The 144179-nt window shown below is 35.6% G+C and overlaps 2 protein-coding genes and 1 long non-coding RNA gene across 5 annotated transcripts; 1 reads left to right on the top strand and 2 right to left on the bottom strand.

Moving 5' to 3' along the window:
- Window positions 1–31469: 31469 nt before the first annotated feature.
- On the bottom strand, window positions 31470–44126 carry LOC119626593 (uncharacterized). Its single transcript, XR_005242753.2, has 2 exons — window positions 43855–44126; window positions 31470–31791 (listed from the first exon to the last, which is right to left on the bottom strand). It is a non-coding gene; the product is annotated as an uncharacterized lncRNA (long non-coding RNA).
- A 66-nt stretch (window positions 44127–44192) lies between these two features.
- Window positions 44193–76932, top strand: CHORDC1 (cysteine and histidine rich domain containing 1). Of its 2 annotated transcripts, none has more exons than XM_073020263.1 (11): window positions 44193–44383; window positions 49017–49066; window positions 52037–52093; window positions 53087–53244; window positions 55906–56009; window positions 56885–56940; window positions 61117–61187; window positions 62194–62299; window positions 64330–64449; window positions 64877–64939; window positions 65199–76932. In XM_073020263.1, the coding sequence occupies exons 1-11, from the start codon at window positions 44320–44322 to the stop codon at window positions 65343–65345; spliced, it is 996 nt and encodes a 331-aa protein (XP_072876364.1). In that variant the 5' UTR covers window positions 44193–44319; the 3' UTR covers window positions 65346–76932. The 2 variants fall into 2 exon arrangements, with proteins under 2 accessions (XP_072876364.1, XP_008018681.1); XM_008020490.3 differs by having other exon boundaries at window positions 44194–44383; window positions 56882–56940.
- On the bottom strand, window positions 74518–130923 carry NAALAD2 (N-acetylated alpha-linked acidic dipeptidase 2). Of its 2 annotated transcripts, XM_038005357.2 has the most exons (20): window positions 130564–130923; window positions 129732–129843; window positions 117156–117342; window positions 116711–116812; window positions 115195–115320; window positions 113285–113471; window positions 108699–108792; window positions 107610–107708; window positions 103485–103570; window positions 103084–103203; window positions 102896–102978; window positions 98796–98859; window positions 97660–97727; window positions 93624–93715; window positions 91475–91565; window positions 89442–89706; window positions 85824–85905; window positions 84529–84621; window positions 76542–76592; window positions 75757–75863 (listed from the first exon to the last, which is right to left on the bottom strand). In XM_038005357.2, the coding sequence occupies exons 1-19, from the start codon at window positions 130919–130921 to the stop codon at window positions 76577–76579; spliced, it is 2325 nt and encodes a 774-aa protein (XP_037861285.2). In that variant the 5' UTR covers window positions 130922–130923; the 3' UTR covers window positions 75757–75863; window positions 76542–76576. The 2 variants fall into 2 exon arrangements, with proteins under 2 accessions (XP_008018680.3, XP_037861285.2); XM_008020489.3 differs by lacking the exon at window positions 76542–76592 and having other exon boundaries at window positions 74518–75863; window positions 130564–130922.
- Between the last annotated feature and the right edge of the window lie 13256 nt (window positions 130924–144179).

Genomic DNA, 144179 nt, shown 5'->3' with positions numbered 1-144179 from the left:
ACATTGTTAATTTTATTTGTTTTGTGTTTTGGTTATATAAATATATATGAGCTATAAACAAAAGAAATTTATACCTATTTCTATGTTTTAACATATTTAAGTAACACGGCAGTAAACGTAATTTAAATAACTATTATGGATATAAAAGAGGGCTTTCCCTTTGGTTCCATTCATTACTTAGGTGAGAAATAGTGACTAAGATGACGGCAATGCCTTTAGCATATTAAACATTGTAGTGCTAGAGGAATTTAGCACTACAATATAAATATTGTATATTTAGAAAACACAATATTCAATCATCTCAATAATGAGATTTTACATAAATTATGACTTGTTTCTTTATAAGAGTGGTTGGCATACTGCAGCCTAAATGAAATACAAACTATGATACGTTTTTGTAAATAAAATATAAATGGAATACAGCCACACTCTTCACAAACTGTCTATGACAGCTTTTTCATGATAACAGCAGAATTAAATAGTTGTGACAGTGACCACAAAGCCAAAAATATTTACTATCTGAACCTCTGTTTTGAGTATGTAGTCGGTCAGACATGAGCAGGGCATGAGAGGGTCCCTCACCCCACTACGAATGTCAGGTAACTATCAGGTGATGATCAGGTGCTTGTTAGCTGTCTCTCTAAAATAGTAATTGGTTGCAATCAGCACCAGGGAAAGGAAGTCTCCCAATACATAGGAAAAAAACCTGAAACTGGTGATCAGCAGCCTCCTGATAAGGAGGCTTACACTTGACTGGTAAGGGGAAAAGGCCTCAAGTGAGCATGCGTACAACTTCAGTAAACACACTGCACATATGGCCCCTCACAAGTGCTGGCAGGCCACTATGTGTGTGGACAGCCCACTAAAAGGGAAGTATTGGGGGAGAAGACCTGCAACCCTCTGGAAGCCTGCCAATGTATAAAATCCCAAGGTAAAGGTCAAACACACTTGAATCTCTCAAGTGACCTACTTAGCCCTCTTCCAAGTGTACTTTATTTCCTTTCATTTCTCCTCTAAAACCTTTTAATAAACTTTCACCCCTGCTTTAAAACTTGCCTTGGTCTCTCACTCTGCATTATGCCTTGGTTGAATTCATTCTTCTGAGGAGGCGAGAACTGTGGTTGCTGCAGACCCATATAGATTTGCCACTGTTGACATACTTTAGTGCCGTGTAACTCAGATATGTTCCCTAGTGGCAAGACACCTCTATGCCTCGCCTGCTTCCGCTGGAGGCATTCAACCCCCAAATGCAGTTTCCTTCTCCCATTTCACTGTCCTTCTTACTAACCAATCCCAAAAAAGATTCTTCTCAGCCAAAGGGGCTCTGTTCTCCCTGGCTGATCTCTCAGCTCACCCTGATGGATGGCTCATGGGGCAGGGAAGGACCTTGGAGTCCACACCAAGTAGACCTGAGACATTAATTGAGGAGGCTTACAAGAGTGGTAAGGCTAATGCCTAATACCTTGTCTGAGGTTTCCTCTGCTTTTTCAACTAAAGTCAGCTCTTTCCCAAAACCCGCACTTATTTAGTGACAACTTTCATAGAACTAGGAGACTTGGAAGACGTTTTGAAAACATTGTTACAAAAACACTACTAAATGATTCAGAGGATGAGTAACCAGTTGGGAGAAAGGATCCTAAGGACGTGACATTGTTTTGTTGTTGTTGTTGTTGTTGTTGTTGTTGTTTGTTTTTCGAGACAGAGCCTCACTCTGTCACCCAGGGTAGCATGCGGTAGCATGATCTCAGCTCACCACAACCTCTGCCTCCCAGATTCAAGTGATTCTCCTGCCTCAGCCTCCCAAGTAGCTGGGACTGCAAGTGCACGCCACCACACCTGGCTAATTTTTGTATTTTTAGTAGAGACAGGGTTTCACTTTCACCATACTGGCCAGGCTGGACTCAATCTCCCAACCTCAAATTATCTGCCTGCTTCGGCCTCTCAAAGTGCTGGGATTACAGGCATGAGCCACCATGCCTGGCCATGATGCTGGTTTTCAACAATATGCTGAGAGAACTCCTGAAGTGGAGATCAAGTGTCAACTCAATGAATACAATGTTTTCATTGAATTTATTTTTTGAAATTTATGGGGTGATAGTGTGGCTTTCTGAAATGGGCAAATATTCAAAAGATCTTTTGCATTTTCAGCTACCAGGTATTGGGGAGAGGGAACAGGGGAACAACCTATGGAAGGACATGTGTGCTGTGCTAGGCATCACTGTCAAGTTTCCGGGAAGGGATGGGAAAGGATAAATGGGTTTGGCTTGGCACTGTCCTGTGCTGCTTGAGAGGACCTGGGAGATTGAGGGAAATGTCAGTGACGGGGTGCCCAGGTCATGGCCCCTCATTTCTATGCTGGGTTCCCACAGCCTGTCATGTTTCCCTTGGCAATATAAATCAAGATGGAGGGGCTAATTCATTATTTCCTGCTACTGATAATAAATGTCTTGTGAAAGAAAATAAAAAGGAATTCTGTGTGTGAATGTATTAGCTAAAATTAAAGGGATATTACTCAGTTTATTTATAAATTGATGAACATTATAATAAAAGCATAACAGAATTTTATTAAAGCACTAATCTGCTCTTTAACTAAAAATTAATTGTCAAAAAAAATTACAAAAGGTTTATGAGAACCTTTTGGTCAAACTAAGATTGGATAGATTTGTCTATAAGATTTTAATAAGAATTGGGTTTACCATCAATAGTACACTAATTCAAAGGTAAAATCTGGCTTCCTTTGGACTGTATTTGTATAAATACATTGTTGGTATGTGTTCCAAAACTGTGCAAAACTCCTGCAATTCTGATATTACTTAGTATACATTATCAATCATAATTATAATTTTTATGTAAAATTATTGTGTGCCACAAAGGTAACCAAATTTCCTTATCTATTGTGTTTTTTCTACTGTGGCTACCCTAAGACTTTTTGTCATCTATTGTCTTGTTTTCATCCTCTTTAAAAGGTGGTTTTATAATCAGCTATAGTACTCTAACAGGTGCTTTTGAATGCAGGTTTCAGATAACTTTGGAGACTGTGACATTAAAATGGAGAGAAAATTCCAAGACTCTCTTGGAAAACTAATGTGTTCATAAATATCAAGCAAAACAGGAATTAAGTGCATAGACTAACCTAATCGGAGGCCAAAGCAATCTTTTTTGACTTTTTGCTTAAAATTTTGCTGATCCTTTGTTTATCAGAGTCAACAAAGCTTTTATTTTGAGATATGTACAGCTTTTAAAAACTGTAAGGCACATTCCTTTAGGCAAAATTTGGAGCATATTTCTCTCTACCAGATTTCTGCAAAGTTTGGAAACTTTTTGTGAGTATTCTTAACTCATGGCAATATAGTTATTGGCGTATGTGCAATAAGAATCTGTTTTCTTTTACAACAGGACACAATTGCAGAAACTGCTTATTTTACCAAGGCTCTAACTGGGATGGCATGCTTTCTTTTAAGGTAGAGGTGGCCAATCCCTGGTCCATGGACCAGTACCAGTTCATGGCCTGTTAGGAACTGGGCTGCACAGCAGAATGTGAGTGGTGGGCAAGCGAGCAAAACATCTGTATTTACAGCCACCCCCCCATCAGTCATATTCTCATCTGAGCTCTGCCTCCTGTCAGATCAGTGGCAGCATTAGATTCTCACAGGAGTGCAAACCGTATTGTGAGCTCTGCATGCAAGGGATCTAGGTTGCGCACCCTTTATGAGAATCTAATGCCTCATAATCTCTCACTGTCTCCCACAACCCCTAGATGGGGGAGTTGTGGAAAAACAAGCTCAAGTATCCCACTGATTCTACATTATGGTGAGCTATATAGTTATTTCATTATATATTATAATCTAATAATAATGCAAACAAAGTATACAATACATGTAATGCACTTGAATTATCCCAAAACCATCCCCCTCAACCTGGTCCGTGGAAAAATTGTCTTCCATGAAACTGGTCCTTTGTGCCAAAAAGGTTGAGAACTGCTGCATTAAGGAATCAAAATTGACCTATAGAGCCATAAAATCCCCTCTAGAAAACTGGCTTCATTCCTTTCTACACAGTCCCTGTGCAGGGTTCCTGACTTGTAGTAACTAAAAAAGCCACTTTCTGACAGGCTCAGGAGTCCCAAATTATCTTGGGAACTCAAAAGGAGAGGAATTTGCTTAACTCCCACAGGGATTCAATAGTACACACCTATGGGTGGGCTTAAGGCTATAAAAAGTCTTATCTGAGATGTCTTATGGAACAAAGTTTCATCAAAGCCAATTTTCAAAGGAGTCTATGTAGCAAATAATTATTCTTGTTGTGCTTTATGCAAATAAGGCCAAGTATAATAAGACTAAAGCTTCTTTTGCAAATAAAAATGAGGACTAGAGAGTAAATAATTATGTTTCAAGAAGTATGGTGCACCTGTTATTAAATTCTAGTCTCATCAGTTGTTTTTAAATTTTTGTCTGCAATTTATACCAACCCTGCTTATTTTTCTTATATAGGTGATCTCAGGCTATAGCTCAAAAATAAACAAGAGGATTGGGCCACTAAGCTCCAGATGATTCTCAGTGAGGGATATCATCCTCTCAATATTGAAGAGTTAACCCTCTATAGAAGGCCACTAGACTTCCTATCAGAGAGACAAAATACACACACAAAACAACCATCACTCCAGCTCTGTCAGCAGGAAGTTACAGAAGAATAACTCTCACTCATTTTCCCCACAGAATTGAGATCTTGGACTCTTGAGGGGTAAATGTTAGAGAGGTAGTTAGTCACACATGAGCAGGGCAAGAAAGGGTCCTCCACCCCACCAGGAATGTCAGGCAATCATCAGGTGATAGGCGGTAGTTAAACTATCTCTCTAAAATAATAATTGGTTGCAGTTAGCCAGGGAAAGACATTCTCCTGATAGATTAAAAAAAAAAAAAAAAACCTGAAACTGGTGATCAGCAGCTTCCTGATAAGATCTCAGGATTTGTGCAAGTGAGCTCAAGTATATGCACCAAGAAGAAAAATGGCAGTTTAACTGGTTCATGACTTTCCTCTAGGGACACTGGTAAGAGGAAAAAGCCTCAAGTGAGTATGCATGCAATTTCAGTAAACACACTGCACATGTGGCCCCTCCCAAGTGCTGGCAGGCCACTATGTGTGTGGATAGCCCACTAAAAGGGAAGTATTGGGGGAGAAGACCTGCAACCCTCTGGAAGCCTGCCAATGTATAAAACCCCAAGTCAAATCAGTCACTTAAATATCTCAAGTCATCCCCTTGACCCTCTTCCAAGTATACTTTACTTCCTTTCATTTCTGCTCTAAAACTTTTTAATATACTTTCACTCCTATTAAGAACACTGGCAAGGATGCAGAGACACTGAATCCTTTATACATTGCTATAGAAATGCAAAACAGAATAGTCATTATAGATTTGTTTGGCAGTATTTTTTTTCCTCTTCCCTCCCCCCGCTTAGAGACAGGATCTCACTGTTTCCCAGGTTGAAGTGCAGTGATTCCATCATAGTTCACTGCAGTTTCAGCCTCCTGGGCTCAAGCAATTGTCCTGAGTAGCTCGGACTACAGATACACGCCACCATGACCAGCTAACTTTTTTATTTTTATTTTTGTAGTGACAGGTCCTCGATATATTGCCCAGGCTGGTTTCAGACTCCTGTACTCATGTAATCCTCCTGCCTCAGCCTCTCAAAGTGCTGGGATTACAGGCATGAGGCACCATGCCCAGCTTCAGTTTGGCAATTTCTTATAAAACAAAATATACAATTACCATATGGCCTAGCAATTGCAATCTTGGACATTTATCCCAAAGAAATAATACTTATGTTCATGCAAAATCTACAGACAAATGTTCATATCAGCTTTATTTGTAATGGCTAAAAACTCAGATGTCCTTCAGTGAGTGAAAGGCTAAACACACTGTGGCACATTCATACCATGGAATACTACTCAGCAATAAAAAGGGATGAAGTATTAATATATGAAACAAATTGGATATGCTTCCAGGGAATTATACTCAGTTGTTATTAAAGCTCACCCTGAAGGGTGTTATACTATATGATTCTATACATATAACATTCCAAATGATAAAATTATAAAGATGGAGAACTGATTAGTGTTGTTAGAGGTTAAAGAAGTAGGGGTGCAGTGGAGAAAGATGGGTCTGGTTCTAAAATTGCAATAGGAATCCTTGTAGTGATAAAACTAATTTACCTTGACTGTGAAGGTAGTTACATGAACCTACACATGTAGTGAATAAAACTAAATACACATATGCAAATTGACACATCTAAAACTGGGCAATCTGAATATGATGAGTGGATTGCATCAGTGTCAATTTATTTTTTTTCTATACTTTATAAGATAGTATCACATTGGGAGAAACCAGGTAAAGAGTACATGTTACTGTGATTATCATCATTGTTATTATAGCTATTATTTTCCCAGCTGTATGTCAATCTTCAAATATCTGAAAATCAAAAGTTTAATCAATTTTTTAAAACTATCCTCCACAAAATAAAATTTGCTCTCAAATATTGCTCCCCCTTTTCTTTGAGCAAATTTTACTGATAAATTTCAATGCATAATTTATTCAACATCTATGTATTAGGTATTCATAGTATTAGATAACAACATTGTATAATTAATAATTTATTCAACATACATGTATTAGGTATTCACAATATTAAATAATGACATTGTACTAGGCACTTAGGAATGAAAGAAAGACTAAACTATGGCTACAATAGAACACTTACTTAGAAGGTAATATTAACGAATTCCCCCGAAAGTGCCCTCAAATTAATTATACAAATTACCACAAAATGTATTACTGTTCTGTTGTGTTAATTCTATATATCCCAGGCACAATAGAATTGCCATATTTAAAACACTTTGGCCATTCATAATTAAGAAAATGAGCTCTGGATTCAGAATGCCTAGGTTTCAATTAAGTCTTTGTAACTTACTATAAGTTTGGCAAGTTAATTGACTGTCTTATGTCTCATCTTATGCTATAGTTTGGATATCTGTCCCTTCAGATTTCATGTTGATATATTATTCTATTAATAGTGGAGTTGGAAACCTAATGGGAGTTGTTTGAGACATGGAGGAGGATCCTTCATGAGTACATCAATGCCCTCTCGTGTGATAGGTGGGGGGATTTGACGGAGTTCTCACTCTATTAGTTCTCTTCAGAGCTGGTTGTTTAAAAGAGCCTGGCACCTCCCTTCTCACTCTTTCTTATTTCCTCCCTTGCCATGTGATCTCTGCCCACACTGGTTCCCCTTCATCTTCTTCCATGAGTGGAAGCAACAGGAGGCCAGAAGCAGATGCTGGCACCATGTTTTTTTGTACAGCCTGCATAACACTGAGCCAAATCAACCTTTTTCTCTTTATAAATTACTCAGTCTCAGGTATTCCTCTAAAGCAACACAAATAAACTAAGACACTTTCCTAACTTGAATAAAATTGAGATAATAAAGTACCCATCTCAGTTTTTGTGAGAATTAAACAAAAAGAGCTTGGAACAGAATAATAACTAAATTACCTTTGTTGTCTTTCATAGTAATGAGTGTAAAAGACCAAAATGATTTCATGTTCTCAGCTATTTTTAGCAATTTAAAAAATCACATTTAGATGACTCAAAAGAATCATAAAAATGTACAAATATAGAAATTTTGTTGGGTTCTGTTTTTAAAGTATCTTGTACTTCTATTTTTTAAGAAATATAACAAATATCATAGAAATATGTGTTGATTAAACTACTATTAACTTTTGAAGTTGTGGTTTACATCATTACTTTTCAGATATGTTTACTTATTTTCAATGATAAAAGACTGAAATATTATGAAGCAGATATCAAAAGTTCAACCAGTGAAGTATTTATTACATGAGATATTCAAAATTACAATGCTACCAGTATTCATTTAAAAGGCTAGTAATTTTTTACTTCCTTAACACATTTGAAACAGAAACATGTTTTTTTTTTTCTTTTAATGCTAGTAAATATTGAACTGGTACTGTTAAAATCTGATGCCATTTAAAGTGCTTAGCAGATGTTTTCTGCTTTCCCTTATTTCTTTTTAATTTTCATTATATTAGCCCTCTTTCTTTCCCACTTTTTATTTTACAAAATTATTTTCCCAGAGAAGTAATATGTGTGAATAAAAATACGAAACAGAGACTGACAACAGTTTACAACACTTATTTTCAAAATTCTTTGAAAGTCCTCATTACCCTTACTACTTAATGGACTAGTAAAATGTGACTGTATTTTATTAAAAGAATCATGTTACCTGCACTAGTCACATTGTTTTTAAATTTTACTTTCCAATGGCAAATACTATATAAAAGTTGCCTTTTTATTTAAGTCACACAAAGTAGATATGGCAAAGGCCTATCAGGCTCCTACTCAACTCAACCACTGTATAAAATGACTCCCAGGGGTGTATTTTTAATGCTGTTTCCAGGCTGGTTTTGAATTTTGAATAAGTGAAGTTTTCACACTTCCCATGGGAGGGTATTTCATAGCATGATTTTAGTATTAGAATATTTTCCCTGAAACTCTATTTATTTAAAATTTCCTTTTTTATATTATAATATCTATTCAGTTCTCTGAACACACTCCACATTTATTTGTATGAATTCCTCATTTGGTTATCTCATGACCAACTGAGTACTTTATCATTAATATTTCATATAATTTATATTAACAGCTATTCAAAGAAATGGAGAGAGTCTAAGCATATATTATTCGGAATCACAGATGACTTACCAAATATGTGATTTCTAAATGTCTATTAAAATTATATTTATTAAGCTGACAAATTTTGCAGGGTTTCAAAAAAGAAAAGGCACATTATAAATACATAATGAAATAAAACTGAATTGGAAAGATTGCCAGGATACAGAGGGATTAAAAGAATAAGGAACAGGCCAGGCGTGCGTGGCTCACTCCTGTAATCCCAGCACTTTGGGAGGCCGAAGCAGGTGGATCACCTAAGGCCAGGAGTTAGAAACCAGTCTGGTAAACATGGCGAAACCCCTCTACTAAAAATACAAAAATTAGCTGGGCGTGGTGGCGGGCACCAGCAATCCCACCTACTCAGGAGGCTGAGGCAGGAGAATCGCTTGAACCCAGGAGGCGGAGATCGCACCACTGCATCCAGCCTGGGTGACAGAACGAGATTCCGTCTCAAAAAAAAAAAAGAAAAAGAAAAGAAAAAAGAAAAAGGAATAATTGGCTTATCTATACAAGAAACCAGCCTGGATATAAGCTCAATCTTAAACTAACTGAAGGCAATTGCCCCGTATATTTTTTCTAAGAGTAGCTGAGAGAGAAATATAAACATTCATTCTTTAGGCCGGGCGCCGTGGCTCAAGCCTGTAATCCCAGCACTTTGAGAGGCCGAGGTGGGCGGATCACGAGGTCAGGAGATCGAGACCATTCTGGCTAACACAGTGAAACCCCGTCTGTACTAAAAATACAAAAACAATTAGCCGGGCGAGGTGGTGGGCGCTTGTAGTCCCAGCTACTCAGGAGGCTGAGGCAGGAGAATGGCGTGAACCCGGGAGGCGGAGCTTGCAGTGAGCCGAGATCTCGCCACTACACTCCAGCCTGGGCGAGAGAGCAAGAATCCGTCTTAAAAATATATATAAATAAAAAAATAAACATTCTTTAAATTTTTGATGAATGTAACTAGTACAAATAAGCAAGAAAAAATAAAACTGTAAATAGATAAAATTTCGTGTGTAACATAACATATAAAATCTGGTGCAAGTATATTGGATTTTGGAAATAATAATCACCAAAGTAAATATCTAATAGCAGCAGTTATAACTAATAACATTTTATAGAGACAAAAAACATCAATGTATCAAATCTCAGTTAAAAACTTAAGAAAAAAATATATTTTGATAAAAATTTCAGTAAATTTAAAGTGAAATAGCAAAGTTGTGAATAGATAACTGTACAGAAATTGATCAATAAACTGACACGTTTAGTACCCAAAATATTTTTTCTTCCAAATTTTTTCTCAAAAATAAACAATTTTGTCATAATTTCTGATTAAAATGTTTTAGATCTGAATAAAAAACAAAATTACCTTAGGGTCAAAATCTAAAGTTAAGTACCCATTACCTAAAACCAGTCAAGTCAAAATATTCTGTGCCTGTATTTAAAATATGCAATAAAGACATTCAGATGTTTAAAAACAAGATAAATATTTTTATAGGATCCACTATTCGCTAATTATTCACATAACTTTTACTGAAGGACTTTTAATTGTCAAATTGTGGTTAGTAATAAGAACCAAATTGCTGTCAATATAAAGATAAAAATCTGTGAAATATATAGAGAATCAGATACTGTAATTTTAACAAAGCTTCAAAACTATAATACGCTTTAATATGAATGTTTCTTTAAAACATTTACTAATATTTTTACAACGATTTGTAGTTCACAACACATTTTCACAACAAAAACTTCTTAATTGATACTCCTTAAAACCTTTTTATAGGTTAGAAGCATGTGGGCCTGAAAAATACATACCCAAGATTATACACTTGTACTCAATACCAGGTCTTCTTACTCCAGGTCCTGGCTGTTCTCATTACATGTTTTGTTTTGTTTTTTTTTTTCCTTATAATTTTAGTGTACAGCTACTTTCATTGTTTTCCCCAATTTGACTCTTTTATATTGCTAAAAAGTCACATATTATAACAAAAATTTAATAAGATTTCAGCAGTACCATTGGGAAACTTAAGCAGAAACAAAAATTAAATAAACATTTCCTTAATGGTAAATAAATATACATTTTGCTTTTAGTAAGAGTAAAGACATCAGCAGGATGGAGGAAAAGATCTTAGACTTCATATACTCATAAGAGCAACAATTAGACAGCTATCCACAAATGGAAATACCTCTGGAAGAGCTCAGGAGTTCAGTTAAGAAGGTGCAGCAATGTGGCAGGGAAGAAAAATGAGGATAATCTCACAGAAAGGGTAGAAAGAACAATTTTATTTTTGCCTGCATCATCCCATCCCCCAGGTCCACACAGCTCAGTACTGAAAGAGAGCCCTGAGCTCATAAGTTTCCTTCATGAGGGAAAAGGAGAGCAGGGTGAGCCTTTCAGAGCACTGCCTGAAAGTTTGGTTTTATCCCACCCAGATTAGTAAGGAGATAGGAATAGTCAAGACATCTGGAGACAGCTAGGAACAAAGAAGGTTGTGCACTATAAGTATCAGCCATACTGCAGGTGCCACTGTGGTCCCCAGTGGTGTGCTCTACAGATGATCCCGGGAAATTTCACAGTTGGGGACATCAACAACCATCACAGCCACTGAGACTCACTATGTTCACCACCAAAGACCTCACAGTGTGGGCTGTCAAGGACCCCAGAAGTGTGCTCCACACAGAAACCAATAGCTCTCACCACTGAGAAATCCAACAGCCAGCACAGCTGCCACAGACCCCTACATCTTTTGCCACAAAGGACCCTGCAGTTTTTCACCTCTGCAGAGCCCAGCTACCTGAGCTGCTGTCCCTACCCCTCTACCAGGGCCACCCCAGTCAGCACACTATGAGTGCCCTGACCTTGGACAGAGTACAGCCAGCCCATATGCTCCACAACCAACCCCAGTCCCATCAGTAGTCTCATCTATACCTCCACGAACATATCTACTGCCAACCCCAACCACCAGTCCTCATTACCTCGCACACACACACACACACTGAGTCCAGAACCCACAGCCAAGCATACATATGACCAGCTCTGACCAATATTGCCAACCCTCACTTCTATGTGCACATACACCACAGCGCCAGCCCTCGCAACAGCGCATGCACATGCAGACAGCCCTGATCCCAGCTGCTGGTCCCACCATAGCATATATGCCTGCAGCAGACCCCTGCAACCACAATCACAGGGCACCAGCTCCAACCTCTGTAGCCTCGTGCACTCACCACTGATTTTGCCACTGTAACCATGCCAACAATCAGCCCTAACCCCTTAGACTGGTCCCAGTCCTTGACACTGGATGCATACCTACAGCTAGTTGCCATCACTGTGCACACACTTTACACATACCAATGCCACATACTTGCCCACTGCTGCCCGTGGTTTTCACCAACATGCATGTTCATCACTGACCCTCACTTGCTATGACCAGCCTCAGCACATGCCTACTTAGGTATACCCACAACTAGAATTGGAGGCACTGCTGAGGACTCCAACAGCTCTCAAAGCCACTACAGACCTAGTACAGTGGGTCTCTTACCACTGAGGACCACGAAGTTGCTAATACCACTGACACTAACTGCCTGAGCCCCCTAGCCACCACGCCTTCCTAAACCTAGAATCACTGCACATTCCCACACTTGGCACTCCATGCCATCAGACTTGCTACCATAGTGTGCTCCATCATACACCCCATAGTCACCACCCCACATCTCCTTCCTACCCCCACCTTCCTATAAGTGAAGGTCTTTCCTTACCAAAGCCAGTCCATAAAATCTGGAAGAAGTAATTACTTATTCAAATGTACAGACACTTACGCAGAGCTACAAGAATCATGAAGAATCAGGGAAACATGATAACATGAAAGGAACACAATGAATTTCCAATAACCACACGAAAAATAACATAAAATGAATCAAACCAAACCACCACAAACATCAAATACCAAAAGAAAACAACAAAATAGGGGGAAAAAAAAAAACAAAACTACAAGACAAAAAGGAAACAATGAACAAGATGGCAACAGCAAGTTCTTACATATCAATGATCACTTTAAATGTAAATTAATAAACTCCCAATCAAAATGAAAAATACAATATCCAGCAATATACAATCTACACGAAACTAACGTTAGATACAAGGACATACATAGACTAAAAGTAAATGGCTGGGAAAAGGTAGTTAATGCAAATGGTAAGAAAAAGAGATCTGGGTGGCTATACTTATATCAGACAAAATAGACTAAGTCAAAAAATGTCACAAGACAAAGAAGGTTATTATGTAATGATAAAAAGTTTAATTCATCAGGAAGACAACAATTATAAATATATAGGCATTCGGCATTAGAGCACATAAATTTATTAAACAAACATGGACAGAGCTGAAGGGAGAAACCGACAATACAGTAATAATAGGAAACTTCAATACTTTCACTTTCAATAATGGATAAAACATCTAGGCAGAATTCCAATAAGAAAACAGCTAGTTTAAACAAAACTATGCACCAAAGGGACCTAACAGACATACACAGACCTTCTTCCCCAACAACAGCAGAATACAAATTATTCTCAAGCACACATAGGACATTATCCTAAATAGGTCATATGTTAGGTAACAAGTCAACAAGTTTTAAAAGATTTAAACCATATCAAGTGTCTTCTCAGATCACAGTGGAATGAAATTAGAAATAACAAAAACACAACTGGAAAATTCTCAAACACATGGAAATTAAACCACAGCTTTTGAACAACCAGTAGGTAAAATAGAAAACCAAATGGGGAATTTTTTAAATATCTTGAGACAAACAAAAATGAAACTACAATTTACTTAAACTTATGAAATTCAGCAAAAGCCATATACTAAGAGGGAAATTTATTGTGTTAAATGCCTACATTAAAAATGAAATATCTTAACTAAATGACCTAACTTTATAACTCAAGGAACAAACTAAACCCAAAGGCAACAGAGGAAAGAAAATAATAATGATCAGAGCAGAAATAAATAAAATATCAGAGAAACAATAGAAAAATAATAGAGTTGGCTTTTTAAACATAAACAAAATTAACAAACTTTTAGCTAAACTAAGAAAAAAAGATTCAAATTATAAAAACAAGAAATGAAAACGGAGGTTTTACAATTGATGTCACAGAAATAAAAATGATATTAAACAATTATGATGAATAATTATACACCAACAAATTTGATAATCTAAAAGAAGTAAATTCCTAGAAATATACAACCTACTAATGCTGAACTAATAACAAACCAGGAAATTGAATCAGTAATAAAAAACTTTCCAACAAGGAAAAACGGAGGACGAGAGGCTTCATGAGTGGATTCCACCAAATATTCAAAGAACTAATACGAACCCTCTTAAATTCTTGCAAAAAAAAAAAAAAAAAAAAAAAAAGAGGTAATACTCTCAAACTCATTTTATGAGGCTAACACCACAATTCTAAAGCCAGAAAAAAACCAACATAAAAAAAGAAAACTGCAGGTCAACATTCTCAATGGCCATAAATGTGAAAATCTTCAATAAAATATTAGCAAAAGAATTAAAATAATCATATATCAAGACTAAGCAGATTTTATCCCTGACATGCAAGCACAGTTCAACATATAAGAACCAATCAATGTGATATACTAAATTAACAGAAAAATAAACTACATAATCTCAACAGATGCAAGAAAAAATATTGGAACAAATTCAACATTAAGTTAAAAACTATCAACAAAACAGATATAAAAGAAACTTTCCTCAGCACAATAAATGACATATATGAAAGAGGCACAGCTAACATCATAATCAATGGGGAAAATCTGAAAGCTTTTTCTCTAAGATCTGTAAGAAGGCAAGAATGCCAACTCTTACCACAGCTATTCAGCACAGTACTGGAAGTCCTAGCCAGAGCAATCAGGCAAAAAGGAGAAAAAAAAATAAGTATCCGAATTGAAAGGGAAAAAGAAAAATCATCTCTTTCTGCAGATGATATGATCATATACCTGGACATCCCTAACGACTCTACACAAAACACTATTATAACTAACTTAAAGAGTCAATAAAATTACAGGATACAAAGTTAGCATACTTAAATCAGTAGTGTTTCTATACACTAACAAACTTTCCAAAAGGAAAACCAGGAAACAAGCTCATTTAAATTAGCAGCAATAACAACAAGGAAATACTTAAAAATTAAGAAATAAAAGACCTGTACCCTGAAAATCGTAAAACATTACCAAAAGAAATTTTTCAAAAGACACCAATAGAAAGACATTCCATGCTCATGGATTGGAAAAATTAAAATAGTTAAAATGTTCACACTACCCAAAGCAATCTACAGATTCAATGTCATCCTTATCAAAATCCCAATTGCAATTTTTACAGAAATAGAAAAAACAATTCTAAAATTCACATGGAAGGATAAAAGACCCTGAATAGCCAAAGCAATTTTAAGAAGAATAAAGCTGGAAGCATCACACTGCTTGACTTCAAATCATATTACAAAGCTGTAGTAATCAAAACAGTATGGTATTATCATTAAAAACAAACATCTAAATCAGTGTAAAAGACTAGAGAGCCCAGAAATAAACCCATACATTTATGGTCAATTTATCTTCTACTAGGATGCCAAGAACACATAATGGGTATAGTTTCTTAAGAAACAAAATTGGTGTTTGGAAAACTGGTCATCCACATGCAAAAAAAATTAAATTGAACCCCTATCACACACGTACAAAAACCAATCTATAATGAATGAGAGACTTAAACACAACATAAAACTGTAAAACTCCTAGAAGAAAACATAGGGAAAAAACTTTTTGACAGTGGTCTTGGCAATATGTTTTTGAATATGGCAACAAAAGCAAAAATAGATATCCAGTATTACATGAAACTACAAAGTTCTGCACAGCAAAGGAAGCAGTCACCTAAATCAAAAGGCAACTGATGGAAATGGAAAGGCATATGCAAACCATTCATCTAATAAGAAATTAATACCCAAAATATATAAAGAACTTACACAACTCAGTTCCAAAAATACAAATAACTTATTTAAAAATTGGGCAAAGTACTTAAACATGTATCAAAAGTAGAAATTCAGATGGTGAACAGGCATATGAAAAAGTACTCAACATCTCTAATCATCAGGGAAATGCAAATCAAACCACAATAAAATATCACCTTACACCTTTAGGATGACTATTATTAAAAAAAAAACAAAAGATAACAAATGTTGATGAGGCTGTGGAAAAAAAGAGAATGTTTTTCCCCTGTCTTTTCAAAGGGACCTTCTCATAGAAACAGTTCATGATTACTAACACACCTTCTTTACTTCTCAACACAGCAATCAGGTTCCCACCTTGCCATGCCACTGAAGCTGTTCTGGCAGAGGTCACATCCAGTCTAATTGCTAAATCGAGTCAACAGTTCTTAGTTCTTGTTTCGGTTCTTAATTCTGCAGCATTTGACAATAAATTATCCATTCCTAAAAGTCTTTCAATTCTTGTCTTACATGACCTTATTCTCCAGATTCTTATTTAGCTTCCTGGCCATACCTTTTCAGTCTCAGTTGCTGTGTCCTCCACCTCCCCCTTCCTGAGTTACTGTTAAGTGAATTGCAGTTCAAAAACAGGATGCATATTATGGCACTATTTATGATTATGTATACGTAAATATGTTACTGGATAGAGTTGTCCAGGTTCTTGCCCTGTTGAACAAAGAATTGAACAAAATGCAGAAACAAAGTGACAAAAGGAGAAAGCAAGGAAAGACAAAGCAACAGGAGAATGGAGCAAGGAAAGCACACATTTGTTGAAGACAATTCACAGAGTGGGAGCCGGCTGTAGCAAGTGGATCAAGAACCTCTCCAATTAGGGTGTTTTTAAAGTCAAAATAACTTGGCAACACCCCTACGTGCCGTTTAGAGGCCTCCAATTGCTTACACCCTATGAAGGATGGGCCTGAAACCCAACAGAGGCTGAAGTGGAAAATTCTGTCTTGTTATCACAGGAGTGAAGATGTGGCCTGTATGCTGCCTAATCTTGCCTAGAACTGACTGCACCTGCTATTCCTTTGCCTAGAACTGGCTGCACCTGCTATTCCTTTGCCTACAACTGGCTGCACCTGCTATTCCTTTGCCTACAACTGGCTGCACCTGCTATTCCTTTGCCTACAACTGGCTGCACCTGCTATTCCTTTGCCTACAAGTGGCTGCACCTGCTATTCCTTTGCCTACAACTGGCTGCACCTGCTATTCCTTTGCCTACAACTGGCTGCACCTGCTATTCCTTTGCCTACAACTGGTTGCACCTGCTATTCATTTGCTTACTTATGACTCAAGTCTTGGCTATCCTAGTTCCCTATTTTTCTGCCTCAGATATATTATACATAGATATTTAGAGTGTACACATATAAGTTGTGTTTATGTGTAAGATAAGTGTGAAATACAAATATGTATATTATTTATGTGTATATGATACATATGTGTAAAAATGTTAGCAGGCAATGGAAGTAATCTGTGTGAATTTCACTTTAATCATTTCTGTAGCTCTTGAATGTTTGTAATTATTATTTATAACTCTAAGAATCAATGTTATTACTCCGTTTTCAGACTGCTATAAAGAAATACCCGAGACTGGGTAATTTATGAAGAAAAGAGGTTTAATTAACTCACAGTTCTGCAGGCTTAAGCACGACTGGGTGGCCTCAGGAAAAATACTCGTGGTGGAAGGCGAAGAGGAAATAAGCACTCCTTCACCATGGCAGGGTAGGAAAAAGACTGGGAGATGGAGGAAGTGCTACACGCTTTCAAACAACCAGATCTCGTGAGAACTCACTCACTCTCACACGAACAGCAAGGGGAAAGTCCGCCCTATGATTCAATCACCTCCCATTAGGCCCCTCCCCCAACACGTGGTAATTATAATTCCCGATGAGATTTGGGTGGGGACACAGAGCCAAACCATATAAGTCAATAATAAATTATCCACTAATGCTTATAGCTCTTTAATTGTACTTATATGTTGATGATTTCTAAACTGCCCTCTAAAGCCCAGATCTTTTCCCTGAATTCCAGACCTGAATGATCCATAGTCAAATTTACCCTTAAGCCTTATTGTTTTGTGCCTTCACAGTCCACAAACAATTCTCTAGGTAATTGCTTTCTTGCAGCTATATCTTTACAAGTTTATAATATTCAAAATGGAAAGCTTCGTGAATTATTCGTGTTTCTATTCCTAGTGCCCATGATAGATACATAGTGCCTTGTTACTGATATTGGTTGAGTGAATAAGAGGATTCCTTTTTTTTTTTTTTTTGAAACGGAGTCTTGCTCTGTAGCCCAGGCTGGAGTGCAGTGCCGCGATCTCTCAGCCCACTGCAAGCTCCGCCTCCCGGGTTCACGCCATTCTCCTGCCTCATCCTCCTGAGTAGCTGGGACTACAGGTGCCCGATACCACGTCCGGCTAATTTTGTTTTTGTATTTTTGGTAGAGACGGGGTTTCACCGTGTTAGCCAGAAGGGTCTCGATCTCCTGACCTCGTGATCCACCCGCCTCGACCTCCCAAAGTGCTGAGAATATAGGTGTGAGCCATTGCTCCCGGCCGGATTATTCTTTATGCCTTGTGGTTTAAGGAATTATCAAAGTATTTTTTAGTTAGGGAGTAACATGTTCAGATTTCGAATTTAAGATTAATCTGGATGTATATTTTAAAATGAAATAAGGCCAGGCACGGTGGTCTGTAATCCCAGCACTTTGAGAGGCCGAGGGCAGTGGATCACTCGAGGTCAGGAGCTCGAGACCAGCTTGGCCAACATGGTGAAATCCCGTCTCTACTAAAAATAAAAAAATTAGCCAGGAGTAATGTCGCAGGCCCCAACTACTCGAGAGACTGAGGCAGGAGAATCGCTCGAACCCGGGAGGCAGAGATTGCAGTGAGCCGGGATCGCGCAACTGCACTCCAGCCTGGGCAACAGAGAGAGACCACTGTGTCACAGGGAAAAAAATAATAATAAAAGAATGGAGAGTTTAGAAGAAGCCAAGTAAAAAAAGTCGCAGAAACTCTAGGCACCAATGATAGAACCTTTCTGATAAAGTTTTACTTCTAAGGAAAAACAACAAAAGAGTCTGCATTTCTTACACATTAGCTTTTTAAGATACATACTATTTGGTTTAATGACAGGGTGTTTACTGATTCTAAAATAAATCTTTGCTGCCATCTAGTGGACAGAAACAATATTTATTTATCTTTTTATACGAATGTTTAAACTTTGTAGTATAATAATTATCTATAATCGTTACTCATTATTTTAAAAGAAAATTCAACTTAACTCTTAAAAATCAAAAAAGCATTTTTTCTACTACTTTCATGCAAACTTACTTTCAACTCTACATGGACTTTTTATTTGTATATATTGACAGTCATACTGTCTTGTTAATTTTAAGTTATTTCTAAACTAATTTCTTTACTGAAATTTGTTTTTATTCAATTTTGTTCCAAATTCTATAGGCTACAGAAAAACCTCAGTGATTATTTCATTGTGAATATACTTATTGAGCTTCTTTCCTATTATTGAGCTCTTATATATTAATTTATTCTATTTAACAAATATCTACTGAGTACCTACCTTATGTAAGTCATTGCTGTAAACACTGAGGATGTAATAGTTTTAAAAAGAGACAAAAATTCCTTCCTTCCAGGAGTTAATATTTTAGTTAGATATATGGAGTAGAATTATATGTCCTGATGTTCCTTAAAAACTTATTTCCCACTATAACAAACTATATAACTTTCTGATTTGGAAGAAAGAAAGATATAGGCGAAATTATCTCTAAAATAGACTTTTTTGAGAAATATGGTCTGGAATACTCCAAAGTTAGGGTCAGGCATATAAAATTTTGTAGAAACTGCTAGTCTTAGTAACTTTCTGTATTGATAGGATTATAGAAAAGCATACTACAAATATACAAAAATTCAGTCAAAAAATTCAAAACTGTAGGTAGTTTATTCAAATCTGAACAAAGCAATTCATTTAGCACTTGTATGCTCCATTTAAAAAACTAAAGTTTAATCAAAATTGTAATGGTTTGGAAAATCTGGGATTTTAGATAATGATGGAAATGTAATTTTTTTGGAAATGCCAGCCATCATTGCACAAAAAAATTCTTCTTCCTAATCAACAACAGTTCCAAACACTCTGCCTGTAAACTTGTTTTTGTTATTAGTAGAGCAGTTAGTCCATAAAACTCTGAAATATGATTAATTTCGTTTTCTGAATCTTTAATTTAAAAACAAAGATGCTCAGTAAGAATGCTTGTACTTCAAAATATTTCAGTTTGTGTCATGCCTAGGTGATCTCCAAAAGCAGAGCTGAACATAAAGGCTTGTAAGCAGATAGTTTTGTTTGTTTGTTATTAAATTATCTCAACGAAGAGAAGTGGGAAACCGGGAAGAGAAAGAAAGAAAGGAAGAAAATTAAACCTTAGAGTATATGGTTGCACTAATTATTGCAGTAATACTTGGGGCTCAATCTTTCTAAGAAGTCTTGTAGAAATCATCTCAGGTGTATTTTCCACTTGAGACAGAATCAGGGAGAATTTACACACCAGTTCCCATTCCTAAGTTGGACAAGGGTTGCACTATTTTGCATTTACTCCTCTCACTTCCAGGTTTTATAAGCATTTTTCTACCAGGCATTCTACATATTGGCAACAGAGAAGCCGGAAAACAGAAAGATAAAGGTACATGACGCAGATGAAGTGTTTTCAGATTACTTTGCACAATGACAGGAGGAAAACTGTTGCCAAGAGAATGTGAGGTGGGGCACAAAATGTCTATGCATCTCAGCTCTTTTATGAAACTATTAACACTAATTAAGGAAATTTTAAAAGTAATAATATATGTAAGATTTTATCGCAAGACAGCGTATTTCACAATTTGGATATAAACATTTAATAAATTACACCCATTAAGATTACTGTTTATAGAGAAAACTCAAACATGGGTAACATTAGAAAAGTTGTATTCCTCAAATAACTGTGTGTATGGTTGCATGAGTGCACACAGGCACGTGCTAAAGAGTAAAAATACATATGTATGTTTTTTAATATACAACTTTATCATCTCTAGTTCCTCCTACTCTTTGTTTCCATTTTAGGTTTTTCCTTGCTTTGTACGGATAAAGTTCAATGTATTCTTATTTGTAATCTTTATTTTTAAAAACCACAACTCTCTAAGAATTTCCAAAGCTGAATGTTTTCTGGCAATCTAAATTTATTAACTGTTTTGTTTAAAGATATTCAGCTCCTTTTGAAAAGAAAATGCAACCGAATTTTGGAAGAATCATTTATAAAATATGCAATACCATTTTGTTGATTTACAAAATAGTGAAATATAGTAGTAGTGTTTATGTTGATTTACAAAGTAGTGAAATAAATTTAGGACTTTTCTAAAAATTTTATTGATGCTAGGAAGAAAGAGAAGAAAACGTCCTGCCATACTGAGGTTTTGTTTGTTTTTCAGAAAGGGAAGGAATTCAACACAGGCTTCATCACAAAAAAAGTTCAGTTTAGTCATTCTATGGTATACAAAAATATTTGTAAATTCTGACAGAGTTATATTTTAAATAGTACACTATCATAGTTTAACTAAACAAAATTATAATGTACCAACACTAATCTCAAGTATATTTCTGCTTCATAAATTTCTTAATTTCATAATATTGTACCATCCTGCTGTGCTCCAACAAAATTGATATTCATATTATATTCCTATTCATAAAACACTTTTATTTTCAATGTAAAATTACTTAAGTGAATTTATAATAGTATTCATCATATCTCAGATGTACAACCTTTACAGAAAGCAATACAAAAAACAAAATAATAGTGAAGCAACATTTTAAAAAATGTCTAGAAGTATATAAAGGATTTTATATCAAGCTCTCCTTCAAGTTTCAGGCCTTTAGAAAAAGTTATTTTAAACATATAAGAACTCAAGGAATATTGTGTTCATAGGCTATTCCTAAGGATTCTGCTACAGTACAAGCTTTATATGACAAGAATGACTGAGGAAACTGCAGCCAAAAGATGGATGGCAACCAGTGAACATATGTATTTAATATATTTATTATAAATGAATAAATTTAGATCAATTTAATATATATACTTATAAATGTAGGTCAATATATAAATACATTAATAAATAATTTAGAAAATATATTTAAAACATAAATGCATAATAAAGCTGGGCTTAAGGGTGGAAGACTATTACATAAATGCTGCATTTACTGAGTAATACGGCTTCACTCTGTACCCACCCAAATCTCACCCTGAATTGTAATAATCCCCACATGTCAAAGGTGGGGCAAGTGAAGATAATTGAATCATGGGGGCAGTTTCCCCCATACTGTTCCTGTGGTAGTGAATAAGTCTCAAAAAAAGAATTTTTGTCTTTGTGGATTTATATACTTTTTTTATTCCTATACTACAATTTTGGTGGAATCTGAGGAGAAAATGGCAATAAATGTATGTGTTCAATATGACATGGCTTACCAAAATAAAGTCATTTTTTAAGCCCTGAGGTCCTGCTGCATGTAAGTCATTGGGTTAGGTCTATAACTAATCCTACGTGGTATTCCACATTCACAACTTATCATGAAGGAAGATGAAAGGTGACTTCTCATTGCTGGATATGCTATGTCTCTGGCTTGGGAGGCTGGATGGATGATGGTACGTAAATTGGTTGTTTACTGATTTCTATCCAGCTTCCCACGGTCCTTCACTGCAAATAAGGGTTGCAAGTTCTTTGTCTAGTCAACACAATCCACCACAATCATATCTAATTTGATTACTTAATCTAATTTTATGCATAAAATTTTTCTGCTATAATTTTTTTTTTTTTTTTTTTTGGAAATGGAGTCTCACACTGGTGCCCAGGCTAGAGTGCAATGGCGCTCCGCCTCCCGGGTTCAAGCCATTCTCCTACCTCAGCCTCCCGAGTAGCTGGGATTACAGGCACCCACCACTCACCCCTCCCCAGTTAATTTTTGTATTTTTTGTAGAGACGGGGTTTCACCATGTTGGTCAGGCTGGTCTTGAACTCCTGACCTCAGAGGATCCACCCGCTTCGGCATCCCAAAATGCTGGGATTACAAATGTGAGCCACCGTACCCAGCCATTCTGCTATAATATTTAAGAGCTGTGTCACCACTGGAAATTTCAAAATACTTAAATAGGCTAGGCCTCAGATTCCCGTGATATGGAAATAATATAGAAAAGTACATAAAATATAAACATACTGCTTTATGAATCATAAACATCCATGATCTAAAGAATATGCCAGTGCCTCAGAATCATTCCTCTTTCCTACCACAATCTCTCACCTCCCCATAAGTAACCATAGCCTGTTTTTTTGTAGTAATAATTTTTTAATTTTTCTATATGGGTTTACCGTGATACACATATTCTTAAATTTAATGGTTGCCTTTTTTCTGAACTTTATGTAAATATAATTACACTAAATGCATTTTTTCTCTAGCTTTTTTTTACTTAACATTATGCTTGTGAAATTCATCAATTTTTGTTGCGTGTACCTGTAATTCATTTGTTCTTAATTTTGTATAGTATGACGTTGTACGCTTATCCCACAATTTATGCATACGCTTTATAGTTAATTAATGCTTAGATTACTGCCAGTTTTTGATTGTATAAGTGATGCTGTTGTGAACATCTTTGTACGTATTTCCTGGGTATCTTTGTATGTGCATTAATATACATGTAAAGTTGCAGCATTGCTGGGTCTGGAATATGCTCATCTTCATCGTTATGAGAAAGTGCCAAAATTTGCCAAAGTATTTTTACCAATTAACCTGAACCAGTAGTTGTACTTTCTTGGAAACACTTAAAGTACAATATTTTCAACTTTAGCCAAACATCAATGTATGGTGGTATCTTAAAGCACATTTTTTTCCAACTGATTAATATTGAGACAAGCGTCTGATCATATGTTTGATGGTGATTAAAATTTTATTTCCCCTACTGATTTCTATTACTGTTACGTAAATGTTCTTTGTACGATGTTGGTACAAATGTCTATCAGTTACAAATAATTTAACTCACTTCGTAGTTTTTTCAGAGTCTCATCCATTGACAAAAAAGTTCTTAATTGCAACATCATACTTTATATATTACTTAGTGGTTTTTGTTTTCTTTATTCTGTTTCAAAAATCATTCTCCAGTTCTTGTATGTCATCTTTCAGAAGTTTGTTTTTCATTTTATTTTGTTTTGCTTTTACTTTCATATTTGTAATCCAATAAGAATCCCTTTTAGGTATATGGTAAGAGGTACAGGTAATAGTTTACTCTTTTTTATGTATGATTAATTAACCCAGCAAAACTTTTTGAACAGTTCATCTCTTTCACTACTGCTCTGCTGTGCCACCTTTACCATGAATAGTACTTCCATGTAACCAATGTGGTGGAAATGGAGATGTGTCATTAAGATTTTCCCTTCAAGAATTGTTGCTACAGAGCACTATACAACCTCTGTCAGTTGTATCAGGTTACAATTAGCTTCAGCTGCAGATAGCCACCTTACATAATAGGATACATTACCAGGTTGATTCACAGGCAATGAGTGATTGTCATGTCAATATAAAGACCTGACCATTTCACTTCACCACAGGACAATGTATTTTTCAGAGCTCCCCATGGGATTGGCAAGATAATGTTGGGCCGGCGTCATAGTTTGAAATCTCCATCTATCCAATCCTGTTTCCATCTCCTTCCTTCTACAGATATTGATTCCTGTAAATATCCTGTATGCCAAGCATGTCTCAATGTCTGTTTCCACAAAGCCCAACCTGAGACAACTGGTACCATTAGTGGTTTGAAAAAGCATTCAAAATCTCTTGTGACATTGATTCTAACCAAGACAAAAGAAGAGAAGCGAGATTTACTTTATTTCCCAAAACAAAAGCAAACAGATAAAATGAAACAACAGTTCACAAGACAATGGACACTGGGCAATAAATGACAGTGATCTCTGAGAGACAAGACAAAAATGAGATGAGTAATACAATAACCCTAGCTTACCGTCTAGAGGAAGTTTCAAGCTTACAACACAGAGGAACTTAGGCATGGTAGTGGAATGGTCTTCCTGAGTTTAAAGAGAGAGACCTGGAGTTCCAAGGAGGCCCAGGTGGATAGAATTTGCGAAGCAGAGTACTGAAAGGTAGAGAGCTGCACAGGAAGAGAATTCCAGGGATCTACAGAGTCCCATTTGAGGAGCTGCTGCGTACTGAGCAGCACATGAATTTGAGAAAACGAATCAAAGATGGGAAAAGCATCATCTGAAAAGATTAGAGAGAACAACCCAAGCAATCATACAATGTGACAATATTTTGGTTCCCATCAGGTCAGTTAACCTCACAATCCATGAGGCATGAGCTAGAGTACTCTGAAGGTTTTTGTCTCATTAGAAGGCAAAAATACCCACAGATTAACTGTTGCTCTTGTTCTCCTTTTCCCTAAAAAAGCTTAAAAGGTATATCCAAATAATAAAATTTTTAAGTAATTTAAGTGCAACGCAGAACAGATATTCAGCACCCACCAGGTAAACTTCATAATGATAGGAAGTAAAAATTTAATAGGTACGTAGAGAAGAAGGAAAATGTGTTCAATAACGAGAAGAAAAAATCAAACAAATTAAACCAGAGATGGCACAGATAATATAATTAATAGGCTAGGACATTAAAAGAGTTATTACAGCTCTTTTATAGCTCTATACCACATGTTCAAAAAACTATATCAAAGATAAATATGTTAATTAGACACATATTTTTTAAAAAACTTGTATAGTCGAAGACTATAATGTAAAATACTGCATGAGATTAATGATGAATTAGACATGGTGGAATAAAAGATTAGTAATTAGTATCAACAGAAATCATTGAAAATAAAACAGAGGGAAAATTAAAAAAAAGTAGTGGACAGAACATCAGTAGCAATGGGAGAACTTCAAAAGCCTGATATACACAATATTGGAGACCTCAAAGGAAATGGAAAACCAGAAAAGATGTTTGAAAAAACAATGGCCAACTTTTTTCCAACTGTGATTAAAATTATAAACATGAAGATTCAAGTATTTCAATCAACCCTGGGCACAAGAAATATGAAGAAAACTACAGTAAGTTTTGTACATCATAATCAAGTTTCCCAAAGCCAGTGATAAAAATAAAATCTTAAAAGCAGCAGCAAAAAAAAAAAAAAAAGACACAGTACAGAGAAACAGAGATAAGGAAGACTACCTATTTCTTGTCTAAATGCAAACCAGAAGAGAGTGAGGCAACATTTTAAAAATAATAAACGAAAAAGGTGATAGCCTAGAATTATATACCCTGTGGCAATTCAAAAAGACTGGAAAATAAAGAACTTTTAAGATATGAAAAAGCTGGGGCCGGGTATGGTGGCTCATGCCTGTAATTCCAGCAATTTGTGAGGCTGAGGTGGGAGAATTGCTCCACCCAGGTTGAGTCCAGCCTGGACAACATGGCAAAAACTCATCTCAAAAAGAAAAAAAAAAAAGCCGGGCATGGTGGTGCATGCCTGTAGTCTCAGTACTTGGGAGGCTGAGGTGGGTGGATCACTTGATCCTGGAGACAGAGGTGGCAGTGAGCCAGGATTGCATCACTGCACTGCAGCCTGGGAAACAGACAGAGTGAGACCCTGTCTCAAAAAAAAAAAAAAGATATAAAAAAGTTGAAAGATTCTTTCACCACAGAGGCTACTACGAGAAAGGTTGAAGTAGGTATGGAAAGCAGAAGGAAAATGATATCACATGAAACCCATACAGGAAAATAAATGAAACACAAAAAGACAAATACTGTATTAACTCACATGTGGAATCATAAATAGATGAATTCAGAAGCAATAAGTACAATGGACTGGGGTGAGAGAAATGGCAAATGTTGATCAAACGGTGTAAAGTTTCAGATATGTAAGATTAATAAATTCTTGAGATGTAATGTACAGGATGGTGGCTATAGTTAATAATATTGTATTGTGTACTTGAAATTTCCTAAGAAAAGTATAAATTGTTATCACAAAAAATGGTAACTATGTAAGGTTATAGATATATTAAGTCGATGGTGGTAAATATTTACATTTTAAATGTATATTAAAACATTATGTTGTACATTTTAAATATATACAATTTTTGTCAATTATACCTCAATAAAGGTGGGAAAAAAATGCCCTCAAAGAAAAGTTCAGGCCCAGAGGGCTTCACTGTGGAATGAAAACAAAGCTTTCCAGAAAAATACACATTTTTTTCACAACGTCTTTTAAAATTAAAGATGAGGAAATAGTTTCCAACTCATTCTATATGTCCCCTATTACTCTGTTTGGAAAATTAAAAAGAAAAAGGCATTAATAAGAAAAAAAAATTACAGATCGATATCTTTCATGACCATAAATTCTATAATTCTTCAGAACAAGTTACCAAATCTAATTCAACTATATGTGGAAAAGGCAATATATCATGATCATGTGGAGCTTATCCTAGCAATGTAAGGTAGGCACAACATTCAAACTTCAATCAATGTAATTCACCACACTAACAAATTAGAAAAGCAGATTCATATGATCATTTCAATATATGTAGAAAAAGCATTTAACATAATTCAATATTGTTTCATGATAAAGTCTCTCAGCAAACTAGAACTAGAGAAAAATTCTTCCACTTATTAAGAAGTAACTCCTGAAAACCTACAGTAAACATGATATTTAATGGTAAAAGACTGAGTGCTTTTCCTAAGATCAGTAACAAAGCAAGCATAGCAGCCCTCACCACTTCTATTCAACATACAGGTGGAGATTCTAGTCAGTGAGATATAGCAAGAAAAGAAATAAAAGACTACATTGGAAAGAAAGAAGTTAAACTGTCTCTGTTCTCAGATGACATGATTATCAATTCAAAAAATCCAATGGAGTCTATAAAAAGTAACTGCCCTAATGAGTGAGTTTAGGTGTCAGGATCAAAATACAAAAATCAATTGTGTTTCTATATACAAGCAACAAACAATTGGAAATAGAAATTTCCTGAAGTCCCAGCGGCTCAGGAGGCTATTTAAGTACAGTCTGGGCAACATAGCAAGACCTTGTCGCTAAATTATTTTTTAACTAAAAAAAACGTATCTTTATAATCACATTCAAAGTTTCGGAATATTCAAGAATAAAGGTTACAAAAGATATGCAAAACTTAGAAACTGAAAACTTTGAAATGCTAAGAGTAATTACGGACCACTTAAGTAAATGGAGAGATACACCATGTTATAGGCAGGAAGTCTCAGTGTTGTTATGTCAATTCCCCGCAAACGGATTCAAGATTCAACACAATGGCAATCAAATCTCAGCAGGCTTTTTGTGAACAATCAACATATAAGATTTCGGTGACCAAATATGGGGGTTTCTCCCAACCACCAAGCAAGCAATCAGTTCTACAAGCAGATTCTAAAATCCACATGAAAAGGCAAATGAACCCAGAATAGGCAAAACAATTTGATAAAGAAGAATGATTTTTAAAGACTAACATCTGATTCAAAATTTATTATTACTTCATGTCTATCAAAATGGCTAAAATTTTAAAAATATAGTGAGGATATAAAATGCTGGCAAGGATTTGCAGAAAATAAAGTCCTATCATATTGCTGATGGGAATATAAATAGTGCAGTATTATGGAAAAGAGTATAGTACTTTCTTAATTAAACATGTAATTCACCATAACTCCTCACCATATGACTAACTTACAGTATGACCCAGCAATTATACTATTTCATTTATCTTTATTCAAGAGAAATGAAAATTTATGTTCCACAAGAAAACCTGTATATGAGTTAAGTGTTTTTAAAATGTTGTTTCTGATTTTTTTTGTATGTTTGTTTTAAGACGGAGTCTCGCTCTGTCACCCAGGCTGGAGTGCAAGCTCACTGCAACCTCCACCTCCCTAGTTCAAGCCATTCTCCTGACTCAGCCTCCAGAGTAGCTGGGACTACAAGCGCCTGCCACCACACCCGGCTAATTTTTTTGTATTTTTAGTAGATACTGGGTTTCACCGTGTTAGCCAGGATGGTCTCCATCTCCTGACCTCGTGATCCGCCTGACTTGGCCTCCCAAAGTGCTGGGATCACAGGTGTGAGCCACTGCACCCGGTCTTTAATTCTTAAGTTCTGTTATGTAATTTCTGTTATTCTAATTCTGATTTGTGCTGTTCTTTTGTGTTCTGAATCATTTCCTTAAAGTTTTTCAGCCCATTTTGAAACATTCTATTAAAGTTGCATTTATTTCTTGAATATGTCTTTCCAGTTATTCTGTAGGATTATTCTTCTGCTTCTAATTCACATTTTTTTCTTCTCATGGTAGATTCACGTGGGATTTGATCTTAACATTTTGTGTCTCTCATTTTCATGTGAAATTATTCTTCCTGGACTATGTGAAGAGATTTTGATTTAGATAGCTTTTATAACTTAATAGTTTCCCTTCATCCATTTCTTTGTATGTGTGCATTGTTAAAAAAAAATTGACAGTTTATTTTCTGAGATTCTCTAGTTCTTTCTCTCTAGCACTTTTATCCGACTCATCTTCTTCTTGCTCTGTCATCCTTATTGTGATTCCACTCCAAGCAGTTCCTCGTTAGATCTGAGCCCTGCCCTGGGAGGAAGGCCTGATAGTTCAGTTTGAAAGTTCATCAGAAATAATCAGTTTCAGCTCCCTGAGGCCTTACTATGGGTCGCTTGCAATTAGCCACTTTTACAGTGAACTAAACCCATCAGTTGTGTTATATTAGCGCACTGTGCTTTCTAGTGAATGCATGCTGCCTATTTTGCGGTTCTGTTCTCAGGTCTGTCAGTGCTGTGTTGCTTCCCTCTGCTTTCCTCTACACAGATGTTGATAATACACAAATCTTATGGGTCTTAATGGTTTATCCTCTCCCCCTTGTATTTTGGGGTTCATAAGGATACATCATCACCTAAGCTTTTGTTTTGCTTTTGTAAATGTCATCCACAGGCTTTGATTTTGGTAACTACCCAGTTCCCATGCAGTGATTTGGAAAGATCCCAAATCTGTATTTCTATTGATGTTATTATATTTCCCAAAGGCCCCATAACCTTCATTTTTGCTGTTTTTTTCCCTTTGATCACTTTAAAGATTTTATTCTATTGCTTTCTGGCTTCCATTGTTCTACTGAAAGCTATGCGAGTTTAGATGTAGCTTAAAACTTCAAAAACACAAACTGTCTTTCTTCTACTCTAATACTGCGACAATCAATACATAAGATTTCAGTGACCAAATATGGGGGTTTCTCCCAATCACCAAGCAAGTCATCAGCTCTACAGCAGACACCACCTGAGTGTCCTCCAATTCAATTCTGACACTACCTTCCTGTCAGCAGCATCAGATCTCACAGAGACCTGCTTCAAATTGAGCTTCCCACGACACCCTTTTTGGGTTTAATTTTCTAGCATGGCCCACAGAACTCAGAGAAACACCTGTTACCTTTACCAGTTTATTGGACAAAGAAAACAAATGAAGAGATGCACAGGGTGAGGTATGGGGGTGGGGGTGGAGCTTTGACGAGTGTGTCACTCTCTAGGATCCTCCATATGTTCAGTTATCTAAAAGTTCTCCAAACCCAGTTCTCTTGGGGTTTTATGGAACCTTCATTACATAGGTATGATTGATGAAGCCATTGGCCTTTCATGATTGACTTAACCTTCAACCCCTCTATCCTCTCTGGAAGTTGGAGATAGGGCTGAAAGTCCCAATCCTCTAATCATGTCTTGTTTTTTTCTATGACCAGCCTTCATCCTGAAGCTACCTAGGGGCTATCAGCCATCAGTAAATTTGTTAGTATACAAAACAACATCGCTTTGGAGATTCCAAAGATTTTAAGAATAATATGCCAGGAAACAGAGACAAAAGCCAGGTATATAACTTACACGATAAAATACATAGTGTGCTATGTTAAACATTAAATAGCAAAGTGCTGACTACTTTAATGACATCATGAATTTAGCTGTTTCAGGGATATGGATAGACTCATTCCCTTTTATTGTCAAATGTTTCAAGGATAAGTTTTGTCTTGTGTGAGCATGTGTGTGTGTGTGTGTGCATGTGTGTACACGCGTGTGTGTTTTTTTCATCATTCTCCTAGCAGGACTTTGAATCGCAGGCACTGTGAGACTCAGGGAGATCTTCACTCTACCTTTCTGGTCTAGCTCCCATATTCTTATACTACCGTTTCACTTAAAAAATGTCCCTTAGAGAAAATTGGATGTGTGTTGTGAGACAAAGTAGCAAATGTAAGAAGTCATGTTTGTTCATTTCTGCTTGCCAGCAAAATTTCACAAAGCCCTGATTTGTAATGACATGCAGCTCTCCAGAAGGATGATTTGAAAATAAAACACGGATACAGCACATGGACACCAAATCTCTCGCCTGAGTCACTACATTCCTTAAAAGATAAATGACCCTAGTCTTTGCCTTTTCCTACACATAAGACAACTTCTGACATGGTTAGTGATTATGACTCTGTGATCCACAACCAGATATACTCTTGCACCTAAATGGTGATGTGATTTTGCTTTAATGTAAGTAACTTCTGAGCACATACTTGTAACTGGCTGAAGCACAGCTGCTTGCTGCTCAGAGGCCGAAAACTCAAGAAGTGAAGTGTGGTAAAAGGAAGGCAGTTTTATTTATCAAATGCTACCAACTGGGAAATGGCCAGGCTCATATCTTTAAAAAACCATTTTAGGTGTTCAGTTGAGGGGAGGGGTTTAAAAGTGGAGGCTTGGTATGAGAAATACCCAGAAGTAGCATAGGATGCAGGTCTGCATGTCTTGCTCCACGTGCTATCTTGGATTAGTGTCCACCTGGAGTTCCAGCTGATACCATGTCAGTTAAAGACAGGCTGTAGATAATCCATCTTGAGGTAATTTCCAAGTGGAAGAGAATCCACAACTGGGCTTCCATGGCTGGCTTGTTGTAAAATAAGTCCCTGGAATTTTTAAACAAGAATACAGTTAGATAAGTGTGTGTATTGAAAGGGAGTGTCTGGTGGGAAAGAGAGAAGAGTAGAGTTTCAAAGTACATTTCAAGGCTATATTTTAAGACTAAGAAAAAAACACGTCTACAGTCTATTTCAGGGTTACATCTTAATAGTAGGGAGAAAGGAGAAAAAAGTTTTAAAATGCATTTCATACATACTGAACTTTCACAACCTGTATATAAGTTATGAACTGAAACACTGTTTTGAAGCAGTCTGATAGAATCTCCCTGAAAGACTCCTCTCAGGCTATAATCATCTACAGTCCTCAGTAAGACTTCAGAATAAAACTAACTTTAATTCTTTAAAAGCTTTATTTTTCTTTCTTTAGTCAACAATGTCTTGGTCTCCTTGGATTTCAGTTTGTCATGCTAGGCCATGTAGCAGTTTTTAGAAAGCTCACTTTGTTCATTCATTTAGCTAAACCTAGTAGAGCTTTTCTATGTGTGGCAAGCTCAGTCTTCATCCAGTGACCTCAAAGAGGAAAGACTGATTAACAATTCAACTAGGAAGAATTCTTCTGTCTTTAAAATTTTAGTTGATATATAAGCTTCTTTGCTTCTACACCTATGCAGTGTCTTTAAAACTATTAATCTTATGATGTATTCCATTTTATAGTTGTTGAAATAGAAGAAGAAAATAGCTTGCCACTACCTACTATATTTTAATACAGAATAAAATTCTCTATTCACCAAGAGCAAGAGAAAAGAGAAACATTCCTGAATCTGCCTGAGGTGGAACTGTTGAGATAATTTGCCCTCCCTTCCTTTATTAAGATGGGAAAGCAAAGGGCTGTATCCTTGCTATAAAAATGAAATAGAAATAAACCTACATTGCTCTTCCTGCTTCTTTTCCTTCATCCTCTACAGAAGACTACCAGGAGCTTTATTTTTCTTTTTTTAGTCAACAATGTCTTTGGTTTCCCTGGATTTCAGTTTGTCATGCCAGCCCATGTAGCAGTTTTTATCTCTTGTCTTTTTTTTTTCTTTTTGGAGTGGATCATTCTACTTAATCTGTCAAAGGCTGAGGGGTGTTCTAATATGACTCATTATTATTGTATTTCTATCAGTGTTATATAGTTATACACATTTTTGGTTCATTTTGAATATTATTGAGTATATAATGTTTAATGAAATGGTTAAAACATTTTTACCTTGGCTACTGATAGTATAATGCTGCTCTTTTCAGACTTCCACTGTCAATTGCTGCATACTCTGTCTTTTCTCTATAGCTTCTTTTAAGATCTCTTCTGTTTTTGCTACTTTACAATTTTAAAAATATTGTAATTTTTTTTCTTTCTGCTTGAGATTCATTGAGATTCCTGAATCTGAACATACACATCTATCATTTCTGGAAAACTTTTACCAATTATCTTCCTACATACTATCTCTATTTCACTCTGCCCTGTTCCTTCTCTGATTAGACAAATATTTGACTTTCTCAATCTCCTCGTCTTTACCTTTTTTCTGTATTTTCAATTTCTTTTTCCCTCTCTTTTGCCTTCTATGTATTTTTTCCAGTTGTATATTCTAGTTCAAAATTCCTTCTTTGGGGTGGGTCTATCAGCTACTAAGCTCATTCATAAACTTTTAACTATATATATTTTTATTTCTGGCTGTTTCTGATTCTTTTTCATTTTTGAAGTTTGTTGTTCTTACTTACGTTGAGTCCTTTTTATTTCTTTAAATATACTGATTCTGATAAATTTCAACCCTTTAGAGGTTTAATTCCACTGTTGTTTTGTTAGCTTTCATTCATGGTATTTTATACCAGTTTTTTGTTTTTTTTGTTTTTTTTGTTTTTTTTTTTTTTTTTTAAGCTGAGAGCTCACATTTCTTGCAACTTTATCTATTGGTATCTTTTGAGGCCTAGGTTGAAGTAGATGCATGTAGGGAGAATGTGTATTGTTTTTATCAGGCAATTTAAATGGAGTACTTTACACTAAATTCTTACTTTAGACTTTCAAAAATTTTCTTAACAATCTCTAGAGTGTGAATCTTGACTACCAACCTGAGTAAAGGTTGGCTTTTTTCCTTCTTTACTTATACCTGAGGTGTGAAGCAAGCAATACTCCTGGTAGTCTTCTGTAGAGAATGAAGGAAACGAAGCAGGAAGAGCAATGTAGGTTTATTTCTATTTCATTTTTATAGCAAGGATACAACCCTTTGCTTTCCTAGATTAATAAAGGAAAGGAGGGCAAATTTTCTCAACAGTTCCACCTCAGGCAGATCCAGGAATGTTTCTCTTTTCTCTTGCTCTTGGTGACAACTTGAGCACAAGATCAATTCAATATGACAGCCATCCTCAGTGTTTCAGCTTTGGAGCTAAAGATTTGCACTTTCTCATAGTTTTTGTCCCCTGAGTATTTCTGATGTTCTTGCATTGGTGAATGTATAAAAAGTTTTAAAGAATTGTATCCCATGTTTTAAATTGTTTTCCATGGGACAGTTGATCAGGGTACCTAGTCTGAAAAAGTATTGAATACAGAAGCTAGCAACATATTTAACATAAGCGTTTTGAAAAAGTCTACAAGTATCCAAAGAGGAAACACTGATAACCTATAAACAACATTTACTCTGGCTTCCAGCTTCTCTTTTGCAATACCAAACACCCAAAAATAGCAGAGTTATACCTGAAGAAGAATTCTGACAGAAAGAGATTCTGATCCAAAATTTGATGCCCAGGTAAGCTGTCATTCAAAAGAGACACCTTAGAACTATAAAAATTCAGAAAGCACATCACTCTAGATAAAGTTAAGAAACTGATATGAGTAAATTATGGTATGTTGACAGTGATTCAAAGCAAATTAAACATATGACTAAGTAGAAATATTGCAAATATGGTCACAAACACTGAATATAAATTTCAAAAATTATTTCCAAAGGGAATATATAACATGAAAGCTATTAGTTTAATAATAATAATGTGATTTCAATTACCATTAATAAAATCTAAAAAGAGGAAAGAGATATCAGAAGAAATATAATATGAATTTCTATGAATTAACCTGTCACTGGGATGACAGTATTATATACATTAATTAAATTTAATCCTCATGAAAACTCAAACAGGTATATTAATTTTCTCTTGCTCCTGTACTAAATTACCTAAATTATACTGGCTTGAAAACAGACAAAAGTATTATTTTACAACTCTGTATGTCAGAAGTCCAACACAGGTCTCACTTGGCTAAAACAAATGTGTCAGAAGAACTGTGTTCCTTTCTTGAAGTTAGAGAGGAAATTATGTTTCCTTCCCTCTCTAGCTTCTAGAGGCTACCTACTATTATTGGCTTGCAAACTGCTTTCTCCATATTCAAAGTGAGCAACAGTGAGTTGAGTCCTTCTCACATCACATCACTCTAACCTCTTCTTGAATAGTCTCTCCTACTTTTCAGGAAGCTTGAGATTACATTGAGCCCATTTGGATATTCAGGAAAATCTTTATTTTAATGTCCACTAATTAGCAATCTTAATTCTCTCTGTAACCTTATATCCCCTTTGCCATGTAACATAATATTCAGAGTTCTGGGAATTAAGATATAGAAATACTTGGGTAAACCTTATTCTACACATCACAGTCTAGCCCTCTGACTGCCAAAGATTAATGTTAGTCCAAATGTTTGCTCCATCTCAAGGTCCTCAAAATTTCTGAACCCATTATAGCATCAATTCAAATCCTCAAATCTTATCTAAATTTCATCATCTAAATAATCTAAATCAGGTATGAGTGAGATTCTGGATATGATCTAACTGGTAGCACAATTTTCTTTATCTATGGACCAAAAAAACTAAAGAAGTAGACAATATTGAATTCATTTTACAAATAAGACATTGAAAGTTAAATACCTTTTCTAAAACCACATCCTTATTAAGTGTTGGAGATTCTCATCTGTTTTCAACCCCGAAGTTCATAATATTTTTAATCATTTCACTATCTAGAGAACACAAACCTCCAAAATTCTTCATTTTACAACTGGGGAGTTTAGAGGGTATTAATTCACCAGGAAATACATAAATCAGATATTGGAAAAGGCTTTAAATATTTGTATCACCCAGAAGTAGTTTAAGTCAAGGATAGATATGGATAAGACCAAACTGATGGGACCCATTTTCAGTTGCTTTGGAGAACCTTATGATATTGGTGTTGTGGTAGGCTAAATAATGCCTCAGTCTCACAAGATGCCAACACACTAATACTTGAAATCTATAAATATTATTATACTTAATTTTTGAAGTATAATTTTGCAAAATATAGACTACTTACTTAGTTGATGATCTTATTCTTTTATTACTTTGAATGTGTTATCCTATCTGTTTGGACTACAGAGTTTTGGAAATGAAATCATGAGTTAATGTTAGAGAGAATCCCTTGTATGTGGAGAGCCATTTTTCTCTTACTGCTTTCAAAATTCTCTCAGTATTTTTGGCTTTTGACAATTTTATTATTTTGTTTATATTAATCTCTTTGAGTTGTCTTACTGGGGGTTCCTGAATTTTTCAGATGTGTACTTAATGTTTTAATTAAATTTGAGTAGTTTTTAGTTATTATATCTTCAAGTAGTGTTTCTTCCCCTTTTTCCTATCTTCTGTGATTCTAATATGTGTATGCTGATAAGCATGACATTGTTCAATTAGTCTCTGAGACTTTATGCATTTTTATTTATTCAGTTATTTTTTCCTGTTCCTTAGGCTAGATGATCTAAACTAACCTATATTCAAATTCTCTTTTTCTACCAGGACTAATCTTCTATTGAATCCCTATAGTAAATATTTTAGTTGTTATTATACTTTTCAATTTGATAATTTTTACTTTTCTATTTCCTCATTGGTAATATTCGCTGAGACATCAGGGTTGTTTTTGTTTTTGTTTTTGTTTTTTTTGTTTTTTTTGTTTTTTTGTTTTTAGTTTTTTAGAATTAGTTTCCTCTATTTCTTTGAACATATTTATAATAATTGATTTAAAGTCTATCTATTATGTCCAATATCTACCTCAGGAACACTTTATATTGCATGCTTTTTTTTTCTTCCTGTATATGAGCCATTCTTCTTGATTATTTACAACTTCTAATTTTTATTGAAAACTGGATATTTTATATAATATAATGTGACAACTCTAGCAATCAGATTATCTCCTCCCAGACTTTCTTTTGGTTGCCATTTATTGTTGTTGTTATTATTTCTCTCCTGGACTAATTCTTTATTAGTCTCTGTTATGTGTGGCCACTGAGTCCTCTGTACAGTTAGCTTTGTAGTTAGCTCATGCCTGGACAGAGATTTCTTTATATACCCTGAGTGAATAAGCTGTATGTTATTTGTCAAGAGACTCTTTGTACTATGACATGCTGTCAATGTTTTGATAGTTTACAATTCTGCATTAGTCTTCCCTTCCTGCTTCACAGGACCTAAAGTTCAAGTGGAGGTGAGAGGATGGAACCTTCTCAGATCATTCTTTTACATGCACACAGCCCTACTCATGGATGATGCTTTCTTCAAATTCCTAAGGAATATGTCAGTGTTGTTCAAAGATTCTTGTGTTATCTCACTCATAAACTCTTCCGTTTACATTTTTATTGGCCAGCTTCTTATTTGCCTCAACTCATATAGTCTCCCCAGGCAGCTGTCATGTTAAACAATCACTTTTGATTGTTTTCAGCAAATGTCCTAGAGACAAGATTTTTCCCAATCCACAAGCTTTCAGTAGGTCAAAACAATCATAAGCCTTAAAAATTGAGCTTTTCCAAGGAGCTGTCAGATGGATCAATGCTTAGACAATGTCATTCTGCCTCCTCTTGTAGTTTCTAGAATTCCACTTTACATACCTATTGTTGAGAGGCTGCTGGATTTCATACCAACCATTTAGATATAAAGAAGAGAACAGAAATAGGGAAATTAAAATGTCAGACAACTTGTTGTTCTTACCAATATTTAGCACTTTTGTTGAGTAAGTGCTCTTTGGATTATTGCATGCCTTCAGTTAATTTTGAGATTTCTGGAAAAATGTGATTTTTCCAGATTCACATTCATGGAAAACTCCTTTCAATTATTCCTCTTTACCCTAAGGATAAAAGCCTTTTAATCATCCTTACAGCTGCCTCTCAGGCTGCCTGTGTTGTTGGGCCTCTGTCTACCTTTCCAGCCTCAGTTGGTGTTATAGATTAGATATTCGCCCCCACCCAAATCTCATGTTGAAATATAATCCCCGATCTTAAAGGTGGGGTCTGGTGGGAGGTGTTTGGATTATGGGAGTCGATCCTTCCTGAATGGTTTAGGCCATTCCCTTGGTGATAGGTGAGCTCTTGCTCTGAGATCTGGTGGTCATTTCAAAGTCTGTGGAACCTCCCCTCCCCCACTCTCTCTCTCTTTCCTTGCTTTTGCTATGTGACATGCAAGCTCCTGCTTTGCCTTCTACCCACTTCCTGAAGCCTCACTAGAAATTATGCTTCCTGTACGGCTTGCAGAACCGTGAGTCAATTAAATCTTTTTTCTTACAAATTACCTAGTCTCAGGCATTTCTTCATAGTAATGAAAGAAAGACCTAATATAGAAAATTAGTACTCAGAGTGGAGTATTACTACAAAAATACCTGAAAATGTGGAAACAGCTTTGAAATTGGATAACGGCCAGAGGTTAGGATCATGTGGAGTATGTCTTTCTAGAGAAGACAGGAAGATAAGAGTAAGTTTGCAACTTCTTAGAGACTGCTTAAATGATTGTGACCAAAATGCTGATAGTGATATGGAAAATGAAATCCAGGCTGACAAGATCTGAGATGAAAATGAGGAACTTATTGGGAATTGGAGCAAAGGTCACACATGTTATGTCATAGGAAAGAGCTTGGCTGCATTCTGTTTATGCCCTGGGTATGTGAGGAAATTTGAACTTGAGAGCGATAACCTAGGGTATTTGACAGAAGAAATTTCTAAGCAGCAAAGTGCTCAAGATGTGGCCTGGCTGTTTCTAACAACCTATGCTTAGATACAGAAGCAAAGAAATGGCTTAAAGTAGAAATTTATATTTGAAGAGGAAACAGAGCATAAATATTTGGAAATTTTGCAGCCTAGCCACATGGCAGAGAAAGAAAAAGCTTTTTTGGTAGAGGAATTCAAGCAGGTTGTGGAGCAACCACCTGCTAGATACATTGGCATAACTAAAAGGGAGCCAAGTGCTACTATCCAAGACAATGGGGAAAACAACTTGAAGGCATTTCAGAGACCTTCATGACAGCCCCGCCCATCAGAGACCTTAGGAGAGACCATGGACCAAGCCCTTGGCAAACTGCTCTCCCCAAATCCCAGCCACTCCAGTTCCAGCTATGGCGTAATAGGGTCCAGGTACAGCTCAGGCTGCCACTTTGGAGGATGCAAGCCATAAGCTTACATGATTTCCACGCCATGTTAAGCCTGTGGGTGTACAGAGTGCCAGAGTTGAGGCTTGGAAGCCTCTGTGTAGGTTTCAGAGGATGCATGAAAAAGCCTGGATGTCCATGCAGAAGCCTGCTGCAGGGGCAGAGTCCTCACAGACAACCTCTACTAGGGCAATGTGGAGGGGAAATATGGGGCTGGGGCCCCCACACAAAGTCTCTAATGAGCACTGCCTAGTGGAACTGTGAGAAGGGGGCCACCATCCTTTAGACATGAGAATAGTAGATCTACCAGCAGTCTATACTCTGTACCTGGAAAATCCACAGGCACTCAACCCCAGTCCATGAGAGCAGTTGGGGGAGCTGTACTCTGCAAAGGTATAGGGGCAGAGCTGCCCAAGGCCTTGGGAGTCCTCCCCTTGCACCAGTGTGCCCTGGACGTGGAACATGGAGTCAAAGGGGATTACATTGGAGCTTTAATATTTAATGACTGCCTGCTTGGGTTTTGACTTGCATGGAGCCCGTAGCCCCTTTCTTTTAGCCAATTTCTCCCTTTTGGAACGGGAATGTTTACCCAATGCCTATACACCCATTGTATCTTGGAAGTAACTAACTTGTTTATTTTACAGGCTCATAGGTGGAAGGGATTTGTCTTGTCTCAGATGAAACTTTGGACTTTTGAGTTAAATCTGGCAAAGGTCAAGATTTTGGGGGACTGCTGAGAGTATGATTCTATTTTGCAATGTGAGGACATGAGATTTGGGAGGGGCCAGGAGAAGAATTATACAGTTTGGATATTTGTCCCTGCCCAAATCTCATGTTGAAATATAATCCCCAATCTTGGAGATGGGGCCTGGTGGGAGGTGTTTGGGTCACGGGGGTGTTATCTCTCATGAATGGCTTGGGCCATCCCCTGGGTGATGAGTGAGTTCTCCAGCTGAGTTCACATGAGATCTGGTCATTTAAAAGTGTGTGGCACCTCCCCTACCACTTGCTCCAGCATTTACTCGTGTGAAGTACAAGCTCCCACTTTGCCTTCTGCCATGAGTTAAAGTCTCCTGAGCCCCTCCTGGATAGCCTGCAGAAATGTAAGCCAATTAAGCCTCTTTTCTTATAAATTATCCAGTCTTGGGTATTTCTTTATAGCAATGCAAGAATGTCCTAATACATCTGGCATCCCTTCTTTCTGAGCATTGGTTTATCTCGATGACTCTGTGCTTTCTTTAATATTACACTACCTCCCACTGCAGGACTTCTGTTTAGACTAACACCTATGCCTGCACCCCCAACTCAGGATTAGGCAAATTCCCATCTCCACTAACTTAGAATAACATACTTTTCATTCATAGCAATTATGGCAATTATCCGTGATTGAATTCATAATCGGGAATATTTGATTCACATCTTTCTTATAAAATTCAAATACAATGAAGACAGGTAAAATGTCACTTCGGTTCACAACTGTAACCTGCATCTAATGTACCAACACACATTAACTACTTAATACCCGTTGAAATAAATTAAAACCTATATGTATATATAAAATAAATCGTGGACGAAATAAAAAAGCAAGCACATGCTTTACTTAGAAAATAGAATAAAATAAAAACAAGGAAGCAGACACAACTGCATACAAAAGGGAAAAGTGAAATAACCAAACATCTTAGTTGACCGTTTTCATTGCTAAACTTTTGTGAAATTAATATTCAGTGCTTACACTAAACTATATGTTTCACATACATTGTTTAACTTAATCTTCACAGCACTCTATTATCAATGTTTTACAGATAAGAAAACTCAGGCTTATTGACGCTAATTGACTTACAAAAGCATTAATAAGTTCTGGGCCACTTTGGCACCTGCACTTTCAAGCATTAACAGGAAAAAAAAAGGTTAAGCTTCTCTGTAAAACAAAAAGATTCTCAGATTTGAGTTCAAAAAAGAAAAATAAGATGAAATCTATCTACTGCTTACGGCAGATATGCCCAAAACAAGATTACACAGGTTAAATATAAATGGATAGGGTGAGGTCTATTAGGCAAAAACAAAGAGAAACATAGCAAAAGTTGAAGCATCAATAACAAGGTAGATTTCAAGACAAAAATACAAAATGATACAAAAAAGGTCTTTTATATTAAAAACATAAACTATGTAAATATAAAAGACATGCATCGTTATAGGATGAATAATACATGTTCAAAATACATAAACCACAAACTGCTCAAAGCACAATCATAATGGATGAAATTTTCATATCTTTCTAAGTATAAAGTAGACCAAATAAAAATAGTCATTGAAAAGTTGGTTTTTTGTCCTCTTTACATTAACTATATCAAAAATGAATATGTATTTATATTTTCAAAAAAATCTAAGAGTATAAAATAAAATATTAACTTTACTCCTTTAAGCTCATCCTTGCCTTTATACATAGCCATTATTATAAAAGATTAATGGTCTTTTCAAGTATTATTTTATACACTTACATAGATACATACACATCATATCTACAATCGTTTTTAAGATAATGGAACTTTATTAATTATTATTATTATAACAGTATTATTTGAGATACAGTTTTGCTCTTGTTACCCTGGCTGGAATGCAATGGCGTGATCTCAGCTCATTGCAACCTCTGCCTCCCAGGTTCAAGTGATTCTCTTGCCTCCGCCTCCCGAGGAGCTGGGGTTACACGCATGCGCCACTATACCCGACTAATTTTTTTGTATTTTTAGTAGAGACAGGGTTTCGTCATGTTGGTCAGGCTGGTCTCAAACTTCTGACCTCAGGTGATCCACCTACTTTGGCTTCCCAAGTACTGGGATTATAGCCGTAAGCCACAGCACCCAGCCCAGATAACCGAGCTTATTTAACTTAACTGAATTTTTTTAGGAAATATTTTTAAATGCAGAAAAAGAGAGTACTATGATAAACATCCACTTTGCACCAAGAATAATTGACAATTGTTTTATGTTAACATATTTATTTAAGTCTTTTGTTAATAACAAGATAGTCAAAGTTAAAGCATATTTTGATACGTATGTGGGTAAAGAAGGAAGGGAAGATATACTCAAAGTGTGTATAAAATATACACGTAAATGCCAGAAAGTTTTTCAAACAGTGGGTGGTAGTCGGCACTGAAGTGTTGGAATGGAAATGTAAGTGGAGGTGCGATTGAAACAGGCTGTTGCTGTATCACTGTTTTTCTTAATCATAAGAATGATTTAATTTTATAGTTTCTCAAAATACCCAAGGGAGGAACATAAACTCCTATATATAATATGACTCTTTTTAAACATATATACCTACAAATGCTTGGGGTGACAGGAAACACTGAAAATAAATTTACCAAAGAGTTATTTTAGCCATTCAGTGCTTATTGCTGGGTGGTGGAATTATCGCTGACTTTGTTCTTAGTATACTTCTTCATTTTCCAAATTATCTACCCTAAGCAATTATATTCTGATTGTAAAATGCTACAGACGAAAAACTAGAAATAAACATTAAAATTATTTAAAAGGTTTAGTTCACTAACAATCCTGGCAATGTTGCATTGATACTAGGATACTCAAGACAACAGATTTGGTCACAACTAAAACTTTTTAGAGCTCTCCACTTATTCATTTCCAATTATGTATGATTAATTTCTACGGTCTATTACTTACATTCACAGCTGGTGAAACTGTAAACTGGTACCACCTTTTGGAAAGCAATTGGCTCTATACATCTTCAAACTCTTAAAAGTTATTTAAAAAGGCTTATGCCCTTTACCCCAGAACTGTCGCTTTCCAAAAATTTTCCTAAAGGGGGAAATTTGAAATAAGAAAAACATACACAAGATGATCATTGTAACTTACATATAATAAAGTTAGAGAAAGGTTAAATTACCGTGCATTTATTCAACAGAATACTCCGTCATTTGTAACAATGATTATGAAACCAAATAAAAAAATATTCACTTTAGGTTAAATGAAGAAGAAAACATATCTATCTATGTTGGGATTGCAATATGAAAATTTAATACTTCTAGGTAGAAGAGGAGAAGCAGAATATTTGAAAAACTAAAAAGTCTTCAGGGGTAGGAGGGGGTGAGCGGATCTCTAAATAATCTTGAGATCAATGGAAACAGTGTATAGATTTTTAGGTTTACTTACATGCTACTGATCTTATTTTAAGATACTTCAGAATATGTTACCAAAAAGTGTTCGCTTTTCTTGCAAACGCCCCATGTTTGGGAAATATGCAATTTGAAGCCAAGGCATTACTGTACTTTTTATAATGCACTTGAAAGTTTTACTAGGTGTTCCAAAGGTGGAGTACTGAGTATTGATAAATCGCTTAAGTGGAGGCTCATATGAAATATTAACAATTACCCCCAGGGCCTTAGAGCAATTGTGATCAATTCTGGCACAGCATCAAATCCATAATTTTCTTTGCTACTCTAATTTTTACTTTTTTTGTATTTTGAAAATAATGTGACCGCAACTGTTACTAAAATTGCTCCTGAGATGAGGACACCGAAACACAGACACACGGAGAGGTTCGTCCGCTCTTCCTCCCCTCATTTACTAAGCTCACACGTCTATCCTGAGGATTTGAAAACACTGTACGATTGTGCACTTAGTGTGCACAGCTAAGGGGTAAACAGATACCCACCGGGCTGTCTAAGGCGCAGCCTCAAGGCAAGAAGAAGGGTGTTGGGTCGCAGGGGATGTGAGGGCGGGACGGCCACTTTGCTGCGGGTGAGACCCACAGCCAGTGAGCACTGAGGAAGTCAGAAGAAAGCTATCAGTCTCTTGGACACCTTCATTTTCTGCCCGGTACATTTATCTTCCGCTATCGTCTGGGCTCCACTTCCGATCCCCAGTTGCTACCAGCAGTAGTCCAACCTATGGCGGCTGGGGCTAGTGCCGGCCTCCCGCAGCTACCTCCGCCTCTTCCCGTTTCCTCTGCGCCTGCGCGACCGGAAAATTCGCGAAGGTTCCTGAAACGCAACAGATCGTTTCCGGAAGCCGGTAGCCGCCTCAGTCGTCAGACCGGTGCTAGCGACACGGTAGTGGCTAACGCGTCTTCTTGCCGTTCCCGGTGCTTGGGCCTTGCCTGTGACGGTGGGAAAATAAAATGGCCTTGCTGTGCTACAACCGGGGCTGCGGTCAGCGCTTCGATCCCGAGACCAATTCCGACGGTAAGAGGAACGCGCCGCCAGCCCTCCAGCCCCTCTCCACCTCGTCAGTGGGGGAGGCCCTTTGGGCCCGAGGGTGTCCGCAGATCTCCTGCAGCCGTCCTCGCGCGGCCCCAGGTTCATGCCCCTCCTGGGCCTCCCTTGGCCGTCCGCACAGCCCGCCGGCCGCCCCTCTGGTGCGCCGCGTTCCCTTGGCGAGCGCCTGGCGCGGGCGCCTGACCTCTGCCACTGCGGAGAGAGACGCACCTCTGGATCCACGTGTTTCCCCCGTCGTCCCCTCACTCCTTTTAAGTCGCCTGGAATTTAGAACGAACACCTTTCTCCTCGGAGAAGCAAAAGTTAACGAGGTGCTGGTGAGCTTGCTTTGTAGCTCCCCAAGTAGTGTTGGCTGTGATTGCCTGCGCGAGAGGGAGAGGTGGCCGGGATGAGCAGCGGGTTGCCTTAGCATGTAAGCTCTTCCTTATAGAAGTTTGTGTTCAGTCGATCCGCTGTTACAAACCTCTTACAAGTGTTCTTGGTAAGGGACAATACTCTGTATCTTTACGCTGTTTTGATAGGTTCATCCTGGTGGTACGTTAGTTATCTTTTTCTTACTAGCGGCATTTGTTGCTTGTTCTTGTGGCCTCCACGTTTTACTACCGTGCTGACTCCACTATAAAATGAGCGAATGTGATCTACAGCACCTAGATGTCGAGCTGAGGATCCAAAGCGAAAATGACTATTAGATGAAGGACGGGAAGTGATCAGTGAATTGAAGTTTTGATTGATAAGGAAGATGATTCCTTGCGTATTGTGAGAAGTGACAACACGTTTTCAGATTGAATTAGCATTTAGTTTACGTTTTCTGCATGCCAGACATTATCGCTTTATCATCTTATTTAATCTTCATAACAACCCTGGGACGCATGCCGTGTTACTTAGACCCTTTTGATAGAGAAGCTCAGTTCAATGAGGTAGTATTAATAAGATCCTTCATTTTTGTGGAGGAGATGAAAACTGATGCCTTTTGAACTCTTCACCTCTGAGATGTTTGAAATACTTATTTTTGGAACACAGGTAAATTGATGGCGCTATTTAAAATAAGACCATTGATACAGGGTTTTAAGGAAAAGGAAAATCCAACCTATGCAATACTCAAGTTACCACCGCTGACATTTTTATGATGCAAATATGCTACTCAAGAGGAAAATTGTGAGATTTCAGTGGATGACAAAATCGAGAAATGATTTTAAAGCCCTTTGGTGTTGGCAGCCTATGTAAAAAATTAATTGCACTTATGTCTGCAGATATTCTGCTTTTATATAGAATACAGGAGAAAGCCTGACGCTTTGCTTATGGGAGAGTAAAGTTCAGGGGAGATCGTCATTTGTTGGAAGTCTGTATCCATCTGTGAATTGTTGCAGTGCCTAGGAAACAAAGCGATCAGGAAAACTGTCTCAAAAATTGGGTGGTCAGCAGTATCAGTTACAGCAGAGAAATTTCAATAAGATCGCTAAAAGTATATTTACTTTTGCGAAATGACGGTTTTTAAAGAGACTTAGAATAAATTTGTCAAGTAAATTGAGTGAATGGAAGGAGAAGAAAATGGAGATACGGAGTAGGAGACAAAAACTACAAGGTTGGTTAGGAGGTTTTTTAGGAAGAGGTTTGCCTTTGTACAGTTGACGGAAGTAAGTTAAAAGAGATAAATACACAAGCAAGTTATATTTTGCGTAAGCCAGATGCTACATCTGTTATCTTTAAATATGTCTTAATCTACAATAAATCCTTTTTTTTCTTGGTGCTATGGCATAATTACCATGCTTGTTGACTTAGTCTCATGATTTATTTTTCCTCTTGGGGACAGAAATTAGACTCCCTTTTAAGCTGATAGAACGTTTAAATTTTTAACGCAAGTTAAAGAGTGTTTAAGGAAGACACAGTTGGTAACTTACATAGGTTAAACACTTATTCTTTAATAAACACAGCTTCACAAACAGTATTTTATTTAATCGACGTATACAAGGAAAACTGAGGGAACTACCAGCGAGCAGCTCAGTGAGAAATTTAGCCAGGGTCAGACCCAATGTTAGATGCCCTGGACACTTAACCACTACTACTGTGTTGTAGCTTCTCACCCATAAAATATTAATTTTACCAAAACTCTTAAAACTGATGAAGAAAGGATGGACATTAAAGAAATGATGAAGAATGTCCATTTGCTTGTAACTTCTTGTTTTTGAAAGCAGTGACTTTCAAATTGTGTTCATACTAGTTGTATGGTTCAGATCTGACTCATTCCTGCTGCCATGCTGCCAAAATTGACTATTATTGTGACATTTTATGCCTCTGACTCTGTTATACATTGTGCGTTTTATGTTTAAGTTTAGTGTTTGAAAATACTGAATCTATTCTCTGCTTCCATTCCCCTCTCAAATTCATGTCCTTTTGCGTATCCTTTTCTACTTCCAGCCTCCTTTTTCGGCCCTTAATTCCACAGCTACCCTTAATTAATAACATCTTTCTGATCCACGGGTTTACTTACTGTATCAGGAAGAGACCTCTAACACTTTCTACATTAGCTGGTATCTATGCAGCACATGGTTACTAAGGAAGCAATACTGGCTAATAACGGAGCGGGGAGATTTCTGTGAGCACCATTAATGAATTACTTTGAGGCAGTACCAGGAATCAAGTGGTAGAGCAAGGGTACCCAATGTTTTGGCTTCCCTGGGCAACATTGGAAAAAGGAGAATTATCTGGGCCACATTGGAAGAAGAGTAATTGGACCACACATGAATATACACTAACACTAATGATAGCTGATGAGCTTAAAAGAAAACAAAAACAGAAAAAAAATTCATAATGTTTTAAGAAAGTTTACGAATTTGTGTTGGGCTACATTCAGAGTCGTCTGGGGTGGCATGTTGGACAAGGTTGTTGTAGAGCATTGAAAGCTAAATAGAATTGAAAGGTTGAAAGATGGTCTTATAAGCAGATTGCGGAGGGATGAAGCTGACTGTTAACCTGATTTTTAAAAATATGGTACTCCATCTTGCAAATTGCTGAGACCAGCTCGGTCGTGGATACCCTAACCTGGTGGCACTAGAGGAATTAAAGACACACACACAGAAATACAGAGTGTGGAGTGGGAAATCAGGGGTCTCTTAGCCTTCAGAGCTGAGAGCCTCGAACAGAGATGTACCCACGTGTTTATTGACAGCAAGCCAATCATAACATTTACTAAAAGTATTCCTTGCCGGAAATAAAGGGATGGGCTCTGGGTAGGTGTCTGCAGCATGAACGTGTCCTTAAGGCACAGATCGCTCATGCTATTGTTTGTGGTTTAAGAACGCCTTAAGCGGTTTTCCGCCCTGGGTGGGCCAGGGGTTCCTTGCCCCCATTCAGGTAAACCCACGACCTTCTAGCCTGGGCGTCAAGGCTGTCACGAGCATGTCACAGTGCTGCAGAGATTTTGTTTATGGCCAGTTTTGGGGCCAGTTAATAGCCAGATTTGGGGGCCTGTTCCCAACACAAATTGTAATAAACCCCTTTACATAAGAGAAGTAAAGATTGATGGTGTAGTGGGGAGGGAAGTACAGAATAACACCCAGTGAGAATCTTGAAAATAGGCTGTAGAACTTCAGAGTGAGTTTGTTTTTAAGATGGAGTCTTGCTCTGTTGCCTAGGGTGGAGTGCAGTGGCCTGATCTTGACTCCCTGCAAACTCTGCTTCCCAAGTTCAAGCAATTCTCCTGCCTCAGCCTTCCGACTACAGGCATACACTACCACGCCCGACTAATTTTTGTATTTTTTAGTAGACAAGGGGTTTCACCATGTTGGCTAGGCTGGTCTCAAACGCCTAACCTTAGGTGATCTGCCCACCTCAGCCTCCCAAAGTGCTGGAATTACAGGCGTGAGCCACCGGGCCGGCCTAGACGACTTTTTTTTTAATTAAAAAGTAAACTTTAATGTCGAAAATTCACACTTGGGGAAGGCAGAAATATCACACACACAGCTGTCACTTCACACTTGGAAGGTTGCACAGCGGCCAGGCAGAGACGCTCCTCCTCACTTCCCATACGGTGTGGGGAGGGGGAGGGGGGGTGGGCAGAGGCGCTCTAGTCGTCTTTTTAGTGAGGTTTTTAGCTAGGAATTGACTGCTGTCTAGGAAAGTTAAATTAGCAATTAGATACTGCAAAAAATATTTACAGTATTTAAAATCTTGAGCCTGTTATTACAAAATGCCTTTTAGGAAATCTCTTGTGAAACCTTTATGGATTAATGCACGTAAGAATACTTCAAGTTTGATAGTATATTTGTAAAAGCAGATTTGAAAAATGCTGGTCAAAATTTGGGGGTTTGAAGTTTTGGTACTAAACAAATTTTACTACCCAGATTAAGGGAATATAAAATATAATTGTTACACGTAAGCAATTCTGCATTTTTATCTTTAGTCATCATACTCTTGAATTAGAATTATTACTCTTTTAACATAGTACACTTTGTGCTACGCATCAAACTCAGTCATTTGTACCTTTTTAAAGTACCCGCGTTTGGTAAAAGGATTAAAGGTTAACACCTTAAGGAGATGATCATGTATATATTTTTCTTCATTGTAAAAAGAGTGGTACTTTTTTTTCTTCTGTTTTCTGCAGATGCTTGCACATACCACCCAGGTGTTCCAGTCTTTCACGATGCATTGAAGGTAGGAAGTATATTTTCATTTTCTTCATAACTGTAGTGAATTGAGAGATGTAATACTAAATCTTTATTTTCTCATCTTTTTTTTCTCAGCTAGTGAGTTCTTAATGACCTTTGGTGGGCGGGTGCTTTAAGTGTGCCTTTTTCACTAAAGGCAAAGAAAAGACAGTAGATGGTGATCTTAAAGTCTTTTCCAGTTATAAAATTGTATTTTAATTCTCTCTCTTGTGTGTGTGTGGGTTTTTTTTATTTTTTATTTTTTTTTGAGATGGAGTCTCACTGTGTCACCCAGGTTGGAGTGCAGTGGCGCGATCTCAGCTCGCTGCAACGTCTGCCTCCTGGGTTCAAGCGATTCCACCTCAGCCTCCTGAGGAGCTGGGATTACAGGCACCCGCCACCATGCGCAGCTAATTGTTGTATTTTTAGTAGAGACAGGGTTTCATCATGTTGGCCAGGCTGGTCTCCAACTCCTGACCTCAGATGATCCACCTGGCTCAGCCTCCCGAAGTGCTGGGATTACCGTGCCTGGTCTTTATTTTCATTTTCTGCACCCCTTTCTTCACTTTTCTAATTTTGAGGGGAAATAGAGTGGTCATATTGAATCTCAGTCTGTCACTACTGGCTAATAACAGCTCTGAATTTTAGAAAAGATTGTTATAAACACTTAGTGCCAGTCTCGGGACAGAAGTGCCAGTCTCCGGACAGACATGTAAGTTTAGAGTGTTTCTACTTCAAAGAAACGTTACCTGTTTTCTTTGATGTTATGGAGAATTAGTACAATGTTGTTTGACTAGGTTTTTGCTGGTTGTCTTTTTAAAATTCATGATAATATGATACATTTAAAGAGTTTCCTTTGTATATCTCAAAAGATAATGCTGTGATAGGGCTGCCATGGGTTTAGGTTCTGCAACTTTGGTTCTCAGAAACATAAGCAGTCTTAACATGTTTAAATATTGTTGGTGCCTTTTAAATGTCTAATTATACCTTCCAAAGAGTAGTTAGACTGTTTTGGCACTTCACTGTTACACCACTAAATCTAACAAAAGATGTATTAGTCTGGTTAGTCCTGAGTGAGGAAAACAGAAGACATTCAGTAGGACAAGTTGAGACCTTATTCCTCCATACATTTTTTTTAGTTTTTACAAATCTTTGTGGTGGTGGAAACTGTGGTGCTGTGGAAATGTTTATTTTTCCTTTTGAGGAATTTTATCTTTCCTAGACTGCCATTTATTCTGCTATTTTTGTTTTACTGTATCTTTTTCTTTTTTTCCTTATGCTGTTTTCCTCTTAGCTGTTAAAGGTAACCTTTGGCTGTTTTCTCTCATTCAGTTCATTCATTCATTTTCTCAAATGTCACCTCTACGCCGGTGGCTCTTACAACACATTTCTATTTATGTGTCTCATTGGCAACGTCAGACCAGTTTCTACTGTGTACCATGTATTCCAAAAGTAGTCTGCCTCTCAACTTTACTGCTCCTAGTAATGATACTACTGACTTTCTGACCATTTGGTCCATTGCCTGTTTTTTCTCTTACTGCGTTGTTAATCAGTCCAAGTCTTAATGATTTCACTTGGAAGTATTTTTGCTTCTCTCTCTTCTGCAGTTGTAGCGTTTATTATAGTCTCTATTTTATAACCATTTCTTAAAGTCCTAGACTTTCCAAGGTTATTGGATCTCACAGTCCAGAAGATTTCAGACACAATGTATATACATCAATAAAGGGATACTAGTTGATTGAGGAAGTAAGAAGTTAAACATTGCATTGACAAAAGAAAGACTATTTTAGTATTGGAAGGGGCATATTCGGAGAAAAGGACAATCTTGCTGAAAAAAGACAACTAGCAACCTTATATTCACATAACTTAAATTTATCTTTCCTTTTCTCATTGTACTGAAGACTAGCATAGAATCCAGATTGGCATTTGGGAACAGCTGGCCTATGTCATATTTTACGTGTATGTGTCACAGTATCTGACATAATTCAGTACATGATAAAGACAGTAAAACTTTTATAGAATAACTTTTCTATTGACTATATTATTGATGCTATTTAAACCCTATATTTAAGGTTGTAGTGATTGATCTACATCTCAGAGTAAAAGATAATTAAATTTCAAAATAAAGGAAAATTTGAATTATAGGATATTTGAAATTACCTTTAAAGAAAAGGAACCTACAGGTGCATATTATGAGAAAAATCACTACCTAATTTTTATGCATTCTTTTGAAAATCAGCGAGGTCCAGGTGGATGTGTGCAAAGTTGCCTCTTAATCTGAATTTAGTCCCAAATCTTCATCTGAAGTTCCACGTTTTGAGATTTTGCATTTTTGTTTCCCTTTTCTCTATAAACGTTGGGATTAAGAGATAATTATTAAAACCATTTTTTGGTAAACTACTTGATTGTTCAAAAGTTACAAATAGTAATAGTTTCTGTGTCTTCATGCTTCTCACTGAAAAGATCACCTTCAAAGACTTAACAGTGCTTTGGCTACTGTGTTAATTAATCTTTGTTGTTGTGAAAATAGAATGCTTATTGTGAAACTGTAATAGATTTTGTTTAAAAACTAAATTATAGTTATTATCGTTAACTTAGTAGATTTTAAAAGTAAAATACCTATACTTACTTTGAATATTCTTTATGTGATAGTTTTAGGAATTATAACGTGTTTTTCTTTTAATAAGCAGACCCGATTGTTGAAAAGAAAAGCCGTTTTTGTTTTATAAAGGTGGCTTCCCTTGATGATAGGGCACAGCGCAAATCACTTTAACATTGGTTAATTGGATTTTTAAAAATCAAAGATTAATATTCATTTTACTTGATTAGGTGAATTATATGCAACACTGAAATTTTACACTCTATGTATACGCAAGTTACTGCAGGATTCAAGTAGATAAGTGTAAGTAGAGTGTTTTAGTGGGTCGTGGTTCCCGTGCAAATAGAGTTTTTAATTTCTTTCTCTTGTTTTCCATAGGGTTGGTCTTGCTGTAAGAGAAGAACAACTGATTTTTCTGATTTCTTAAGCATTGTAGTAAGTACTAATTTTTTTTTCTAGATTATCTTCCTAAAAACACATGTTACAGAAAGCTTCAGATTTGAGGAGTCTGATTTCTGATACAGATTGATTGGTGTCTTCATCAACTTGCAGATAACACCTTTTAAAAAGCAGCTCATCTCCCTTCCACAGCTTGTAAAATAAAGAATCTGTTTTGGAAGTTAACGTTTTAAGATATTAGTTACCTGCTTATCATTTTAGATTTGTTCTTTCTGTTATGTTAAAAGAACATCAAGAAGGATAAAGTGGTAAGCAACAATTTAAAGCCTTTTCAGTTAGGAATGATGAAGTTTTATCTAAGATACTGTTGAAATATTTTATATATCACTTTTATATAAAACCATTTTATATACCACTAAGAAAACTAAAGCTACTAACAAACTGATAATGCTATTGATTGTATTATTTCAGAGGTGTTAAAGAGTATATATAATTCAGTAGAATGCAGTAGAAAAGTAACTAACATTTGTTGAAGGTTATCACCTGCCAAATGTGCCAGGCATTATATTATTTAACCCTTTCAGAAAATATCTTACCCAAGAGTACCTCCATTTTACAAATGAGGAAATGGAGGTTTAAAAAGATTGTCTTGCTTAAGGTCATGTAACTAATAAGTATGTTGAGAACTAGGTCTCAAATTGAGGCCTTTTTGAGTAACAGATTTTTATGTGAAACTATTTTTTACAGTTCTTTGTGAGATTCTCCAGAATTCTTCTGTAAATAAGAGGTTTATGCTGTATTTTTAATCGAATAAGTAGGTGTTTATGAAGTGTAATTCAAAAACTTTTTTAAAAAACATTCAGAGATTAACCAAATATAGCACATTTGGAATTCTGTTTTTAATTTCTTAAAATCAATATTATGAAACTGGAGAAAACATGAAATAGAATCAATAAAGAATTGAAAAGATAGTGTTTCTATCATGAAATGTAAAATATATAGCTCTTAATGAATATCTTTCATTAACAGGGCTGTACAAAAGGTAGACATAATAGTGAGAAACCACCTGAGCCAGTCAAACCTGAAGTAAAGACTACTGAGAAGAAGGAACTATCTGAATTAAAACCTAAATTTCAGGAACACATCATTCAAGCCCCTAAGCCAGTAGAAGCAATAAAAAGACCAAGGTATACTTTATACAGTTACATATTTTTGTCACACTTGAATAGTAGCACTTGTGCATGGTACTTTCCTTTATGATTTAGCATGATACCATTTGTAGCTACTATGTAGGCCACCAAGCTTTGAACCATTTGGTTTCTCCCTTAAATCTGCCTTAAATTTTTATTTCTCTTCAACTTGAGAGCATGTACACAATACAACCACATAAGAGATTTGCATATTGTATTGTCATAATTACAGGGACATGTATCATCAGGGTGGGGAAGTCACACGTTTTTCTTGTGCATCTTTTTCACTGTGGCATGGTGAAATTCTTTGAAGCGGTTTTCCGTGTCATGGAATCTGTTTGAAGTAGAAAATAATGCAGAGGCCTAATCATCCATCTTTACTTTCAGATCCCTGAAAACTACTGTTAAATCTCATTACTACTGGTCAATTTTTAATGCATTTGATTTAGGTGACATATTTGTGAAAGTCTTAAAAAAACCTTTGCTCATTGTGCAATAGAATAGTACAGATTCTTCATACTCGCCTTCTGATAACCAGACTCTGTATTCCCACGCATGTATATTGAGTACCTTTGTTGAACCAGGTCTTCATGCTACACTTGAGTACTAAATTGTTTTAGAAGAAAACTTCAGAACTTTTAAAAAAGTGACTTTTTTTTGGCTGCAAGTAGGCATCTATTGCAATTTTTATTCATGCTATGAACTCATGATTTTCCTTTTATTCTCCATTGATCCTACTTAAATAAATTTATAGAGTATTGAATAATATAGAACCAAGACAAGAACCCTAAGAAACTTTAGGTGCTTATTTGTTCATTACACTCTGAGTACAGATTGCTAAGGAAACTACTCAGGATGATTTTATTCTCTCTCCATCTTCATAGTTAGAAGAAACCATTGAATGCTTTGTTGGCCAATTTAGCAGTTAGAAAAATAATTGGGAAAAGACAAAACTTCCGTCATGGCTCATTGTTAATCTCTTTAGTAATATAATAGAGTCTATACTGTAATAGTATGAGTTAATTTTTTTTTAAATGTTGAGCCATTATTTTACTAAAGGGCAGTAAGAGGTCAGGCACTGTGGCTCAAGCTCATAATCCAGCACTTTGAGAAGCCCAGGAGGGAGGTTCCTTTGAGCCCAGGAGTTTGAGACCAATCTGAACCAGATCCTATCTCTCCAAGAAAAAAAAAAGATTAGCGGGGTTTAGTGGTGTGCTCATGTAGTTGCAGCTACTCAGGCTGAGGCAGGAGGATCTTGAGATTGACTCTTTAAAAAAGAAAGAAAGGCAATGAGATGAGAAAAATTAAATATTTTCTCCTAAATTCATTTAGTGGTATTATACAAATTATGAGGATGTAGGTTTTTACATACTTTTTTTTCTTTTTTTTAAGAGGAACAGTCCCTCTCTTACCCAGGCTGTAATGCAGTGGCATTATAGCTCACTGCAGCCTTGAACTCCTGGGCTCAAGCCATCCTCCTGCCTAACCCTCCCTGGAACTATAGATGTATGCTACTATTACTGTATTCACACTGTTATGAAGAAACACTCGAGACTAAGTGACTTATAAAGAAAAAGAGGTTTCATGGTCTCACAGTTCCATATGGCTGGGGAGGCCTCACAATCATGGCAGAAGGCAGACGGAGTAATAAAGGAATGTTTTACATGGTGGCAGGCAAGAAAAAACCATCAGATCTTCTGAGACATATTCGCTATCATGAGAACAGCATGGGAAAAATGCATCCCCATGATTCAGTTACCTCCCACCAGCTCCCTCACGCACCTTGTAGGGATTATGGGAGCTAGAATTCAAGATGAGATTTGGGGGGGGGGCACAGGGAAACCATATCAGTGACTGACTAATATTTTCTATTTTTTGCTAGACAGGGTTCTTTGTTGCCCAGGCTTCAAGCAGTCCTCTTGTCTCAACCTCCCAAAAGTGTTGGGATTACGGGCATAAGTGACCATGCCTTGCCTATGTACTTTTAAAATGCCTCTTTCGTCAGATTTTTCATTGTGGATATAGAACGAATAGCCTGCAATTTTTGTTTTTGTTGCTGTGTTTATTACTATTATTAATACTTATTTATTGAATGTACTTAAATTGTGTATACAATACTTAGCCATTATGAAATATTAGATGTTGGTTTTTTAACCCTACTGAAATTGCCTTACAATGCGATTATATCTGAATTTACGGATCCATATGCCAGTGTCCACATAAATTATCCCCACTGGTAGAAGTGAGTATGGATTCACTTAGAACTTACTTATATTTCATGTTCATTATGTGCTCAGCATTTGCTTGGGCATGGGATGTAAAAGTACATTATGGTCCCTTCCTCAGCATTACTCATCTTGAAAAAGTTGAATTCCTAGTCTTTATTCCCTTCTCGTTAGTGCAACTGATTAATAATTAAATATGCTGACAATAGCGTGATTATTTGAGACTTGCTATTCTAAAAAGGAGCTTTTCTGTTAAGACAGAATGTAGATACATTGTAACAATTATTTATAAAACACCTTTTAACTTTTTAATGGGAATCATTTGATTCTCATAGCATTTGGTTTCTCAAAAAGCTTTTAAGGTTATTAATTTGGAGTACAAAGAAATATTTTAGTATATAAATAATGGTAATAAAGTTTCAAAATTCTCCAGCCCAGATGAACCAATGACAAATTTGGAATTAAAAATATCTGCCTCCCTAAAACAAGCACTTGATAAACTTAAACTGTCATCAGGGAATGAAGAAGATAAAAAAGGTAAGATTTTATTTTGTTTTATTGTAATTATTTTATGGTGCAGTTAAGCAGTTATCCAAAAGAGAGAACAGTAGTTTACTGCATATAAATAGGGAAAAGTAGCAAATTGTAGTTAAGAAACTTTTTTTCTTCTAAATGTCAGATGTGAAAAACTACAAATACTCCTAATAGTTTAATTCCATGTCTTTATTCAAAATGAGAACCTATATTAAATTTTTTTTCTTTCATGGTTCATTATTATTTTTTTTTTTTTTTGAGACAGAGTCTCGCTCTGCCACCCAGGCTGGAGTGCAGTGACCGGATCTCAGCTCACTGCAAGCTCCGCCTCCTGGGTAGCTCCATCCTCCCAAGTAGCTGGGACCACAGGCGCCCGCCACCTCGCCCGGCTAGTTTTTTGTATTTTTTAGTAGAGACGGGGTTTCACCGTGTTGGCCAGGATGGTCTCCATCTCCTGACCTCGTGATCTGCCCGTCTCGGCCTCTCAGGTTCATTATTTTTTTAAGAATCAGCTAAATTTCTTTGATATTTTAAAATGTTTTCTTGTACATTATACAAAATATATTCACTATTCTCTGACTTTATACCTGGTACCATGGGAGGAAAACACCCTTTCATGATTTATTTTACAAAGTTAAAATATTGGATATAACATTTTGTTATGGAAAAAGTTGTTTCCTGCATTGTCGAAGACACCAGGTCCTCAAAAGAAAATAATAAGAAATGTGTCATATATCATTTTGGGGATATAAGCAAAACCTAGTCAGTCATTTTTTAAAAAGTATTGTTTTCTGGGAAAACCTACTTTTTAAGAATGATGCCACAGTGAAGTTCTATTTTAACTTTTAAACTTGATTTTTTTTTCTTCGTTTCAGAAGAAGACAATGATGAAATTAAGATTGGGACCTCATGTAAGAATGGAGGGTGTTCAAAGGTATATATTACAAGATTTGTGATGTGTTATGAAGTAAAATTTTAATTTTGAGAAAAGTGCAGTTCACTGACTCAATTAAAACATTTGGATGTATGTTATATATTGGACATTATGCTGGGGACTAGGGCTACAATCATGGATAAGAGACTGAGTAGCATCATGTCCAGTAGAATAATGAAAATAAGTAATTCCAATTTACTTAACATTTACTGAGCACTTATTATGTGCCAGACATTTTATGGACTGGAGACATAGTATCAAATAAAGCAAACATTTCTGTTCTTATGGAGCTGATATTCTAGAATGGGGAGAAGAGCAACAAATAGGTAGATATTACAAAATCAGGATGATAAGAAAACATACTAACGAGTGCATAGCCCTTCTTGAGATTGTAACACTAAATCAGAAATCTTCATATTGTACTGGATGGATTATGTCAATCTGGGTGAAGTGTTTCGGATGCAGTAGCATGAGCAGAGGCTTTAGAACTTGGCTATTCAAGGAATAACAAGGTCTGTGTAGCTTGGGCAAGGATAGCAGGTAAGAGAGAGAGACAAAATTATGGTGGTTCTTTTGAGCCAGGATGAGGTATTTGGGCCTTATTCTAAATATTATGAGAAGCTATTACTTGCTTTACGGAAGGGTTTTAAAAAGATTCTGTGACTGGTGAGTGTTAAATATGTAGTGATGGAGCAGGAGTGGAACTGGAGGACGAGAAACCAGCTAGGATGCTACTATGGAAGACCAGATAATGTGATTGGAGAGTAGTTTGTTGAGAAGTGATTAAATGTGGGATGCAGTCGAACATACCAGTAAGGCCTTTTCCTACCTCTTGCTACTTGATATAAAACTTGCATGTCCTCCAACATTTCTTCTCCCTTTCCTTTTTTCTCCATTGCTTTTACAACTTTGTATTATTTTGCATACTTATTTTGCTTCTGATCTATACCATCTAACCCCCTTGCTGAGTAAAAGTTGTGAGGATAGGGATTTTTGTTGTTCTTGTATCTTCAATGCTTAGAACAGTGCATGTAGAATGAATGATAGAATTTAAAAGTACAGATGGTTCCCAACTTACCATGGTGTAATTTAAGGTTTTTTTGACTTAACGATGGTATTATCAGGCTATAACCACGTTGTAAGCAAAGGAGCATCTGCCTGTAATAGCAGGATTTGCTAATGGATTTGATGTGAAGGGAATTCAAGCACCTGGGTGATTGGTGACACCATTGACCAACAAGGTGAAAATGGGGTAGGGGCAGGTTTGTACTTTTTCCTCATGTTAAATTTTAGATCATTTAAGGAATGGAGATATAATTGTATTTACATGTGTATGAGGTAGAAGTAGTAGATAAAAAGGAATTAATTACTGGAGTGGGGAAGGCAATGCAAATGGTAGGGTAATAGAGGAAGATCAAGGAGAAGGTATCAGATGCGTTTTGAAAAGTGAATGACAGGAAAAACAGAGAAAATGTATTTCAAGTGTAAGTAATAGCAGAAGTATAGAGAAAATGATGTAATGGTACAAATTTGCTGCTGTGGAGTTGAGATTAATAGAGATAAGTAGACCTGGCCAGATCCTAAAAGGGTTTAGTGGTGCAGGGAAGTTAGATCGTACGTTAGATTGTGGAGGCCATTGAAATTGAAGAAATTTTTAGTCTTTTTCATTGAAACATACCATTGAAGTTTGTTAAACGATAGACCGATATAAATTTATAGCTGAAGGGATTTTCACAAAGTTAAACACACCAGCAGTGCGGAGCACTCCTTATGTGTTTTCTCATTCATTATCTCCCTCAAATGTTTTTCTGTCAATCAACATAGGTTTTTTTCTGTTTCAGAGTTTAATGTAAAAATAACCATAGAATATGTACCCGTGTTTGTCGTCTTCTGCATAATAATGCTTGTTTTATTTATCTTTGTTGCATGTAGTTACGGTTTTGTCTTTGTATTTGTTTAAAGTATGTCATTATTTGAATGTGCCACAAATAATTTCTACTTTATTTGTCCTTTAATTAAAAAAATTTTTTTAATAATGCTATTATGAACATTCTTTTTGAGATGGAGTTTCGCTCTTGTCACCCACCCTGGAGTGCAATGGTAGGATCTCGGCTCACTGCAACCTCCACCTCCCAGGTTCAAGCAATTCTTCTGCTTCAGCCTCCTGAGTAGCTAGCTGGGTTTACAGGCGCCCCCCACCACGCCTGACTAATTTTTGTATTTTTACTAGAGACAAGGTTTCACCATGTTGGCCAGGCTGGTCTCAAACTCCTGAACCTCAGGTGATCCACCAGCCTTGGCCTCCCAAAGTGCTGGGATTACAGGCGTGAAGCCACCGCACCCGCCATATTATGAACATTCTTGTGCATGACTTTTGTGACACATATACACATTTCCATTTCTAGTATTTTGGATTTTTTAAAAAAAATGTTGGCGTATGTGCATTATACTTATCAATTAGTTCAGCATCCCTAATCTGAAATGCTCCATGAGTATTTTCTTTAACTGTCATGTTGGCTCTCAAAAAGTTAACAGATTTTGGATTAGGTATGCCCATCTGTATATCTCTAGCATTAACAGATACTTCCACATAGTTTTCCAAAGTGGTTGTATTTCTACCAGCAGTATGTGAGGCTGATTCAAGTTGTCCTACAGTTTGTTAACATTTTGGTATACCATTTTTTTTTTTTTTTTTTTTTTGTATTTTAACCATTCTAGTGTGTGTAGTGTTTTCATCATGGTTTTGATTTGTACTTCCTCATGATAACTGCTTTTATGTATGTTTATTAGCCATTTGTATATCCTCTTGTGAAGTGTGCAGAATCTTTTACCTGTCTCTCTAATGTCTCTTTCCTACCAATTTGTAGGAATTCTTTATGTATTTTATCTGTGACTCCTGTCAGAAATTCTGTGCTTTTTCACTGTCTTAATGATGACTTTGATAAACACAGGCTTTTTAATTTTAACAAAATCCAATTTGTCCATCATTTTCTTTATGACTAGTGCTTTCTATGTTCTATTTAAGAAACCATTGCTTACTTCAGGGCTGTGAGTGTTTTCTCATATGGAGGCACATTTAAATATGTAAATGACCTAGAACTGATTAATGTATAAGGTGTGACATGGATGTAAAGAACTTTAAACAAGAGGGTGATAGTAATTTGATAATTAGATAGTAGAAAATAGAAATCAAAGACAGAAATAGTAGAAACTTGTTAGTATAGTCTGCTTAAAATCTGCAAGCTTATGAGGAAGATCAACAAATTGATATATTCAAGTCAAATTGATGAGATTTCATTATAGACTACCTATGGGTGGAGGGAGAGGAGATGCTGAAAAGGAACTAATGGATTTTGCTTTGACAAACTGAGTCTGTATGGTGCCATCAAATAATATGGGGAAAAGAATAGAATGTGGGGGCAATAACATTAAGTTTAGTAGATGCTAACATACCGAGTTTTGTGTTCTTATGAAATATCTTAAGGAGATATACACATCTAGTACTGTACTTTGGATTTATAAAAGATAAACAGAATTTTATTTTCTGTTTGTAGGTAGTGCTATAAATACAAAAATAGAAAATATACTACTGGCTACATCCATGTTTTATTAACATAATTTTTTGTGAATTCATCTGTAGAGCCTCCATCTACAGCAGCAATGGGGCCCGGATCTTCCAGACAAACCCTGGATATATATATAGGTCTGCAGCTCATTTTACCCTTTATAGGGATAAGAAATCACCATCACTCTAGAACTTCCAGAATTGCTTATTAGATTTCTCATATTATTTGATAATACCTACATGGAGTTTACTGTACACATAAGTCATGCCATAACTGTATTTCTATTGAGAGTATTAATCCCTTGGTTTCAACATTGTTTTCTTAATTAGTACTAAGTAAGTACTTGAATATGATTGGATGGGATCTCATACTCAAAAGGCTGAAAGTATCTTAATATGACTTTCTCACAGGGACCTAAAACTTAACCAAGTCCAAAAGGGAATCATTTTTCATTTTTTAACAGAATGGCGTGGGATAGATTTATGAATTTTCTAGGTAATTGTTATTTAAGTATTTTGCAAAGTTCATAGAGGTCAACAGTACTGCAATATGTATGATATGTAACTGTGAGATGCACAGCTAATTTTTTTTCTCTTTGTTTCATTTTTAGACATATCGGGGTCTAGAGAGTCTAGAAGAAGTCTGTGTATATCATTCTGGAGTACCTATTTTCCATGAGGGGTAACTTATGCATGACTTATTAAAATACTTTATGGTAGAATTTAAAAAGTTAAACCTTTCTGTCTTTAAACATTGTTTGCCATGCGCTGTTATTAGGCATTTTACTTACATTGTCATTAACATCTTCACAATAGCCTACACAAACACAGGGGTTTGTATGTTGTATGTTTATACATGAGAAAACGGAAACAAAGTTACAGTTCTTAAGTGGTCATTGTGATATAAACTGCCTGTTTCTCTTTATATTCTGTATTTAAAAGTGATGCTGTCTATTTGGGGTAAATGTTTTGTTTGAAGGACCGTCCTACACACTGCAGGGCATTTAGAAATTTGGGCCCTGGGGCACTAAGACACCATTATCCCAAGAAGACCCATACTTTTCCACATCCTGCAGTTGAGAGCCTCTCTTCTATATAATGCTCTAGTTTACAGAAATGCAGCACTCTGTAAACATCTTCCACTCTGTTTCCACATTCTTCAGGACTTGAAACCTGAAGTTTTGCCATGATTTTTGACTTCCTGTTTTTGATTTATCTCAAGTAAACAATAAGTAGGTTTCACCTACTTTGGGATTTGTTGTATAATCATTCATTTTTAATTTGTTTATATTGGTTTATTGAAATAGATTATAAATCTTTGGTCATACAAGTTTTTGGTAGCTTCACAAGGAAAATGGAGTGTCAGCCGTCAGTGAAAAGCTGATTTGGAATAGGTGATGATTTTAAGTGACTTTATTCAGGAAGACTAAGTGTTTCAGGTATCATTTCTGTAAGTGTCTACTCAGGAATGCCAAGATTACTATAATAAATGGCAACCTGGTTTTAAAATACAGTCTTCCTGATATACTGTCCATTCATTTTTAGCTGTTTAGTAACTTAGACACTTGTAAAATACTGGAGTTGTATACTTAACTGACTTCTTAAAAATCAGATTTATCCCTAAAATACTTCTGGATTTAATTGGTTGTGAGATTTTATTTCTGAAGTTTTTCTGTGATAATTTAAAGGATGAAATACTGGAGCTGTTGTAGAAGAAAAACTTCTGATTTTAATACATTCTTAGCCCAAGAGGGCTGTACAAAAGGGAGACACATGTGGACTAAAAAAGATGCTGTAAGTAACATAACTCTTGCAAAAATAGCACACTGGGTTTATATTCATCTGAGTCATTTTTTAAAGATTTGAAATTATTCTGTCTTTAGATTTTTTTAAAAAAGTATTCTTTTTTCACCATAGAGCTTTGATATGACTACAAAATAAAATGAATATGAGTCAAGCTGCCAGTGCACTGCCTTTTGAGCAAAATAGCCATCGTCTGTTTTGATGCAAGCTTGTGGGGTTTTGTGAAATATTTAAGCCTGACAAAATTGAAGCATTTTTGTCTTTTTTAATTAATAAAATTAACTCCATGGCCTCTTCCTGCTTTTTGTTTTTTAAAAATTACTTTTCTATGAATTTGGTGATGTTAAAACATTTAGACCTGATTATTCTTTTGGCCACTTAAAACTTCAATCATTTACAGACTCACAAATTCTCCATCTAGTGGCCAGAGAGGAGGATTACAGTCTTGCTTCAGTGGAATTCTGAATGCCTCTGCTTGCTAATGGGATATTTATCAAAAAGGGGGGAAAAATCATCATTTCCTACTTCCCTGGACAGCTTTTTAAAAAGACTTCGGGGCTATGCAAATAATTTCCCAAAACCCCATTAAGTTGTAAGAGGATGAGCAACTTATTGCTCAGTAAGTTTTTGTCTTTTAGCTATTAATGTATTTTATAATGTATTAAATTTTCAAATTAATTTAGAGATTTCAATATTTGAGTATTCTGTAGTTGCTGCCCCTCCCTGCCCTTTTGTTTTCTTGAGTCAGAGTCTTACTCTGTTCTTCAGGCTGGAGTGCAGTGCAGGCTCACTGCAACCTCTGCCTCCCAGGTTCAAGCAGTTCTCCTGCCTCAGCCTCCCCAGTAGCTGGGACTACAGGCACGCACCACCATGCCAGGCTAATTTTTGTATTTTTTATAGAGACGGATTTTCACCATCTTGCCTAGGCTGGTCTTGGACTCCTGACCTCGTGATCCACCCACCTTGGCCTCCTAAAGTGCTGAGATTATAGGCATGAGCCACTGCACCCAGCCCTAGTTGCTGCTTTTTAATAACACATGGTTGGATATTATGAAAATACCCTGAAGTTATAAAAATTCATCTACCACAAAACTATAAGAAATGTTTTTAAATAAAAAGTGAGGGAATCTGTATTAGTCCAAAAGTTTGAAAATTTAAGTTTGAGAAAGTAAAATAGTGTTTTCTCTTATGTTAAGTTTGGAAGTATAATCCTAGATAAAATGATGTAATTTTTCTTGTTTTTTAATGTATGCAAGTTTTAAGTAAGTTAGTAGCTAAGGGCAAAAATGTGAGTGATATATATAATTGAAATTTAGTTAATGTAATTTTATCAAAACAAAAATAGTACCGTTTACAAGAGTAGTGTCTCAGAGTTTCCTGAATTAATGTAACTAAATTGTTCTTGTTTATATAACAAATCACCATTTGCCTCTATAAAAGAAAAAAATACTGGTAGGGCAGTATACTACTGGTATGTAAGGATTATTTTCATAATCAGAAACATCCAAAAATCATTTGTTCTTTATTAAAATGGGAAGAAAGTAATAACTGGTCAGATTTTTTTTTCCTAGGTTCTGATTTGTAGAAAATAAATAAGGTTTCTAGTGCATGAGGTTAAGGTGTTATCTGATTTATCCCAGTAAACAAATGTCTTTCATTTCAGTCTTCAAAGAATGTTTTGATGACAGTGCTTAGTAGGTTATAGAATGTTAAAATTGGATTAAATTAAGTAGGAGTTCTTAAGTTGTCTTTTTAAATGTGCATCAATATTAATGGTCCTAAAAGAGAAAAACAAAGGGAAGGAGTAAGTGTGTTCTCAAATCATAAAATTTATGAAGAATCTTTGTATCATGATATATTTTGTTGTTTAAGCCTCTTGGGAAATTTAGAATTTTTTTGTCCTTAAAGATAAGTGCTTAGTTGTGCATGGTAGTTTTTTTCTCAGTTAGATGGGTCAAATTCCTCTTTTTAAGAAATTATGTGGCACTTTTTTAACTTACAAAGTTTCTCTTATATTACAGGGTAAAAAAGTTGTTCCATGTAGACATGACTGGCATCAGACCGGAGGTGAAGTTACCATTTCAGTATATGCTAAAAATTCACTTCCAGAACTTAGTCGAGTAGAAGCAAATAGCACATTGGTAAGTACATCTAAAAATTTTGAGTAAAAATTATTTTCTATACATCATTCTTTATGTTACTGTATTTTGAAGTATTATTTATATCTCAGCTGATTTGTGGGTAAGATTTTATAATGACTCCCATTAAAAAAAATTAAATCTATGAAACTATTTTAAATGAAGATTTCTGCATAACAGAGTTACTGCTGAACCATTCTGAAGATACTGTAGTAGATTTATCAAGTAATATAGTACTTAGTTATCAGTGTGAAACTTGAAGCCAATTACTCTTTTTTGTCAGCGGCTTTTCTCATATGAAACAATACAGTATTGGCAGTTTCTTAAAATAGCTTAATTCATTTTTGTCAGTCTTATTTTTATAATCAGTGTTTGATACCATAAATCTTCAGTTTGAATTTGATCAATTAACTGTGTATATCTTTTTCAGTTAAATGTGCACATTGTATTTGAAGGAGAGAAGGAATTTGATCAAAATGTGAAATTATGGGGTGTAAGTATTACAAATTTATAATAATTTTTTTTGATAACTTAGATCTTTTGTAGAATAAAAGACAGTGCTGTAGTAAATATTGATGCAAAGTATAGATCCATAACTTAAAAGTGTATCCTACCAAAAAGTTTAAGTCTAGATATAAAAGAAGCCTTTAGAAGCTTGGATTTGAGATTATTGGCATAAGCAAGTCTGATGTTTTCCTCTGAGACGAATAAAACCACTGAAGTTTCCTGTAATTCTCTTTGATATGTTACAGGTGATTGATGTAAAGCGAAGTTATGTAACTATGACTGCAACAAAGATTGAAATCAATATGAGAAAAGCGGAACCAATGCAGTGGGCAAGCCTTGAACTGCCTGCAGCTAAAAAGCAGGAAAAACAAAAAGATGACACAACAGATTGAATGGGAGATGGGAGGAAGGCTATTACATATTTCAGAATTCTTAATACTGTGTGAAGTGGTGGCTTGCTGCTGTAATCTTTTGTTGTTTGTTATTGAATGTGGCATTTCAGGGTTAACATTAAGTTCTTAAAAGCCAAAGTCAGTTTGTCTTTTTGTGCCTCTCATCTTTCTTTTGTGTTATGTAAGATTGATTGATATTCATTTCTCCTTACTGGTAGGAACCATAGTTGTGTCCTATACTTGAAGAGGCTGGAAAATAGCCCATAACCATAATTGCAGTATTTCTTTGTATTTCTCTGTTAAGCAAAGAAATATTAAGGAACTTTTTTTTTATGTCTTCGTATTATTCCATAATTAGTAAAGCAAGATGAAATATCAAATTTTAGTCAGTTTTTTCATGGATTTGTGTTCTTACAGTACTTGAAAATATTTAAGGAAGAGATGAAGCTCTGCAGTTTTTTTCTATGTGGGATGATTACTTTTTTAAGGAGGATTAATTCTGAGGTAGTATAGTAAATAAAGGGGAATATATGAATTGTTTAACAAATTAGAATTTGTTTACAACTACTTGAATTTTTAAATTATGTCAAAACTTACATTACTTGCCAAGCAGTATGATGTAAGAGTATAGGAAACACAAATAATACAGAGATATCAATTTGGTTACAATTTACCATTTTATAAGACTAAGCAATAATCTTAAAAACCTCTTTCCTAAATATTTAAATGTGTTTGTATGGTGTTATGACTGATTGTTACTGATTTAGAGACTAAGCCCTCCTAAAACCTTTAGTTAAATATAAAAAGAAATTATATATACCTTGCCTCCCTGATGGAAAACTATATAAAATTGTAGACTTAAAAGGTTTGTGGAAATACATTAGGATATCAGAAAACTAAATATATAGAGTTGCTTTATGACTATTACATGTTAAATAAAATAGCTTAATTCTTTTGGATTTTTTTTTTAAGTCATGAAGAGCTTCACAATTCTAGTGATACAGTGTTGATTATATATTGTACTTTATTTATATTAAATATAGGTAACACAGAATTAGATCGTTTGGATATGTTTGAGGCAGTGCAGAGCTCAAGAAGAAAAATTAGGAAATATTCTGAAGGCCGGAACTCTGGAAGAACTTAGAAAGTTTGGGAATAAATTAAACTTACGTAGATTTAAAATTAAAGGGGGTTTATTTCCCAAACCCCTTGAATCTTTTCTTTTCCTTGGTATTTATGGAATTCTTATAAAGAAAAATTTGTAGAAGTACTGTATTCATTAATAAAGCATATATATCATTCTACTACCATTAGCAAATAACTTAGATGTAGTTAATATAATTGTTAAAAGGTTTAGCTCTGTTACAAATAAAAACAAAAAGATCTGGCAACCAGACTTTCATGACATTACACTACCATGAAAAGAAATATGGGCAGTAAAAGTTGGACCCACATGGAGTACATAAGCATCTAATGCCTTGAGATGTATTTAAAATTTTTCAAGTTATCTTCCATGATTTAGGAACCATTTAGAGACATGAAGTCTTTATGGGTTAGGGGAAAGGTTGATACTTAGTTTGATTAAAGGTAATGATTAATAGGCCTTTTTGTTAATACTTCTTTCTGAGGCTGTTTTCCCCTAAACAGTATCTTAATCTTTACATGTAATTGAAATATTATTTAAAGCAGTGAGTTATTGTAACCTCAGATTAGTTGCATTGATCAAAACATTGATTTTTATATACACACATACACACATATGGCTTTTATATTTAGTCTGGTGACATTAGTGACCATGGTATTTCATTTCTTTCTTTCTTAAGGAGTCTTTGAATTTCTTGTCCAGATAAAAATCTGAATGATATTTATCTTAGACTTAAAGGGACACAGTTGTATCATTAGGTAGCATATGTTTTACTCTTAGTTTGTCAAAAAAGTTAATAAAAAAAGCTTATTGATTTGTTTCTCTAGAAATTTGCTTTTCTTTTAGCATTAAAAATAATTTACTGTAGCAAAGCAGTCAAAGTTAGGTGTATTATATATATGCTTGTTGACTAAACATGGGAAACCTAAAATGCTATTTTTGTTTCATAGCATATTTACTAGTATAAAGGAAGTAAAGTCCTAATAAACTGAGCCTTTTTTTAACCTCTTACTTTGACCTAGTTTTAGGTTTACAGAAAAGTGGTAAAAATATAATACAAGAGTTCTTTATATCTTATATTAATCTTCTCTTAATGTTATAATCTTATGTTATCATAGAACATTTATAAAACTTAAGAAATTAACCTTTGTATAATACTATTAAATAAAATAGAACATTTTATTTTTACCATCTGTTTTTAGTGGAACTCTTCAAGGTCTTAAGATCTTGTCCTTTTTGGTAATAATTTATGCCAGTAATTTATAAACAAGATATTAGGAATCAACAAATGTTTATAGGTTGAAGATGTAACTTCTTGGTGTAACTATACTGGCAAAGGACTGTAATGATTTTACTTTATTCTAATTTATATTTTTTACAAGGATTTAATTAAGAATTTTCTTCAGAAAATTATTCAACCATCAAAGTGAAGAGAAACTTTAAAGAGTTCTTGCAAATATTTTAAAGGGACTTTGAGTTACTACTTCTCTCCAAACTCCCAATTTTTTTTTTAAATCAGTTATTCCTCAGCCTGAAAATTTATGTCATGTATATACTCACAGTAAGTAAATTCTTAAAAGCTCATTTATGAGGGCTGGTGTCCCTTTTAGGATATATGGGTGTGTACTCTGTAAATTATTTTTTTTAACAGTCAGGTACTTTTAAATTATCTATTTGAACATTAACAGGTTTTTTTGTTGTTCATCTTTTATTGAAAATTATTTTGATCTGGCATTTATGTTTGGTATTTACTTTGTTTTCGCCAGTATCCATGGTTTTAGTTTTGAAATGCAAGCTATTAAGTCCAGCTTGTTTTTAGGTTTTGTTAATAGGTTTTTCTGTTTCATTTATTTTGATTGTTTGATAGATAGGGTTTTGTTGTTGTTGTTCATTATCCCTGACTGCTTCCCTACTGCCCAGGTGTCTTACAACTTAATCTGGTGGTGTTGGATGGCTTGCCGCCTTTAGTTATGTATATGCCTATGGCTTTATACATATGGCACTGTCTCAAAAATACCAGGCTTACATAGGTTTTCTTCTGCATATTGTTTGATTTTAACTTAACAGAATTCTTCATTGTGAAGACTATCTTTAAGAACAGTTTTTCTGAAGACCATGTTTTCACTAAAAACTCATATGACTTTTCTTAGTTTTTCCATTTAGTGGGCCACCTTTAATGTCCGTTGAAAAGAAATATAACTTCCAGCCTTAAACATTTTTATGTTGCTTAAAGATTATGTGTCAATTCAATTTGCCATTCCTTTTTGATTTGGCAGAGCTGTTGTTTAACTGTTTAAATTCTTTTTAAAGACTGCTGATAAAAGTAAGATTAGTGATTGAGTCTGGAAAAGGGAAACCTTCCTGAACTTGAGGCACTTTCCCCTCCTTCGTTAAAGAGGTTAGATTGGTGTATTAATATTTTTTAACACCCTGATGCTTTTCTTCATTTTGCTTATTTCATTTTGTAGTTTCATATGTATTCAGATTTTATTTTTATGATTAACTTGTTAATCTTCCTTACCACCCTATTAGGTAGATTCTTTTATTATATTACAGATGAGGAAACTGACTTACGAGATTGGTTAAGTAGCTTACCTAGAGTTCAAACTAATGTGTTGTGGTATAAAGATTTCAAAGTCATGTAGCCTGACTCTGTTGTTCCATGCTCTTAACCACTATTCTGTGCTGCTTTTGTCAGTTGAGTGAATAGGCTTTATATAACATGGGCATATAGCATGGAAAACTCTTAATGTGTTTGGTAACTAGGAACAAATTTTTTGTTGTGTTAAGTTATAAAATTATGTAGTCATTTTGCCTGGATGGTTTTGGATATAATAGCCAATTCGTTACTTGTGATTTGATGACTCTTGGGATCTCTAGTTTTTCTTAACAGCCTCCAAAAAAGTTTCAGAATCCTTACTGCAAAAAGCACAAAAGTTTTCATTTGATAGTGATATGTAGCTTGTAAATAGTAATTCTTACCTCTGTGTTAGATAAAACATGCAATAAAACACCATCAAATTTAGCTTTGATAGAAGGGAACAATTAGAGTTGGTGTAGAGGCAGACCAGTTGAGGGCATGAAATACAGCAGAAGCAGTAGGAAGAGAAGAGAGATTGAGGATTTTGAAAGGAATTAGGGTTTAGATGAAAATGTGGGATAATTCCTAGGTTTGGGAATGGAGGGAGAGCTTAAACAAGATAGAGAATATAGACACAGGTTTTGGAGGAAATGATTTTCACAAGGGACTGCTGAGTCCAAGGAATGTTTACAAATCCTCATGAAGTGTTCCAGGCTGTTGGTAAGATATGAGGCTCACAGACCTTGTCTGGCTGTCAGGATTTAGAATCATAATAGGCAGTAATGTAAATTCACTAGCTGACTTTGAGGATGCAACATTGATAGCACTCTGAACTTTGAGGGCATCTTGTTTTCATTGAAAAAACTGGTAATCCCTGCTTTGGAGTACACAAGCATAGGAATAAGAAAATCCAATAAAGGAGTATTTAGGCTCACCTGCTAAATATTCAGTGTGCCACCTAAACCATCTGTAATGGGTCCCCTTATGAAAACATTCTTTTTCCAGAATGTTGGAGGCTGGATCGGGAAAAGCAAAATAAATCTACCACAGACCCTTGATTCTGTTAGTATCAATGATAAAACATGATTGATAAAACTAGGCATGATACGTTCTTAAGGTACAGAAAAATGTAGAAATTGTCTGTGTCAAGAAAATCCACAAGTTTTAAGTGGTTTTTTAGGCTGACAGTAACAAATGGGATCACTATAATTTTATGTAAAACCTTAAAAGGCTTCCTACTAAAGAAAGCTGAATTCCAGTAACAAATTGAGCCGTGACTACTCAGTTCATATTAGAGATCAACTTAGACTATTTTTGATGCCTTAAAGATTTCTTCAAGTCCCCTTTCTACCATACCCCCAGTAAAGCTACTTAAAATCATCTGTAGGAAAGAGCTGAATAATTGGGGGCAGAGATGGAGAACAAATTTAAGGGAACAGAAAGCCATTGGGAAGACAAAGCCAGAATCTGAAGATAATTTTAAAACCTTCAGGGAAAGTAGGTGTCTAATCACAGGACTTAATTCACTTGAACAGAAATTTGTAATTTAGCCACAGGAATTAGGAAGTATTAGTTATAAGAGGTAACTTGAAGCTGTGGATATAATGATAGCTTTTTTTGTTGTTGTTGCATAATTAGAATGTGCCAAACACTTTGCTAAGCACTTATGATAGCTTTTCTCTTCAGAACATCACCATGATTATTTACAATATAACCTGTATTTTACAGATGGAGAAACGTAGGCAAAGGAAAGGTGCATAACTTGCCTCCGGGGTTACATCGATAGCAAATGGTGAAATTTAATTTAAAAATTAGAAATTGATTCCAAAGTCCTTACACTCTTAAGCATGACGCTGAAGATACCTAAGTCACCACACAAAACCCAGAATCTAAGCGGCCATTTGCTTATTATTAGTGCTTATTCCTTTATTTCCTAATATTAGTTAAATGACTAAATTACTATGAGAAGATAATGTGCTTTCAATAGTCAGTTGAGCCATTGATTTTCTTACTAAGAACCTCTAAAGGTCCAATGGGCAGTTGACAGAAATTGGTTATGGATTCTGGAGCTGTAGGACTGAGTCAAAGTAAAAGGCCCATGGCGGTAAATTTGTCCCTTGCAGGCAGTTTGTTCTAAATGCTTGTCCCTAGAGATAACCTTAGCCTTACTATCATCTGGACTCTGAGCAATTTTTCCATCTCGGTATTCTTAGATGTGGATTATTAAAAGGCCACAAACGAAGGCAGCTAACATAAGACACTTTGTGGGTGTGAGAGTATTCATTAAAATCAAGTATTAGTGTATTAGGCAAACAAACTCACTCATTTCAATTATGTAAAGCTAGCTGGGTTCTCAGTTTTAGCAAGTGAGGGAAGATGCCCCATCACATTACAGGAGAAAGACAATCTAAAAGTTTATGAAGTTTTAATGGATTTAACCACTTGTAAAATGTTATAAATTGTAGAACACTTCTCCGAAAGAGATCCTCTAGCATACATGGATGGTCTGCTTTTCATATTTATGATTTAGCAGGAAATTCTGAGTTCATTTGAAGTTAGACTTTTTAGTAGTTTTTCCCCTCCCAATGAATTGTTCTGAGTTGATAGATGGAAAATGTGTAGATTTTATTGAAAATAAGATAAAAGTTTGTAAGCGTCTTTAATATTATAGCAATTCCATTGCTTAATTATTTTGTTTTATTCAGCACCCAGGTCACTTCCTGTGTGCTGGAGATAATTAAACAGACTCCGCTTCCAAGAAAGGCTACAACAAAGAAAATAAGAGGTTGTTCAATAAAAATTATGCCAAAGATAAGCCTGTGGAAAGTTTCTGTGGTGCATATTTGGTAGCTTTTATGGTTGGATTTCGTGAAGGATAAATAGTAGAGTCCTGAGGAGGAAAAAAAGGACAGGAGGTGGCCATATAAATACAAGAGAGGGGAAGGGAGAAAGAATAGGATATGAAGAAGCCTGGCGTTGAGAGGTGGTATTGGCCTGTTCAGAAAACTTACTTGCCTAACCCCTAAGCTGTAGTCTCAGCATTGGGTTTGGGGCTCCTCTAGATTCTAGTACATCATGATAGATCATGCAGTCAGTAAAAGTCCTGCTGATTTTCCCCAGTAAAGTGCTTTAGTCCACACCAAGCCTGATCTTTAGTCCATGCCTAGAATTGGCAAATGCTCCCAGGAAAAAAAACAGTTGGTAGTCTCAGCTAGCTAGATAGACTCAAAGACTTTTAGTACATCTAGTCTTAAGTGCTTCCACAGCTCTTTGATATCTCTAGTGTATTTTGCATTTGATCCATTTTTTCCTAGTTATTGAACCTGGGAGCCATTACCAGTACTACCACATCATTTCGGTAATGGAGGTCCCCATTGAAGGATTTTTTCACAGCACATAGCATGATGACATTTAGGTAGATCATTCTGGCTAGGATTGTATAATTGTGATACGAAGGGGGAAAGGAAGTGAGATGATGTAAAAGGAAGTTTTGCATCGTTTACTTGAAAGATACTGTTCTGAATTTAATCACATTGGGGATTGGAAAAAGTAGATGAATAAAAGTTATTAAAAAGAGAAGATCAATGAGTTCATAAAGTTAAAAAGCAATTACAAGAAAAAGAGAAATCTAATACAGTACCGTAATTATTTCAAAGGTTACTATTTTACCCTAAATTCATTTCTGTACTTTCAAGGATCGATTGATATTTTTGAAATTCTGAACTAAATGGAAATATTAAGATGGCTCATGTGTGCATATATAAATGAGTGTTATTTGTATCCTCAGAATAATACATTTCAAGGGTATAAAATAGGATTACTATTTGTGAACTGTATTGAATCCCAGAACTCTGTACTTTTGTCTGTTCAAAATGAAAACAGTAGTTTTTATTATTTTACCCCTTATAAAAGGGAATATACTCTGATGTAAAAAATTTTAGCAATTCAGTACACAGTACAAGTCACATAAAAGTCTACCACCGAAATGCAAGCACTGTTGATATTTTGTTTGATATTCATATATTTAGTTTTATCACTTTTTTAAACCAGTGTTAAGTCGTGGACAACTTACCATATACATGAAAAATGTATATATAATCATTTTATGTTCATTTTTATACTATAATCAATTCTCCATTGATATTTAGCTTGTGACTTTTTTTTACTATTTTTTACTATGATAAAAAATGCTGTAGTAAACACTGTTGGTCACATACATTGTCATTCTGTCCAGTTTTCTCTATAGAAACCAATTTTTAGAATTTCTTGGTTAAAGTATATACATGCATTTCACATGCTTTTTGCTTACTAGTTTTTATATTAGACAACTTTTGATTGAACATTTAGGTTAAATGATTAAAAGTATGGCATAATAATAATTTATGGCTTATTTGATTTTAAAAGTAGGTCTTAAAACAGGCAATATACTATGACAAGCAAAATATTTCCTTGTCATTATTTCCTAAGTATTCTTAAGAGAGATAGTATCTCTCTCAGGACTTGGACCAAGGAATGAGATGAAAGGGGAATAATGATTAGCTGCTTAATTCAGCTGATCTCAAATGCTTAGGGGGAAAATTTTTTTTAAAAAGTCCAAACATATACCCTGTTTAACATGTGATAACACATATTCTATGTTCAGTGTCCTGAATTGATTATAGTGCATGCCACACAATCACTTGTTCTGTTGCTAACAATCAGATATTGATTAAAAATTATAAAAACAAAACTTAAGAATTAAAGGAAAAATTAAATCGCAATGATTGCTATTTTACCCCAAACTCGTATTTCAAACCACGTATGCTGTTTTGGCAGCTCGCATCTGTCTTCAGGAAAACGACCAGTAGGAAGAACCCCCAAGAGATTTCCAAACCTTTGTGCTTTGTCTCCTTTAGAAATGATAGAATTGGAGAGAACTGATGCCCAGAGATATGTAGTGATCTACTCAGTTGGGTAGTAGATAGTATGATTCATGGGTCTTAATGCAGTATTTTTTCTACAACACAATGCTTCAAGGCAAAAGTTAAAGTGTTATACTTTGGTACTGTAGCATGGTAGTGAAGTTAACTCCCTAGATTTGAGAAAAACTTTTACAAAAGTCTTAATTGTGTATATTTATTTATACTTCATAAATAACACGCCGTATTGCCTCTTTAAGCAGAAGGAATGGAACATATTTAAAAGTTACCTTGATGACAGAACCATTGCTATACTTGCAACTTATTTTATTTTGGGGGATCAGTGAAATACCTCTAGTAATACTGAGATGTATAGAAAATGCCCCTAAACTAAATGCCCCCACTGTTTTAAGTTAAACTGTATTGTTGGCCTGGGAGCAAGGGTAACAGTTTTTCCTTGTAGTTAAGCTTTGAGCTATCATTTCTTATTTTAGTTATTGTGCCTGCCTATGAAGGCTCTTCTAATTTTTAATTCTTAACTCGTTTTGGTGAAGCAGATGAACAACCAAGTTTATTGAAGCTTTAATCATAGTTTAACATGTAATCGAGTCATTGGGATCTGCATAAAAGTTTGCAGATTCTGACATACATTCTTTACAGGAGTTAGAGTGTGAAGATTGTAGTAGCTATTTTCATCACCCATCAGACTTATATGTTTATTCAATAGAGCTGAAATTATTAAATGTATGAATATTACTGGCTTTTTCCTGACCATTCACACTTCATGGTGATTTCACAAGAGAAGGTATATGATTCTGGTTTCCTTGCCAGACTTGTTTTTTGTAATCACATTTATCGAGGCTTAATTCTCCTACAATAAATTATATATACATTTTAAGTTTACAATTTACCACTCAGATCAAGATACGGAAAATTCTCATCTATTGGAGAAAGTTTCCTCATACTTCTCTGCAGCCATCCTCCCCAACCTGCCACTTGCCCAGGCAATCACTAATCTAATTTCTAACACTACAGGTTAGTTTGCCATTTCATCTCAATAGAAGCATATTCTATGTAGCTTTTGTCTGGCTTTTGTCCTTCAACAATGTCTGCCAATAATATTGCATTTATTGAAAGTTACTTCATTTTTATTGCTAAGTAGTAAGTAGTCTTGTGGATATACCACAGTTTATCCATTCATCTGTTGATGGACATTTGGGTTGTCTACACTTTTAAGTTGCAATGAACACGCATACAAGTATTCCTGTGATCATTGTTTTTCCTTCTCTTGAATAAATACCTAGAAGTGGAATTCTGGAGTCGTAAAGTAAAAGTATATGTTTAACTTTATAGGAAACTGCCAAACTGTTTTCAAAAGTGGTTTAACCATTTTACATTCCCACACCTGCAATGTCTGAGAATTCACGTTCCTTGCTATAATTTAGGGAATTTTCTTTTACTTTTTGCCACACAGGAGTTTTTTATTTCATTAGATTAACACGTTGCTAATATAATTAACGTTTAAAGAGCAAAAAAAAAAAAAAAACAAAAAAAAACCCTTTGCAGATGAAAAGACCAAAGCCTATAATCAAAACATGACACGAAAAGATTTTAGAACACCCTGGCTTCGTAAGTTATCAGAAGGGTGAATTTTTATCCTCAGACTTTCCGCAACACCTTTAATGGCTAGCCACTTGAGACCTTCCTATAACACTTCTTTCAGAGTTCCTGCTGCTGCTTGAATTGTAAAAGCTGCAATAGAAATATGTTTCTTTACTTCTTTCCAGGCCAAACGAGAGTCGGCTTTATTTTCAATATCAAAGATAGCATCATAGATTCCAGGAAATGATTCTCCAGCATATTTGTTGTGGCTACTTGGAGCAAATATGATGTGCCTAAAAGGAAGAAAACAAGGCAAATTAAACTATAGTGTATACGTACATTTTATATGCTTTTTGTTTAGTCCACATTATGTTTCCTTGTGACATTCACTTTTGTTCCTATAAGAAGATGATAATTGATTTGAGATACTTATGCAAATCATAATTTTAAGCCAGGAAAGGAGCTAACATTATGCATTCGCTAAGACTTATCTCAGAAATCATATACCATGTTGCGAACCCAAAACAGATGGAAGAAAGTAGGTTCTTGTAGGTTGTGCAGCATAATCGTTAAGTGGCCCGTGAGCGTCCACAAACATGGTGATAACATGTAAGTTTGTGGATGTTTTTAATAAGAGGAGACTGAGAAAGTTTATTTTTGTGTTGCCTTTTAAAAATAGATTAAACAAGAATGACAGTTGTTCCCAATACTTTTTAGACATTAAAAAGCAAGTATTTAAAGAAGCCTGTATTTCAAAATGTCACAAATGGCAAAGATAATGAAGTCCATTCCACAAAGGTAAGACAGTTACATGTGGGTTGCCCGCAGACACTCAACTTTTGATCTAGAAAGAAAGTTGTATAATTGCTTTTCTACTTCAACGTAAGTAGCTCAAGGGATCAAGCTGCTTTCCGCAATAAGTATGTAGCATTTTGCTTTCCAGAAAGGGATATATTTTATTAAATACTCACATCAGGAATTAGGTCCAACAGTCAAACCCCAGAGCTTATTCTAGAGTAAACCTGTGTGAAGTAATATAGACCTCCATATAAGTCAGTATTAATGATAAATCTATAACACTCATTCAGGTTTACCAAAGTACATCAGGATTTATTATCTTGGCTTTTAAATCTTAATATGGCCTCAAATGGATCTTTTTTTAAAATTAAAATCAGTATATGTGCCAAGTTGTTTATAAGCATTGGTATCCTGACGGGTATATGAGTCAAGAAATTAGAGATGAAAGTCATAGATATTTCTTAGTATACTTACCCTCTTCTGGAGAATTGTAAAGGAAGAGTATAGGAAAAAAAAAAAAAAATGATGTAGGAAGCGAATAACCTTTGAATCATTGATCTGGCATTTAATATCTCAGTGACCTTTGGCAAATTGCCTAAGTTGTCTAAACTTGTCCCAGATGTGTAAAATAATTGAAATAATATAGACTCTGCATAGTATCTGAGCGGGTTGTAGAGTGAGACTGCCTGTTTTTTAAAAATCATAATACTATCAACTGTCAGCCTTGTGGCTTTGCACTGGTTATTTAACCTCCCTGTGCCTGTTATCTTAAAAATGGTGGTGATAAAAGTACTGTCCTAAAAGGGTTGTTGTGAGAATCAAATGTTGGATGAAAAGTATAGCTTGACATTTAATAAGTGTTCAGTAAATATCAGGTATTATTCTGAAGCTAAATCCTTTCCATAATTTTCTCAGATGAGAAGCAGGCAGCAAGCTAAAAGAAATGATCAATTGGTAATGCTTAAGCAGCTCAAATACCCTTTTATGAAATGGTGGACTCAAATAGCTGTTCTAGACCCATGAGAATTCACACTCTGGTCTAGTTCGCAAGGTTTCAAGTATATGATGATTTAATTACCCTCCACAATGAACATTTCTGAATTTTAAAGAGGCATCAAGAACTACTGTAGCAGACTAGAGAATACAGTCAACAGTTATAGTCTTTCTTTTTTCCTCAACCTTTCCCTCAGTACATAGTAAGTATTCACTGATGGGTTATGATAATGCAAATTTTTTTTTTTGGAGACAGAGTCTCGCTCTGTTGGCCAGGCTGCAGTGCAGTGGCACAATCTCAGCTCACTGCAACCCCCAACTCCCGGGCTCAAGCAGTTCTACCTCAACCTCCCAAGTAGCTGGAATTACAGGTGCCTGCCACCACACTTGGCTAAGTTTTGTATTTTTAGTAGAGACTATGTTGGCCAGGCTGGTCTTGAACTCCTGACCTCAGGTAATCCGCTCGCCTCAGCGTCCCAAAGTGCTGGGATTACAGGCATAAGCCACCATGCCCGGCCACAGATGTTTTTAGAATTTCATAATCAAATGCTTTGCAGATTTTAAAGACTTTTACAGTATTTCACTTGATGTTTGCAAAAAAGTAAGCTTTATTTATTCCTTTTTAGATTCCATTACAGAGTATGTTTATTTTATATTGCTGCTGTGCAAATTACCACAAACTTAGTGGCTTAAAAAAAATTATCTTACAGTTAGTCTGCCATAAATCTCCCTGAGCTAAAATCAAGGTATGATCAGGGCCACATTCCTTCCTGGAGGCACTAGAGGAGAATCCTTTTCCTTGCTTTTCTAGCTTCTAGAGGCCTCCCACATTCCTCCACCATCAAAATCCGCAACTGCATTTCAGAATGAGTCTTTCGCAATGGCATCACCCTAACTTTCTCTCCTGCCTGCCTCTTGCAGGAAGACTTTTAAGGACCCTTGTGATTGCATCATTGGGACCACCAGTATAATTCAGAATACTATCCCTATTTTAATTCAGCTGATTACTAACTTTAAATTCCATCTGCCACCTTAGTTCCTCTTTGTCGTGTAACCTAACATATTCAGAGGTTCTGGGGTTTAGAAAATAGACATCGTTGGGAGGCCATTGTTATGCTTACCACACAGAGCAATTAATTTATGTGGAACTTTCATTAGGGAAAAAACAAGAGCAGTAATAGAATAAAAGAAAATGAGCTCAATAGTAGATAACGAAGGATTCACTACTTACTTGCCTTTGTTGTGATAGTTACGATATATTACCCACAACTCAAAAATAATTAAGTTTGCAACATTTATCAAGCATGCTGCTATGGTCTGAATGTGTTCATTCCCCAAATTCATATGTTGAAACTTAATTTCCAGTGTGACAGTATTAAGGGATTAGAGCCCTTATAAAAGTGAATGAAGGAAGCTAACTAGTCCTTCTATCTGTTCTGCCAACTGAGGACACCCTGAAAAAAATGCCGTGTATGGGACAGGTGCTCATCAAACATTGAATTGGCTGACACTGACCTTGTACTTCCCAGCCCCTAGAACTGTGAGGAATAAATTTCTGTTTGTTATAAATTACCCAGTCTCAGGTATTTTGATACAGCAGCAGGAATGGACTAAGACACATGTATTTTATTCAATAAACATTTAGTTATACTTCTGAATTTTAAGATGAATGTTTTATATATTTCACATTAATATTTTATTTTAAAATAGGTACAGTGTTTTCTGATTTATTCATTACTGAATCTCAACTGTTTAACTTAAAGCTGCCTCCTTAAATATTTTAAGTTCAGTCTAAAGGTTTCTCTGTACATAGTGAACTATAACCTAAATGGAGTTGTCAACAGACTGAGTCTACTCTTGTGCCAGTCACCAAGTTTTGGCCAATTAAAGGGGGTCAGTTCAAACTGTTCAAATAAGGTAAATTCTGCACTGTAACCAATCTAGCTGTTTCTGTCACTCATTTCCATTTTCTGTATGTCACTTTCCTTTTTCTGTCTATAACTAACTCTTCATTCATCACATGGCTGCACTGGAGTCTCTCTGAGTCTATCATTCTTTGCTCAATTAAAGTCTGTTAAATATAATTTGGCTAAGGTTTTCCTTTAGCAATACATACATATGTAATGTACATACATATATATAATGGCTATACATATATATATCAGATTCGTCTAATTTTCTTAGTCTATCAATTCTACATGGTAGAACAATTTTATTACACTACAAATTTGGTAATCTCTCCATTCTTGAGGTTCATGAAATAGCAGAGCTTAAAAATGTCATTGATCCATTATATATACTGAAAATTTTTACTCTTAGGTTTATAAGATTTACAAGATCATTTTTAACCTGATCTACATTGCCTGATGAGGAAAACGTCATTTTGAAATAAATTCTTTAAGACAAATGAAAAATTCTGGGTATCTGGAATTGCTATTATAGCTACATTTATCTTAGCAGTTATTGGGAAAAGTGTGCATATGCAATATATCGTATCAATCCATAAAGTAATCCTTACAATCATTAAGGAAGAACTTATTTCCATACTACTGCAGTAGACTAAAACATAATAATATGAATTAGCGTTAGAATATAATCTTAACATTGAGCTAATAGTTCAAAATGCATCTTTAAAAATATGGTAGTCTTTGGAGGACAGTTTGGCAGTAACCTAATCAAAATTTAAAATGTGTTTACCCTTTCACCCTGAAATCCCAGGTCCTGATTATAGAGTTTGGTTTTTTTTTTTTTTTTTGGAGGAATTAACAATTATTAAGGATACATAATTGCCATGAAAATATTAGCAAGAAATAGAAGAAAGTGATTATTTTGTCTGCCAATTAATATGATAAAGGTAACTGACCTTGTGGAATAAAGTAGGAACAATATAATACTATTTACCAAATATTTTAAATAATTTTGTCAGCACCATTTACCAAATAACCCTAGTACTCCTGTCCCCAGCTGATATGTGATGGCAAGCCAGGGTTAGTTTTTGTTTATTGCATTGCCTTAATTCACTGATTGATGCTGGTACTACATGCATTTGATTATTATAAGTTTAAGCTATTCTTTAATTTTACAGATAGTAAGTCTTCTTTCCTTGGAGGGGATGGATATGAAGGAATTTAACATTTTTAAAAATTTAAAACATCACTTCTCATTAAATAAATACATTTTTTTTCTGCAGTGAGGAAAAGCATAGATAAATGGATGACTCCGAGTGGAAGGGAACAAGTGATTTTGTTACAGTCGTCAGAACTGTGGCCAGGATCATTTTAGATAAATATGTCAAATGTGTGGAATATCACGGAAGTGGCCCTCTTTTGTCCTCCCAGCTGTATGCTAATAGAATGCCTCCCAGGCACATGCTAATAGAAATATGTGTTAGATGATTGAGAGTCTTTGTTGTTGTTGTTAAGACAGAGTCTCGCTCTGTCACCCAGGCTGGAGTGCAGTGGCACGATCTTGGCTCACTGCAACCTCTGCCTCCTGGGTTCAGTCAAGTGGTTCTGTTGCCATAGCCTCCCAAGTAGCTGGGATTACAGGTGTGTGCCACCACGCTCAGCTAATATTTTTTTGTAGAAATGGGATTTTACCATGTTGGCCAGGTTGGTCTGGAATTCCTGACTTCAAGTGATCCTTCCACCTTGGCCTCCCAAGGTGCTGGGCCTACGGGCATGAGCCTCTGTGCACAGCTGAGAGTCCTTTTTTGATGTTGGATTCATATTTATCCCACACATTGACTGGTTATGCAGCTACTGGTCACGTTAAGTTCCCAAGAAGTTCTCTCTGCTGCTATTCTTTTTTTTTTTTTTTTTTTAATTATACTTTAAGTTCTAGGGTACATGTGCATAACGTGCAGGTTTGTTACATATGTATACTTGTGCCATGTTGGTGTGGTGCACCCATCAACTCGTCAGCACCCATCAACTCGTCATTTACATCAGGTATAACTCCCAATGCAATCCCTCCCCCCTTCCCCCTCCCCATGATAGGCCCCAGTGTGTGTTGTTCCCCTTCCCGAGTCCAAGTGATCTCATTGTTCAGTTCCCACCTATGAGTGAGAACATGCGGTGTTTGGTTTTCTGTTCTTGTGATAGTTTGCTAAGAGTGATGGTTTCCAGCTGCATCCATGTCCCTACAAAGGACACAAACTCATCCTTTTTTATGGCTGCATAGTATTCCATGGTGTATATGTGCCACATTTTCTTAATCCAGTCTGTCACTGATGGACATTTGGGTTGATGTCCAAGTCTTTGCTATTGTGAATAGTGCCGCAGTAAACATACGTGTGCATGTGTCTTTATAGCAGCATGATTTATAATCCTTTGGGTATATCCCCAGTAATGGGATGGCTGGGTCATATTAACAAATATTAATATTAACAAATGTTCAAATAGGATACAAGGACATCCATACAATGCCAATATTTTTCGTAATAGTAAATAATTGTGGAAAAATCTAATCTGAAACTAAGAGGTAGATACATATTTGCACAAGAGTCAAATCTTTTCTCTAAAAAAAATTTAAAAAGTCTTAGAGATCCTCCAGGCTGGAGTGCAATGGCATGGTCCTAGCTCCACTGTAACATTGAGCTCCTGTGTTCAAGCAATCCCCCTGCCTTACCCTCCCAAGCAGCTAGGATTGAATGCACCACCACACCAGGTACTTTTAAAAATTTTTTGTAGAAACAGGGTCTCGCTGTGTTACCCAGGCTGGTCTTGAGCTCCCAGCTTCAAGCAGTCCTCCTGTCTCAGCCTCTCAAAGTGCTGGGTTTACAAGTGTAAGCCACCTTGCCCAGCCTAAGATATATTCTTACGGAAAAAAATAAAATTATAAAATAATGTATGGTCCCATACATTACTTATGTAGACATAAACAGGTTGACATATTTATACGTGTAAATATAAATGATTATGTAAATTTATATGAATATATGTAAATATAAATGTGTTTATATGTGTGTGTTGTGTACATTTTTATGCAAATATTTGCAATATATAGTATGTAAATGTAATATGTATATGTAAATGTATATGGAACTATATACAGTAACTCCTCAGTATCCATGGGGGGGATTGGTTCCAGGATCCCCCTTGGATACCAGAATTTAAGGATGCTCAAGTCCCTTACATAAAATGGCTTACTATTTGCATATAACCTATACAAGTCCTCCCAGATACTTTAAATCAGCTCTAGATTGTTTACAGCACCTAATACAATGTAAATGCTATGCAAATAGAATAGTTGTTTACTATAGGTAAACAGATGACCCAAAAAAGGTCTGTAAATCAGTACAGACACAACCATTCTTTTTTTTTTTTTCAAATATATTCTATCTGCAGTTGATGAATCCACAGATGTGGAACTCACAGATACAGAGGGCTGACTACATAGATAAACATGTATATAAATGCATTAAAATTTACACCAAACTCTTAACATTGAGTTTCTCTGAAGAGAATAACAGAACTGGGTGTAGGGAGTAGGGAGGAATGCTGAAGAAGCACTGGTCCTTTTTATTCTATGTGCTTCTATAGAGCCTGAGTTTTTCAAATAATGACAAAATATAGATTTTTTCTTATAAATAAAAAACAAATATATAAAGAGAGACTAATAACACCTGAGAGGACTAACAAACACTGTAGATATTGCTTTCGGCTTTTGTTTGATTCTTATAAATAATTGATCATTGCTATTTCATTTGTATCAATGAAGAAACAAACATTTGTGTTCTTATTTATTATTTATAAAAATAGCTGCCATTTACTGAGTGCATCCCTCTTGAGCTAAATCTTCTACATGCCTTAAATCTACAGACCTATTGGGTAAAAGCAATTATAATCTCCACTTAGTAGCTGAGGGATCTGAGGCTTAGAGAAATAATTTTTCCAGGTCACATGAAGTATGTGGCAGAGCTGGGTTCTAAAAGCCTGTACTTGTAATTATCTAAATGTTAATATTAATCATTAACATTTATAGGAAAGGTATATAGACCTTTTTTTGCATATTATTTGATGATAAATAGCTTTGCAGAGTGGCAATTATCATCATCTTAATTCGGATAGGAAAACCCTAGAAGTTACTTGCTCTAAATCACCCATCTGCAAGTGAACTAGAATATAGAAAATACGATATAGATTTTCTGGCTTTGAATGCTAAGACCTTTATAATTTCCACCAGAGAACCACTGTTTAAGAAGGACCTTGAGAAAATAGAGATCATCCAAAGGGATGCAGCCAAGATACTGAAAGAGAACATGATGTAGAGATACAGAAAGGAAAATAGGATACCGAGGCTTCGTGATTTAACGATGAGTTGTTTTCTGATAAAACCATCATAAACTGAAAATATCACAAGTCAAAAATACATTTAATATACCTAACCTACCAAAGATCATAGCTTGGCCTCGCCTACCTTAAGTGTGCTCAGAACACTTACATTAGCCTACAGTTAGGCAAAATTAACGGAAAGCCTATTCTATAATGAAGTGTTGAATATCTCATGTAATTTATTGAATACTACACTGAATATGAAAACCAGAGTGGTTTATGGGTACTTGAAGTATGGGTTCTACTTAATGTGTATTGCCTTTGCACCATCATAAAGCTGAAAAATGAAATCTAACCATCGTTGAGAACCATCTCAAAAACCTAAAATATTATATGGAAATAGAGCTAGACTTATTTTATTTGACTTTAATAGAACAAACTCAAAGAGGAAAATAGATGTTAAATCTTTATGGAGAAAACTTTCTAATAATTAGACCTTTCATAAAGTGAAATGGGCTTCCTCATGAAGTAGTAAGCTTCTCATCACTAAAAGATTCTGAGACTGATAACTATTTATCTGAGATTCTATAAAAAGGATTTATGTAGAAGGTTGAACTAGATGAGCTCTAGAATTCCCTTTAAGATTCTACAGTTTGAAGATTTTGTTAGAGTTCTTTTTCAACCAGCCTTTACCATTTTCACTCACAGCAAAGCAATAACAATATGAAATTTATTTTTCTAATATGTATTATACTATTATCAGATGTACAATCTTACCCAAATTCCCTAGAGCATACATATTTGTCTTTCACCCATCTAATGGCATTAAAGCCAACTTTAGGTATGCTGGTTTTGGTCACAGTGATGTATTTGGCACCTGTTGTTTCCTTACCTATAAAACCGCTTTCCTGGTAAACCAAGAGGATCGATGAATGCTCTTTCCAGGAGCATCAATTGGTCATTCATCATTCTCACTGCAATGGGACTTTGAGAAGAACACATACATAATTATAACCCAAACCGCAGAATCGTGTTTCAAAATAATATTAAATAAAAACAAGGCTTGGGAAAATACATTTCTAAAATTGATCAATTTTTAACAAAATGAATGTTAACACAGTAATACTTTACATGGTGATCTACAAACAATAGCAGGGTCATCCTTCTAATATTTACAGTCAGCAGAAAGACCTAATGGGAAATCGTTTGTTATATTTTTCTAGATCACACACCAATCAAAAAGAACTCAAAGATGTTCTATACTTCTTTCTAGGAGGATAGCCAGGCCTCCAGGAAAGGTAGACAAAGTGAGCTATCAAGTTACTCCTGATAAAGTCATTCAGTTCTACTGCGGAAGAAAGGAGCAGATAAGGGCTGGACAACAAAGAGTGAATGAAGGTTTCAGAAGTTTGTAAGGAGGGTAAGAGATAACTGCACGCAATGGATAGGGAATCCCTTTTCACACTCAGACTATCCCTTTGGGGAGCTGAGTAAGTTCCCTGGGCTCCCCTACAATCCAAAGGAGAATGAGGTCCCTTAAAACTACTTATAGTTTTCTTCCAATATGGGAAGTGGCAAAGTTTATTCTGATTATGTCTGAAAAAACAAATGTGACATGGACACATTTGTGGATAAATTTATGCTTGTTACATGGTATTTACTTTGAATATACTTTGAAACTATTTTCAATCTGAAAGTGGCAAGAAATTAAATAAAATGCAAAAAAAACTCATCAATGAAAAAAGAATTTCTAAACGGGTACATAGGAGTACTGAACAAAGGACGTGTAAAATATATTACAAATGCACTTAAACTCATAAAGCTATGAATTTACAGCTATAGTTAGAATTTTCATCATGCAAACTCCTAATGACAGGCCCCTTTGGCCCTTGTCTCTTTGGGATGAGTTTTTAGTCCACCATTCAGAGCAGTGCTACCCAAACCTCACTGTTAGTATAAATCATTGGGGGGGCAGGGGTGGTAGTTAAAATGAATTCTAATTCAGCATGTCTTGGTTGGGGTCTGATATCCTGCCTTTCTAATAAGTTCCCATTTACTACTGCTTTGCTGCTTTGCAGACTATAATTTGAATAGCAGTGATTTAGAGATTAATGCTAATGTGAATGAAAACAGTTCATTCTAGTAACCAGATTGCTTTTTTTTTTAAAGTAGGGATTTGAAACTTACTTGTTAAGATCAACTTGTATAAGTCGTTTATGAAAATCTGAAGCAGCCTCCGAGAAGTTTTTCACGGCAGAAAATAAGGAGTCTTTTTTAAAAATAGAAAAGCAGAAGAGAAATTAGCTCATATTTCAGAGGTTCGCTTTCCCACCCTCCCTATTCCAGATTGATATAACCACATAGATGTCGAAGCCATTTTTGTACTAAGTCTTCTTGCAGATCCATGAAAATTAGTAGAATATAACAAAGAAATATTGTATGAAAACAAAAAATGGTAAAATTGTTTCTTAAAGAAAATAACTTTCAAAAATCTAGGACACAAATAACTCCTTAACCCATAGTTTACCAGAAACCCAGAATTCATTCATTCATTAATTCATTCATTGGGACAACAACTATATGCCAGACACTGGATACAGCTATGCTAAGGTATGATTCTGTAATTATTACAGGGCAAAAAAATATCAATTCTTGTTTTCAGATAGTGCATTTAAGATCTTGTTCAACAGGCAACCTGTGACAAACATATATCCAGATACTGAGAAAGAGGATCAGATTTGGTCACGTCAAACTCTTCTTTAATTCACAATGCTTCTACGAAAAGTAATTAGGTTCTTAGTACTGTCATACCTCAGTATCAGTGGGGCCTGGGTTCCAGGATCCCCTGCTGATACCGTATTCCATGGAAGCAACTCCCTTATATAAAATGGCATAGTATTTGCCTGTTACCTACATACATCCTCTCCTATACTTTAAATCATCTCTAGGTTACTTATAATGCCTAATAAAATGCCTATATATCACTTCATTCATGTGGATTCAATGTAGTGCTCAGAGCACAACAAATTCAAATTCAAGTTTTGCTTTTTGAAACTTAGTGGATTTTTTTTTCTGATTCTTTTTGGCTTGCAGTTGGTTGAATATGTGGATGCAGAACTCACCGATATAGAGGGGTGACTGTATATTATATTTTTATTACAACAATGTATTTATTATATTCCATATTTGCTACACAGGACTTTAAACATACATTATTGATTTGTTGCTTGCATCAATCCTGTGGTGCAAGCAAATCAGGAGATAACGATATTCATTTTATAGATAAAGCACTTACAGCTCAGGATTTCTATTAGGTAACACCTAATGGAAAGGATTTCTATTTCTATTTCTATTACCTAATTTCTATGAGGTCTGACCTAATGGAAATCCTGAACTCTAAATGCTTTAGCTAGTAAGTGGTACATTTGGTATAAGTATATTCAGTATTTTTAAAAACTTTTTTTGGTCCCAGATTTTAGTCCTAGATTTTAGTCCTAGTCTTTTGGTCTTAGATTTTCCTTAAGTTTTAATTGTTGTTTTTAAGCCATGTTCAAACCAAATAATGTAATAACAGATGCAATAGAAACTATGAGAAAAGAATGCTGAAGACAGCATTTTAAATTTCAAATGCAGGACAGAAGTCAAGACAGATAACTGAAACGTGTCCCTGGGATTAGTGACACATGTCAATGAGGACTTTGACAAGAGCAATTTTTCTAGAGTAGAAAGGACATAAGACAGCACAGTGGATTGGCTAGTGAGAGGTAAAAAAAAACTATAGACAGTGTAGATTATGTATTCATTTATCCATTCATTCATTCATTAATCATACCTTCATTCCTACACTAATACATTTTCTCAGGAACTGTTTTTGCCTGGCACTAAATGAAGAATTTTGCTTGTGAAGGAAGTGGGGCACATCAGGCAGAATAAATGTTTTTGAAATAGAAAAGCTATAAGAAGAATTAATCTAATGGATAGTCACCAATAGTAATGGTGATTTTTGAAAATATGACAGGGAAAGGCATTAACAGATCAAACCAAGCCTCTAAGAAGGTAAGTAGGTAGAGGAATTAACCTTGTATAAAGCAAGCCCTTCCACTGTAACTGTGTAGTTTCTGTCTCTTCATTGGACCATGACTTATAAAAACTGGTAAGACACCATTCACCAAAAGGAAATCAGGGCATTTAGGAAGACAGCTGGCTGCTGAATAGCCACAGAACTACAAATGTCCATTTTGCTGTAGGCTCTGCTTATGTCTCTGGTTTTATCTCTCCTTATTTCCCCCATCATTGCAGAGCTACTCCAATTGTATTGATATAAACACATTTTATTTGCTTCATTTTTTTTCTAGACCATTTTTTTTCCCAGACTTGCTGTAATTGCTAATCCTTTCTATAATAATATTATATAAAGATTACTAATCCTTTATATAATAATATTCAGAAGTCCTTACTATTTCATACCCATTCTCTGCATTCTTATAGTACTCTCTACATATCCCCATAATAACCTATTATCTACATATTGCCTTCTTCCCCACGTTAGACTTTAAGCTTTCTTAGAACTATGACCGAGCCTTGTACACACTTATATCTCCCAGATAATAACATAGTACTTGGTACACAGTAGAAACTCAGTGTATATTTGATAATTTGGGCATATACTAAAATATGTGTCCCCAGAATAATAAAAGACAATGGTTGTAATAAAACAGTAATAATAGGTAACATTTAATGAACAGTAAGTGCCACCCACCACAGCTTCTATATACTATCAAACTGAGTCTCCACAATGATCTCTGAAACATGGTATGTTGATACGTTCTTTTTTATCTTTTCATTGTATGAAAGCTAACACATAGAAAAGTTAAGTAACTTTCCCAAGGTCACACAATGAAGAAATGATAAAGCTAGTATCTGAACCAGGCAAACCGTTTCCAAACTCAATCCTCAATGCTACTACATACACTACATTATGATTCATCCTTGCTGTATAGGAGATGCACAGTGCAGAAGAGCAACCACTAAACAATCATTAATAAAAGGAAAGAATGCTTATAACCATGTAAAAAAAGTTTCATATAGACAAACAGTAAAAGATATATGCAGTAATAATCACTTTGTTGATAATAATTAAAAACATGTATGTAATAGAATTTGTGGCTTTCTCTATTTCTCAATCTTTTACAAATAATGTTACATTTTTCTAATACTGTTTCTATGACAGTAATTTTTTTTTTTTTTTTTTTTAGACGGAGTCTCCCTCTGTCGCCCAGGCTGCAGTGCAGTGGTGCGATCTCGGCTCATTGCAAGTTCCACCTCCTGGGTTCCCGCCATTCTCCTGCCTCCACCTCCCGAGTAGCTGGGACTACAGGCGCCCACCACCACGCCTGGCTAATTTTTTGTGTTTTTGGTAGAGACGGGGTTTCACCGTGTTAGCCAGGATGGTCTCAATCTCCTGACCTCGTGATCCGCCCGCCTTGGCCTCCCAAAGTGCTGGGATTACAGGCGTGAACCACCGCGCCTGACCAGTAAAAATGTTTTTAAAGGCCATAATACAGGAAAAATGTTTACCATCCCAATGTTTGTGGTAATAATTCAGCCATAATGGATTCATTCTATACATGCCAGATTAAATCAGATTCTTTAATAAGTGTTTGTTTAAAGTTTTTGTGTAGAAGTCAAAATAAGTAAGGCAAATATGTATTCTAGGATGAAACAATATGCATTGATCATCATAGGAGATAATATTTTAAAGCTCTAAATTAAAGATTGTAAAATACCTGCCCAATTATTTCTTACCAAATGATACTCCATAGTCTCTCAATTGTTGGTCATGTTTCTTAGATAGATTATAGATACTTGCTGCATAGTTTTTCAAAGCTTCTGCATAGTCTTGAATATTGAAGGGAATGATTTTAGAGTCCACAAGCTCATATACCAGTGCTCCTCGTAATTGAGCCACACAACGTTGTTTTTTAAATGTGGGGTCATAAAATTTCTCTACCAATTCAAATGTCTCATAAATTGTGTGGTACACTGGGTAGCTGCTGTACTTATCTGTTTTCTGAAAAAAAAAAGTGGAGGGAGGCAAGTATAAATAAACATTACATATTCACGTTATAATATTTTTATGTAAGCATAAAATAACTATAGAAAAAATACAACCAGCCAGGCGTGGTGGCTCACACCTGTAATCCTAGCACTTTGGGAGGCCGAGGCAGGAGGATCACCTGAGCTCAGGAGTTCAAGACCAGCCTGGGCAACATGGAGAAACCCTTTCTCTACTAAAAATCCAAAAAAAAAAAAAAAGAAAAATGAAAAAGAAAAAATACAACCATATAACACCCTGAGTTTTATCACAATGAGGCAAAATGCTAATAATGAAAACACTATAGCCAAATATTCACTAATTTTAAATTTTTTCTCATTATTTGTTTTATAATTTATGTAAACTTCATTCAAAATGCTACACCTTGAACATTCTTCTTCTTGTATCTTCGATAACTAAAATTAGGGAATACATATTCAAATTGCACCTCAGCATAGTTCAAAGTTATCTATCAATTGATTGGTTAAAAAAAGGTTCTGGCCAGCTAAGTATACAACTTAAGGATGATTTATTAAAGTAACTTCCCTTCCTTCCCAAACAGTGTATATCTAAATGTCATTTAAACTTTATTACATAATTAAGGGTACCATTATGAATATGAATTATTACATAGTAGTATCCTGTATAAATATTCTTTTTAGTTCTTCGGTTTGCCTATTGTAATTTTAGTTTTTACCATTTGCCATCTTGTTATAGGGCTACTGTTCTTACTGCCTTTAGTATCATGAAAAAGCAATCCCCATATCAGTCCTTCTCCTTCTAATTGTCTGCTTCTAATCTAAAGTGGTCTTAGAAACTAGATAACTTTGATCCAATTACAGAAGACAGAGTATAAAAGTGAACAGGCCTTAAAAAAGAGTTATAACATATCTTTTATGTATTAAGTGTAATGAATATTAGTATTCTGAGTTTATCTATCTATTTTGGGTTACTCTGGAGTTGCTTTTATTTCTTTGTTCTTTATTGTATTCTGAATAGTCAGATTTGCAAGTGATATACATATAATGGGCAAGCAAAATTTAGGTGTATTGCAATTATGATTTGAAGATTGATTAAAATCTATGACAAATCTGTGTCTGCTACTGTAATCTTCAATTTGGTTTATGAAATAATTTATAGCATTGATGAGCAAAGATGATATATGTTGGTTATATCCAAGTACTTGCATATCATCAGGATATCTGTGTGACAGAGGTGCAAACCGGTCAGTGCAGAGCAAAAAAGGGGATCGAGTTAAAAGAGAAACTTGCTGTATTTCCCAACCAAGAGCCCTTGACTCAGGTGACAGGCAGAAGTGGGAATATGAAGAGGAGCTACCCACCATAATGAATCTTACCCTAACGCTCCTCTTGACCAAAATATGTTCAACTGCATTCTTCCTCATGAAAAGTACATCAGAGCCTGCAAGACTAGTCTAGAGAATGAGAGTTTTCTGACATATCAGGAAAAGGATGTGAACTGCTTGGTTCTGATACCCAGCTAAGTGTCTGGCATTACTCTGTGAATTATCATTTCTTTGATTAACCCTAACAATGAAATTTTCACAAAATTACTCAAATTACTACCTTGTTCATCTGGAAAGGGACATGCAGTCTATCTCTGTCCCTGGGAACTCTTCCCAGGCCATATCCACCAGGTGTCTGGTGCCAAACAACTCAGTGACATTCTTTGCCAAAGGACTGTAGATGAAATGTTATATATTCAAAATGATAAAATGGCTTACCTTATTCTTAGTGTAACGGGCTCTGCCTGAAGCAATTCCAAGTCTCTGAAAATAAGCTTCAAAGTCACTTCCAGATCCCAGCTTATTGATTCTAGATGCAATACACACACACACACACACACACACACACACACACACACACACGCATAAATAGGTAAATGATACAAAGTTTAAATAGATGGGACAAGGAATCCTGTCCCAAGAATAGCAAGGAATTATATGTTACATTTACAAGAATTTAGAAAAGGTCAACCACCCTCAAGACATTTTCCCAGAATCTGCAGGAAAATTGCTGTAAAATTAAAAGTAATGGCAAAAACTGCAAATACTTTTGCACCAACCTATAACAAGAATTGGGCCGTGCCACTAAAGACTGCATCTGGTGATGATGCTCTCCATCACATTTTCAGCATTTACATTTTTGTTTAGAGGGGAAAACAACGAAGACGTGGGCCCTGCCCTCAGAGAACTATCATCTAGTAAGAAAATTGCCACAAAAAAATCTACTTTTAAAATCATGAAGTATCTAAATGTGCTTTGTTTCATTTTAGAAATAAATCTAATTATAATTTATTTCTTTTCATATGATTAGGAAACCTCTATCTGTTGATCTGTCTCTCACATATATATGCATATACATAAATAAGATGTAAGACATGAAAAATTTTTAGTAAAATAATGGTAAGTCATGAAAACAGAATATAAAATTGCATGTGCATTAATAACATAATTATATATTTCCAAACTATTAGATTAGTAGATGTGTTTTTGAGACTGACCTCTTCAATATTTTAACAATCATTTTTGTATTTTACTATTTTTATTGAATTGGCATGTGAAACTTTTATAATGGACCCACATTCAAACTTTCACAAGACCAATTTGAAATGAGGAATAAAGCTATAAACTGTTACTATTATTTGCTTGTACATGTTGAGTATCCCACATGGAATGCTTAGGACCAGAAGTATTTTGGACTTCAGATTTTTTTCAGACTATGAATATTTACATATATACAATGAGATATCTTGGGGATGGGGCCCAAGTCTAAACAGAAAATTCATTTATATTTCATATATATCTTATATACATAGGCTGAACTTAATTTTACATAATATTTTAAGTAATTTTTTGCATGAAACAAAGTTTGTGTTAAGTACTATAATGTGTGGAATTCTCCACTTGTGACATCATGTTGGTGCTCAAAAAGTTTTGGATTTTGGAGCACTTAAGATTTCATATTTTTGAGTTAGGAATGCTCAGTCTATTAGAAATGGCATTGCAGTAGAAAACAAATATATACTTTTTATTACATAATGTTTAGAAAAAAGAAAATAAAAACAAATAGATATAAAATAAATTTAAGAAAGCTGCTGTAGCATGAATGAGAAGACGTAAAAAATAAAATAATATTTATATAAATTCTAAATCACAGGTAAAGACACAATTTGGTGTTTATTGATAATGCTCCTTAATAAATGTACAAGCAAATAATCTAGCATTTGTCTTTTATTTCATCATTAACATCTGAAGTTATATATTAATACACCTAATACATAACTAAATGAAATTTTATGCAAGAATGCCAACTAATGGCTAATAATGTAGTGAAACTATTTCAACTAAAAATTTGCAAAACTAGGTCTATTTGTGCTCTAATACAGGCTGAAAGATTTCATGTGCTGGCTAATCAGCAAAACAAAACTAGACAGAAGAATTTTTTTTTTTTTTTTTTTGAGACAGAGTTTCACTCTTGTTGCCCAGGTTGGAATGCAATGGCACGATCTTGGCTCACTGCAACCTCTTCCTCCCGGATTCAAGCAATTTTCCTGCCTCAGACTCCTGAGTGACTGGGATTACAAGCGCCTGCTACCACACCCGGCTAATTTTCTATTTTTAGTAGAGACAGGGTTTTGCCATGTCGGCCAGGCTGGTCTCAAATACCTGACCTCAGGTGATCCACCAGACTTGGCCTCCCAAAGTGCTAGGATTACAGGCGTGAGCTACCATGCTCAGCCAGGAATTCTTTAGTATCCTTTCTGATTCAATATTGATGAAACGCTTGAGAATTTCATGTTTGGAGAAACAAGAGGCAGAGGGGAATTTATAATTTATCCTACGGTAGAAAAGGTGCACACCAGTAACTTACCTAGGCAAATTTTTATTTTCAGGTGAAGGATCTTTTTCCAACCAGCTTTCATACAGTGATTTACTCTCAAACCCATCATCAGGGCTGGGGATCTAGAAAGAGAAATCAAATACTGGAAATTAGGGGTAGAAGCAACTACATTTATGCCAAAATAAAACTATATATTATTTGTCATCAACTTCTACTTTTAATGACATATGTACATATATATATTTATACACATGTATATATGTTTATTTATAGAAAAATTATCTTTTTGCAAATGGCAAGAAATAAATCTAGCCCAAATTATTTTTTATTCGTGATGCCTACCTGTGTTGGTAATTTTGCCATATACCTAAGATGTAATTTCCTACTTATTTTGGTAAACTTTTAAATAGAACTTAAAATTTTTACAAATGCCATTTTAATGTTTGGCAGCTTAGATTTCTTTTAGTGGGAATACATTGGAGAAAACTTCAGATACAACATTTGCTTTTGTAAATTATTTTTGCCTACGAAGACCTACAAAGAGGTCTCAGAACAATAGAGGTGACATAATTTCAAGCTCAGCTTCTTATTATAAGTCTTGGTTTTGTAGGGCAGCAGGGGTTAGTGCCAGGGCTATTCTTTTAGACAGTCTTATTATGTTTAAACAAAGTTAAAATTTTATGGATTTTTTTTAAAAAAAACTCTATATAACCTCAGATTTCTACTTAGGAATTTTAAGAGCTCCTCTGTGTGTGCGTGTGTGTGTGTGTGTGTGTGTGTGTGTGGTGCTCATCATGTTGAGCACCAACATGATGTCACAAGTGTCATATTTTTATTCCTTTCATTAAAAGTACACTTACAAATTTATACTTGCCTTGTCTTTTGACACTCTAAGAAGAGCAGAGCCATGTGGTGAAAACATTGTGGACTGTGGACTGTGGAGTCAAATTCATCTATTTTATATCTAGACTACTACACATATTGACTATATTTTGTTTGCTTGTTTGTTTATAACCCTGATTTGCTCAAAAATAGACCCAAGGCAGACCCTACTTAAGTAACTGTGAAAGCATTATAACTTGGTATATTGCTTCCCCTCTTTGAACTTTAGTCTTCTCACCTGTGAAAATGGGGATAATGGTAACTTTCTGAACGTAAACATCTGATATTTTCTCTGGCCTTTAGATAGAGTTGGTTATTCTAACTTCTGTTTCACTATTCTTAAAAATGTTTTTATGGATATTTACTAAGCACTGAACTCAGGAGATACGGAAATGGAGACATAGTCTCTACCCTCTGGGACCTCACAATGAAATCTAATTGGGGATACACACACCAAACAAATTTTGTAATATAAAATTATAATAAGCAGTTCAAAAGAAAATATCAAAGTGCTATAAAGAGATGTGGGGATGAGAGATAGATATGTCTCCAGGTAAGGCCTTTCTGAGAAAATGGCAATTAAATTTAGGAGGATTTAATAAAGATGTTGGCTATTGGCACATGTTTTTGAACAATTTCCCTGTTTCAATCTCATCCCACTTATTTAGAGGCACGAATGTGTTGTGTTTACTGATAACACAAGCCCTCATCAGCGTTCAAGTAGAAGGTAACAATAGTGAATCCGCCCCCTTCCATAGAGTAATGGTAGGGCTGGGAAGTGGTCACTTGCCCTTAGCTTAGCATGAATGAGATGATACTTTATCACTGCATAGAGGGTCCACAGCTTAGAAATAGTCTTGGCACTCCACACCCTTCCCCACCAACATGAGGCAGCTGCAGAGATGTTCTGCTCATTTCTAGCCAGCTATCTGGGTTCTGCTCTCTACTCTGCTCCTGCCAATTTGCAATGGTTGAGAGAGATTCTGTTCCGGTTCCTAGATCCTGCTTGAATTGAATTCCCAGTAAAATCGTCTTCATTTTCTGAATCATACTGTCTCCATAGTAGTGCTAATCAGAAATCATGTCCCATTGGCCTAGACAATCCGGGTCTTTCTTTCTTGCTTGCTTTCTTGCTTTCTTGCTTTCTTTCCTTCCTTCCTTCCTTCCTTTTTTCCTTCCTTCCTTCCTTCCTTCCTTCCTTCCTTCCTTCCTTCCTTCCTTCCTTCCTTCCTTCCTTCCTTCCTTCTTTCCTTTCTTTCTTTCTCTCTTCCGTTCTCTCTCCCCCGCCCCCTTTCTTTCTTTCTTCTTCTTTCCTTTCTTCCTTTTTTTTTTTTTTTTTTTTTTTTGAGTCAGGGTCTCTCTATGGCTTACACTCCTGGGCTCAGGTGATCCTACTGCCTCAGTTGGAACTATAGGCCTGTGCCACCACACTCGGCTAGATCAGTCTTACCTCAGCTATATGCACTGTCAGAATTGATAGCCCTCCTCTTATTTAGCAGCACTTTGCCCCATTTCTCGCTCCATCAAGCAGCTGCCCTTCCCTCCAAGCTCAGCCTTGTCTCTCATCCCTACCCTATCCTCACATCACCAATATGGCTTGACTATTTGTGCTAACACGCACTAGGGATTAATAAAATTGTAATAATCAGTTTACAGGAGAGTAAAGACAAGTCTTCTTTGTCTACTGGGTCTTAGTATGCCCATAGATAAGCATTTATCTTTGTACAAAGGGGCATAGATGTCAACTTCTCCCTTATCAACTACCAAATTCTTATCATTCCTGACATCAAGGGCAGGGATCATCTCTCTAGGACAGCACAAATCATAAATTCCTGCTCCAAAAAGGGTTCTCTCAGTAAAGATTTTCTTTTCAACTTGCTTTTAGATAAGATGCTTTTATGGAACATTCCAATGAAAGGATCAAAGACATCAGCTACCCAAGGTGGTGACAGCATTGTGATGAGGAAAATGAAAGGAGTTTCATTTGGAAAACTAGTTTTTAAAGACATGAACAGTAAAAAGAGAGGGGTAAGATTAAGGCAGGAAATATTAATAGTACCTAGAGAGAAATGATATCTACTTCGTATTGCTATCTAAGGCTGACCTTGAAGCAAACATTTCCACAGGTAAATTCTTTGGCAAGGAACTATTTAAATGATGTTCACAGATATTAAATGAGTAGATTATATAAGTTTTAGAGATTCAGAGTCCTTTAGATTTTAGAGTTTTTAAAATATCTATAACTCATTTAATATTTATAAATTACTGGGAGATTAGCAAGCCTGCAGAATTATTTCCATTTTTGCCTTTAGACTTGCAACTACTTAATGTATTCACTACACTGACATAAAACAATGAACAACCTTGTTAGAAATTTCTCCATAACAGATTTCTGAACTCCTTGGCCCATTGGTTATATCCCATTTCTTGCCATCTTTCCCACCAACGCCTTTGGCTGGGTCATGCTGAGCTCCCTTCAGATCAGGAAATATATTCTTTTATACTTCCACATCTTTTTTAGATACTGTGTCCTCTGCTTAGAATGTCATCTCCCTTACTTCTACATCCCTTCATTTGACAGAAGCATCAGTGACTCTGCAAACTTCCTCTTATGCTCCTCAACTTCCCCCAGCCCCAGGATTTAATATCCTCTATTCCATAACTGTTCTCCATCATACATAGTATCAAATATTCCAGTGAACTCTAATTCCTCATTTACCAGTCTGTGTCCTCTCTAGATTACAGAGTGTTCGAATTCAGTGACCTTGTCCCTTTATCACTATTGCTGCTATAATTCATTTTATAGAGCCTGACATATAGTGACCACTCAATTAATATTTGTTGAATGAATGAAAGAGTAGCTAAGACAGTTTTTGAACCATACGCTTTTCTATTCCAGCTCAGTGTTCTTTCTGCTATATCAAATACCTCTGCCAGATAAATACATGTTACAACTGTTTACACAATTATTTATAAGAACTATTACTAGAACAAAGAAGCTGGTGATAATATCTTATGTCATATAGGTAAATTGCATATTAAAGATTTTGTTTTGACTTGTTTATATGATTCAATCATGTTCTCTCACCAGCTTAAAAACAAGTACCATTCATTTAGGTGGGAACACATGTTATTCATTTATCCATTCAAAAGAAAACATTTGAAGACACATCTCTTTATATACCTCTTTTGTCAGTTTATACACTAATTGGTAAAGAAGGGGTGTACAGTCAACTCTGAGAGTATAATTGCCTGAAAAATAAATAAGACACAGAGCATTATTTCATACTTCTAAGTGAAATTCCGTTTATGATTAATTCTAACTTTATTTTCTAATTTTAAACAAGATATAATGATCTTCAAATCAAAGATTTTATTCCCAAAGAATAAAACAGGGTGGAACTAGTTCTTCAGGAGCAAGAGAGGCTGCCCCATATATTTTGAATAGAAGAAGGTCTTGGTGGACTTTGGTTGCTAAGGCAGCAGCTCTCACAGTGATTATAAAGGTCATCCTTATGGCAGCATTTCTTAGGGGCACTTTGGCAAAGGAAGTGGTAAGTCTGTAGCATTAATTTTTTGCTTGTTTCATTCTATGCAATAGTATATATCAAGATATTAGACAAAGCCATGTCAGTAATTATTATGCTCTGACATTTATTTAGAAATAATCACAATACAGTGAAAGCCTAGAGACAATCTAAATGAAAAATCTCTTCATTTTCTGAATCATACTGTCTCCATAGTAGTGCTAATCATGTCCTGTTGGCCTAGACAATCCAGATCAGTTTTTTTTTCTTTCTTTCTTTCTTTGAGAGTCAGGGTCTCTCTTACACTCCTGGGCTCAGGGGATCCTGAGCCAGATTGAAAGGGAGTTTGTAGTTCAAAAGGAGTGAGTACACTTACTTCAAATTTGTTACAATGAATACAGGAAATATTTCTAGACAGAATATTCTGTAAAATCTTTCTTCTGAACTGTTTTAGCCAAATTCTATTAATATCTTCATTGTGAAAATATGTGATTAATACTAGAGTTTTAAGCAGTAATTTAATATAAACAAATAGTAAATATATCAAAGAAATTAAAAGCAATAGCTTAGTTATGAATGATATCAATTCATATGAATCCTAATTATTTTCTCTGTGGTAAAATGAAAAATAAAGGTATTACTGAGGCATCTCATAGGAAGGGGATATCTGAGGTGCTTAATAAGTTAGAATTTATAGGCTTAATAGATGGTAAACTACTCAACAATAAGTAAAAGTTACTTGAAATAAAATTTCCTTTCTGAAAATTTTACTTCAAATTGAAATAAAATTTACCTTCTATAGATGAATCTGAGTTGATATAAGCAACGCTTCTCTCCTGGAGTATTTTGACATTCTCCTACAGTTGAAGCAAAGTTGTTACTTAATTCACATTACTTACAGTTGTGAAAATGTCAACAAAATAAGCAAATTAATTTTGTGAAATAGCGGTTTACAAGTATCTTTCAGAATTAAATAGCTATATTCGTCTGTGACCATAATTTCTGAGAAAATGGAGAAAACCAGTTAGTTAACAACAATTATGCAATTAATATAAGAATTAAGGATACTCTGAAGCAATAGCTACTGTTTACAGAAATAGCAGAGAGCCCTAAGGAAAAAGAAAATATTTTCAAAGTGTGGTTCCTTGATTCCCTGCATCAGAATATGCAGGGATGTGGCTCCCATATTCTAGGGCCCTGCCCTAGATCTACTGAATAAGAACTCACAGTGAGGCTAAAAGTGGGGCCTGGAAATCTGTATTTTATTATTTTATTTTATTTTATTTTTGAGACAAAGTCTCACTCTGTTGCCCAGGCTGGAGTGCAGTGGGACAATCTCAGCTCACTGCAACCACTGCCTCCCAGGTTCAAACAATTCTTCTGCCTCAGCCTCCCAAGTACCCGGGATTACAGGCATGTGCCACGATGCCTGGCTAATTTTTGTATTTTCAGTAGAGATGAGATTTCACCATGTTGGCCAGGCTGGTCCTGAACTCCTGACCTCAGGTGATCCGCTCACCTCAGCCTCCCAAAGTGCTGAGATTACAGGCATGAGCCACTGCGCCGGGCTGGAAATCTGTATTTTCTAATAGATATAACTGGCAATTGACTTTTGCATACATTGAAGTTTGAGATCCATTTATAGAGGGGATACCCAAGTAAATTTATCATTCCAAAAGTAAGAAATAGAAAATTTCCATTTGTTTATATTTACTATGTATATGGAGAAGTGAACAAAAAACAAAGACAAAAAATTAGAAAGAGAGGAGGCACACATTAGGACAAAAGCAAGACTCTCTTTCGCTCTCTCACTCTCTCTCACACACACACACAGACACAGATTCAAGAAAGATAAAGCAAGACTAAGGCACACACAAAGAGGAACATACTGAGAGCCCTCCACCTCTCTCTCTAGCTTGTTAGCTTTATAAAATATGTTTTAGTAAAAACATCTAAAGCTGTGTGTGGTTATGGCACACAAAAAAAACTTTACCTCTTTTCACTGGCTTGCATAGGCCAGGTGATAGTTGACTCCATTACAGAGAAATATAAAATCAGAATTTCCATTATAACAGATTTATAGCAAAAATGAAGAAGATTCCTCATGTGTATTTAAAGAAGGTAAGCATGCTACTGAATATAATCAAAAACCTGGCACAAAACTGGAAAAGTGTATTGAAATTGCCTTTTAATGCACATGTTTATAAATTAATGCAAAGCATTTTTATTATTTTATATATTACATTTCTTTATGTTCAGCTGCTGAAAAATTTAAAAAACAGATGCATGTGTTTATGTGTGTTTGTATATGTATCACAAGAAATCACATGTTTCTAAATCACATGTTTCTAAAAGCAAATGACCTCACGCACCAGAGGGGCAGGAGGAAAAGGATAATGACCTGAACTAATAAAATTTGATTCATCAAATTAATGTTATAGTTTCAAAATGCATATTAATAATACCAATGTGAAAAATAACAATTTGCAGTGTAAATGTAATCAACAAAGGATAAGTGATACCAGACAAGTAACTGTGAGTGGGATTTTTACTCCATCTATATTTGTTTAATTCATATTATTCCTATCATAGTATTTTAAACTAATGTAAGAGAAAATAAGTTAGGAGGAAAGCCCCTTTTTTTTTTTTTTTTTTTTTTTTTTTTTTTTTGAGACGGAGTCTCGCTCTGTTGCCCAGGCTGGAGTGCAGTGGTGCAATCTCGGCTCACTGCAAGCTCTGCCTCCCGGGTTGACGCCATTCTCCTGCCTCAGCCTCCTGAGTAGCTGGGACTACAGGCGCCCGCCACCTCGCCCGGCTAATTTTTTTTTTTTTTTTTTTTTGTATTTTTAGTAGAGACGGGGTTTCACCGTGTTAGCCAGGAAGGTCTCGATCTCTTGACCTCGTGATCTGCCCGCCTCGGCCTCCCAAAGTGCTGAGATTACAGGCGTGAGCCACCGTGCCCGGCCGGAAAGCATTTTTAAAACTGAACACAAGGGCAAGACAGGTACACCATATTTTAAAACAGCTCTATAAAATCTGGACTTATAAATGATAAATAGCAGATGGAGGAGGGCAGGTAAATACTTATGTAGTGCACCTACCTAGAAATACCATTGGACCTAGCAATCCCATTACTGGGTATATAACCAAAGGAATATGTCATTCTATATAAAGACACATACACACATATGTTCATTGCAGCACTATTCATAATAGCAAAGACATGAATTCAACCTAAATATCCATCAATGACAGACTTGATAAAGAAAATGTGGTACATGTACACCTTAGAATACTAGACAGTCATAAAAAAGAATGAGACTATGTCCTTTGCAGGGACATGGATGGAGCTGAAGACCATTATCCTTGGCAAACTCATGCTGAAACAGAAAAATAAATATCACATGTTCTCCCTTGGAAGTGGGAGCTAAATGATGAGAACACATGGAAACGTAGAGGGGAACAACACACACTAGGGACTTTCAAAGGGTGGAAGGTGGGAGAAGGGAGAGGGTCAGGAAAAATAACTAGTGGGTACTGGGCTTAATACCTGGGTAAGGAAATAATCTTTCACTAGTAATATCACAATATTAGTTTCAGAGAGTCTCAAAAATTACTACATTTGAGTTATAGGTTTAACATTTCAAACCAGGTTTTTCAAAATTCTCTCTTCACCTAGTTTTTAAAATAGTTTTTCAAATAACTTTCGTTATTCGATATACATGTGAAATAATAATTTTGATATACATGTGAAAAACTAGGTGAAGTTAGGGGAGAAGTAAAGATGAAGAGAGAAGAGAGTCAACATTTATGGATCACTTACTGTGTGGGTTAAATGAGTTAAAATGGGCAAATCACATAGCTACTGTAAAGCTCAATAGAATTAATATTGCAATTATTATTGTTATTAATACATGATAACACTCTTCTAGAAGAGATGTGATCACAAATTGTGTGTTTATTGAACTTAGTCTTACAGAAAAAGTAAAAGTTTACCACTAGGTCAAGGCAGGCAGGATATGCCAACTAGAGAAATCAGCTTGTAGAGCTGTTGAACAGCATGGCAAAATCCCATGACACAGTTTACCTATGGAATATACCTGCACTTGTACTCCTGAACTTAAAATAAAAGTTAAAAAAATGTATATGCTTACCTTTTACATTTGGGAACTTAGAGATTACTTGACAGAGAGACTAAAAGAAGAAGTTGAAAGTAAAGGGCCCTAGGAGAGACACTTAAATATAAATAAGAGTCAGTGACAAATGACAATCAATCATATGTGAAGAAAAAAAAACCTACCTCTGAAATTGTAAAACAAGTCAATTTATTAAAGTAATTCAATTCACAGAATTATCACTTTATACTTAACAATGACGCACCTATCTGTTGTAAATGCTAAAGTATACTTATGGTTGCCATTTTATATGGAATCTGTAAATGTGAAAATATAGTCAATATATGGCCATCTTAATAGAACATCTTATATTTTGTCAGATGGAAGAACTCTACAGAAACTTCAAAAACTTGAAAATTAGCTCTAAGCATCTGTATCAGTTTTTAGATATGTTAATTCTCTTATCAAAAACATCTTGCTAATTTTGATTATTTTCTGAGCTTAGTGATTTTATGTATTTTTTTATAAGACAAATACAAATGGCAACTAAAATATTTTGACCAGACACAATACATTTGTTTGTAGCCTAGTAATGAGAGGTTATTGCCAAAGTGATGTGAAAGTAAAAACAAACTACTTCTTAAATTCTCTTGAATCATTCTCCAAATCAAAACCATATTAGGTAATGGAATGTATTTTGATCATCCTCAGATACATACCTCTTTGTTCCCTGTTGACCAAAAAAAATAATAATAAGAACCTTCTTTGTCTTATTTACCTCAGCCCATTCTGTGGAACCCAGAAGTCCAAATTCTTCTGCATCCCAGCTGGCAAAAATGATAGTTCTTCTAGGTCTCCAGCCTGTAAGTATTGTTAACACAGGTGGTTAGGTACAACTGCCTAAAACATAAAAGAAAATTAAGCAAGTCACTTTTTGTCATCATCTAGGAAAGAAAGGTTGTTTACCTTTACTCATCAGTTTTCCAAAACTCCGGGCAATTTCTTGCAAAACAGCCACCCCACTGGTTGGGTCAATAGCTCCAAATACCCAGGAGTCCCGGTGTCCTCCCAGAATAACATACCTGTCTGGAAAATAATATGTTCAAAAAATCTACAACTTTGAATACATTATAAATATTTGTGATTTACGTTTTTAAAATAAAAATTATCTTGCTTGAGTTTCCTCTATAGAAGACAAGAAACACTATAAAGTACAATCTTCTTTTAGACTTGTACCAGTTTTCCTCAAAATTTAGTAGTTTCAAATCAGCCAAAAAAACCCACATCAATTGTTGCCTACAATTGATCTTTACTTACTCTTTAATTTTTGTAGAAACAAAATGTTTTAAAAAAATTATCTGACTCACCGGGTTCCACAGATCCTCTGATAGTTCCAATTACATTGTAAATCCTTGTAATTTTATTGATGTTATGAACATGCATTCTAACCTTTCTAGAATTTTAAAAGGAATAAATTAGTATAGCAAATTATGTTTTTTTCCAGTGTTTCATTATAAAAAACTATCTTCATAATAGTGCTTGATTATGAAAAGCTGTGCAATAGCATAATGAATTCTCATATCTCTACTACCTAAATTCAATAATTGTTAACACTGTTGAAGCATTTGCAAGTAAGGTATAGACATTATGCGAATTTACTTCTAAGCACCTAAGTATGCGCCTTGAAGTCAAATTTTAAAAGCTGTCTATTTTATGTTATTTTCTCATAGCTAAATTGTTATCTAAATGGAATCAACCCAAATGTCCATCAGTGACAGACTGGATTAAGAAAATGTGGCACATATACACCATGGAATACTATGCAGCCATAAAAAAGGATGAGTCTGTGTCCTTTGTAGGGACATGGATGCAGCTGGAAACCATCATTCTTAGCAAACTATCACAAGAACAGAAAACCAAACACCGCATGTTCTCACTCCTAGGTGGGAACTGAACAATGAGATCACTTGGACTCGGGAAGGGGAACATCACACACCGGGGCCTATCATGGGGAGGGGGGAGGGGGGAGGGATTGCATTGGGAGTTATACCTGATGTAAATGACGAGTTGATGGGTGCAGCACACCAACATGGCACAAGTATACATATGTAGCAAACCTGCACGTTGTGCACATGTACCCTACAACTTGAAGTTTAATAATAATAAATAAATTTAAAAAAAAAAATTCAAAATATTCTATTATTCAAAATGTCTTCAATATTTATTCTAAAATGTAAAAATATACCCCAGTTAATTATGAAAACAAAGAAGACAGCCCATTATGTAATAAAGAAAGAAGTATAAGCATATTATTTGAATGTATCTGTTTATATTAAATCCTAGGTTCAGTAATTTTCTTCATGATTGTGGAAATGATAAGTAAGTTTAAGAGCCGGCTTAGTGCCACCTATAAAAAACATAAAAAATTCTGTTGTTAAATGAGAATTTGGGAAACTCCTGCTAAAATGCACAACTACATAATGAAATGTTTCTAGGCCATGATTGTTGATTCTGATTTGGGTCAGGCTTTTAAATATTCATTCATGAGTTACAATCAACTGAATTAGAAAACAAGGGAAAATACAATCAAGCTCAGCCAGACAGAAAAAAAAAGTGTCACACACATTTTATGAATCCAAGATGACATGGGAAAATGCTACTTTTCCCCAAGAGAACAAAACTAATCATCGTTTATTCTAAGGGTATGGAGACCGCAGTTGTTTCTAGTTTGTGATGGAAGAACGAATAAGACCCTGAAACTTGTATATTGTTAAGAACAAATTCTGGCTTCCCCCACCCCCACCAAAAGTATACTGTGCTTCTGATATTTAATCCATTTGCAATATTCAACTAAGATTACCTCAGAGGAAAACTAATCGATGGGTTTTTTTTTTTTTTCATTTTAAGGCATTAAGTAAATGATTTCTTTTTGCTACTGACAGATGAAAATTAATAGCAGAAAAGAAGAAATATTGTTTAGCATGTGTTTCTAAAAATATGGGCCTTAGATATATGATTAGTAAGAAACCTAAATTCATTGGTATTGTGTCATTAAAAGAAAAAAATCAAGTAAAGAAAAATGCAACATATGAGGAATGAAAAAAATTGATATTACTCTAAACAAAAACATAGGCTATCTGCTAAGATTCTCAAAGAAGCACATCTCCATCTTTAAACCTATGTCTTTCTCGTTTTTAGTATTTTTGAGCTCCAGAAGAATATTTATTTGTCCCATTATTACTTTATCACGTTTCAAATAAACTGAACTCCAGAATGGAGTCTCTACAGGGAGGAGATTTTTTGCCTGCTTTGTTCACTGCAGAATCCCCAGGACCCAGAATGGTGCTCGGGGCATAGGAAATGCTCAAGAAATATTCGTGAAATAAATGAATATAATCTTGTAAGGAAAAATTGGGAAAAACTTTGGCTCATCCATTATGGTCACCTTTACCTGTCAGTGTTCTTAACTAGACTATTTTACAGCTCTGTAGAGAAAGAAGTTAACTTGTAGAAATATGAAAGTAATGCAAATAATTCAAATCCACTGAAATGCACAATCTGTCTAGTGAATGTTTGTGTTCCTTTCCTCACTGCGGAAGATGTTTGGAGGTTCCACTTTGAGGTACAATGGATTCATTTTGCAGAACCAGGTATGGGCAGCTTAAACCAATTCTTCATATCTTCTTTTGGCTCTCACATGTAAATTCTAAGCAACAGAAGAAATTTAACTTTGCTGATACTCTGTATCCCTAGCTTTATTTTTTCTCTACTGATGTTGTGTTTTATGTTTCCGCATTGCTCAGGGCAGATTAAGTTATTCCTCATTGGTAGCAGCAATGATTTGGAGTTTGCCTTTATGTCTTGTCATTTGATAATATCTGTAAATGGATTAATGGATTATCGAGATCTCTGTGAGGTGAGACATGAGAGAATCTAGTTTTTAGTTTTGTTGTTGTTGTTTGTGTATTTGTCCATTTTGAGTTCTAACCAATAGAGAATTCTGTGCTCACAGTGAAGGAGCACGGCTATTTTATATCTAGACCTAGGAATGTTTATGTTTTTGAGTTTACTCTTTAATTGTGACTAAAAGTGTAGAACTGAAGTTATATGTTTTCTCTGTCTATATGTTTCTGCTTATAAATCAGAAAGGGCTTTACCTTTCATTGAGTAAGTTATGTTTTCCTTTCTCTGGAGGGTATAAACAAATAAGATAATAAAGTCTCTTAAATTAAAAGAACACTGTTCTGATTGAATTATAGAGATAAACACATATAAATCAAACATTTATGAACTTATTTTAAAACAAAGAAATTGTACTTCTAATACTTTAAAATTTCTGGAATGAAAGAAATGAATCCTACAGAAACTAAAAAAATATTCTGAGAATCCAAATTCACATAGTTAAGGGTAAATTGTTAGCAAACAAGACTGATTTAATACTTTTGGTTTAATAAAAACAGTTATATGCACTCTGATTTATCAGTATTACATTTTTCTCTCCCATCACATTTCAGGCAAATCAAACTTCTTGAAGTTCTGATCATGCCATGCTGTTCAACAACTCTGTACAAGCTGATTTCTCTAGTTGGCATTTCTTGCCTGCCTTGACCCAGTGGTAAACTTTTACTCTTTCTGTAAGACTAAGCTCAATAAACATGCAATTTGTGATCACATCTCTTCTAGAAGAGTGTTATCATGTTTTAATAACAATAATAATTGTAATATTAATTCTATTGAGCCTTATAGTAGCTATGTGATTTATCCATTTGAACTCATTTAACGCGCACAGTAAGTGATCTATAAATGTTGGCTCCCTTCTCTCTTCATCTTTCCTTCTCCCTTAAGTTCACCTAGGTTTTTTTTTTTGAGATGGAGTTTCAGTCTTGTTGCCCAGGCTCAAGTGCAATGGTGCATCTCGGCTCACCGCAAACTCCACCTCACGGGTTCAAGCGATTCTCCTGCCTCAGCCTCCCAAGTAGCTGGGATTACAGGCATGTACAACCACGCCTGGCTGATTTTTGTATTTTTAGTAGAAAAGGGGTTTCTCCATGTTGGCCAGGCTGGTCTCAAACTCCCAACCTCAGGTGATCCGCCTGCCTCGGCCTCCCAAATGCTGGGATTACAGGTGTAAGCCACCACACCCAGCACCTTCACCTAGTTTTTCACATGTATATCACTTTGAAAGTCATTTGAAAAACGATTTTAAAAATTAGATGAAGAGAGAATTTTGAAAAATCTTTGAAATGTTAAAACTTAGAATTCAAATATAGTAATTTTTGAGATTCTATGAAACTAACATTATGCTATGACTAGTGAAAGAATTCAATATTTCATTTTGTAAGTACTTCTTAAGTAATGTAAAATTGTTAATTGTTTAGTAATGAAAAAGAGAAAAAGAGATAAGCAAATTATCCCTGGCAGAACAGTTATCTTGACATGTTTCCATTAAAAATAAAAAACTTTTTCAGACTATTAAAGTAATGCAAAATTACCTGGAAGAATTACTCCCTGTAAAGCCAGGTCCGATACTATAACTCACATTAAGGGCTCCCTTCCAGCTCTCATCTGGTGGAGCGATTCCTCCCAAGTGGCTGTCAAAATAAAATGAAAGTGACAGAAAAAGGCTGACTATCACCATTTCTAAGGAGAAATTATAAAGTTTGATGACAATATTTCATTCATATATAACACGAATATTTGTCATTTGTGCCAGGTACTGTCAAAAAGTCCCTGCTTTGTGGGGTTCATATTCTAGTGAGAGAGCCATACAGAAATCAATATGTAAAATATGTGATATGTTAGTGATAAGAGCAAAGAGAAAAAATAAAATAGTGATGGCAAATGGGAAGCCCATCACCTTATTTTTTACCTTAATTATTTATGTGGGGATTCACTGAATCCAAGAAATCCTGAATATAGGAAATTAATGACTCCATTAAGGAGAATAAATTAATTTGTAAAGAAGCTGCTGATTACATAGTAGGCACTCAAACAATTATTAAGTTGTAATACTCATACAGGCATTTAAAAACGGCAGTTGAGAGATATGTAAAGAAATGTCAGTTATAGAATACAATAATTGTTCACTATATTCTAAATACGGTGCTAAGTATTTTACACATATGATCTCATAATAACACTATCAAGGAGAAACAGTTACTAGTTTCATCTTACAAATAAAGAAACTGAGTCAGAGAAAGTTTAAGCAACTGGTCCAAGGTCATACCTCTAGTAAGTGGGGGGCATTGTCACATTCTTATGATACATGTTGAATATAAATATCTAATGAATACCTATGAAAATTCATTTGCTTGAAAAATCTCAAATCAGAATTATCTTTGGACATAGTTTTGTATTTGAGAATTTCATTTGCAGCAGAGAGATATTTTATTTTTATTTCTTAGTCACCAAATGACTACTTTTATGAAATGAAAAGCTAGTATACCCTGTTATACCTATTTCAGGAGTAATTTAGTTATAAAACTTTATGTTTAACATAAGAATGCCATATTGGTTTTTGATGAGAAAATAGACACCTAGTGCAAAATATCTTAATCTTATATCCAACAAGAAAACTATACCGTAATAATATTTCTGCATCATTATATCCAATGGGATGTACAGGTATTTTGGGAATTCCCACTCCTTCTTCAACATCAAGTCTGAAAGTGTATTCTAAAAAGTCAAATGCATAAAATGAAAACAATTTTAAAATCTGAGCAAGAGATATACAGGGATTTTTTGCATTACCATTGCAGATTTGCTATACATTTGCAATTATGCCAAAATTAAAAGTTCCCGGCTGGGCATGGTGGCTCACACCTGTAATCCCAGCACTTTGGGAGGCCAAGGTGGACAGATCATGAGGTCAAGAGATCGAGACCATCCTGGCCAACATGGTGAAACCCTGTCTCTACTAAAAATACAAAAATTAGCCAGGAGTGGTAGTACACACCTGTAGTCCCAGCTACTTGGGAGGCTGAAGCAGGAGAATTGCTTGAACCCAGGAGGCAGAGGTTGCAATGAGCCAAGATCAGGCCACTGAACTCCAGCCTGGTGACAGAGCAAGACTCCGTCTCAAAAATAAATAAATAAACAAATAAATAAATAATAAATAATAAAAGTTCCCCCAAAGTCAGACAATTGTTTTACCTAATACATCTTATTTAATAAATCATTTACATTTTAAGGTAATATTAATTATAGAGATGACAGTTTTCCAAATTTGTTTTGACATTTCACATAATTTTCTTGACCTTTACAAGAATATTTTATTTCCTCAAGGATCTTTTGAATCTTTCTCCGAGAAACGTTATTAACAAGATGCTTAGAAAATGTGTCCTAGATTCTGAAACTATAAATAATTGGAAAAAAACCCAAGAGAACATATGCAATCTTGGGAATAAATGAGAAACATCTTACTCAAATAGTAATGTAATATATCATCATTCAAGGAAGACTGAAAATTATTGCCAGCCCTAAAACCTCATTGGAACTGTGGTTTTCAGTCAAGATAGAGTTAAAGGAACCAAATTTACCTTCATGCCTGAAACACCTTATTTTTTATTCACCTTATTTTATGTAAATGAAACACTTTAAAAATAATAAAATATGTAAAATAATAGTTCTATCATGAGATTTTTATTAGGTAAGTAACCTCATGAGATAATTGACTGCTGAAACAAAAATTTTAACAATATAATTAGGTAGTAAATCGGTAAGTATATAAGACTTTCATAACACTATTAACTAATTTGACCTAATTGACATTTACAGAATACTCCAACCAAAAGCTGAATATGCATTATTTTCAAGTGCAAATAGAATATATATTAGATAGACCATATTCTGGGCCATAAAACATGTCTCAGTAAATTCTCAGTATGTTCTGCGACCTCAGTGGAATTAAATTAGAAATCAATATTAGAAAGATACCTAGAACATCCTCAAATATTTCAAAATTAAATAACACATTTATAAATAAACCATGGGTCAAAGTAGAAACGAAAGGGAAATTAGTAAGTATTTGGAACCAAATAAAAATAAAAACACTCAGCCTAGGCAACACAACAAGACCCATCTCTAAAAGTAAACATTAAAAAATTAACTGGGCATGGTGGTACATGCCTATAGTTCCAGCTACTTGGGAGGCTGGGGCAGGAGAATCACTTGAACCTGGGAGTTTGCGGTTACAGTGAGCTGTGGTTGGACCACTGCACTCCAGCCTGGGTGACAGACAGGGTGACAGAGTGGGATCTTGTCTCTAAAATAAAGTAAAACCACAATATATTAAAATCTGCAGGATGAAGCTAAAGTAGTGTGTATAGAGAGAGGTATAGCACTAAGTAATCCATCTTAGAAAAAAAGTTAAGTTTCCAACAAATGACATCAGTTTCCACTTTCAGAAACTAGAAAAAGAACAAATAAAGGCCAAAATAAGCAGGAGAAAGGACATGATAAATATCACAGCAGAAATCTAAGAAATAGAAACTGGCTGGGTTCCTGATGGCTCATGTGTGTAATCCCAGCACTTTGGGAGGCCAAGTCAGGAGGACTGCTTGAGTCAAGGAGTTTGAGACTGGCCAGGGTAGCACAGCAAGAGCTATCTCTATTTAAATTTAAAAAAAGAAATAGGAAACAAAAATAATAGTAAAGATAATCAATGAAACCCAAACCTGGTTATCTGAGATCAATAAAACTAATAAACTTCCAACAAGACAGATCAGGACAAAAGGAGAAATGACTAACTTGCTAACATCAGGAATAAAGGAGAGAATATCACTCTAGTACCTGCAGACAGAAGAATAGTAAGAAAATATTATAAACCACTCTATGCTCATAAATTCAACAAGTTAGATGAAATGGACAAAAATCTTTGTAAAAATGCAAACTACCAAGACTCACTTGAGAATAAATAGATTATATATAAAAGAAATTCAACTTGTAGTGAAAAACAGTTCTCCATAAAAAACTTCAGGCCCAGATAGATCCCTGGAGAATTCTACCAAGTATTTATAGACAACATTGAACCCATTCTTTATAAGCTCTTGCAAAAAAGTGAAGATGAAATGGTTCCCAACTCATTCTAAGAGGCCAGCATTTCTCTGATACCAAATGACATAAAGATATTACAAGAAAATAAATCTACAGCTTAACATCCCTTATGACCATAGACAGAAACATTCTTAACAAAAATATATCAAAAATTCAACAGTATGTAAAAGGATAATACATTGTCACCAAATTGGATTTATTTTAGGATGACAGGGTTGGATTAACATTAAAAACAATCATATAATTTAACAAAAGTAAATAATAACATATGATCATCTCTATGTGCATAGAAAAAAAAACATTTGGCAAAATCTAATATACATGTCTAATAAAAACGCCCAGTATATTAGGATAGAAGTAAATTTCTTCACTGTGACAAAAGGAATCTATAAAAAACCTAGAGCTAGCATAATATTTGACAGAGAAAGAGTGGATACTTTCCCTGTTGGAACAGAAGTAAAAAGCAAGTATGTCTGTTGTTACAACTTCTATTCAACATTGTACTGGAGTACCCCTATAAAATGTATATAAAAAGAAGAAAAAAAAAATGTCCTGGAGATTCTAGCCAGTACAATAAGGCAAAAAGAAGAAAGGGGGGGGTGGGGGGGGGGAAAGGGGGGAAAGGAACGGCATGTAGATTGAAAACCAAGAAATAAAATTATCTTCATTTGCAGATGACATAATCATGTATATAAAAATGCTGATAGAAGCTACAAAAACTAGCAGAATTGATGGGTTTAACAAGTTTGCAGGATACAAGACCAATGTATTTTTTCTAGAAATAGAATAATGTTTTCATTTCCTAGTAATGAAAAGTTGGAATTGAAACTTTACAATAGCATAAAACTATGAAATGTTTGTGGATAAATCTGAGAAAAGGTATGCATGATTCATACAGTGAAACCATAAAACTTTGCTGAAAGAAATTAAAGGTTGCAAAGTTACATTTTATTTATGGATCAGAAAAGTAAATATTGTTAATTCAATTCTCCCAAATATTGCCAATTCTCCCCAAATTGATTTATATATTTCATTCAATCTCAATCAAACTCCGAGGAGGCTTTTTGGTGAAAATTGTAAATTAGTTCTAAAACTCACATAGAAAGGACCAAAATTAGGCACAACGTTTTGAAAAATAGAAACGTTGTAACCTGGAAGTTGTACACATCTGTTAGAATGTAGAATTGAAAAGATTGACATACTAAATATTGGTGAGGACATAGCAAATAGAATGCTCATACATTACTGTTGAAATATAAAATGAAACAACTTCAGAGAACAATTTAAAAATTTCTGTGAAAGTTAAATATCCAACTAACCATAGTATTCAGGCATTTCACTTCCAAATATTTCCCAAAGAGAAATAAGAGAACACGTACATACAAGGTCTTGTACAACTGTTCATGACACCTTTATCTGTAATAGCCCCCACACTGAAAGCAATCCAAATGTCCATCTACAAGTAAAGAAGTAAACTGCGGTATAGCCATTCAAGGGAATACTACTCAGCAAAAGAAAGAAAAACTATTGACAAAGATGCCAACATGGACACATCTCAAAATAATCATGCTGACAGCAGAAAGCAAGAGGAATGGTTGCCTAGAGATTGGCATGAAGTGGGAAGGAAGAGTTGAGAGGGTGGGAATATAAACAGATGAGAAGAAGCTTTTTTGGGATAATAGGTGTGTTCATTATTTTGATTGTAGAGGTCATTTCACATATGTAAAACTTCAAATTTTATGTTTTAAATAACACAAAAGCTCATTTTTTTAAAAAAAAAAAAGAAATGTATGTATGAAGAAGAATACAATCCATCAGTAATTCAGGGAACCTAAATTGTCATTTGTTAAAGGGAGCATTACTTTAGGTATGAGGATCAGTATTTCTGAACTCTAATAAAGGAAGAAGGAGAATATGAGTTTACTCCCCATGCCGACATCTCATGAGAATTTAAAATAATACAAGAACAAATGTTTTAAAATTCCTAGCAGCAGTAATCCAAAATGATATAAGTGTACTCAATTTTATTATTCTGAACATGCTTGTTTTCCTCCTTTTAAAAGGGCAAGGAGTATTTTCGCAAAATTGGTGGACTGATAGACTCATCCCTCACCTTTTGCTGGATAGCCTGGAGTGAGTGGGTCACCAGCACCATTCAAATTTAACACATTTCCTCTCTGGGCTGCAGTTCCAGGAAGATTCCATCCTTTGGGATATGGCTGTACCTCAGGAGCAAAGTAGTCGGCCGGATCTGAGTACAGGATGATTCCTATGGCTCCTGCTAACATGGCATTTTTAACCTGCAGGAGCAATGTGCAATTCATAATGCAGACATGGCAAATGGTTGGCTTATTCATATAAGAAAGACATTAATTTAATAATGGAAGGATATTTAGACACTGCCTTTTATCATACAATTACACATTCAGTTCTCTTGGCTTTGAACACAATTTCCCACCTGTTAGACCTAACAGACATCCATTATTCCATGGAATTCTAAACAAATTATCATTTCTTCTGTGAAGCATTCCTATTATAACCTGCAACTGTAGAATTAATGTTCCTTCTTTGTAGTTCTACATTTTCTATATTATAGGATAGCTCATAATGTATTAAAATATCTTTTAAATGCCTATCTCCCCTATTAGGCTGAGGGTGTTTTTGAAAACATGAACCATGTCTTCTTAATTTTAAACTACTTTAAAATCTTGCACATCATAGAGTAAGCATTCTACAAATATTTATGGAACCAAACTGATTCAAAATTGTATGCAGAGCAGTCATATTTTGCGAAAAATGGCCCAGGGTTTTTGTAAACATCTTTCTAACAATCCAAACTGGCCAAGAATAGGAAAATGTACCCTGTGAGATACTAAATTCTTCTTCACCAAAAGTATTGTAGCAGAAGATGGATAACAGTCTTGATTCATAAAAATGAATTCCAATATTTAGAGAGCACCCTGTTATATCACTCAGAGTATAATCTGTCACAACTTTTTGAAGGAAAATTGATGACATCTATCAAAATTTTGAAAGAATATACACTATTATTTAGCCATTTAATTTCTATGAATCTATACTACAATAATCTTCACACAAATTTCTGAAGCATATATTGACAAAGATGTTCACAATTAAATTATTTGTAGTAGTAACAAATTCAAGGTTAGACAAACATCATCAGTAGTGGAATGGTTAAATAAATTGCTTGTCAATTCTGTGAAATATGATGCCATCATTTAAAATAGTGAAGTAATTAATAAGAAGTTATATAGAAATTACTAAGTACCAGCCACTATCCTAAGTGCTTTCAAACAAAGTCATTCAATAAGGACTCTATGAGATTGGTGCTATTATTGGCATTCGCATTTTATATATGAGGAAACTTTGCAACAGAGAAGTTAAGTAACATGCTTAACTTAACATGCTTACTGTTACTTAATACGTTAAGTAACAGTAAAAGATCTAGAAAGAATAGGATCTAGACCAGAACCCAAGTGATACGGATCTAGGGTTCTATACTCTTAACCAATGTATTACATAACTCTCGATGTGCGGACATGAAGAATATGAGTCTTGGCTGAATGAAAAAAATTAAGTATTGTAATATACAATGTAAAAGGTAATAAATAAATATGTGTAAAATGGGCATATAGGGACAGATGTATTTATATTCCACATAATTAGATTTGAGAAAAGCTATTAAGATTGATTACATCTGGATAATGAAGTGGGTAATACAGGGGAGCTCTTCATTTTTTACTTTATATAAATTTCCTTCAATTAAATTTCAAAAAGCAAATATTACTTTTGTAATAAAAAGGATTACAAAATAATTTTCTTTTCCAGGTATTTGAGAAAACATAAAAACATGAGTTTCTGTGTATCCATGGCAAATAGGAAAAAAAAAAAAGAAAAGAAATGTTTGAAAGCAATTTGGAAACTGAGATGCAAGTTGGTCATTTACATTTACAGAATATATATATCCTCTCATTCTCTGTGGAAAAACAAATAATACTGTACTTTATTTCCTCTGAAGATTTTTCCATATCTTGCAATAACAATCTTCCCAGTACAGTTGATGCCCATCTCTCTTTCTAGTTTGAAAAAGTCTTCAGTGCGAGCATAGTTCACATATATAAGATCTCCCTATAGGGAAAAGAAAAAATATATAATACTGCTAAAATTCAAGAAAAAAAACAAAAAATAAGTTTGCTTCACAATACTATATCATCAAAAGTGTTTCCTTTCTTTATTTGAGGAATAATAAACAGACCCACGGTAATTATGCAGAAGTCATTAGAGAGTCTGTTAAAATCCTGGAAAGGTTTTTAAAAATGACAATGTATAAGACTTATTTATTTATTTATTTATTTATTTATTTATTTATTATATTTGAGACAAAATTTCACTCTGTCATCCAGGCTGGAGTGCTGTCGTGCTGTCTTGGCTAACTGCAACCTCCTCCACCTCCTGAGTTCAAGCGATTCTGCCTCAACGACCAGAGTAGCTGTGATTACAGACACACGCCACCATGCCCAGATAATTTTTGTATTTTTTAACAGTAGAGATGGGGTTTCACCATGTTGGCCAGTCTGGTCTTGAACTCCTGGCCTCCAATGATCTGCCCCCCTCAGCCTCCCAAAGTGCTGGGATTACAGGTGTGAGCCACCGCACTGAGCCAGACATATTTAAACAGTGTATCCTGTGTTGAAGAAATTATCAGTGTATACTAAGCCACAGGGAATAGAGTAAATAAATGTCATTTTAAAGATCCTAACTATATTTATTTACTTTCCAACCATTGCATTACCTTAAGAACCTCTATGGTATGATCTATAAAATCCTATCTATGAATCCATAAAAAATTCAAACTATTAACAATGGAAAGAAGCTTGTAAAAACACCTACTGCCGGCTGGGCGCGGTGGCTCACACCTGTAATCCCAGCACTTTGGGAGGCTGAGGCGAGCGGATCACCTGAGGTTGGGAGTTCGAGACTAGCCTGAACAACATAGAGAAACCCTGTCTCCACTAAAACAAAAAATACAAAATTAGCTGGGCATAGCGGCATGCACCTGTGGTCCCAGCTACTCAGGAGGCTGAGGCAAGATAATTGCTTGAACCCGGGAGGCAGAGGTTGCAGTGAGCCGAGATTGCGCCACTGCACTCCAGCCTGGGTGACAACATTGAAACTCCGTCTCAAAAAAACTAAACAAAACAAAAACAAACAAAAAACACCTACTGCCTCACTGAATTAAAAGCGTGTTCAGCAGTTTCTTTGTTATTTCAAAGAGTGGCATCTGCTTCAGCAGGATCAGTTTTTAATGTATTTGTTTTGTTTCTTTTTTCTCTGGTGTTCTTTTCTATTTTATTATAATTTTTTTTAATTGGGGGATGAGGTTTTCATAGTACTGAATATCAAACAATGGATCAGCATGTATGATTCACCTAATTTCCTTGGTTTTAGTCCTCTATACAGATTTTATATAGCAAAAGAATCATTTAAAGACTTGGATTACAAATGTATTTTATTTTACCTCTGGCATGCCTTGGGCTGAGAAAGCATTATATGGTGGAACAATATTTGTAACATTCTCGTAGCCATCTGGTGTTGGTTCGAAGTATGATGTTTTGAAAATCTAGCAAGAATTAGAACATGTCAAGTTGGAGAGAAAAATTCCAGATTATTATTAAGATATAATTCATTTTGCCTCCAAGTATATACTTCAGATTAAGCATCCTGGAACTAGGTTCTATAATTAAATAGATAAATTACACTGACAACAATGAGAAAGAGCCTTATCATTATTATTGTCTTCCTAATAATAGAAACTGGCCTCAGGACTTAACACCATGTCAAACACATAATGGATAATGAATAACTCACTATTAACAAATGTCTACTTTTACTTGACCCTACATTACAATCCACATAAAATAGTCAGATTGTAAAACATAAAAAGTACCAACAATTTCACATACCTCAGTTTCATGTTCATCCACAATCGATATATAGTTGGCATTTGTCTCATTGGGGTAAGATAAGAGGACATCGTAATGAACCAACTTGGCTGAATCTAGTCCAAATTTCTTCCACTGGGTTTGGATTTCCTTGGCAAGCAAGAAATTTTGTTCTGTTCCTGCCAGATGAGGAAGCTTTGTAAAAGAACTACAATGAAAATAAAATATAGGAGGGAGTTAAAGACTATGCTCAGATGATGTGCCTAAAAACTACTCTAAATGCACTACTTATGCTTTGGGCATTAAGTTATTGTTCCTATATGACAGATAAAAGAAACTTAGCTAATGTTACCAGTTTCTAGACAGGCCAATTTTTAAGTTATTTGTATACAACTGCAGTTTTCATATTATGCTTCCTCAGAAAAGAACACATTTCATGGTAGACACAATCAGCAAAGGCTCAGCTATGAGAAGACACCCTGGAAGAACCTCATACTCCTATACCAATAATTTTCCTTTGTGCTGCTTGTCAGAGAACAGAGACATTTTGGGGAAAAAATTAGATCTTAATATCCGCAGGGACCACTTGGGCACTTCCATGTTTAACTTAGATATTTCTATTGTTGATTGTATCATCTATGCAGTTGCTTATTTATCTCATTGATGTCAAAGTGCATGCATTTTTATTTTTAATATCCCCTTAGTGCTTAGTTCTTGCCTTTTACCCAAAAAGTACAGGCTTGCTGAATTTAATTTGGGCAGTGTTCTCTTGGTTCTGGATGTAAATGAGTTGTAACATTTAAGTGACCTCACAAACCTAGTTCTTAGTGAGATTTATTTTACTTGGGGTGAATAATTTTTTTTTTTTTTTTTTTTTTTTGAGACAGTCTCGCTCTGTAGCCCAGGCTGGAGTGCAGTGGCGCGATCTTGACCTGGGCTCACTGCAAACTCCGCCTCCCGGATTCACGCCATTCTCCTGCCTCAGCCTCCTGAGTAGCTAGGACTACAGGCGCCCGCCACCGCACCTGGCTAATTTTTTGTATTTTTAGTAGAGACGGGGTTTCACCGTGGTCTCGATCTCCTGACCTCGTGATCCGCCCGCCTCGGCCTCCCAAAGTGCTGGGATTACAAACGTGAGCCACCGCGCCCGGCCGAATAATATTTTTAAAGTCCCTGGCCGGGCGTGGTGGCTGACACCTGTAATCCCGGCACTTTGGGAGGCCGAGAAGGGTGGATCAACTGAAGTCAGGAGTTCAAGACCAGCCTGGCCAACAAAGTGAAACCCCGTCTCTACCAAAAATACAAAAAATTAGCCAGGCTTCGTGGCAGGTGATTGTAATCCCAGCTACGTGGGAGACCAAGGCAGGAGAATTGCTTGAATCTAGGAGGTGGAGGTTGCAGTGAGCCGAGATCATGCCAATGCACTCCAGCCTGGGTGACGAAGTGAGACTATGTCACAAAAAAATAAAAAATAAAAAATAAAAAAATAAAGTCCCCCACTATCAGTAGAATAAAAATAAACCCTTTTTTAATTTTTTTTTTTTTTTTTTTTTTTTTTTTTTTTTTTTTTTAGTTAACCGGACGACAGCCACAAAATATATGGTAGTAGAGGGAAATTAACATGTACTGAAAACCTGTTGTATGACCAGCACTCTACAGACACTTTCATATGTGTTTTCTCATTTAATCATCACAATCCTTCTTCCATCATCCCCATTTTGCAAATGAGGATACTGACAGAGTGGCTGAATAATCTACTCATAATTTTACAGCTAATAAATGCTGGAACTGGAATCCAAAATTTTAGTTATCTGATCTTGAGAAATAGTGATATTTCTAAATAATTCATCTGCTCTTATTACCCATGTGCTTAAAATTCTTCTACAACTCCCTGTACCCCGCATTAGAAAGTTCACACTCTAACATGGCATCTAAAAGCACTTTTAGGTTAGGTCCTCTCTTCTGTCTTTTCAGATTAATTTCCCATCACTCTCATAAACTTTTCTGCTCTCTGTCACTGAGTATACTTACTTTTCTTCTAAAGTGATTATGATCTTTAATACTTTTTAGCCTTTGCACAATGTCTTATCTCAGCCAAAAATATTGTCCCATCTACCTGACTCTCCCTCTATTACCACTTCTAATCATTCTCCTTTCTTATCTCCAAACTATTAATCATCCATAAGGACTCTTCAAGCATCATCTTCTCTGAGAAGATGTCCTTCTCTATATCATAAAATGAAAACTGCAGGTATTGGATGCTTAATTTCATACTATATTTATTTTTAAAAAGTACAAATGGTTCAGATGGAAGTTATTTTATATGTATAGGAATAAAAAAGCAAAACAGAGACATTTAATTTCTAATTTATACAATTCATTATTTTAGTTTCTACAAAGAGCAGATATGATTCTTGTAATTAGAAAAAAAATACTTATTTCTTTAAATTAGGAGGAAGGATTAGCCATGAACTTTTTTGCCTCCCATATTTTCAAGAACCCCCTGAAATGAAATAGAGAAGTACAGAACAAGAGTAGGAAGGTATAACATCCTTTATTTTATATCAGAATTTCTCCATATGGTCCCAAGATGGGCATTACAGCTTCAGGCATACATATTCACCCAGTAACTTCAGTAGAAACAAGGACGAACTAGAAAAACTATTCCTTCTTTTGTGTTTAACAAAGGAACATTTTTGTAGAAGATCTTAGCTAAGTTTTTCTCTCATTTCATTAGGCAAAATAGGGTTATTTGCCCCTTTTCAAACCAATCAAGAGATTCCTGGGCTGGGAAGAAGGTAACCTTTACTGAACACATATCCTCCTGAGGGAAGGAGAATACTCACAGTTGAGGCTCTGTTAATAAGAAAGTGGCTGGGAGAAACAAAATTGTTCCCACATTTAAGCCCTTTAACTCAATCTCCAAGCCCTCCTTTGCCTTCTAAACTCTTCTGCTGTGTTCATTAACCCTTTAGATCTGCAATCAACAATTCGCCTGTATCTTCAGCACCTTCTCTGAATGTTTCCCTGACCTCCTTGTCTTTCTTTTCTTTTCTTTTCTTCTTTTTTTTTTTAATTTGTTTTTCCAGGTGGAGTTTTGCTTTTGTTGCCCAGGCTGGAGTGCAGTGGTACGATCTCGGTTTACTGCAACCTCCGCCTCCCAGGTTCAAGCGATTCTCCCACTTCAGCCTCCTGAGTAGCTGGGATTACAGGTGCACGTCACCATGCCCAGCTAATTTTTTGTATTTTTAGTAGAGGTGGGGTTTCATTATGTTGGACAGGCTGGTGTCAAACTCCTGACCTCAGGTGATCCACTGTCCTCAGCCTCTCAAAGTGCAGGGATTACAGGCATGAGCCACCATGCCCAGCCAACCTCCTTGTCTTAACTGGTTTCCTCTGAGGACTCTGCTCACCTGCAGGCTGTTTATTTCCCATGACCCCACATATCTCATGACTAAAGTTCAGCTAGGAGGCCTTCTTACTCTCCACTGGCTCTTTCAAATATATCTCTTTCTTCTTCTTTCCAAACTAGCAGCTTTTTTGAAGCTTACACCAAAAGTCACCACCCACTACACCTTCTAGGCACTGTCATCTACAAAATTTTAGGTCATGCCTCTTCATTCATTAAAGTTGGGGGCCCCTAATATGCTGTATTTCCCACTATCCCTGTTCTTGTCATCATTCTTGGTGTGTAATTTTTGTATTTGGTTGGCTGCAAAAGAAAGAAAAAACAACACCAACAAGGTATTTAATCATCATGAAAACCATTCAAAGATTGCTTATCAACCTATGCATAATCCCAGCACTTTGGGAGGCCAAGGCGAGTGGATCACCTGAGGTCAGGAGTTTGAGACCAGCCTGGTCAACATCTCTACTAAAAGTACAAAAACTAGCCGGGTGTGGTGGTGGGAGCCTGTAATCCCAGCTACTCAGGAGGCTGAGACAGGAGAATCGCTTGAACCTGGGAGGTGGAGGTTGCAGGGAGCCGAGATTGTGCCACTGCACTCCAGTCTGGACAACAGGGCAAGAGTCTGTCTCAAAAAAAAAAAAAAAAAAAAAAAAAACCTCCGCCATCCTGCTGCTACTGCATTGCATGAGCTATATATAGATTGAGTCTCTCTTCAAGTGATGTTCATTCCTACTCATTCTTTTCCTTGTATCACCAAAAAAGCACCCCAAAACAGACATTTTGAACTAACCTCTTGATATCTGATGTGCCTTGATAATAAATAGCTAAAATTGAATAAGAACATTATAGCTGATTTATTCCTCATTACAATAGCTCTCTTAAGTTCATCCATAGGCACTAACATGGAACCTTGTGATCTCATCACCCATCTGTTGTTACAGCACAGATGGGTAGAAAATAGAGATACTACTCAACTTATGGTGAGGTTATGTCCCTATAAACCCACTGAAAGTCAAAAATATTACTAAGTTGAAAATTCATTTAATACCCTGATAAATCCATCATAAAGCTGAAAAATTCTAAATCAAACAGTCGTAAGTCAGGGATTGTCTGTTAACTGTAGTGTATGTACTTCACTGGGTGTATTTGTCTGTAGGGTTTAACTGGAGTATTAGAAGAAAAGAAGAGAAAAAATGGTGCAGAAAGATATTTTAAGAAATAATAAACAAGACCTTCCTAAAATAATGGAAGACATAAATTTACATTATCAAGAAGCTCAGAGAGCCCAAACATGCTAAATTTAAAGAAAACTATACCTAGACATGTAGTAAAACTACTGAAAATCAAAGACAAAAATGATATATGTTATATGATTTAGTGACTAAACTTCTCATAGGATAACAGCAGCTAGAAGACAGTGAAACATTTAAAGTTCTAAAAACTTCATGTGTGTTAGCAGAGTCAACCCAGAATTCTATATTCAGGAAAAATATGTTTAGAGAATAAAGTTGAAGTAAAGAATTTTATGGATGAAGAAAAACTAAGAATTTGTCACCATCAGATTCCACATTACAGGAAATACTTAAGGAAGTTATTCAGACTTAACAGAAATAGCACAGGGCAACCTAAATCTTCAGAAACAAATCAAAAGCATCAAAAAAGATAAATATCTAAGAAACATGAAATACTAATTTTAACTTTAATTGGTTTACAATACATATAAATGTTCAAAGAAAAAATATAACATTAATATAGCATTTTTTGAGGTTTATATTTCATGTATGTATGATACATATGACAGCTACTTTATAAAGGATGGTGGAGGAGAGAGTAAATAGACATACAGAAATGTGAGCTTTTCCATTTTATATTAAGTGACACAGTAATAAATTTAAGCATACAGTGAAACATTATAGATGTGTAATATAACCTTTAGAGTATCCACTAAAAAGTATAGCCAAAGAGGTATAGCCAAAAGATAAATTGAAATAAAAGAAAATTTCATATATTTTCCCCACTATCAAAAAGTCAGAAAATGAGTAAAGGTACAGAAAGAAAACAGAAAACAAGCCATAAAGTGGCAGACTTAAGTTTAATTATATCGATCAATAACTATATTGTATGTTAATGGACTAAACACTCACAAGGCAGAGATTACCAGAGTGGACAAAAAAGCAAATATCTATTATATGTTGCCAACAGAGGGCATACTTAAATTAAGATTACAAAAATGGATAAAACAGCAAGTGACAACTGTGTTCTCTCTATAGAGGGTACATTTTAATTCTGATGAAAGTGATAGTTAAAAGTAAGTAGATGGAAGAAGACATCCTATATAAACATAAGTATTAGAAGGCTGACATGGCTCCATTCATACGAAATAAAATAGATTCAAAAACGTTATTACTAAAGATAATGAAGCACATTTCATAAAAATAAAAGGTCATTCTGTTTTGAAGACATAACAACATCCATGTGTATATGCCTAATGAATGAGCCTCAGAATACATGGAGCAAAAACTGACCAAATTAATGGGACAAATAGACAATTTCGCATTCGTGGAGAAAACTATAACATACCTCTGGATTAAATTTGACCCCTTCCCAAATTAGTAAAGAAATAAAGGAATTACCCTAATGACCAGCTAAAAAAGAAAAATCATATGATCATATTAATTGATACAGAAAACGCACTTGACAAAATTCAACACCCATTCATGAAAAAAACCCTCAGCAGTCTTGGAATAGAGGGGAGCTTTCTTGACAAAGAGCATCAACAAAATACCGACAGCTACATCATACTTAATGGTGAAACTAAATCTTTCTCCTTAAGATCAGAAAAAAGAAAAGAATGTCCATTCTTACTACTCTTATTCAACAGAATAATGGAAGTTCCAGTCAGCACAAACAGGCAATTTTTCTTTAAAAAGTAAAAGGCATATAGATTAGAAAGTAAAAAGAAATGAAACGTTCCCTTTTTGAAGATGACATTATTGTCTACATAGAAAATTCCAATGACTCTACAAGAAACAAACCAAAAAAAATAAACAAACAAACCAAACTCTTTCCCACCTTCCAGCCAAGTCCAGTGGCTCACACTTGTAATCCCAGAACTTTAGGAGGCCAAGGTGGGAGGATCGCTTCACCCCAGGAGTTTGAAACCAGCCTGGGAAATATGGCAAGACTGTCTCAGAAAACACCCCCAAAATCAAAACAAACAAACAAACAAAACCTTCTTAGAGTTCAGCAAGGTCACAGGATACAATATCAATACACAAACACAACTGTATTTCTATATGCTAACAACAGTATGTGGCAAGTGAAATTAAAACACAATATAATTTGCATTTGCTCCAAAGAAAATGAAATACTTAGATGTAAATCTAACAAAGCAAATAAAGCATCTGCTTAATGCAAATTACAAAATGCTGATAAAAGAAAGATGATCTACAACTGGAAACATACCATGTTCATGTAATAGAAGACTGGACATAGCAAAAATGTCAATAATTCCCAAATTGCTCTATAGGATTAATGTAATTCCTATCAAAATTCCACCAATAGATTTTGAGACAAATGTGTGTTTATTATATATTTTAAATGAAAAGGTAAGGGATATAGTATAGCTACAATAATAGTTTAAAAGAATATGGTAAGAGGAATCATTCTATGTTTTGTTAAAAATCTACTATATCACTTTAATAATCAGGACAGCATAGTACTGGATCAAAAGGGCAGTATATAAAACTCAGAAACAGAATAAGACTCTGTCTCTACAAAAGAGAGAATCTAGAAATAGACTCACACAAATAAGCCCCATCAATTTTTAACAAAGGTGCAAAAGCAATTAAATGAAAGAAGGATAACGTTTTAACAAATGGTGATAGAGCAACTGGACATTCTCAGGCAAAAGAATAAACTCAACCTAAACCTTTCCTTATGCACAAAATAACTCAAAATAGTTCAGAAACTTTAATGTAAAAGGTAAATTCTAAACCTTTGGGGGAAAAAAGAAGACAAAATTGGTCAAAGGCCAGATCAAAGAGTTCTTAGATATGAACCCAAAAGCATGATCCAAAAGAGCAAAATTGATAAATTAAACCTCATCAAAGTAAGGTTTTAACTTCTGATCTGCAAATAAGGGTGGACAAACAGACAAATTACAGACTGGAAAAAAAAATATTTGTTCATTGCATTTCCAACAAAAGACTTATATCTAGAGTAGAGTTGACCCTTGAAACGACATAGGTTTGAACAGCATGGGTCCACTTCCATATGATTTTTTTTCCAATAAATATATTGGAAATATTTTTTGAGATTTGCAGCAATTTTTTAAAAACTTATAAATGAACCACATAGCCTAGAAATATTAAAAAAGAAGAGGTTCGTCATGAATGCATGAAGTACATGCAAATAATATCGATTTTATCATTTACTATTTTAAAATAACATTAATCTATTATAAAAAGTTAAAATGTATCAAAACCTATTCATACACTTACAGACTACATGGTGCCATTTGCAGTCTAGAGAAATGTAAACAAACATAGGTACAATATAAAATCATAATTATGTAAAATTAACTGTAATACATTGTGTACTACAGTAATACTTTTGTAGCCACAGTTTATTGCTCTTGCAGTGAGCTCCTGAGGTGACTATCTGCTTAAACCACTGTGTGATGCTAATCATCTCCCTAATCATCACTACGTGAACAAGTTTCTTTCTCCAGTAAATGGCTTATGGCAGTTTTAAAAAAAAAAGATCTCTCATGGTTCTCATGTAGTTCTCACTGTGTTTAGTACAACACTGTAAATCTTTAATAACACCATGGGATCCATACAAAGTGCCACTAATGATACATTATAAGAAAAAGATGAATTGCTTGGTATACCATAGATTGAGGTCTGCAGCTGTGATTGCCCTCCGTTTTCAAGATAAATCCAGCATAAGGACTAATGTTAAAAAAAAAAAAAAAAAAAAAAAAAAGGAAAAATTTGTGAGGCAGTCATGGCAGCTGTGCCAACAAGTGTGAAAACCTTGTACTTTTGCAAATTACCTTTTTCTCTTGTATTGAAAATGTAGCTTTTATGTGGGTATAGGATTGCTCTAAGAAAGGCATATCTATAGACTCTAATTAATGTGATTTGAGAAAAAGCAAAATCATTCTATGATAATTTAAAGCAAAAGAAAGGTAAAGGTGGAGAATCGTATGCCTGCAAAAGATGGTTTGATAAATTTAGAAAGAAGTTTAACTTTTAAAGGAGGAGCAGCTTCTGCTCACCAAGATGCAGTAGACAGGTTCTCAGATGACATGAAGAAAATTACTGAGGAGAAAGGATAACTGCCTGAACAGGTTTCTTAATGCAAATGAAAGTGCCCTATTCTGGGGGTGGAGGGGGATGCTACAAAGGATATTTATGACTAAGGAAGAGATGTAAGCACTGAGATTTAAGGCAGGAAGGGATAGGCGAATTCTACTGTTTTGTGCAAATGCAGTTGGGTTTACGATAAGGACTGCCCTTATCTATGAAGCTGCTAATCCCCAAGCCTTGAAGGGAAAAGATAAACACCAGCTTTCAGTGTTTTGGTTGTACAACAAGAAGGCCTGGACAACAGAAACCCATGTTCTAGACTGATTCCACCCATACTTTGTTCCTGCAGTCATGAAATACCTTGCCGGGAAGGGACTGCCTTTTAAAGTTCTTTTGGTGTTGGAAGACACCTCTGGCTACCCAGAAACCCTGAGATCAAGTAGTCTACTTGCCCCCAAACACATCTCTCTAATTTGCCCCCTAGATCAAGGCGTCATAATAAGAACCTTTAAAGCTCATTGCACTCTATTGAAAGGATTGTCAGTCCTATGGAAGAGAACCCCGACAGAACATCATGAAATTCTGAAAGAATTAACACCATTGAAGATGCCATCGTTGTTATAGAAAATGCTGTGAAAGCCATCAAGCCCAATACAATAAATTCCTGCTAAAGAAAACTGTGTGCAGATGTTGTACATGACTTCACAGGATTGATGACAGAGCCAAACAAGGTAATCATGAAAGAGATTGTGAATATGGCAAAAAAAAAAAAAAAAGTAAAAAAAGGTTGAGGGATGAAGGGTTTCATGTTAGTAATCTTTGAAAAATTCAAAGGTAGTAGACACCAGAAAAATTAACAGAAGATGATTTGATGGAGATGAGTACTTCTAAACCAGTACCAGATGATGAGGAAGAAGACAGAAGAAGCAATGCCAGAAAACAAGATGACATTAGACAATCTGGCAGAAGGTTTTCCATTGTTCAAGACTGCTTTTGACTTCTTTTACAAAATGGTCCTTTATATGATACGGGCACTAACACTAAAGCAAATTCTGGAAGAAGAACTGGTAGTATATAAAAATATGTTTAGAGAAAAGAAAAAGTAAAAAACAGACATGATGTCTAAGAGTTAAATGGAATGTGACTGCCTTTCCTGCCTCCCCTTCTCTACCTTGTCTGCCTCTGCCATCCTTGAGACAGCAAGACCAACCCCTCCTCTTCCTCCTCCTCCTCAGCCTACTCAATATGAAGACTGTATGAAGACCTTTATGAAAATCTACATTCACTTAATGAATAGTAAATGCTTTTTCTCTTTCTTATGATTTGCTTAATACAATTTTATTTTTTCTAGCTTACTTTATTGTAAGAATATAGCATATAATACATATACAAAATACATGTTAGTTGTCTATGTTATTGCTAAGGTCACTAGTAGGCTATTAATAGTTAAGTTTTGGGGGAGTTAAAAGTTATATGTGGATTTTTGACTGCATGGGGGGGTCAGCACCCTATGCCCACATTATTCAAGAGTCCACTCTATATAAAGAACTCTAAAAACTCCATAGGGGGGTTGGGAATGGTGGCTCATGCTTGTAATCCTAGCACTTTGAGACGGTGAAGTGGGTGGGTCACTTGAGCTCAGGAGTTCGAGACCAGCCTGGGCAAAATAATGAGACCCTGTCTCTACCAATCACAACAACAACAAAAATAAACAAAGAAATAAAAATTTAAAAATTAGCTGCGTGTGGTGATGCGTGTCTGTAGTCCCAGCTACTTAGGAGGCTGAGGTGGGAGAACCCCTTAAGCCTAGGACATGGAGGTTGCGGTGAGTTGAGATCGCACCACTGTACTCCAGCCTGGGTGATGGAGTGAGACTCTGTCTCAAAACAACAACAACAACAACAAACAAAAAACTCCACAGTGGGGAAAACAACATATATCTAAATAGAAAATAAGCCAAAGCTGTGAATAGACTTGTAAATGTATTTCTTCATTTTTAATTGTTATGGCTACCTACTACATGTACACATGTATAGGGTATATGTGATATCTTGATACAAGCATACAATAAGTAATGATCAAATCAGGGTAATTAGGATATCTATCACCTCAAACATTTATCATTTCTTTGAGTTCAGAACATTTCAAGTGCACTCTAGTTATTTTGAAATATACGATAAATTATTGTTAACTCTAGTTGCCCTATTGTGCTATGTAATACTAGGTCTTATTCCTTCTATCTAACTATATTTTTGTACCCATTGAACCAACCTCTCAGTATCGTCCACCCTCCTCACTACCCTTCCAGTTTCTGGTAACCATCATTCTATTCTCTATCTCCATGAAATCAAATTTTTTTAGCTCCCACATATGAGTTAGATCATGCAATATGTATCTTTCTGTGCCTGGCTTATTTCACTTAACATAATGACATTTAGTTCCATTCATGTTGCTACAAATGATAGGATTTTTTTCTTTTTTATACTGAGTAATAATCCATCCTGTATATACACCATAATATTTGTTGATGGAAGTTGATCATCAAGTTGATTCGGTATCTTGGCTATTGTGAATACTGCTGTGATAAACATCGGAGTGCACGTATCTCTTTGGAATACTGATTTCCTTACTTTGGGGTAGAAATGCAAAATTATGCAACCACTTTTCACTTATCTTAGGCATTTTCTTAAAAAGTTAAACTTATGCTTATCATCAAACTCAATCATTTCTAGAGAAATAAAACCACATATCCACAGAAAGACTTGTAAACATCTGTTCACAGCAGCTTTATTCACAATAGTCAAAAACTATAATCAACCCAAATTTCCATCAACTACACATTGCAGTATATCCATACAATGGAATTCTAGTTAGCAATAAAAATAATGAACTACTAATACATGCAACAATCTAGATGAATCTCAAAATCATTATTCTGAGTAAAAGAAGCTAGATACAAAAGAGCATGTACTATATGATTCCATTTAAATAAGATTCTAGAAAATGGAAATGAATCTCCAGTGACATAAAATTTATTAGTGATTGCTAGTGCCAGAGATGGAGGGGGGTGGGGAATAAACTGCAAAGGGCATAATGGAATATTTTTGTAGCATGATGGAGGAGGCAGTTTGTTCAGTACATACATCTGTCACAACTCTCAAATTGTAGAGTTTATAGGGATGCAGTTTATTTTATGTAAATTATACTTCACTAAAGCTGATTTTAAAAAAACACCTATTTGAAAGAGTCTGAATACAGAAATAAATACTATGGCCATTGTTCGTAAGGAGTTTATGATTACTCCCCCGATTTCCACTGTTTTTCATGGTTAGAAGCTAGAGGATTTGCAATGACTCTTTTTGGTTTCATTTTGTCTTATTTGTAAACAACAAACTTATACCTGCAAGATGGGATAAAGGTTTAACTTTTGGCAGACAGAATCAGACACTTGGATCACTTTTCCACTAAATTAGTCAACCAGCATCTAACTGTCTCTGACAGAATATGGTATCTAAAAAATTGCTGATTAAGCCCCAGGCACTGATGAACAAAGAATAACATTCAGTTAGATCCAAAGTTACATGAAGTTGAAACATCTCTCAATAAGCCAACCAGATACTTTTTGTTATGTAAAGTTAGGGCAGAAAGACCTACTTTTATAACATTCTAACAGATTTCACCCTAAAAGTGGTTTAAAGAGACATTAAAAAAAAAAAAAACATAAACATAAGTCAATGACCAATATTGTAATTTCACACAGAGAAGACTGTCCTCATGCATATAACCAGTTACAATATGCTTCTCACTGTGATATTTTAAATATGAGTTTTAAGATCAAATATGTAAAAAAAAAAAAAAAAAAAAAAAACTCACCGAAGAAATGATTTGATGTTTTCAGCTTTCATTTCGGATACCAGTTCCCACCTTATACTTTGATGATAGCGCACAGAAGTGGTTGTTTCTTTGAGAGGCTTAATAAACCAGCCTGACGGAAAAAAAAGAAATGCACAAACATACACAAACATCCACAAAATCACTTTGACTTTATTAAAACTAGAAGCCATCCCTCTCTCCTTCCCCCCAAAAAGTCTTTATCTGACAAGTAGATCATGGTGGGCTTTAAAAAATAATGTTTATATTAAATGCAGAAAACCTATAAATTCTGATATGTAATATAATTTTGAGATGCTTAAAAGGAGTTTTATTTAAGGGAAGCTCTTTCATTTTCTCACGTTGTGCATGAAGGCATGGCTTTTCTTGTTCTTCCCTGAGTATCTAGTCCCTGACACAGGGAACATTCCACACATATTTATTTAAATATAGAGCAGGGGTTTTTGTTTTGTTTTGTTTTGTTTTGTTTCGTTTCGTTTTGCTTTGCTTTTAGTGCTGCCCGCATTAGTTGACAGTTTTGACTCACTAATGTTGCTTGGAAATAAAACGATTTTTTTCATCCCTGCAGATAGTGACAGCTCTAGGTTGTCTTTAGTGAACTCAGCGGACATTTAATAAATTTGAATTTCAAGCACATTTTGTCTATTAGGAAGCCGTCTGGTTTCCAGTTTTGCTGAAATTTGCAGTTTATCCTATCTGGCCCAGTGGGTCAGGGCTAGCGCACAGCCCAATCCCTTCCAGCTCCAGGATTTCTCCCTTTATCTCTGCAGAATCACGAGCCTCGGAGTAAGGGGAAAGTGTTTCGCTCACTTACCCACCATAAACCCCACCAGGAAAGATGCCAGCGCAGCAGTCAAGCACATCCAAAGGTATAGATGGCCCCCTGACTTCGCCATGGCTTCTTGGGGGCTGAGCTTGGGGCGCCTACTACCTTCGCGAGCCTCCGGGCTGCAGAGAAACAGAGAGTGCGCGGGCAGGATTCTGTGAGCGCGGCGTGGCCTCCGCTGACCTTCGCAAGGCCGCGCCTCCGCCCTCCCCGCCAGTCCCGAGACAAGGAAAACAAGGCAGCGTCGAGCTCCTCCGGGTCCCCGTGGTCCCCGGGGGCCCTGGAGGGCAGAGAGGAAGCCCTGCAGAGGGAGGAGGCATTCTTCCTGTTGGCGGGCAACTTCCATTCTGCGGATCCCGCAGTAACCCGGACATAGTAGGTGGCGGGAGCTGCTGAAAATGTCCCTAATTATTTCCTAAAGAACTCGACTGCTGTTTGCCACGCCCACCCCCCAAAATGCCCAATTTCGGCTCAGAAGTGAATTTAAGTATTGCTTTTCCTGACCTATTGGTGATTCTTCTTCCAGATTCTCTGCTGTAATTTCCCACTCGTCAAACTCTGGAAGAATTTCTGGTCCTGGGTGCTCCGCTGTTAAAGCTTTTAACACCACGAATACCTCAATCACTGTCAGCATCAAAATCGATGGGACTGCGTTCTGTTGTTCCCCTTTACTTAAACAAAACTCCACATTTCTGTAACTCTGTTTCCACTCATTTCACTGAGGTGTTTACCTACCTCACTGGAATGTTTTAGGTATACATTAGTAAAAGTAGTCATTGAAAGGACCTTGCACTGCCAGTAGTTACTGAGAGCAGGTTCTTAATGCTGAGGCTCAGACACCAATATCCCAAAATATGGTGCTTTGAGATGCTGAACTGAAGAAGCTAGACGGTCTCTCTGGCCATACCCATCTCTTCCAGCTCCTCCCTCTCAATCCTTTGTCTCTCCCAAAGCACAGAATAAAATCCCTTATCTGCCTAAAGTCCAGAACTACTAAAGGATAAAACAAGTAAACAAACGAAAAAACAATTTCTTTTCTGAGGTTTAATTAACCGAACTCATAGGAAGAAGGACCGCAGTCTGTCAAGACAATCTGTTACAAACCGTTGTCTGCTCTGTAGGGCCAACAGACTTTGTACCAGGCCATTGTATATTCTTCAAGCCCATTGAATTCCCCTAAAATTCATTTACTACCCTCCTAAAATTATACAAACATTCCCATCTTCCTTTCCTCTAAAAAGATGCGTATATTATCATCTGTACCTCATTGGGTTATTGGGTAATCATTCTACTATGATTCCCTTATGCTGTGTTGTTCAATAAATTTGTAAGTCTTTTTTCCTAATAGTCTGCGTTTTGTGAATTGATTTTCCAGCAAAACTTCAGAGGGTGAAAGGGAAGCTTTTCCCCTGCATTGACAATGGCCCCTGTCATTCCCCTGTCCTCACCATATTACATTCATGAAGCATTTTTCTTTAAAGATGGGTTTGCAAAATAGTGGCCATTGTAAATAGCCTGCATCAACCATCTCACCTCAGAGAAAAATTTTAGGAATTTATGATTGGCTTCACGTATCTAACTAAAAGTAGTTTTTTCAGCCAAAGCAAAACTGCTGCGTTGATTTCAAAGATGGTAGGATATCTAGGATAAACTTCACAGCATTGTCTGCAGCCCTGATAGCTTCAGGTAATGCACCTTTGCTCCTAACAAGTGACTGGAAGAGTCAAATTTATTTTTCTGGGACATAGTATTTTTTTGTCCTTGTAATGAATGGCTACGAATTGAACATAATTGTTGATAGGTATGCCTAATGACTTATTTCTTGAAACTTTTGTAGCACACCTGATATTTAACTTTGAAGCAAACCTCCTTAATGAACTATTGATTTTTAAATGTTGGCATGCAATTTAAGTCCCAACTAACTTCAGCTTTTTCAGCTACTAACCTGTTAGACGTTCTTTGACTGATTCCTCCAATGTTTTCTATTTTAGAGAGAAACATCTTTCAAAAAACACTTTCATAACAAAGTAAGTTTGTTGCCCCCTTATGTGCATACACACAACAGTATATGTAGGGAATTAGAATAGAATTATTCAAGAGGGTCAATATCCAGTGAAGGAACTAAACCCCTCAAATATGGCTTAAGAAACATTTTCCAAGAGCACTAAGAATTATTTTTATGTGTTGCATTATGAAATAATACTGGGATTTTAATAACTCTCCAGTATTTAACAGGTGACACACAAAGGTCTCAAATAATAGCAAATGTTATTTTTGTACATATAAACATTTTGGGGATTGATTATGTAATTTGTTAATTTAGACTCTTGGCTTTTTCTATTTGCTACCCATGGGACTATTCTCTGTTGACTACATAGCCCTCAAGAGGCAGATCAAAATTATCTCCAGGAAAATATTTGTTGAAGAAAGAGAAGGTAGAAACTAACGAATGAAGTTGCTAAGCTATTTATTAAATTTATTTTTTCCTGCTTATTTTGTGTTTTTATTGCTAATTGAAGTTTGAGTAATAGAAGAAATCAATGCATTATTTAACACAGTTTACCAGTTTGAATAATCTTCCTAAATTAAAATTAGATTATTCATTTAACCAACATTTATTGAGAGGCTATAACATGCCACACATTATGCAAAATTCCAAGAATATGATCCTTGTTTTTATGAAACCTATAATTCAATGAGAAGGCAAATATTGAATAAAAAATTAAATGTAAAGAGTTCCAAGAATGAACAACGTTACCTCAAATATGACTTTTGTCTCTGTAGGCGGCATCTGCAATCTTGACCAGCCATTGTAAAAAACCCAGTTAGCTGGCTTAACAAGTCTTTGGTCTTTTGTCCATGTACACACTGCAAGCATTCAAAATTCTATGTTAATTATGTTTGTAACAGAAGGCTGCTATCAAAAAGTAATTCGTAATTATTACCGTCTTGGCAGATACTTGTACTTTGCAAAGCACACGTAACAAAGCAACACTTGATGTGGGGCAATCCTTTTCAATCAAAGCTAATGGCATATAAAAACTTTTAGTGTTGAAAACCAGTCTCTCAATGAAGCTATTTGACACATTTGACCTGCTCATGATTCAGTGAGCCTCTAACATGACAAAACTCACCACTTCCTCCATTCAAGTTAAATTGCTCTTATCTAAGCATTTTTTCCTCCTCTTCTCTGTCATAGCAGAGGCAATTTTGTAACTCCAAAGCTTAAGTTCCTTCAAATGGGTTATGGCAAGGTTTGAAAACAAAGTGTCATATATGTACTAATAAAGAAGTATATATAAATTTCACTTGCAGAATTAAGCTTTAATAAAAAAGAATAATGTTTAACTTGATGATAAACTGGCGAGATATTTGTCAAACCCACAGTCTCACCAGGTGCTGTGCCACAAAATTTCATGTTTTGCTTGAAAATGTTGCCTTATTCTGCATATGAGAGGCTCACTGTGTAGATACAGACATTATGCCTTTAGTGATGTCACAAGGTGGCAATAATAGGGAAATGCTAATAGGCCCACATGATGTTGTGGTCATCCAGAAAGCAATGCTCACTTTCAAAAATGTGGATGGTTGATGTTATGATAGCTGTGATTCAGCACAAGAATTATATTCCAGTTGGGTATGTGTTTCTTTTCTCTTTCAGAGGATGGGGTCTCACTACGTTGCTTCGTTGGTCTCAAACTCCTGGGGTCAAGCAATCCTCCAACTTGGCCTCTCAAAGTGCTGAGATTACAGACATGAGCCACTGTGGGTAAGCATTTTTAAGATTCTGGGTTCCAAAATTGTTACAAATTCATTTCAAACATAAAATAAGATGTTAGAAAATTAGTACATTAAACAATATGCCAAAACCTATATAACGGAAGAGAGGTGAGACAAAAGAAGTCTAGATAGTGAGAAGAAGTGAAAGACTAATAAAAGTGAGAGGAAATTTTAAAAGAAAAGCAGAAACCATGATTGGATGATTTCCTTCTGATGTCATAATTACTCTACTCAACAATAAATGTAGAAATTAGAAAAGACCTACCAGGTTAATGTGCAAAATAGACCATCCATACCTTCTCATCAATGTAGGATATGGATATGCCTCCTATGATGCTAACATTCTAGTTGGAAGCTTGACACTGGTAAGTTGTATAACTTGGCCTTTAAATCAGATTTTCTGACTCAACTTTGCTCATCCCTTATCATTAACATGTGCCTTCAAGCTATTTTCCATAATAGCTTTAACTAATAGTGCCATGATTAGGGTACCTCCAGTGCTATTCCTTCACCGACTCTCATCCTATAGCCTCATTTACAGCTGTGGTCCCTGTATCCCTTTAGTATCACTTTATTGTGAATAAATCCCTTTATATATAGAATCCTCTCTCTAACATATCCTTTTCTACCCCCTCTTGTCTGACACCTATTTTCACTTGATACCACTTTTTTTCTTAAAACCAGTCAAATGGACATTTCCTTTCCTTGCCTCTCCATTGACTCATGGGGTCAGAGAGAAAGGACAGATCTTTGCTTTGCCACCATTATTCCCTGTGCATTTTCTTCTGAAGTCACTTCCATCTGATTATATAATTTGCTTCATTTTCTTCATCATTGTCCCCACCAAGATATCCTCCTACTTTCTCCAGTGGTTTTAATGGCTACATTGTAGAATTTGAGTATGCCCCATTCTTTGGCACTTCACTCCTTATTTTCTTTCACACCTCACATAGAATTCTTTAGTATGTTCTGTTGGCTCTGCAATCAAAACATATTTTGAATCTAGCTGCTTACCATCTTCGCCAGCATTATTCTAATCTTAGCTACAATAAACTCTCATGTAAAGCCTTTTAATTGGGTTCTCTTTCTCCACCTTTGCAGACCATCTTTGACTCAATAGAATGTCCTTCCTAAGGCAATAATCAGATCATGTTATAACTTAAAATTTTCCAAAGCCCTGTCTTTAAACTTAAAGACAAAATTTATTAGAACAAGGATCTCTGAGGAAAAAGAAAAATATAAACTAAAAAATACTCCAATTTCCCCCAAATTTAGACTCATTAGAGTGGCTACCAAAAACCCACATGATCTAGCTTTTGAATCTCACCTCCCCTCAAAGGAAAACTGCACCAAGGAAATACATGGAAACCAGGCAACCACAAAATCAACAAAGATCAACAGCATCATAAAGAAACAGACAAACCTAAAGGGAGGGCTTGTGGCACTAAGCCCTCCTAGTGATAAATGTAATAAATTCATATGACTGTAGATAAAGGAGGCTTTGTTCTATGGCAAATAGCTGAGAAAGCCCCAGTCTTCTATAGTATTTTTCAAGAATCCGTAACAAAGTAAATTAGCAAGAAAGGGGTGTTTAACAATTTTACAATTGGAGGTAACTATTGGAGAAACTAAAATCATTTCATATTTTTATTGTGGTGAGTTGAAATTCATTTGTTGTTTTAAAAGAGAATTATTTTTATTAACTGGTTACTTTTCTTGACCAGCTAACCTGACCAAGGACGTCTAATTCATAACAAGAGGAATATAATCCCTATTCTGCAAGCCATATCCATAACCTCATAGTTCCCTAAACCATATTGTCAGTATTTGGGACGCTCGAGCATTCATTTCCTGCTAAGTCTCAGACCACTCTGAGAAAGGCTGCCAAACATTTGCCAGCCCTGCTCACTACTATCCCACCTTCCACGCAAAATTCTTTTTCTTAGGCTCAGACAAGCAAGGCTATTAGCCAATGAGTGAAAGGAGTTTTTCAGATCATCTAGTGATGAAGTTACGGCACACTGATTTTTACAGGTTGATATGATTTGACCATGTCCCCACCCAAATCTCAACTTGAATTGTATCTCCCAGAATTCCCACATGTTATGGGAGGGGCCCAGGGGGAGGTAATTGAATCCTGGGGGCCAGTCTTTCCCGTGCTATTCTGATGATAGTGAGTAAGTCTCACGAGATTTGATGGGTTTATCAGGGGTTTCCGCTTTTGCTTCCTTCTCATTTTCTCTTGCCGCTGCCATGCTGCTGCTTTCCACCTCCTGCCATGATTCTGAGTCCTCCCCAGTCACATGGAACTGTAAGTCCAATTACACCTCTTTTTCTTTCCAGTCTCAGGTATATCTTTTATCAGCAGCCTGCAAACGGACTAATACAGTAAATTGGTACCAGTCGAGTGGGGCGCTGCTGAAAAGATAACCAAAAACGTGGAATTAACTTTGGAACTGGGTAACAGGCAGAGACTGGAACAGTCTGGAGGCCTCAGAAGAAGACAGGAAAATGTGGGAAAGTTTGGAACTTCCTAGAGACTTGTTGAATGACTTTGTCCAAAATGCCGATAGCAATATGGACAATAAAATCCAGGCTGAGGTGGTCTCAGATGGAGATGAGGAGCTGATTGGGAACTGGAGCAAAGGTGACTCTTGTCATGTTTTATCAGAGACTGATGACATTTTGCCGCTGCCCTAGAGATTTATGGAACTTTGAACTTGAGAGACATGATTTAGGGTGTCTGGTGGAAGGAATTTCTAAGCAGCAAAGCATTCAAGAGGTGACTTAGGTGTTGTTAAAAGGCATTCAGTTTTATAAGGCAAGCAGAGCATAAAAGTTTGGAAAATTTGCAGCCTGACAATGTGATAGAAAAGAAAAACCCATTTTCAGGGGACAAATTCAAGTCAGCTGCAGAAATTTGCATAAGTAGCAAGAAGTCTAATGTTAATTCCCAAGACCATGGGGAAAATGTCTCCAGGCCATGTCAGAGAACTTCCCAGCAGCCCCTCCCCTCACAGGCCCCGAGGCTCAGGAGGAAAATGCAATTTTTGTGGGCTGGACCCAGGGTCCCCGTGCTATGTGCAGCCTAGGGACTTGGTGCCCTGTGTCCCAGCCACTCCAGCTGTGGCTGAAAGAGGCCAACATGAGCTCAGACTGTGGCTACAGAGGGTGGAAGCCTCAAGCCTTGACAGCTTCCATGTGATGTTGAGCCTGCAGTTGCACAGAAGTTAAGAATTGAGATTTGGAGAGAGTAGGGGTGGAATGATATGGTTTGGCTGTGTCCCCATCCAAATATCAACTTGAATTCTATCTCCTAGAATTCCCACATGTTGCAGAAGGGACCCAGGGGGAGGAAATTGAATCATGGGGGCTGGTCTTTCTTGTGCTATTCTTGTGATAGCGAATAAGTCTCAGATCTGATGGGTTTATCAGCGCTTTCTGCTTTTGCTTATTCCTCATTTTCTCTTGCTGCCACCATGTAAGAAGTGCCTTTTGCCTCCCTCCATGATTCTGAGGCCTCCCCAGCCATGTGGAAGTATAAGTCCAATTAAACCTCTTTTTCTTCCCACTCTTGGGTATGTCTTTATTGGCAGCATGAAAATGGACTAATACAAAGATAAAAAACATTAAAGAAGACACAGAGAGTAAGAGAATCATGGTGGGGCCCAAGAAAACGGAAAATAGCCGGTTCAGTGAATGGTCTCTGGCCTTCACAAAGACCAAAACTAGACCCGGCTACCTATTCTAATTCCCAAAACACACACAAGTCATCTGTCCACAACAAAACTAAGTCTCTAACAAACACAAACTTTTGTTTTACTTCTCCTTAAAATCTCTTTTCATAAAAAAGGCCCAGAATCTGGAAAACATTATGCTAGGTGAAATAAACCAGACACAGAAAGGAAAATACTGCATGAGCTTACTTTTATGTGGAATCTAAAACAAGTCAAGCACATAGAAATAGAGGAATGGAGGTTTTCAGGAGTAGGAAGAAGGAGGAAATGGAAAGTAGTAGGTCAAGGGGTAGAAAATTACAGTTTTATAGGATAAATTAATCTACAGATCTAATGTACAGCATGAGGACTGTAGTTAATAATATTGTATTGCATATAAAAATTTGTTGAGGGTAGACTTCAGGTGCTGTCACCATACACACACACATACACACACACACACACACATGCACTTACACAAGTAATTATGGCAGGTCATAGGTGGTTTAATTTGTTGGACTGTTGTGGCCATTTCATTATGTATACATATATCAAAACACCATGTTGCATACCTTAAATATATAGGATAAACATTTTATTGGACTATTTCATAGAATTCTTTTCTACTGCCATATTGAAAAATGGGATAAAATCCCCTCAAGCTAAATATATAAAACAGAGTTTTAAATGTATAATAATCAGAGGATAATTATAGTCAAATGAAAACACTGTTAAAAATTTTTCTTCAAAAAGATTTAAAAAGCATTTAACTTTAGTCAACAGTGAAGGATACAGAGACCCTAGGACTATTATTTTTGTCCTACCTGTTGTCATCTTTGGCATGGTGAGCAGGTATACTACAAAACTGGTGTTACAACATCAAAACATTGCACTTTGTATATTGTTTAGAGAAGAGTCTGTCTTTACAGTTTATTGGCCTGAAGAGATCCCACCTCCCACTCAGCAAAATACAGTGAGAGAAAGACTCTACCTTATTAGACCATCAGCTTTCCTGCATTTTATACTTTTATCGCATTTGATTAGTTTTGGTGAAACCAAATTTAAGATTCATCTATAAGTAAAGAATTTAGAGGAAGGTGATTCTTGTTTACCTTCCACTTTAAAAAAATCTTTGGATACTTGATCTGTAAGCATTGGGAAGTGACATTTCACCTAAGTGAAAGGGTGTTTTGCCTATCATTAAAACGACTCCATTGTAAACTGTATTGTGTGTAATCTATATCATTTTTGGCCTGTTCTTTGGTTTCTGTTAGCTTCTATTTTACAAGTAATATACATTAGTCTAACTTGAACAGAAAAGAAATAGTAGCTCATAGAATCTCTGGCAAGATTAGTGAATCTTTTTTTTTTTTTTTTTTTTAAAGTGGGCCAGTCAACCGTAACTATGGCAAAAATGATGACAGAGGAACAATCTGGTGAGGCTGGTGTGACTGTGGCAGCGGGACACTGGATAGCACTCCTTGTTTTAGAGACAATCCCTGTGATCACCACCACCATAGAAACAGTGAGATCATGTGCCTGTGCTCTAGCGCCAGGGGCAGGGAAAACAGACGTCTAGACTTTATAGATTCTCTGAGACCATGAAGAATCACATAGCAGAACATTCCACAAACATAGAAAGGCTGTTCAAATGCTGTACAGTCAAAAATACACCAGCAAACAATTATATAGTCTCTTTTTTTTTGCCCACCCAATATCTGTACACATTGATCTTCCAATAAACTTCCAAAAAACACATCCCTAGTGGTAGTTTTGTAGTTTTCACGTTTAGCAAACAGGGCTACACTCATCATTTCTCTAAACAGACAGGAAAAAAAATGCGTTAGAGTATTATTTAGAGAACTGGTTTGCAAAGTGAGGTCCCCACACAACAGCGTCAGTATTACCTGGTAACTTGTTAGAAGTGCAGTCTCAGGACAATTCTAGAGCTGTTGAATCAAACTTTTCTTCAGAAATGAGGATAACTATTACTTTTATAGTTGCTTTTACACGATGGGACGAATCGATCCAAAGTCTTGTGGTTATTGCATCCAGCTGCAAATCTAGCTTTCTAGTTGATGCTCATTCTTATTCTTCTGTCATGATTCCATCTCAGTTGTCTCATCCTATGGACAAAACTGAAAAGCTAACTACTACTTTCACATCCTGTTTACACCTATAAGCAACAGGAGGCTGGGTTCAGTGACTCGTGCCTGTAATTCCAGCTACTTGAGAGGCTGAGGCAGGAGGATTGCATGAGCCCAGGAGTTGGAGACTGCAGTGAGCCATGATCATGTGACTGCACTCCAGCCTGGGCAACAAAGTGAGACCCTGTCTCTTAAAACTAAAACTTTAGCCAAGATGGTGGCTCATACCTGTAGTCCCAGCTACTTTGGGGGCTGAGGCTTGAGCCAAGGAGTTTGAGTCCAGCCTAGGCAACATAGTGAGATGCCATCTCCATTAAAAAAATAATAATAAAATTAAAAAATATATATATATATGATAGGGAGGGAGAAAAGAAATTTAAGATAAACTGTAAGAATATATACATGTTACAGTAAGAAATGAGACAGAGGAGATTAAAGTTTTTGTTTCAGCATTTCATTATAAAGTCACTTATAACTTCCTTCTACCACTTTTCTCCCATATTACCTTTGCTTTCAGTAAGTATCTCAGCTATTCAGAATTATTTACCTTCATTTCAAAGGGACCTGAGCCCTTGTTGTACCCTCTCGTTTAGTAATCTCAGTGAACCTTTTGCATTGAATGTAGGTTTGAGGAGGTGATTTAGATTATTATCTCAGTTTAATGGTAACTCTTCTTTATCTCCTTATGACAAGAATCTCAGTTCTTTCTTACCATGAGAATTTTCCACCCCAGCCAACAGTAAACTCATTTTCTGCCTACAGTGTTGTTTTCTGTTCAGTGACATGAGAGGCTTAAGATAGCCAGATTGGAGCTTTAAATGCCATATCTATGTAACTTTTATTTTCCCTGATAGAAACATTTGCTCTGTAGGGGTTGGAACCTCTAAATCATCAGAGTCCAGAATTGTGGGGACTACAAGTGGATCATCAAATGTAATCATGAGAAGTACTACCTTTTCTCCATGCTTGGTTTCCTGACATATATATTCTGGTTGTGGGAGAATGGCATCACACGTGTATTAGTTGCTGCTCAGTTCATAAGGTGTCCTTCAGGACAGCACTTCAAACTCACAAAATGTTGTCTAGAAAACGCTACTGTAGGCTAAGCGCGGTGGCTCATGCCTGTAATCTCAGCACTATGGGAGACCGAGGTGGGTGGATCATGAGGTCAGGAGTTAAAGACCAGCCTGGCAAAGATGGCGAAACCCCATCTCTATTAAAAATACAAAAAATAGCTGGGTGTGGTGGTGGGCACCTGTAATCCCAGCTACACGGTAGGCTGAGGCAGGAGAATCGCTTAAACCCAGGAGGTGGAGGTTGCAGAGAGCTGAGACTGCGCCATTGCACTCCAGCCTGGACGACAGAGCGAGACTCTGTTTTTGGTTTTGTTTTTTTTTTTTTAATTAGGAAATGCTACTGTGTATGAGTCATCAAAAAGCATTCCACTGTTCTATAAGGTTAGATTTTTGTGAATCAAGAAGTACATACAAAGACCAATGATGATCAATTAACTAAGACTACTTCCAGATACCTGAGCTAGCACCTTGAACATACAATGTCTGGTAAACACATTACATTGGTAAATTCACCCTAATCCAAAAGTTTCATTTTTGTCATGTATCACGAGAATCTATAATCCATGCATTTGCAAGATAGTTGCCAACATAAATTGCTAAAATCTATAATTCTTTCAATGTGTAAGCATTGTTTATAAGGATATGCTGCGGAAAAAGCCTTTTTGGGTTTGCTTCCATTTTAACCTGGTTACTATTTGGAGAGACAATGAGTTATAAAGACTATGGATGTTTTCTTTAGAAGTAGGAAAATTCCTTTGAGTGAGAGTCTAGGAGGCTCATTTTCCTCAGGGAAGGGAAGGGCCACACAGGCTGGAAAGCTGGACTCTAAATCCTGTAAGTACCTCTGTATATTCACATTCCAGTGTTTGGTATCTCGCTCTTTTAAAATCAGTGCCCAGACTTTCAGTTAAGAGACTCCAAAACCTGGATTCAACCGACTTTGCAGTTTGTCAAGTGACAGAAACAAATTTGGCATTTGTTTATGACAACCTCAGCCTTTCACTTGCAAGAAATAAGAATTTGTGTGAGGGAAAAGGAGGATGTCAATCGCAAAGTTTTAGAATGTTAATGAATGATAATTCAGAAACTTTAGTCTATTTATATCCTTCTTTGGGATACCCTTTGCTGTTAGAGGCAGCTACCCTCAATTATCATTCTTTGAATTTCTCTAGTCTTTTGTGCTGTCTGTCCTAAGTCAGCAAATATCTTACCCATATAAGAAATGGATGTATATTATTGTACTGAATGTAGACAAGAAATAGATGTATATTATTGCAATATACATGTAGATAAGAAATGGATGTATATTATTGTAAAATGCTTATACTACACATGAAGTGGTATAATATTACTCATAGGTAAACTGATAATTTAAAGATATATACCCTAAAGCTGTCACTAAAATAACAAAGCATACAGCTAACAAGCAAAAAAGTAGATAAAATTTAATCATAAAATACTCAATCCAAAAGAAGAACAAGAGGAAAATAATACTTGTAACAAATAGAAAACAAATAGCTGTGCTTGCCATGGTCAGGACAAAAAAAAACCCAAAACAAACAAATAAACACAAAAACACATTAAAAAAACAAACAAAAAGAAAGAGAAAAGAAAACAAATAGCAAGACGATAGAATTAAACTTTACCATACCAATAATCACATTAAAGGTACATGATGTAAACATTCCAATAAAAAGCCAGGTTAAGAAGAACAAGATACAAAAGACACAATTATATATGCCATATAAGAAATGAACTTTAACTGTAAAGACAAATTAGTTAAAAGGAAAAGAATAGAAAAAAAGATGTAACTTGATAACACCAGTGAAAAAAGCAAGAGTAGTTATTAATACATTAGAGGAAGTATATTTAACAGCAAAGAATATTAGCAGTGATAAAATTAGGTCATTTTGGAATCATAAAGTGATCAACTCATTGAGAGGACATAATAATCCTAAACATTTATGCATCTACTAACAAGCTTTCAATATACATAAAGCAGACACTGATAGAACTGCAAGAAGAATTGAATACGTTCTTAATTATAGTGGATTTTTAAACTTCTCTGTCAACAGTTGATAGAAAAAGTAGATATAAAATAAATAGAAACATATAAGATGGTGCAATACTGTCAAGCAACAACAGCAGATCGTGCATTTTTTTTCAACATTACAGAAAGCATTTAACAGTATAGTTCATTTTCTGGGGCATAAAACTAACTGAGTTTGAAATGGTTCAAATTACACAAAATACATTTTGTGAGCACAATGGAATTAAATTAGAAATCAGTAATGGAAAGATATCTGAAAAATTCCCAATTATTTGGAAACCAAACAACATATTTTAAATAGCCTATGACTCAGAGAGGATATCTAAAGAGAAATTAGGAAGTGTTTTAAAGTGAAAACACAACATACAAAAATGTATGGAATGCAAGTAAAGCAGTACTTGAGAAGGAAATTTTTAGCACTAAAAGCCTACATATTAGAAAAGAAAAAAAAGATCTAAAATCAATAACTTCACATTTTATCATAAGAACTAGAAAAAGAATAGAAATTCAAGCTAAAGTATGCAGAATCACAGAAGTAATAATCTTAGCAAAATTCAGTGATACAGAAAACAAAATTGAGATCAATAAACCCAAAACCTATTGGTCTTTGAGAAGATCAATAAACTTGATGAACCATTAGTAAAACTGATAAGGAATGAAGAGAAGACCTAAATTATCAATATCAGGAATTAAAAAGGTGATATGGTTGTACATTTTACAGATACTAAAAGAATAGTAAGAAAATACTTTGAAGAACTTCATACCAATATACCAGATGATTTAAGTAAAATAGAAAAAAATCTCTAGACAATAATTACAGGCAAAGACCTCTAGA

The sequence above is a fragment of the Chlorocebus sabaeus genome, chromosome 1, assembly GCF_047675955.1.
Source record: "Chlorocebus sabaeus isolate Y175 chromosome 1, mChlSab1.0.hap1, whole genome shotgun sequence".
Taxonomy (NCBI): domain Eukaryota; kingdom Metazoa; phylum Chordata; class Mammalia; order Primates; family Cercopithecidae; genus Chlorocebus; species Chlorocebus sabaeus.
The sequence above is the reverse complement of the archived record's forward strand: the minus strand, read 5'-3'. Positions and strand labels throughout refer to the sequence as shown.

What these genes read in the sequence shown, in the direction of transcription:
- CHORDC1 (XM_008020490.3), top strand. Translation starts at nt 44,320, where the DNA reads ATGGCCTTGCTGTGCTACAACCGGGGCTGCGGTCAGCGCTTCGATCCC. An exon ending in CTGATTTCTTAAGCATTGTA is followed by an intron (nt 52,094 to 53,086) that starts GTAAGTACTAAT and finishes TTTCATTAACAG; the next exon opens with GGCTGTACAAAAGGTAGACA. An exon ending in GAATGAAGAAGATAAAAAAG is followed by an intron (nt 56,010 to 56,881) that starts GTAAGATTTTAT and finishes TCTTCGTTTCAG; the next exon opens with AAGAAGACAATGATGAAATT.
- NAALAD2 (XM_008020489.3), bottom strand. Translation starts at nt 130,921, where the DNA reads ATGGAAGTTGCCCGCCAACAGGAAGAATGCCTCCTCCCTCTGCAGGGC. An exon ending in ACAGGGAGTAATTCTTCCAG is followed by an intron (nt 103,571 to 107,609) that starts GTAATTTTGCAT and finishes TTAAAATTCTAG; the next exon opens with AAAGGTTAGAATGCATGTTC. An exon ending in CTCAGATTCATCTATAGAAG is followed by an intron (nt 97,728 to 98,795) that starts GTAAATTTTATT and finishes TTTATTTTTCAG; the next exon opens with GCAATTATACTCTCAGAGTT.